The sequence below is a fragment of the Trichoderma gamsii genome (genome assembly GCF_001481775.2).
Source record: "Trichoderma gamsii strain T6085 chromosome Unknown Scaffold_2.2, whole genome shotgun sequence".
In the NCBI taxonomy this organism is placed as follows: domain Eukaryota; kingdom Fungi; phylum Ascomycota; class Sordariomycetes; order Hypocreales; family Hypocreaceae; genus Trichoderma; species Trichoderma gamsii.
Window position 1 is genome coordinate 1,173,119 of NW_020171339.1, and position 117,614 is coordinate 1,290,732.

The 117,614-nt window shown below is 50.0% G+C and overlaps 28 protein-coding genes across 28 annotated transcripts; 14 read left to right on the top strand and 14 right to left on the bottom strand.

Annotated features, from left to right (window-relative positions):
* Positions 1–4,257: 4,257 nt before the first annotated feature.
* TGAM01_v200884 (hypothetical protein) lies at positions 4,258–5,557 on the bottom strand (the record flags this gene model as incomplete). Its single annotated transcript, XM_024548641.1, has 4 exons — positions 4,258–4,805; positions 4,903–4,945; positions 5,063–5,308; positions 5,426–5,557. 4 exons carry the CDS (start codon positions 5,555–5,557, stop codon positions 4,258–4,260), a joined length of 969 nt encoding a protein of 322 aa, XP_024406652.1.
* A 5,276-nt stretch (positions 5,558–10,833) lies between these two features.
* TGAM01_v200885 (protein GRC3) lies at positions 10,834–13,312 on the bottom strand (the record flags this gene model as incomplete). Its single annotated transcript, XM_018810832.1, has 5 exons — positions 10,834–12,339; positions 12,396–12,686; positions 12,744–12,870; positions 12,946–13,183; positions 13,264–13,312. The coding sequence occupies 5 exons, from the start codon at positions 13,310–13,312 to the stop codon at positions 10,834–10,836; spliced, it is 2,211 nt and encodes a 736-aa protein (XP_018655949.1).
* Positions 13,313–13,772: 460 nt separating this feature from the next.
* On the top strand, positions 13,773–16,020 carry TGAM01_v200886 (hypothetical protein; the record flags this gene model as incomplete). Its single annotated transcript, XM_018810833.1, has 2 exons — positions 13,773–15,123; positions 15,179–16,020. 2 exons carry the CDS (start codon positions 13,773–13,775, stop codon positions 16,018–16,020), a joined length of 2,193 nt encoding a protein of 730 aa, XP_018655950.1.
* Positions 16,021–24,287: 8,267 nt separating this feature from the next.
* Positions 24,288–25,713, top strand: TGAM01_v200887 (hypothetical protein; the record flags this gene model as incomplete). Its single annotated transcript, XM_018810834.1, has 2 exons — positions 24,288–24,688; positions 24,774–25,713. 2 exons carry the CDS (start codon positions 24,288–24,290, stop codon positions 25,711–25,713), a joined length of 1,341 nt encoding a protein of 446 aa, XP_018655951.1.
* Positions 25,714–27,399: 1,686 nt separating this feature from the next.
* Positions 27,400–28,757, bottom strand: TGAM01_v200888 (CAMK/CAMK1 protein kinase; the record flags this gene model as incomplete). The annotated part of the gene is made up of 2 exons (XM_018810835.1): positions 27,400–28,476; positions 28,581–28,757. 2 exons carry the CDS (start codon positions 28,755–28,757, stop codon positions 27,400–27,402), a joined length of 1,254 nt encoding a protein of 417 aa, XP_018655952.1.
* A 2,578-nt stretch (positions 28,758–31,335) lies between these two features.
* TGAM01_v200890 (hypothetical protein) lies at positions 31,336–34,216 on the top strand (the record flags this gene model as incomplete). The annotated part of the gene is made up of 3 exons (XM_018810837.1): positions 31,336–32,608; positions 32,699–32,878; positions 32,961–34,216. The coding sequence occupies 3 exons, from the start codon at positions 31,336–31,338 to the stop codon at positions 34,214–34,216; spliced, it is 2,709 nt and encodes a 902-aa protein (XP_018655954.1).
* A 538-nt stretch (positions 34,217–34,754) lies between these two features.
* TGAM01_v200889 (hypothetical protein) lies at positions 34,755–36,744 on the bottom strand (the record flags this gene model as incomplete). Its single annotated transcript, XM_018810838.2, has 2 exons — positions 34,755–36,118; positions 36,336–36,744. 2 exons carry the CDS (start codon positions 36,742–36,744, stop codon positions 34,755–34,757), a joined length of 1,773 nt encoding a protein of 590 aa, XP_018655955.2.
* Positions 36,745–37,742: 998 nt separating this feature from the next.
* Positions 37,743–39,418, top strand: TGAM01_v200891 (serine hydroxymethyltransferase; the record flags this gene model as incomplete). The annotated part of the gene is made up of 4 exons (XM_018810839.2): positions 37,743–37,778; positions 37,863–37,913; positions 37,994–38,358; positions 38,428–39,418. The coding sequence occupies 4 exons, from the start codon at positions 37,743–37,745 to the stop codon at positions 39,416–39,418; spliced, it is 1,443 nt and encodes a 480-aa protein (XP_018655956.2).
* A 1,704-nt stretch (positions 39,419–41,122) lies between these two features.
* On the bottom strand, positions 41,123–44,674 carry TGAM01_v200892 (transcriptional activator SPT7; the record flags this gene model as incomplete). The annotated part of the gene is made up of 3 exons (XM_018810840.2): positions 41,123–42,310; positions 42,372–43,528; positions 43,600–44,674. The coding sequence occupies 3 exons, from the start codon at positions 44,672–44,674 to the stop codon at positions 41,123–41,125; spliced, it is 3,420 nt and encodes a 1,139-aa protein (XP_018655957.2).
* A 1,070-nt stretch (positions 44,675–45,744) lies between these two features.
* On the top strand, positions 45,745–46,476 carry TGAM01_v200893 (hypothetical protein; the record flags this gene model as incomplete). Its single annotated transcript, XM_018810518.1, has 2 exons — positions 45,745–45,769; positions 45,890–46,476. 2 exons carry the CDS (start codon positions 45,745–45,747, stop codon positions 46,474–46,476), a joined length of 612 nt encoding a protein of 203 aa, XP_018656249.1.
* An 819-nt stretch (positions 46,477–47,295) lies between these two features.
* TGAM01_v200894 (hypothetical protein) lies at positions 47,296–51,698 on the top strand (the record flags this gene model as incomplete). Its single annotated transcript, XM_018810519.2, has 7 exons — positions 47,296–47,357; positions 47,425–47,553; positions 47,612–47,723; positions 47,776–47,874; positions 47,928–48,053; positions 48,106–48,144; positions 48,807–51,698. The coding sequence occupies 7 exons, from the start codon at positions 47,296–47,298 to the stop codon at positions 51,696–51,698; spliced, it is 3,459 nt and encodes a 1,152-aa protein (XP_018656250.2).
* Positions 51,699–53,718: 2,020 nt separating this feature from the next.
* On the top strand, positions 53,719–56,727 carry TGAM01_v200895 (hypothetical protein; the record flags this gene model as incomplete). Its single annotated transcript, XM_024548642.1, has 4 exons — positions 53,719–53,792; positions 53,869–53,931; positions 53,988–54,399; positions 54,769–56,727. 4 exons carry the CDS (start codon positions 53,719–53,721, stop codon positions 56,725–56,727), a joined length of 2,508 nt encoding a protein of 835 aa, XP_024406653.1.
* A 1,105-nt stretch (positions 56,728–57,832) lies between these two features.
* Positions 57,833–59,350, bottom strand: TGAM01_v200896 (hypothetical protein; the record flags this gene model as incomplete). The annotated part of the gene is made up of 3 exons (XM_018810521.1): positions 57,833–58,919; positions 58,978–59,207; positions 59,261–59,350. 3 exons carry the CDS (start codon positions 59,348–59,350, stop codon positions 57,833–57,835), a joined length of 1,407 nt encoding a protein of 468 aa, XP_018656252.1.
* Positions 59,351–60,839: 1,489 nt separating this feature from the next.
* Positions 60,840–62,660, bottom strand: TGAM01_v200897 (hypothetical protein; the record flags this gene model as incomplete). Its single annotated transcript, XM_018810522.1, has 1 exon — positions 60,840–62,660. One exon carries the CDS (start codon positions 62,658–62,660, stop codon positions 60,840–60,842), a length of 1,821 nt encoding a protein of 606 aa, XP_018656253.1.
* A 403-nt stretch (positions 62,661–63,063) lies between these two features.
* TGAM01_v200898 (hypothetical protein) lies at positions 63,064–65,631 on the top strand (the record flags this gene model as incomplete). The annotated part of the gene is made up of 5 exons (XM_024548643.1): positions 63,064–63,192; positions 63,250–63,557; positions 63,606–63,945; positions 63,997–64,938; positions 65,047–65,631. 5 exons carry the CDS (start codon positions 63,064–63,066, stop codon positions 65,629–65,631), a joined length of 2,304 nt encoding a protein of 767 aa, XP_024406654.1.
* A 2,191-nt stretch (positions 65,632–67,822) lies between these two features.
* On the bottom strand, positions 67,823–69,829 carry TGAM01_v200899 (sulfatase; the record flags this gene model as incomplete). The annotated part of the gene is made up of 4 exons (XM_018810526.1): positions 67,823–68,251; positions 68,308–69,380; positions 69,445–69,531; positions 69,622–69,829. 4 exons carry the CDS (start codon positions 69,827–69,829, stop codon positions 67,823–67,825), a joined length of 1,797 nt encoding a protein of 598 aa, XP_018656257.1.
* Positions 69,830–71,292: 1,463 nt separating this feature from the next.
* On the top strand, positions 71,293–72,512 carry TGAM01_v200900 (IBR finger domain-containing protein; the record flags this gene model as incomplete). The annotated part of the gene is made up of 2 exons (XM_024548644.1): positions 71,293–72,253; positions 72,349–72,512. The coding sequence occupies 2 exons, from the start codon at positions 71,293–71,295 to the stop codon at positions 72,510–72,512; spliced, it is 1,125 nt and encodes a 374-aa protein (XP_024406655.1).
* Positions 72,513–80,625: 8,113 nt separating this feature from the next.
* Positions 80,626–81,671, top strand: TGAM01_v200901 (solute carrier family 25, member 46; the record flags this gene model as incomplete). Its single annotated transcript, XM_018810529.1, has 2 exons — positions 80,626–80,725; positions 80,860–81,671. 2 exons carry the CDS (start codon positions 80,626–80,628, stop codon positions 81,669–81,671), a joined length of 912 nt encoding a protein of 303 aa, XP_018656260.1.
* A 407-nt stretch (positions 81,672–82,078) lies between these two features.
* TGAM01_v200902 (hypothetical protein) lies at positions 82,079–84,592 on the bottom strand (the record flags this gene model as incomplete). Its single annotated transcript, XM_018810530.1, has 3 exons — positions 82,079–82,539; positions 82,645–82,945; positions 82,997–84,592. 3 exons carry the CDS (start codon positions 84,590–84,592, stop codon positions 82,079–82,081), a joined length of 2,358 nt encoding a protein of 785 aa, XP_018656261.1.
* A 2,344-nt stretch (positions 84,593–86,936) lies between these two features.
* TGAM01_v200903 (hypothetical protein) lies at positions 86,937–87,968 on the top strand (the record flags this gene model as incomplete). Its single annotated transcript, XM_018810531.1, has 4 exons — positions 86,937–87,018; positions 87,083–87,151; positions 87,212–87,539; positions 87,599–87,968. 4 exons carry the CDS (start codon positions 86,937–86,939, stop codon positions 87,966–87,968), a joined length of 849 nt encoding a protein of 282 aa, XP_018656262.1.
* A 1,255-nt stretch (positions 87,969–89,223) lies between these two features.
* On the bottom strand, positions 89,224–92,777 carry TGAM01_v200904 (mannosyl-oligosaccharide alpha-1,2-mannosidase; the record flags this gene model as incomplete). Its single annotated transcript, XM_024548645.1, has 3 exons — positions 89,224–89,542; positions 89,617–92,362; positions 92,768–92,777. The coding sequence occupies 3 exons, from the start codon at positions 92,775–92,777 to the stop codon at positions 89,224–89,226; spliced, it is 3,075 nt and encodes a 1,024-aa protein (XP_024406656.1).
* Positions 92,778–93,569: 792 nt separating this feature from the next.
* Positions 93,570–93,888, top strand: TGAM01_v200905 (hypothetical protein; the record flags this gene model as incomplete). The annotated part of the gene is made up of 2 exons (XM_024548646.1): positions 93,570–93,751; positions 93,828–93,888. 2 exons carry the CDS (start codon positions 93,570–93,572, stop codon positions 93,886–93,888), a joined length of 243 nt encoding a protein of 80 aa, XP_024406657.1.
* Positions 93,889–94,846: 958 nt separating this feature from the next.
* Positions 94,847–99,823, bottom strand: TGAM01_v200906 (STE/STE11/BCK1 protein kinase; the record flags this gene model as incomplete). Its single annotated transcript, XM_018810533.2, has 2 exons — positions 94,847–94,970; positions 95,031–99,823. 2 exons carry the CDS (start codon positions 99,821–99,823, stop codon positions 94,847–94,849), a joined length of 4,917 nt encoding a protein of 1,638 aa, XP_018656264.1.
* A 42-nt stretch (positions 99,824–99,865) lies between these two features.
* Positions 99,866–100,371, top strand: TGAM01_v200907 (hypothetical protein; the record flags this gene model as incomplete). Its single annotated transcript, XM_018810534.1, has 2 exons — positions 99,866–100,018; positions 100,066–100,371. The coding sequence occupies 2 exons, from the start codon at positions 99,866–99,868 to the stop codon at positions 100,369–100,371; spliced, it is 459 nt and encodes a 152-aa protein (XP_018656265.1).
* Positions 100,372–104,968: 4,597 nt separating this feature from the next.
* TGAM01_v200908 (hypothetical protein) lies at positions 104,969–106,622 on the bottom strand (the record flags this gene model as incomplete). Its single annotated transcript, XM_018810535.2, has 8 exons — positions 104,969–105,017; positions 105,096–105,515; positions 105,611–105,751; positions 105,807–105,844; positions 105,906–105,949; positions 106,009–106,152; positions 106,248–106,356; positions 106,428–106,622. 8 exons carry the CDS (start codon positions 106,620–106,622, stop codon positions 104,969–104,971), a joined length of 1,140 nt encoding a protein of 379 aa, XP_018656266.2.
* Positions 106,623–111,894: 5,272 nt separating this feature from the next.
* Positions 111,895–113,171, bottom strand: TGAM01_v200909 (hypothetical protein; the record flags this gene model as incomplete). Its single annotated transcript, XM_018810536.1, has 2 exons — positions 111,895–112,221; positions 112,353–113,171. 2 exons carry the CDS (start codon positions 113,169–113,171, stop codon positions 111,895–111,897), a joined length of 1,146 nt encoding a protein of 381 aa, XP_018656267.1.
* A 321-nt stretch (positions 113,172–113,492) lies between these two features.
* TGAM01_v200910 (hypothetical protein) lies at positions 113,493–114,018 on the top strand (the record flags this gene model as incomplete). The annotated part of the gene is made up of 2 exons (XM_018810537.1): positions 113,493–113,556; positions 113,618–114,018. 2 exons carry the CDS (start codon positions 113,493–113,495, stop codon positions 114,016–114,018), a joined length of 465 nt encoding a protein of 154 aa, XP_018656268.1.
* Positions 114,019–114,414: 396 nt separating this feature from the next.
* On the bottom strand, positions 114,415–115,835 carry TGAM01_v200911 (phospho-2-dehydro-3-deoxyheptonate aldolase, tyrosine-inhibited; the record flags this gene model as incomplete). Its single annotated transcript, XM_018810538.1, has 3 exons — positions 114,415–114,722; positions 114,783–115,562; positions 115,793–115,835. 3 exons carry the CDS (start codon positions 115,833–115,835, stop codon positions 114,415–114,417), a joined length of 1,131 nt encoding a protein of 376 aa, XP_018656269.1.
* Positions 115,836–117,614: the final 1,779 nt, after the last annotated feature.

The window sequence follows — 117,614 nt, forward strand, 5'->3', positions numbered from 1 at the left end:
TAGCTTCCAACAGTCTCCTGCATTTCTACAATGACTGATAGAGAGCTTGATTGTATGAGAACACGAGGCTCGGGGCACGCTTAACGAGGTAATAGGCAAGCAACACAAAGACACCTATCGAACTGCCAAGTTGCCTCGGCCTCCGTCAAGGAGTGAATCCGCCCGCCAAAGTGCTTTCGTCTCTTATGCTCTTCAATTCGCACGCCTCAAAGGCTATGTGTAGTCCATAGCGCTGCTTTCACTTCGACCTGCCGCACATAGCGCGTCGAATGTTTATATTTTGCGCCTCTACGGCATCCGTGTAGGTGCATACACGTACTCGACATCCGGCGTACGCCCCTGTGCCCGGGATTTGGCTTCACGCTCTCGACATCTTCGCCCCTCGCGCTCGTTTCGTGTACAGGGTGTATGGATTACCACACCTGCTGCTTTCGGTATACATGCGCGTCCTCTGTATGTAGCTATGGAAGCCGTCGGTATTCTGGCAACTTATTGGAGCAGCAGCGATCATCTAACCTGTGGAAAAAGAAAAGAAAATAGAGAAAATTTCTCTAATTAGTGGTAGCCCAGTAATCTCACCTCCTTTTTCTTTTCTTTTTTTTCCCGGCATGGAACACGAACACGGTATGTATTGGTGTGGCTGCTCGGGCAAACCCTTGCCACCGACACTATAGTTCGCTTCTTCTCGTTTCTTTCCTTTCCTTTTTGTTTTCTCTTATTTCTTTTCAACGGAAAAAAAAAAGGACAACCAGCACCATGATAACTCTGTCCTGAAAGAGGGGTACTGCAGGGGCTTCTCAACAATTTTCTGAGCACCTTATATGAGATTCATGCGACCATGTGACGATAAGAAGAGAGCAAAGAAAGAAGCTCTTTCATACTATTCTGTCCATCATTAGTCTGGGAGGTTTTCCCAAGTTAGCTGATCAACAGCTACAAAAAACATAATGAGCCTTGACAACATAGCAAACAGGGCTCACTCTTTACCACGACTACGCGTAGCGTTACGAATATCCTGATAACTCAATGTATAGAAGTTCGGTCCGCTTTCACCACAAGCCGGATAAACCACTCGAGAACGAATCTATACCTTTCTATCAAGAAGATAGTTGTCTCTCCTTGACATCTGTTGTTACTATTGTTCTCTCCTTCGTCAGTGCGATTAACATATAGCGTAAGTACCTTCCATATGGTATCTGCCTATACCCCCATGCCCTGCTTGATCTACGCTTACATTGCAAATAGTATGAATAAGGCAGTTCTTTAGCCGAATCTTCCCTGAAAGTCATCCAAAACTCCGCGCAGGCAATGCGTACAAATGTGATTAAGCTGTTCTCTAGATAAAGAAGGTGCTTGGTAATGTCTGCCGTATTGTATCATCAGTCGGCATTGTTCAGTTTACCTCATCCCTACATGGCGCGAAACGAATTACTCCTATACATATGCTGAAGATGCTACGTATCTATCAAACGCTATATCCACATGGGAAAAGACAACAATATTGGTTGCGTGACAATGGCAGAGAAGCAGAAGAACTTGCTCCTCTCAGACATCGATGTACCCAGGTAATTGGTACAAGGCAACTTGTAAAAAAGATTTATGCATCCTCTTCAACTAGGTGCCTACCAACTCGAGCTTCGTGGCCTCCACAACACTACGATCTAGAGATGAAGTCCCCAGCGATCCTCCGGTAGTCAATGCGGGGATGCCAGGCGACCCGGTTAGCCTCCTTGTCGTAGAGCTTTGTCAGCAGATCTAACATATCGCTGCATACGGGGAGCTGTTCCGTGCTGCTAGCAACGATGCGCAGTGACTCTAAATCGACTTCATTCATCTCTATCCGGGGATCCTGGACCCGCGATGCGACGGCGCCGGACCGAGGCTATCCGCACTCCACGTAAGAGTGGGCAGCTCACCCATTTACTTCAATCCCAGTGATGACACTTTCAGCTGCATTCTTTCCTCAAGGAGCCCTTATTTGTTTCATTTTTAGCTATGTATGTGCATTGCGGATTGAGTGATTGGCTAGATTTGGATGATAACATATTCAGCGACATCCAAAGCTAGCACACCCTGGCACTGTATGCTAGAGAGACACACCGTAACTTGGGAGAGTAAGACTAACTATTGTCGTAGATCTTGTCAAAGATTCTATTTCGGGAGACACGCAAGAAACGAAGACAAGAAATATCGGTAATATCCCATGGGTCTGAGTTCAGTTTCTAGGTCCCTGAGGGTTTCTGGCATTTTCAGTTGGCGGATTGCCTCCGTTTTCTCTTCTTGGGTGCTCAATCCCAAGCGTGAAATGTAGTATCCCAATGCTTTCAGTCCCGGCTGAGCGAAGAAGCTGTTTTGTACGGCCCGATCTAGCGAGAGCCCCCAGTATCTGATCGAGATGTTGGAAGTGATCTTCCAGGTTTCGCGAGAAGATTATAATGTCGTCTATATACACGAGCACGAAATTCCATAAGTATCGTCGCAGGATTGACTCCATTCGGTGTTAGGGAAAGGCTGGGCTTGTGGCCAACCCTAGAACGCTGACTGTGGTCTCATAATATTTTTCCATAATGTATGTTATTACATAGGCATATCAAAAGGAAGTTCTTTGAACCTTTTACTTGTAGGCATTATGATAAATTTAAAGCCAATCATACGCATATACTACTACTACTACTACTACTACTACTACTACTACTACTACTACTACTACTACTACTACTGCTGCTGCTGCTTCTTGCACTGTTTAATTGATATCCCCGCCTGAATACTTAAAGAGTATAGGAGCCGAGTCGCAATAGTATCTGACGTATCAGGGGAAAGGATATCTTGTTTCAAGTAGTTAAAACTACAATCAAATTGCAACACCAAGTCCGCGCTCACCTATCTCAACCGGAGGGCAGTCTTCATTATGCTCCAAACCGTTCTATCTACGCCATCAATGATCAAGCTGCGGCGACAGACACTCCAAATTCACACGGCCATAATCCCATAATCCCTCCATGATACCCAGCGGCGTATCCTCCAAGGAATATTTAACTTCGGGGACATGATTGACTTCATCTGCGGCCTCTATATCTTTTGGAGACGGTAAAGAGGGAAGTAGAGCTCCAAGTGTCCTCTGAGTCAATTGTAGCCGCGTCGTGGTTATATCATCGCTTTCCCACTTTGGCGGTATAGTCTGAGTGGCGAAAGGGTCCATGTAGAAGCGCATGTTGTTGGAGAAAGGATAGAGAGAATATACTCTGAAACGACCGGTTCGGTCCCTTTTGGGAAAATCCAAAGTAAAATTGTAAATTTTAGGGCGACGAGGATTACTTTGTCCGATGAGAACGGAATCTCTCCTTGCTTCGGCGCCGTCTGGGTTCATCAGTCTCGGCCTCTTTCTTTGGTGCACATCTTCATCCTTTGTCGACTGCTTCAACATTTCGTTGTAGATGGGACTGAGAACTTTAAAAGCCTGTTTTGCCATTGGTACTTTGCTGCTTAGCTTCTTCAGCATACATAATGTACTTTGGACGGCTTCCCAGCTTGTAACACGCGTCGGCATGCTTGAATCGCTGTCATGCAAAACTGCAGAGCACAGAAGCGTAGCCACATCGAAGATCAAGTATATTATAATATGATAACTTGAATCTTCTGGAAAAACGAACCGAAGAAATTTGAATAGACAGTTCAAATATTTGAGAGCTACTCTTAAAGCCTGTTGTCGAGATCGTAGGTCCGTGACCGGGGAAGCTTGCGACATCGGCCTAATAAGGTGCGGACGGAGAGCGTCCAGTGTCGATGATAGACGCATAATGGACAGAATGAAATCTTGCAAGGCGGCCCATATATTGGCATCGAATTCAGTAGACGTATCACGCCAAGAAATGTTGTCTGGCATGTGGTCTGGCATACGTGGAGGCTCGTAGTCTTCTTTCTCAGAACCCTCTTCGTCAAAGGCCTTGTAATTTCTGCCACTGCCAGATATATGCTCTTCAAATGGATATTTGGGCTCCACAGTTTTGTAAAAAGACGGAAATGGGCCGTATCTCTCCAAGAGCCTATTGGCAAGCATGCACTGAAGAGCCATGAACACGATGGGAGAGCGGCCAGATTCTCTTGATTGCTCACCCAATCGCAAATTAGGTAGCTCAACATTGCATTCAGCAGGTGAAAACAAAAGAGGGCATGACATGATAGCCAAAAGTCGCCTAGATATATCTTACTTAGCGTTGGATTGTTTATACAGCCAGGGGAGATGTTCGGTTAAATCGCTTACCAGTTCCAGCTGGTCATGACAACCCAAGCCCGTTTGCCCATTTCCTTGACATAGTTGGGGTCCTCATTGAAAATGGTAGCTGAAAATCTGTCAGAACGATTCTGTTTCTCAATGCCAGCGGCGAAGGTCAGTTCGTTTAGTCCACAGAATACCACAAATGCTTTCTTCAAAGTATACCAGCAGTCGGTGTAGCAAGACCTGGATTTGAGCCAGAAGAATGAATGAAGCAATTGCTGAACTGTATATAGATTCAAAGCGTCTGGAGGAATGACTCTGTGAAGCTCACAGGCTGCACCATGAAGCCTATTTGACAGTTCAAGAGCCGGTGGGGCCTTGTCTGCCCGGAGGACTTGTCGAACTGCATCGCTGGGGTGCTGAGCTGAACAGGCACAGACCATTAGAAGAAGGGAGGTCCACTGAAGTCCGAGGGGCTTTCCATTGTCTCTATCAGTCCACCATTGGTTGTACTCTTGTCTAAACTTCGCAGGATGAATGATATAGTAGCGGTAGTTAACATCGGCTAAAAAGTGGTCCACCAGAGCATCTACGTTCAATAATCACTTAGTTAATTTGAAGAGGATAAAGCAGAGTTTAAGTGCGATTTTTTCATGCTTGAAAAGGTAAAGAAAGAGACAACATACCAAGGCACTGTCTGGACGGCAAGGCTTGGAGAGCAGTTTGTAACTGCTGAAGGTCAGCAGACCTCCTAGGTAATTGTACGTTGAATTATAACTCCTTCTAATGAAATACATGTCCCATAAATAAAATTTGCCTTGATGGCATCGATCAAGACCCACGTACCTCCGAATTCATGGTAGGGGCGTATCCAAACTGCTCGAGATCCTTCTCAGTGCTGTCATCATTATCGTCCACTCCTTCTCCATCGGGGGGATGGGAAAAGCAGCATTTTCCCTTCATCCGTGATACGAAATCATCTATCTGAGCCTTGCGTTCATCGACGGACTGAACATCAAGGACTGTCCGAAAGATACATTGGTTTCCAACTCGTCTAGTGCCGCAATGTTGGCATGGCCAATGCCGGAGACACTAGGGACATGTTAGTCAACAGATGACGGCAAATTTTGGAGGATCGAAGAATGAGGGTACGTAGAATTATTGACGAGCAGTATTATTACACAAGATTAGGCATTGAAATTCACGCACCTTTTGTTTCCGCCGTTTACACTCCGTGCAGGCGGAGCGAATAAACGTTTGGGTCTCGCTCTGAAAGTCCCCAGTCACCAAAGCATCCTGTGCTTGGATGCACGGAGTTGTCTCTGCAACCGCATCCGGCATGTCGATGAAGAATCTTTCTAGAGAAAAAAGGAATCTTTTTTATAAAAAGAATGTGAAAGAAAGGGGGGGATATGGCCAGCAACGGAACGGCAGCGGGCGGAGGGCAGATCTAAAGCTGGTGAATAAACGGGCGTCTCGGTAGTTGAACCGAAAGCCGGTTGGCCGGTGGAGCTGGTGGATGGTGTCGGTCGGTGGTGGCAACACCAGCGGGGGAGATTTGGCGGACTATGGGATTTGTCTTAGTGCACAGTCTAGCAGTAGAGACAGTATGGCAATACCGAGTGTATTCCGGGGGACGGAGAGATAAGATGAGATCAAACGAGATGAGGCGAAGTGGAGTGTGGTTGTGGTTCTGGACCTTGTGTTCGGGCAACTCGCTCGATATATATACTTCAACAGGTTTTCAAAGAGCCCGGGCTTGATCTCAGCCTTGATGAGGGAAATAAGACGCATGAGAGAAACACGCAGAAAGGTCAAGCCCCCTATCGAGTGGCATCAGCAATCTATCCCATACCAGCAGAGACAAACAGCAGCAGACAACTCGGGGCGTCTCATAAGACGGTGATTGCTCAACCTCCTCTATCGGCACCGTTTCCAGTCCCGCAGCGGGCCCTTCATCCAGCCCGTGTCTTTCGGTGACTGTCCAGGCCAGTGGCGGCTCTGATTCGATGCCCTCCTGTTATAGCGCAGTTGTCGCTCTTGAAAACTATTGTTTTCGCCATAACGGCCCCCAATACTGATGCACGTCTACAGGTCCCATCCCTGTTGCCAGTAGGCAGTCGTGTCTCGACTCAAGCGCAGTCCAGGCGCATCATACAAAGAGCGTCAGGCTTCGCTGCACGATGCAAGACCGTTGAAGCTAGTAGAGAGACCCCTGTCTGGCTAACATCCAATGGCGCATCCGGCCCATCCATTTATTGTTGGCATGGGAGGGTCCTCGCCGTTATATTTTCTCGCTTTGATCCTCCGAGATCATTTTCTCCTGCATGGTGGCGGCAGCGAGAATTGGGCCTTTGTCTCTTATGGAGTTGCTCGCATGGCGCTACCCGCGCAGTTGCTAGCGCACAAGATCCTGGCCAGCCTCACTTACAGCGTCGTATTTGCTCCGCACTTGCAGGACCGTTAGAACTTGATCCATTGTCGTTCCAGCCCATGCCGCTCTCGCTAACCAGCATATGCACATGTAGCCAGCCTATTATGGAAAACAGGACATCGGATACTGTGAGTGAAAGTTGCTCGGTAGGAGACAGAAGACATAGGCACATGCATGTAGACCTCGTCTGCTACTATCCTAGGAAGGAGGTCAATATATCAATGAGGTACCGACCTATAACAGAACGTACTACCACATGTACCGGCTTGGGCGGCCTATAAAGCAGTACGACAAGATCTCGGGGGATTTAACACCGTACCAGAGTCTAGAATAATGCAACCCCTGATCTTGCTTTTTGCTCGCTCACTTTCCGAAGTGCGTGCCAGGCTATCGGCGCAGTGGAGATGGAACAGACGCATGTCTCGCCGAATAGAGGACTCTTATTGCTGCTACTGCTGCTACTGCTGCTACTGCTGCTACTGCTGCTACTGCTGCTACTGCTGCTGCTATAGTTGAGTAGGTACTGCGGCTTATACCACAGCTCAGATGATTCCTCTCGGCTTCAAACTACATGCATGTGCTTGCGTGCACCAATCAAACGACGTTCATATGGCCCAAACGGGAAACAGAAAGCACATATGACTGCTCGCAAAGCAATTGAGAAAACAACCATGATCCAAGCCACGTACAAAGATTTTTTCATTCATGCAGTCCATCGGATACCAAACATTGTACCTCTACAGGGTCTATCTGTTCTGGACCAAGGCCCCCATGTGCTCCAGGCCCTCAGCCGCACGTTTGCTGCCTTCACATGACGTTGCCTTCGTCTCGGCTCTCAGTTACCAATCGAGCAAGGCGCACGCCGATGGCTCTAAAACGCTAGCCCAGCGTCGTTTTAGCGCTCTTGTCCCCCGTAAAACCAGGAATCCAGCGCCAGTAATCGGTCAGATCCCATTGTTGATCTCAGACTCGCAATTTAGCATCCACCACCCCGACTTCAATCTCCCATCCAACTCAGACCGACCTCAGCAGTCCTCCAAACCACGTCTGCAGCTGCTTCCAGCCCTCTTCTCCCTGCAGCGCCGTCACAAGCCCGATGTAGCCGTCGGGACGCACCGCAACAACGGCTCCGCGGGCCGGATCAATGCCAAACTGCTCGTACGCCCTGCCGTGGCCCTCGTGATGCGTCTGGCCGTCGACAAACACCTTGCCATAGTCCCACCCGAGCTTCTTGTCAAAGGGATGGTAGACCTGGTGCAAGTCCTGCAGGAGCTCAATCTTCTCCCGCGGCGCCGCGTGCACCAGCAGCACGTCCACAATGGACGGGTCCTGATCCGTCATCCACTGCGACGAGCCTGATCCTCCCCGCGGGTCTGGACCAGGGGCGAGGCTGATGCGCGGCGACTTTGCTGGCGACAGCAGATTGGCCTGCAGCCAGGCGCCGAGCTCGTTGACCGTGGCCAGCTGCGTGGCCTGGGAGATGTCGCCGCCAAAGACGACGATGCGGAAGCGTCCATCCGACGGCATCTGCAGCTGGAGCTCCCATGGCCGAGCGTCGGACTGGGCCATGACTTTTTGCGATGCAAACCGTGTGCCTGGCTTGCAGTTTGTGGCCAGCCCGGCTGAGCTTGCCGCCGAGCTCTGTGGCGCTGTCTCAGCTTGAAGGCCTCCCCCCAAGTCTCCTCCAGCGTCGCCGTCTTCCCTGCATACGAGGAGACTTGGTTGGTAGCGGATACCCACGCCCGTGATAAACTATGGTCCAAATTAGCGAGAGAAGAAAAACAAGATTTGCAGCCAGTAGCAGCCAGCTTCCATTGCCCAATCTGGACAACACCTTCCATTTCAATTTCCGGTGAGGGCTGGACAGCCCATTCGCCACCACTCAGGGCCGGGAAGATTCCAACTACCTAGTATCTGCCAGGCAAAGGGAGGTTCCGCTTACCAATTGTGCTTCCTGGAACGCCTTTTGGAATTCGCTCATGGATGACCCCTCACTGGAGTCGTCTGTGGCGGGCCGTCCCGAGAACAGTCTAGAAAACTTGTGATCAAACGCAATGAGCTGCCTTGCAATCTGCCTCCGCTCCAGCTCGTATGTATCTAGGACTTCCGGCCGCAGCAATTTCTTGCAGACGAGACCCAGCTTCCATCCAAGGTTGTACGTGTCTCCCATCGAGACGTTCATACCCTGGCCGGCCTTGGGGGAGTGCGTGTGCACCGCATCTGGGTGGCGTGTGTTAACAGACCTGATGGCTCCGCCCTCTTTCACGCAATAGGAGGTCGTTCTGCTCACCTCCTGCAAGGAAAACTCGATTGTGTTTGCTGAACCGATCGCCGACTCGCTGCCCGATTTGATATGCGGTCCACCTGTCAATGTTCCATTTAGCATGCAGCACTTCGTGTATCCGCCTGATAGGCTCCTCCTCCAGTCGGCGTAATCAAACGCCGCCAGGACAGGCGAGACTTACCAGTCGATGTAGTGGTAGTCAAGGGTATATGGACTCAGGATCTTTCTCGCCGTTTGCAAGATAAGCTCAGGCGTGATTTGTGATCTGTCCACTCGACCAGTGCCTGTGGATACTTCCTTGAGCTGTGTGTACACTCGAACAAGCTTGTTTTCTCTCGGAATGATCATGATGGCTCCGAACTCGGCACTATGGATCATGCATCTGCTTCTGATATCCGCTGCCGTCCCCTGTTAGTCTCTCTCTCAATGGACTACATCGGTTCTAGGGAAAGCTCTTACGAAAGTCTGTAATTGGGACAATGTCCAACACTCCCCTTTTGGCAAGTTGTTAGCGTTGCTATTGGTGTACGCTTTGGATCAAAGAAACTCACCAGATAGCGTCTGTTGATTCGCCTTTCATCTCAAATCCTTCGCCCAGTGTCTTTCTTACCCATGAATGCGCTCCGTCACATCCCACCACATACTTGGCCCGCACCTTTTCCTCCCTGACTCCCTGCGTAGTGGCAATAAGCTTATCAGTGTCATCCTCGGCAAGATTGCTTCTGTACAGTCCGTCTTGCAAATTGCTTAGCCTCTGCGTCGGCGTAGCTTCTTCCTCTGTTAGATGCCGCAGCGTAACTTCCACGGGATAAGCGTCCTCATCATTCACACAGCTCTCATCGATGCTCAGTGTTGTCGGCATAACACTCCGCTCAATCTCAACAAGCGGGTGTTTCGGGGAGGCAGATGCTCTGATCGTGTCAATGAGGAAGCTCTCGACCCTGCCTTGCTGTAGCACAGACTCGGTGAATCGTGAGAGATTCGGCTGAGTGTTGGGCCCGCGATGGTGGCGTCGAATTTTGCCATCCTCGCCTGGGTTCCAAAAACTGACCTCTGTATTGCGTGAAAGTGAATTCTCCTTTATTAGCTTACGTGCACTTCCCACTACTGAACAGTATTGATGATGCGTGTCTCTCACCTAGCATGTGATTCGCCTCTTGCCATACTTTCTGGCCAATTCCGAAGCTGTCAAAAATCTCTAGGGTACGACACTGAAAGCTGTGATGATTGCGTGCATTAGATTCTGATACATGCCACTATTCTACCCCGCCTTCATTCACTCTTGCATAAGAGAGAAAAGAGAAAAGATGTATTTACCCATCAGCTTGACCAGAGACTATTTTGCCCGTTCGCTTGTCTACTACTCTCGTCTTGATGCCCAGCTTGGCCATCCAAAGGGAGAGCATGAGACCCGCGGGACCGGCGCCGACAATGAGCACATCGACCTTGGATGCTTCCATATTGGCAGTGCGCGATGTAGACGCCTTGATACTCGGTTAAGAAAGTCGGCGAGATTAAAGTCAAGACGTTATTTGATTCAATTGTTTCCTCGTTGTAGATAAAATAAAATATATTTCGCCCTCTACATTCTCATAGTCACTTGCGTTGCTGCTATATATATCAAGTCTATTGTGTTGCGTTTACGAAGCCATGACAAACCTTTTTGAAGTTCAAAGCTTTCCCCACGTTCGGCCTAAGTAATCATGGGTCATTTCTGACCAACGTCTGTCTTAAAACAAGGACGCGACTCGTTCCCTGTGCGCTCTTAGCACTGTCTCCAAAGCTCATTGGTTAATCCCCCGCAGCACCCGCAATTTTCTATCTCCCTTCTTTTTTTCTCGATAATACCCATTACAGTACTTGGCTGATGAGAATGTTTTGACTCATTTGCCCCTATGCTCAGTCACCACCGGTATTGCGGCCTAGGTCTCTCCGCACTCTCCACACACGAGACCCAACTGGCCGCTTCTGATTTCCCCGTAAAACCTCTACCCACGGCAGGGCGGTTGAAGTGCCGGCATTTTGACCCAGCGGCATATCGCCCATTGTGGCGTCTTCTCCATCGTCATCACCAACGTCATCTTCGTCCTCGTCTTCGCTCGTGTCTTCGTTTGTGATCTCGAGGGGCTTGTCAGCATTAGTGTCCTCTTGCCGGGTGCGCTCGTAAGAGTCCTCTGTGTAAGCCCAGGTAGGTGCATCGAATTTCCCGTGTACCAGCACGATTTGTCGGCCCTGCAGTCGAATCTGCTCTATTCTCTGGGGTGGGATGGGAGTGAGAATGTGGAGCGTTTTGGTAGCGACGTCGATGCCGCGGACGAGAACGAGACCGACGGTTTGAGAGAAGCGAGGATCGAGCGTGATGTCGTTGGTATTTGAGATGTATGGCAGTCCTTCAGCCGTGTTTGAGATGACGCTGTTTATAGCAGAGTAGCAATCTTTATCCATGCCATCTGTTGGCGACTGAGCTGTATCAGCGAGATTGCGGAATGCTTTAGGGTCTTCAATGTCAACTGCTGCAAGGATCATTCCATTGATGGCTTCCGAAAGCAGCTCAGACGGAGCCTGGTAGTCGTATAGTAAAATGCCAAAGACTCCTCGCTCTGGGCCCGTGTACCGGACTTGCCAAGGCGGAATAGATGTCAATGGCGATGAATTCCAGCTTGACCGCTGCCCAGAACTCGGGCTGCCCTGGCCTTGCAAGTGGAAATAGGACATGGCTTGCATGGCTCGTAGGTGAGCGGCGGTTCGAGAAGCGAATTCAGATGGCTGTGAGGGAAGCGTAGTAAAGGTCTTCTTTGTTGCGCCGCGCAGAACTTCGACAACATCCGCAGGGCCATCTTCAGACATGTAAATGACCTCAGGCGGATTGACCCGAGTGATGATCTCAACCAACAAATCTTGACCAGTGCCCAGGATCCAGCCCGGAGTGTTGATGAGAAGATGGCAGTTACGGAGTTGTCTTCGGTAGCTGTCAAGAAGGTCCAGCACGCATTCTAGGTAGTGATCCGGAGCTGCGGCTGGTGTTATGGACGCCAAAGCATGGCATCGAATGACTTTGTAGGAGTCATCTTCGAGATCTGGATGTGTAAAGGCAGCACTCAAGTTGGGCCGGATCACTTGGACCAAAGATACTGTTCCGCAAGGCGCAAATTCAGGTTGGCCAGGATCCAGATCCAGAACGGCGACACCCGTTCGCGTAGCCGTAGATGCATCGCTCGTCAAGATGCGATTTATAAGCATTTTGGAGAAGGTCGACTTTCCCGCAGATTTAGGACCACATACGAGGGTCGTGAAAGGACTGCCTTTGGCTACTGACACCAGATCGGCTAGCTTTTTGTTCCATGCTGGAGGGGATGAGAGCTCTTGTATAACACACTTCTTAGGAGCGTCATCGGAGCTGCATACCTGTAAAGAGTTAACGATCAGGTATATAGATAGAGGAGGCGAAGTTCTAAACGTACAATCTGGAACGTGCGCCCCCTTCCTAGGCTTGTCTCTGTAGATCCATCTTTTGACTCGCTCCATATGCCTTTGAACAGAGGAGATAAACGACTCAGTCGCCGTAAAGAGTCGGCGTTTGGGTCATTGTGAAGCTCGAGGCTGACCTTTTCCGAGGTCCTGAGAACGGGAATCGCGTGACAATGAGGCGCGTGGATCCAGTGTATGGAATCTGATGGTCGAAGAGTCGCCCCAAAAACAGTTACCTCGCCAGCTATAACCTTAATTCCGAAGCTTCCAATGACAATAAATCTCTAGATGCAACCTATTAGGCGCAGTTTGAGTATGAATCTGGATGAGTTCCAACATACCTCGCTGTCTCTTAGTTTCAACGCAATAGTACCCTGTGGAGTCGAACGGCAATTACTTTTACTTAGTAAGAAAGATGAGAATGCGGTTCGAGCAATTGTAGTTGTCGTCTCTTGTAAAGATGAATCGCTTTTTCATTAAAAGACCTTCATTAGTTCGTGATCATACCATTAGAAGGGCCATTTGCTTGTCGGTTCAACCTACCCGAGTTTACTGCCCTGTGCCGTGGCCCTTGGTTCGCCACGTGTACCTTTTGGCCCGTTTCTTTTAGGCGGCGGCTTGGGTGGTTCACTCTGACTTTTCAGTTTCTGCAAGACATTGAAGGAATTTGTCCTGGCTGATGGTCGTTCTTCAGGCTCGGGAGAGGAGCTGGGCTCTTTGGCGGGTGTGCTGGCGATCATACGACGGCGAGCTGCAAGAGCGCTTATAGCGCTTACTGCTGCTGTAGATCAATATTAGTAGACGAAAATCTCTAAAACAGCCCGATACCTTGCTTTTCATGACAGTATTTAGCAAACTTACATGAAGGAGCAGTTGGGGTATCGAGTTTACGACGCTTATTTGAAGACATGCTGAGATGGCCGCTGAAGGGGCAGCTGACAATGGATAGAGAATAAACAAGACACAGAAGTGAGGGAAGAATTCAGTATAAGTGCACCGTAACAATGAGTTCTCTATAAACAATGTAGAGTTGTGAGATTACCAGAATGATATGGCCAGTAGCATGAGAGAGAGCCCAGATTCTAGTGTAAGCCGTAGATCCTTGTGATAGGCACCCCAAAGCTGCTGAAATTGGGCTTATCGATAAGATCTCTAGCGCACTAAAATGCCAAAACTTTTCCGAGCTCCAAACACGTCCGCCATCAGCGCGCACCTAAGAGCAAACTTGGCCCGATTCGGTCGCGTCAGGTGGGGCTTATCAAGAGCATCTCAAAATTTATCTGAGCCTCGCAGAAAAAAAGTTCAGCAAACCCTCGAACTCCTCCCATTGAGCATCCCGCCAGGCGCATTGCACTACAAAATCAACCAAAATGGCGCCCAAAGAGCCCTTCAAGGTTCATTCCTTGGCCAAGCATGTCGAGGACACCAACAAGGGCCTCAGCGCCTCTGCCCAGTACAACCGGCGGCCTGGTTCCAAGGCGGCTGCTGTGCCTGTGAAGAAAGAGCCTGGCCTTGCCAATGCCAGCCTTTTCGGAAACAATGACGACAGCGACGAGTCTAGCGACAGCAGCGACAGTGACAGCGACGAAGATCCCAGCACGAATTTTATTAAGAAGATTGGCGCCAATGGCACAAAGCCTTCCGCAACTCCCACTCCCAAGCGGCGCAGCAGGGACGAGGAAATCGCCGATAGCGACGTCGAGCGCACTGCTTCTGCCAAGAAAGCCGCTGCCGCCAAGAAAGAGAAGCTCCTGAAGAAGGAAGAATCTTCGTCCGAGTCCTCGAGCGACTCGTCCAGCGAATCAGAGTCAGAGGAAAGTGAGCCGAAAGCGAAGACAAACGGAGCGAGTGCAAAGCCAGCTGCCGCCGCTCAGGATTCGTCCAGCAGCAGCTCTGAAGAGGAGAGCGAAGACGACTCGAGTGATGAAGATGAGACATCCAAAGCTGTAGCAAAGATGCTCACCATACCTGCCGCTCTGAAGGGTGCCAAGGGCGCCGCCAAAGAACCCACCAAGGCCACCGCCAAAGAGAGTACCAAGCCGGTCGCCAAAAAAGACGACTCAAGCAGCTCTAGCGAAGAGGATAGCAGCGAAGAAGAGAGCAGCGAAGAGGAATCAAGCGACGACGAAGATGAATCTACAAAGCCTGAAGCTACAAAACCTGTAGTCGCAACACCCAAGGCTGCAAAGCCCGTAGCTGCGACGCCCAAGACCCTAAAGGCTGTACCTGCAACACCCAAGGCTACAGACCCCGAAGCTATAAGGAAAGCATTAAAAGATTCATCAATGGACACTGAGTCCGAATCCGAATCCGAGTCTGAAGCTGAGGCTGAGGCTTCTGAAGCAGAAGAGAGTGACGATCAGGTTGACGAATCTATGCAAATTTCTAACCGTGAGATGGACAAGCAACTTGGAGTTCCGAAATTCATCACTCCTGACTTTACTCTTCGTAAGGGAGATGATGGAGCTAATGGACAAGATGTGGCTCGAATCTGCAACGAAGCAAATTTGCAAGGCAAGCAAGTCTGGTACTTTACAGTTCCCTCCAACGTCCCCATATCTGTCATCCAAAATATGGAGATCCCTATGGACCGATCGCAGTTCGGTGGCCCTGTCTTTTCTCATGATGGCCAAGACTATGGCGCCACCTTTGACACGACAACGCCTAGAAGCTCGATTCAGATCTTGATTCCTTCATCCGGCGATTCCAATTACCATTCTGGTTAGTAGCTACCTCATGACCAGTTTGCCCGTCAGTCGCTAACTCATAATTCCAGCTGGCCAACAGGTTGATCAAACTATGCATATCAAGAGAATTACAAGCCTTGGCGGTGCTGGCGCATCGACCACTGGCCCTGCACCTCGTCGTGCGCCTCGGCCTCAGCCAAAAGGCCTCAGGGCCAGGTACCAGCCCTTTGGCGTGAACACCCCGATGGGCAATATTGGAGCGGACTCGCCGGGAGATGAAGATGTCGAGATGCAGGAGGCACCCCAGACAGTGGCGACTCCAAAATCCACCAAAAAGTCGAAGAGCAAGGATAAGAAGAAAGGCACCGATGAGACCACCACAGCCGACCGCAAAGGCAAGAGAAAGCACAACGTTTCGGACGATGATGCCTCGGCCGCTGCACAGCAGCTAGCAGAGGAGAATAAGTCTGCAGAGACAAAATCCAAGAAACAGAAGGTGGCTCGGGCTTCTAGTCCTGATCTTGGAACAGAGCTGCCCACAATCAGCAAGAAACAGACACCAGTTGTACCACCAGCGATTCCATCACCAGCCGCCGCTATTGCCACTCCTTCAAAACCAGCAGCCGCTACCCCCAGCGCAGCGAAGAAGTCCTCTAAGAAAGCGAAGCCTGAGACTCCTGTACCTGCGCCGCGGCAGACAGCTGTTCCACTTCCCAACATCCCGCTTACTTCCCGGCCTAAGGAATCGCCAGTTCCCCTCCCACCTTCTTCTAGCCTCGCAGCTTCAACACCTTTGCAGTCAAAAAGCAAGAAGAGCAAGAAGAGCAAGGACGAGGTAACCGCCACCGGGTCATCCCAACAGAGCCCTCCACCAAGTGCTCAAGGTGGGGATAAGAAAAAATATTCCCGTAAAGCTATCAATATGGGTTAGAGCCCCAGATCGTTCAGGTGGCTTTGAGACGCAGCTAGCTATGGCCTGCTGCTCAAAAGATGTACGGCTACGGTGATCACAATCATAGAGGGACCTAAATAAGCATGGGAGGGAATCGATGGACCTTGCGGTTCATGAATCATTGCTTGTAGGTGGCTGGATTTTACTCGCTCTGGATTGCCTGTGGAATCAGAGTTTTTGTCACGATTAGGGATATTGGCGTTCAGGGGAAAGCAGTTTGCTTTGCTATCTAAAATTAAAAGGAGAGAGACGGAAGCTGATATGTGTTTGTAGATAGAGGATGAGGTCTGGATGTTGGAGAGGAGGAATCTATTTAGGGAGCATGTACTCCGTACTGAGAAGTTACTCATAGTACCTTGCATACTAATACTACTACCCAGTACCACTACTGATGCTACAACTCCTACTGCTCTTACTGTTGCTACTGCTACTTTTAAATGTATTTGGCAGCCGTGTATCTTGAAATGTGAACTGGCTGCCTTGTTGAGCTACAGCTGGGGCGATGGATAATGAAATTAGGGTGCTGGATAACTTCTCCTTATTGATATTGTAGAAGGCAAAGCGTTGCATTTTCCATGTATATTTCCCAGATTGGGGACATGGTACTGATGCGAATGGACTATTCGTTGGAAGAACTAGGCTTTCAAACTGATAACGGTCCTTGAACTGGCTACGCATGGGTAAGGATTCGTCTCAAACGCATCCATCTAATTTATCGGAATTGAACAAGTTATACCAGCTCCAGCCAAGTGTTGTATGAAGCAGTAGCACATATCCTTCGTAAAACACGTGGGCGAATTGCCCGTCACTCACTCATGTCTCGTAACAGTATTACGACAGAATACTCATAGTTGATACGCAGAAGTCAGAGTTTATCCGTCCTATATCTGTCCTACGTTTACTTCTTGCTACCAGGTACCATTTTCACCACCGCTGTTCTATACGCGATATATCCATCACCCCCTGGCTCGCAAAAGACCCTGGGCTCGCCCCTCTCTCGACCTGGATGTTGGGACGCTGAGATGGACAAGATCGGTCAACCGATTCGCGGAGTGGATACAGACGCGGACTTTGACACGTGCTGACCAGTCGATCGGTTAGCCCATCGGTGAGAGGAGCTTTCTAAGAAAATGTAAAAAAGCGGGAGAGGCTTAGACAAGGCGGTGATGTGTCCGGTGGGTGAGGAAAAGGGGAGAGCTGTACGTGCATGCATGCATGCAGATACCTACCGTTCTTCCCGTATATGCGAGGTACGGCGCGGCCCTTTTAGGGAGGCTTACGGAGTGGCTAAAGTATGGACGTTACAACGGGAATTAAGAATAGGTATTGGCTCAGTCCGATTTATGCTTTGGAACTCGCAAATGAGGCTTTGTTTTGTTTGTTGTTGTATAGGGGGCGAAAGGCTTTCGGGAAGCAGAGATGCCCGCATATACGTGGACAGAGGGTACTGGAGCCGCGGCACTGCGATGCAGGGGCAGCTAAGTGGACTTGGTACGTAAGAAGAAGATTGACCAGAGTGCGGTATAGATACCTGGTATATCCATTGACGGCATAGTACGTGGCTGTAAGCTATAGTAGCTGTTATTCTGCGATTCCTACCGGATACTGCTGCCGCAGATGTTTTAGATCTACAGTGTGTACGCGTTAGACGTGGCTGGTTGATCCTTTGGTGTTTGGGCTGTGCTGGCGGCTTCTCGTTGGGCTGATTTCGTTTCTTGCTTTTTGTTCGCCTCAAACGCCCCTCTGCGTACGACTTTTGAGACTTTGATGTCTCCAATGTGTCAATCTGTACCTATACTTGGATGAGTCCTCGTCATCTAAACGGAGCTTTTCTTTACGTGGTTCATTTCGTGGAGGTGAGACAAAAGAGCTACATGCAATTTCAAGCCGGTTGGTCGTGGGGGGCGTGCGATATGCAAGGCGTTGGGCTGAGGCGCTTCCCGTATGGAGGGAGAGTTGTAGTCAATTTTACAACGGAAGCGGGCGGTTCTATTACTTACTCTGCATCTTGTCAGGCGTAATACTCTGGGATACTATTTTGTGGCAATAGTATCCATTGAGATGGGGTTGCGAGGTTCGAATAAGGAAACATCTTACGAGGCCATCAGCATTTAGGGCCCCTCTCGTGAAACTGGCCCAGCAAATAGTACCTAGAAACGCAATTAACCAAAGCGCTGCTCTATACTGAAAACAGACACAGCAACAAGGTAAGGGGTGCCAGGCTTTGAGCAAGGATCGTGGCTTTTGGCGCGGCGATGGGGGTTTCTGAGATCGCGGCGCATGTAAGTACTTTGTACGTATTTTTGTTGGTTAGTATCGTTTCTTTGCTTCTTCCCTTGCCAAGAAATTGAGGAAGATTGAGCACACGGCACAAAGGTGAGTGGTCCCTTTCATTAGAACGCCGCTACGCTCCAACAAATTGCACATGTAAGCCGAATAGGCCTGGGGGAAACAGAGCGCATGGATCGTGGTGTGATTCGTGTGGCGATTCTCCTTGCATGTACATGCAGTAACAGCAGCAGCAACGGCAACGGCAACGGCACAGAAAAGAGAGCCTCTTTTTTTCTTCTCCTCTAGAGTGACAATCTCGGCTTATGAGTCTGGATGGGTCCATTGAATTGCTGCCATCGCACTTCAACCGTTTACCGACCGATCAAGATGGATTTTTTTTTTCTCTTAGTTCAAAGGCGAAGCGAGCCATCGTCTCCATCGGAGACTTTAGACTGGCCCGCTTCGCTTTCCTCTCAGTGCTCTTTTTCTTTCGTGACTAAAATGGCTCCTAGCCTATCGGAGCGGGCGGATCTGGCCATTTCCAGCCATTGCCAAGTGGTGTGATGTGATCGAACATGGGGTCAAAAGAAATTTACCAATCTCCCTGCTCAAGTCAACAGAAACTGGTGCTCACGATGCTTGAAATCGTTGACACTTGAACGTGTAAATAGTGTTGCAGCATACAAGGCTAGGCCATACTTGTAGCTCGAAATAAGGTACGACGCATGACTAGAGCTAGCAGAATACGCAATTGGGTAAAGAGAGACGGCGATGGCAAAAAAAAAGAGGCGCAGTGCAGCGTATATAGAGTTCGCTGCATTTGGACAGGCTGGACGAGGCGCAAATAGAGGCTCCCCCCGATCCTGCTGAGCTGAGCTGACGTGATGGTGGACAAGCAAGCTACAGAGCTGCGGTGTCGTCACTTTCATCGCAAATGTGATTCTTGTAGCGCTCGTTTAAGCTGTCTGTCAGTGTCAGTCTGTCTGTCTCATGGGGGATTTTGATGAGTTGCGGAGCAGAGACAAGGGATGCGCTCGCTAAAAGAACCTGGAGAGCAAGCCGCCGCAAGTGAAGCTCGACCAGCGCGTGCAAAGTACAAGTACAGTACAAAGCAGCAAATCTCGTTAAACGATAGCGAAAATCCCGGATCTTGGCTCGTTACCCGATTTGCATCCCAAAGCGCATCATCCATCCATCGAGACTTGCGCCGCGGTATGCCATCTTTGCCCCGGGCCGTGAGAGAAAGGGCCTTGGGGAGGAGATGATCCGCCCGACTCCGCGGACTCTTATTCGTCGCCCAGCCTCGCCCACGGGGCAAAAAAAAAATAGCAGTACTTTAGTACAGAAGCTGGCTGGAATTCTACGCATCGGGGCGGTAGCTGCTCGATGTCGTCATAGCCTTCTTCCTCTCGGTTCTCTCTCTTCGCTCAGCCCGCGCGCGCAGTAGCCGCGGTTAGTGTTAGAAATCTTTACAGTAGCTCGACGCTGATGCCTTGTTCAATGTGTGTCTTTTTTTTTGCGAATTGGCACCAGGTGGACGAGCCGCTGCAGCAGCAAGTCGAACTGCTTTGAGTCTAGGCGCAGATGCTGGGAGCTGCATGCCCGCCCGAGATTCCCGCGTTTCCAGCAGGGGTTGGTTTTTTTTTGTGAGAAAGCGCCAAAGAGGGTGGGCATGACATATTCATTGTTCCATGGACATGTGCTTCTGCAGCCGACCGGCTCTGAAGGGGAAAGCTCTGTGCGACTCAGCTTCTTTTTTGATCTTTGCATTGTTCCGCGAGCCGGATGCAGCGAGTCAAGTGGCCGGTTTGATACACGTATCTCGCTCTCAGTCTCGCATCATCGAGTGGACTAGGGGACCACGCGACCATGCGTAGTACAGAATGTATGTATGTAACTGTTCTTGTGCTTCTCCGGCCGGAGATAGAGGCGCATTGTCTGATAAGGGCAGCTGCCGGTTGGAAATCATGGGGATTGCGTTTTTTCTTTGTTCTATATTTACACACATACCGACACCAAAACCATGTTGATTTATGCTCCCGTTTCTTAAAACGCAGCTTGTATGCTGGAGTAGAAGAAGAAAAAGGCATAAAAAGTAGCTTGAAACGAAACGTGCACGAACACCTAGTCTGAAATCAAAATGCTTACAACACACCGCAGACCAGCACAAAGCGTGCGAACTTGTTTGTCTGAGACGGGTTTGCAGAATAAGATGGAACGAGGGCCGAGACCACTTAGTGCGGCCAAGCTTTTTTCTCACCTCGATGCTATTTGCAACATTCGCGGAGAAGAGTAGCGGTTACTGCGTTAGGCAATGGCTCGATGGGAGAGTAGTGCCGCTGCAACTCATCAGCAAGCGATAGCAGCTACATATGGATGCTATGTTTGTAATTCCGTTTCCTTGTGACCGATTTGTAACACTCGATCTTCTCCACCGTTATCAAGAACTTCATCCATGCCATGCATGATCGCTCGTGTGTGATCTTCTCTTTAGCCGTGTGCTCGAGATGCAGCATCTGGCGTGATGTGATTGTTGATAGCGGAGGTGCAGTGACGGTGTGCCGAAACCCGCATGTCCAACTCCACAGCACGCTCCGAGGTGATGATACGTCGGGCTGTGGCGGGACAGATGCGGCCGAAACCAGTCACTTGAGACGGTGTAAGAGACAAAGGGCATCGAGAAAGAAAATAGAAGCAGCGCATTACAAAGTACTACCCTCACGATTGATACCATCTCGTCCACTCATCTGCCTCTCCCTGAACGAAGCAATACGTGGCCGTGTTCCATATAAGCGCTCTGTAGCTGTGCGACCTTGTACTTGTAACTCCGCTAACGCTGCCGGAGAGCCGTTCTCGAGGAGGGGTCTAAAGCGTTTCTGGCCCCGTTTGAAACGGCCTGGTGGTTTTTTTGCCCTTCTCATCAAGCGCCTGGAGCTCTGCTAGACCAGACAGGGGTAATGTGAAGGCACGGCCAGACCAACCCATCGATCCTTATTTCACAGGCTTGGTACACGAATAAGCGCCCGGAATTGTCTGAGCCAGACAAGTACTTGGCCTGCTGTTCCACCTTGTCCTTGCACGAGCAATTATACTAGCAGTATTACGATGGGCAGCCTAGCGGCATCGCACCAAACTAATGTTTTAACTCTTAATTTTGCATCGTCGTCTAATTGCTCGGCAGGCAAAGTACAGTACCTTGCCTGATCGCATGTTTTCCGGACAGTTAATTGGGGCTACGGACTACGGGGCAAATGGGGGGACCGCCATGCCGAGGCGGCGGCACGCTCACCGCGAAGAAGAAAAAATTAGTGATGGAGTAACGGTAGCCATTGGACGATTAGAAGAGAGGAAAGCAGAAGAAAAAAAAGTGGCTGTCATGCGCTAGCTAAATGGTCGTTTCTTGGCGCTTTAACTGGATTCGAAGCATCGTCTTGGGAACGAACTGGCTGCATCGTCGGCAGCTGTGGCATCGTTCCATCGCCCATTGGCTTCCATCGCGTGACCGGGTTTTGCTTTCTCGTCGTTTTTCATTCTTGGTGTCTTCCTCTTTAGGGCTCGGCTCTTGTCCCATTGCAACGGCGTCATCGTCATGTTGCAGCCAATATGCACATGTCTACCGGCAGTTTACTTAATTTGCGCCGTGGCCTGGATCTCTACGAGCTAGACTAATTACCCAAGCTGTCAGCCTCCAGCAAGAAAGTATCCGAATCTTGCTGCTGCCGCCATTTCCTGCGAATTCTCTTGTCCATCCGCTCCTCAATGGGCAGATTTCGGTCGAGCTGAAGATCGGGGGACCCTGCACCGAAACGTCCGCCTTTCCTCTTTGATGCCGCAGCGATAACCCACAGCGCTTTATTTAACTCATCGGCATTTACCAACCTCCGGTAGCCCGACTGGGGACACACTATCATAGAGAAGGCCTTGTATCTGTCACGATGCCCCCAATTGCTTAGAGCTAGCAAATAAGATCGTGCTTGGGACAAAAAGAATAGAGCTGCAAGTACGCTGTCAGCAGCAACAGCCCTCTGTCAGTGATTCCATGAGGCTGATATTATTTATATGTCGACTGAAAGAAACTTTTGCCCCGATGGGATGAATGTCTTGTCCGCATCTACGCAAGTTGGCCCGATTCCTCAAAGAAGTCAAAAACGCTTTTTAGCGCAAGCCCTTTAATTACTGGCACCCACTAGTTTCTCGGTGATAGTAGCGTCGCGGCTCTTGTACTGATACCATAGTCGGTGTGTGAACAGAGTTGTAGAGCGGAGTTTTGTTACCGTTCAGTAGAAAACAAAAAGGGAAAATGCCCTCTATGGTACGCGTATCCTGACTCTTATACATAGGAGATGCCAAGTGGCTCTTGTTCAAGTTCACCGGAGCTCGTAAAATGGAAGAGCAGGAAAATAGAAAAAAAAACCCGTGAGATAGTCGGTACCGTCAACGCCGAGCATAATCTCAACGTCTTGGCCGGTAGCTGTACGCATTGATTGTGCGCATTTTTCTAATGCTCCCCCATGCCGGCATTCTCGGCGCGCAACGCCCAAAAGTCTGCGCACCCCACCGAGAGGCAGCCGCAGCCACTCATCGACCCTGTGCAATTTCACCATCAGGCGCCCAGGGCCAAGACCGCTAAGAGGTTCCAGGGATTGAGGGATTGGCAGCGGCCTTGCGCTTGTGCGAGGTGAGAATTTGGATGTGTTGTGAAATGGCTGGCCAACGGAGCAGCAGTTCTTCACACACACACGCGCGCTACGTACAGATACCTGCACGATGCGAGCTGATACGGGGCGTCAGCGCAGAGCCCCAGGTATCGCTACCTTACCTGCGCACAGGCACTGGCCGTGGAGGTACCGGTACTCGTGGGCCGCAGCTTCCGGGGCCACGTCCCCCAAATTAGCCCAGGCCCTGTGTGTCTAACGATAGCGCCTGAGCCCGACGCCATCTGCGCGCTGCTGTGCTTGTTCGTCGCTGAGCGAAAAGAGCCCGGGTGCCCGCTGAAGCGCGCTAAGGAGGGAGCGGCGCTGGGTTAGACGAGCGTCTTGCCTTCAGAAGAAAAGGCGGCGTGCGAAAGAAAAACCAGCAAAGAAGGGAGAAAAAAAAAAAAAAAGGCGCCAGTTCTTTCTGCGTACCACTGCCGTAGCCTGGCAGTCTTACTGCTCCGAGTTAGTGCTTGTACCGCTACCCGCGGCGCCTCGTGCAGATTTCGCTCTCCGCCCGGTACAAAGTGCCTTGGCCCAAGCCCGAGAATACAAGGTTCTTGCCGGGCTCCAGCGCCACACACACGCCCATCCGCACCGTCGGAGGTACCTTCAGCGCCAGCTGCACCTTGTCATCATTGCCCTGTCTTACCTCACCTCTGCTGCCACTTACGAACCAAGACCCTCTCGTGCTGCCTTTTGCTGAACCTTTACATACTAGACTTGTCCCCTCCTCCTCCGCTTGGCTTCATTCTCCTTTGTCCTCTCCTATCCCCAACGCCTCGCCGCTCGTCTCTTCCCTCGCCTTCCCCTCTGGCGCTCCTGGCCTTTCCCGCCCGCAGTGTTTGGAAGAACAACAGCCCGCCGCCGGTTCTGTTGCTTCGCAAGCCCCCTGCTGAGCCTCCGACTCCCGTCAGTTCGGCCTGTGGAACCTGCTGCTCGTCGTCCCTTCGACCCCGTCGCCGACGACTTTTTTTGACCAGCTCTGCACGTGCTCGTTGCATCTCTCATTCGATCACGCTCTTGCGCGGAATTTCTGGCTCTTTGGGATTGTCCTTGGGTATTATGAGGTAGCGTTTGGGACAATCTGCTGTATTCCTACCTTCCCGGGCTCGAGCCGACGAGCATCGACTCCTTTTTTGTCTCCACAACCGTCGCTTTTTTGCTACAAAGAATCGCGACAACTCCTCGCTTCGCATTTCTACGACGACGGGTTTTTTCGCTTTTATTTTCTTGAACATCTTTTTTGGGACAGATTGTAAAAAAAGAAAAAACTTCACGATGGATCTTGGATCGGGAAAGCCCAAGTTGCCGGCGCTCCTCACCGAGCATGTCAACTTGGCGTTCCTCAACCGTCTTCCCGCCCGCTACGCCCGCCGGCGCCCCCGGGCAAAGTCCAACACGACGCATCGCGGTGAGGACATCACGAGCCTGCAGACGTCCTTCAACTTCTGGGACGGCCTGCGAGACCTGCAGAAGCACCACTGGCGACTCTCCGACCTGCAATACGCCGTGCTCATTGGCTTGACGCTCTTTTCGCTCTGGATCGCTCCCCCGGCCGCGGCTTTGAAGCTGTTTGCCCTCATGGGCGCTACCTGGCTTCTCTGCATGCCTGCCACTCGCCAATTCTTCCTTCCGTCGCTGCCAATCTGGGTCTGGCTCGTTTACTTTTTCTGTAGTCGGTAAGTTTTTTTCTCATGACCCGCCATTGATGGTGGCCCTGGTGGTGAATCGGCTCGCTAATCGCATCTCATTTCCTCCCCTCAGATTTATTCCTACCGAGTATCGTCCTCACATCTGGGTCCGAATCCTGCCTGCTCTGGAAAACGTTCTCTATGGCGCGAACCTTTCCAACATTCTCTCGGCTCACAAGCATGCTATTCTCGACATTCTGGCTTGGCTTCCCTATGGCATCATGCATTTCGGAGCCCCTGCTGTGTGCTCTGCAATTATCTTCGTCTTCTCAGCTCCCGGCACCACTCCTGTCTTTGCTCGTGCTTTCGGCTGGATGAGCATCCTCGGCGTTTCCATTCAGCTCATCTTTCCCTGCACGCCGCCATGGTATGAGAATGAAAACGGCCTTGTTCCCGCCGCCTACGGCATGCATGGATCGCCCGCTGGATTGGCTCGTGTTGATGCCATTTTTGGCATCGATCTCTACACTACCAACTTCACCAATGCCCCTCTACCTTTTGGTGCTTTCCCCTCTCTCCACGCTGCCAACGCCGTTCTCGAGGCCTTGTTCATGAGCCACTGCTTCCCTCAGTTCAAATTCTTCTTTGCAGCTTACGCCGGCTGGGTTTGGTGGGCAACCATGTACCTGAGCCACCACTATGCCATCGATCTGGTGACTGGTGGTCTTATCGCTTCTGCGTTTTACTACTACTGCCGTGCTAGGTGGCTGCCCCAACGCCAGGCCGACAAGCTTACCCGATGGGAGTACGATTACGTCGAAGTCGGCGACCGCCACAAGGTCCAAGACGAGGAGACTGGCCGATACTTTAGCCTTGGATTCATCGACCACCATCGCTCCAACTCCAGCGACGGATGGACTGTCGCCAGCAGCTCCAGCAGCGGCACTCTTAGCCCTACTACTTCCGAAGCTTCTACTCCCGGAATCATGGATCTGACCGGCGACGGGCAGACTTGGGGTGGACATATCCCACCACGGGACGTTGATTTAAGCGAGGTTGTTATTTCGCGGTAATAATTTTCGAAATCCGATCCCGTCGGAAATTCGCTTTACTCGACGAATCAAATTTTCTCACTACTTCCATCTCTTTTATCTCTCAACTCGGCACCTAATACGACGGGATGTCTGAGCGTTACGAACCTGCTTATGATTCAATTCAAAATTCGTAATTAATATTTGGCAGCACAGCCTTTTTTTCTAAACATCTTTGGCATTCATCGGCACAGCGAAATGGCGCAATGTGGTGTTGGCTTTTTTTCTTTTCTTTATTCTTGGTGAAGGGGGGATCAAATCCGGTTTCGTTATTACCAAACCGGATACTGAATACTTAATACTGGAGGGATGGGAGTCTGGATTGGGGAAACACGGGAAAGAAAAGGATATTCTTATTTTCCACTCGAACCTGTCAAATGATTCGACTGCATATATTCGACAAAGGAAAGGGTACTACTACTTCAAATGATAGAGTACGTAATGTATACATACCAAGTGGATAATCCGTGCATGGTGGATGGATAGGATTGAGTACATGCACTGAACGCTCGCTAAGTGAGTCATGAGGATGAGATGGCCACTAACGAAAGCAATGAGCTGGAAGGGACGCATCCGTATTGATGATAATGGGTATGGCTTTCAGACATGAAGGAGGGGGCGGTCTTGGGAAAGAGTTTAACTAGGCCTATGGCGAAGAAGATACCAAAGATGCCGCTCGCTCAACCTTCTAAACAAAAGGTTCAAATAAACAAATGAATAAAAAAAAAGATGAAAGCCAAACTTACAGTTCTGAATGATGAATAATATGAGTGAAAAGAAATTAAGTAATATGAAGGATATCAAATGAGGTGAATGCTATCAAATGATATGAATGATGTCAAATGCTATGAGTGATATCTATTGCAATGAATAATACAAATGGAGGACAATGGAGCAATATGTGCGTCGATATCGGTCAATCATGAGTCTCAAACCATGGCGTGACAATTCGTAATGCTATACGCAAGCCTGTTTCAAGACACAGCATTTTCTCACTAGAAAGATACAGTCACGCAGTAGTTTCAGATACCTGTATGCAGTTTTGTTATATTTCCCATTTATTACTCAAAATTAGGCTTCGATTCCATTGCTACATATAGCTCATATATGTTTCCTTATTCCTTCTCCTCTCTCTCTCTCTCTCTCTCTCTCTCTCTCTCTCTCTCTCTCTCTCTCTCTCTCTTTTGTTTGTAGTTTCCACCACTCAGAGGCTACAGGCGTTGTACATAAAAGAAAGATTAAGAAAATCCATTATATTCTCATTACTTTGACAAATAATGATGAGAACCAAGTATAGTGTAAAGAAAGAAGAGGAAAGGAAAGGAAAGGAAAGGAAAGGAAAGGAAAGGAAAGGGAAGGGTAAAATGTTCAAACTCAATTTTTTTGTTGCAAGCATATGACGGAGGCAATAAGGAACATTCCAAAAACAGCGATATATCAAATCCATCACTTCGTTCTCTCGTAGTTGGGGGAAGCACAAAATAGAGAAGCTCTCTCCCCCCTCAAGTAGATTCTATGAGAAACATGGTTGGGTATCAAGTGGGCTGCCAGCGCCGGTGCACACATACTCATGTTCTCCCTTCTTTAGAGATTTACTCTCGCTCGCTACTTGTCGCTGGCATGCCGAAAAAGAAATGCGTGTTACCATACCTATACGGCAGAGGTAAGCTACCTGGCAGCCTCGGGGTTCCAGAGGCCCTTGCTTGTTTGTACGAGACGGTTGGCCATGTTGCCTGGTTGTAGTGCTGCAGGCACGTCAGACGCAGGAGTTGTGTTGCCCATGACTACATCGTCGGTTGGCCTGTTTGCGCTGGATTCGCTGTCATTGCCCTGGCTGGAGCCCATGGATATGGCACTATCATCTTTTCGAACGCCGTTGACGGGAGCAGGGACGTTGGGGCCAGCGCCGCGGTTGCGCGTAGGCTCTTGGGAACGAGCGCCGTCCATCATGAGATTTTGAGCCTCGCGCAGCTTGTTGATGGCGCGGACAGTATCGATGGCCGCGTGGAGCGTGCGCCGCGCGTTGAAGTTCTTCTTGATCGTGGGCAGCAAGTTCTCGCCGGCGCCGTCTGAAGGAGCGAGACCGGCGACAAAGGGGTGCTGAAGGGCCTCGTGGGCGGTGATGCGCTTGTCCTGGTCGATGGTGAGGCAGCGTCGGATAAAGTCCTTTGCGTCAGAGGAAACACCGCGCCAGTACTCGACCGGAGTGAAGCTGTAGTCAGCATTGAGAATGGCCTGCATCTCCTCAAAGTCGGAGTCTCGGTCGAAGGGAGTGTAGCCGCAGAGGAGGAAGTAGGTGATGACACCGATGGCCCACAGGTCAACGGGCTTACCATGGCCCGTCTTCTTAAAAATCTCGGGAGCCATGTAGCCCGGAGTACCACAGGTCGTGGTGAGTACATGAAACTGCTCCTCGTCCATGATGCGAGACAGGCCAAAGTCGGCGATGAGCAGGTCTGCATTGTCCTCGGGGGTGCGGAAGAGCAGGTTCTCGGGCTTCAAGTCACGGTGGACGATGCCATGGTCATGGAGGTATGCGACGGCGGAAAGGGTCGCCCGGATCAGGTCCGCCGCATCGGATTCGTAGTATGAGCCCTTTCTGCAGATGCGGTCAAACAGTTCGCCTCCGAGAGCCAGGTCTGTGACGAGGTAGAGGTTGTTCATTGTCTCGAAATAGTCGACCAGCGTCAGGATGTTCTGGTGGCCCATGGACACCTTTTTCAGGACGGCGATTTCATTTCGCACCTGTTCTCCCCTCCCAGATTAGAGTCAGCATGTATTCTTCACAAAGGCATAGCGACAGAGTTGTTTCTCGATGGACAACTGAAGAAAGGGAGTTTCTTGCGTACCATGTGTTCTCGCCCCGCCATCAGTCGCTTATTGATAACCTTGGCGGCATAGTAGCGCCCGGTATCGATATGGACGCATTCCTTGACGACCGAGTATGAGCCAGCTCCCAGAGTCTTTCCAACCTTGTATCTGCAAGGCTGGACCTGGGGCTGCTGCTGTGGCTGCTGGCGGCTCATCGTGGGCCGTCTTGGATGGCTGAAGAGCCCGTGGAAGCCCGGATGCTATGCGAGCGCGCGGCGTTGAAGAGACAAGAGGTTGAGAGCTGAGAAAGGTGGCGGAGGGCGTTCAGCTGTCAGCTGCGAAAAAAACGTGGCGGGTGTGCACGACACAAAGCTCTTGTATTGATGCGCCCAAGGAATAAAAAGAGAAAAAGAGCCGCTCAGAAATGATGGATTCTTGCGACTTTGGGTTGGAGGGAAGAGGATTTTGGGCATTTGCGAGCTGGTACGGCTTAAGGGGAGTTTATGGCGGTCTTCAAAACAGAAACCAGGTGGGGGAGGGGCCCAAAGGGGCATCCCAGCCTGGGAGGCTCGATCAGCCTATCATGCCCGAGATTCTGGGGGCTAGCAGAGGCAGCCGGGCCTGTATTTTTAGTGATAGAGGATTACTTTGCTGTGTATTACGGCACAGCACCTCATGTTTGCCGGTCTTTCTTTGCTTTTCGGCCTCTTTCTTTACGCAGTGGATGGTTGCAGGATGTTTCTAGAGAGCTTTATTTAGAAACGAAAGAACAAGCAAGAAAACGACACCAAGTAATGATACACAGCATGATACTGGTGATGGTGTTTGTTATTGTCCGGTGGTTTTAGCTGCAGATAGAGACGATCCCGCCAAGTGCCGGATAGGCAGCTTGGAGTATCGGATCCATGGATAGTAAGTGCCTTAGGTACCTATCCGATGTTCTCTTTACCTACTATTCATCACCTCCTTCTTTTTCACTCTAATCTATTGAGATGCATCTTTCTGTCGGTTTATTTGACAAATACTTGCACCTGTCTCTTCCTTTCCTCAATATGATCTACGCCGAGGCTCGAGTTTCAGAGCTAAGCGGCTGCAGAGAGAGAGGGTAAGCTTACATGGCAACTAGGAACGATGCCGTTCTCTCAAACAGCCAATGGCCAAGAAGGCCACTGCAGGGTTTAGCAGCATGCTGAGCCGATTGGCGGCTGCTATCTAAATAGGTAGCTTGTGGTGCCATTTGGGCTCAAGAATAATCGGGTGAAATGTGCAGACTGACGCAGTCTTCTCTACTGGGGTGGTCCCCTCCGCGATTGTTTTTTGGCACTATTGAATTTTTTGTCCTGGACTCGTGCCTCGTGAAATCGCTTCTCTCTGCTCAATGTCAGCTCACTGTTTTCGTTCGCCCCCAGTATGATGTATACATACACCTCCTGGAATTTCTTCTTCTTGTCAGAGCTTGTTTCGGCGGGAGTCATGTCGCGATAGATGCTCAGCACTTCATCTATAAGCTTCCGCCTGTTCTCATCGAGATTGGCAGACCTTGACCGGTGAGTCTGCGCTGCGAATGTGAGCGAGTCATTACCGGCAGTGTAATACTTTGAAGACCGGACTGCGGGATGGAGAAATTTAGGAAGAACACCAAGTAGCTCGTTCACGGGGTATATTGTTATTGCCTTGGTCTCAGTTCTTTAACCGGCTGATGTTAGCCATGGTTGGCCCCGTCAGAAAGATCAAGAGTTCCCATACTTGTTGACATGCTGGCCTCCAGGGCCGCTGGATCTTGCGTATGTTGTGCTACCTTTGGGCAGCTGTGATGCATCAAACGAGTTATACCACAGCCGCGCCTCGGCCAAGGCATCCTGGTCCAATCGAGCGTCAAATGCTTCGTAGCGTTTGAATCTTATCGACTGAGATAGCAGAGGCCTCGGCTGCCTTGGCGCGGCTGCTGATAGCACTGCTCTTCTTCGCAGATAAGACAGTAGCATGGCGTGGAGAGAGGTATGCCAGTAGCGATTTCTGGTATGCACTCGCAATATTATCCCTTGTCTTCGCTATACAAGCCGCATGTTGGCCCGAGCATGCTCCAACAAAAAAGCTTTGCCCCCTTCACCGAAGCCTTTTCTCATTCGCCGGCAAAATGAGAACAAGGTGGTAGATAATGGTGGTATGGAATACAGGTCGTTATAGGCCCAGGCCTGCTGAGCGTCCCTAAATTAGCGGGCTGGTTGCCTTACCGAGTTTTCCTTGAGCCCCGCGCCGAGTCCTGCCGCGGCCCAAATGGGATTAGCCCCCTGACAGAATTTGAGGCGGCTTCCGTCTGCCTCGAGCTCGCCAGCCTTTCTGCCTCTTCTTTGCTCTTCCAACCAACACTCCCAGCGCCGTCTGCTCTCAACCTCGAAATCTCTTTTCAACGTAGCCCAACCACAGAGCAACACGCCACGGCGCATCTTCCACGAGCTACAGCTCGGCTGTGCTGCCTGTTCCGTCATCAAGGCAACTGCACTTGTCTCGTAGCAGGGCCTAGCTTTTCGTGTCGCGAGCGCCATCGTCCACCTATCTGCGTCCCTATACTACTGCCACCACTACTACTACCTATTACTTGCAGCATCAAAGCATCCTTGCGCGCCCACTACAGACAGCCCCACATCGAACCATCCTCGACAACAGCTTATAATAATCCCTCTCTCGCCTCAACCGCCGACGGCAACAGGTACTCCATAGTAGCCTCTCTGCGCGGATGCTACCGCCCAGTCTCTACCCCTTAGATCTTCTTTAGCCCGCCAGCCCAGCTTCATGCCAGAGCCAGAGCCTGAGCTCGAAGCAGCTCTGCAGGCGACAGCCAATCTCTCTCCCGTCTCTCCCTCGCCCGTCCACACGGCCGCGTCTCTCGTGGTGCCAGCGCTCCAGCAGACCGTCGATACCATCGACGCCATGGTTGCTGCCACTGCCGCTCTCCCCAACGGGGTCGCTGACGCCCCTGTTGTCGACCCTTCCCTCGCGACTGCTGGTGAACCCGACGATGTTGTAGATGATGACAGCTTCAGCGACGCTTACGGCGAAGACACGGAGGAAATGGCTGTAGAGCCCCCTCAGCAGGAGATGCCCGACAACAACGACGACTACGCAAAGACGTTTGACTCTCCTATCGGTCCTGAGGAAGGGGAAGAAGACCAGGAACCCGAGCATGTATCATCAGTACCGCGAGAATCCAACGAGAATCCATCACTTTTATCCGATCACTTGACTAGTCGCCCATCAGACGTCTCTCATGTCGCTGCTGATTCATCCGCATCTGCCCCAGGTGCTCAGAACCCATCTGTCTCTCTTCTACAGCCCGAGGCTGTCCCTGAGCCTGCCAGCGCAGCTCCATCTCAGCCTGGCGATGCGCAAGCGGCTTCCATCCCGCCAGTGGTCCAGCCCACGCTGCCCGGAGCTGACCCCAGCAAGCAAGAATCCGAAAACTCTTCATCTGTTGACATCCAACAACTTGTGGCTGACCTCACTGCTGCCCATCCCGCTGAACCCAAACCCGGAAACCCTGACCCAACGCCAGCTTCTGCGTCGCCGGCCAATGTCCCGGCGGCTTCATCCAACCCCTTTTCCCCTACTTCTTCTGCCCCTTCCTCCAACACCACCACCACTGCTACCACTACCACCGCTCTGCCACTGTCTTCCTCTCTCCCACCGCGTCCTCCGCAGCCTCAGGTCGCTCCCCAATCGTATGCTTCTCAGCACCATCCTGCCGGAACCAATTCCAATGTCTCAGGAAATGCCGGGGTGCCACCCGCGCCGGGACAACCCTCTAGTTTTGCTATTGCCGGTGCCCCTGGAACCTCGACTGAAGCTCTAGGGACTCTTCCACCCCCTCCTGCCACAGCTATGAATCCCTCAGCTGCTGCCGCGTCCATAAACCCTTCCTATGCTTCTAATCCGCCCGGGTATCCTGTTGACCGAGCCCATGAAGCCGAATATCAGCACCAGTGGGACCAGTTCATGGCCGATGAGCGACAGTACATGTCGGAGGCTAAGTGGGATAGATTCCCCGAAGGCTCACGCATTTTCATTGGTTAGTGGCTTTGCCTTAGACCTTATATTCCAGCTCCCCTAGTTTATATGGTGCATGCGTGCTAATGTGATTTTTCTCTCCTTGCCGTAGGGAATCTCTCTAGCGATAAAGTGTCTAAGCGTGATGTTTTCGACATCTTCCACAGATTTGGCAGACTGGCCCAGATTTCCCTCAAGTCGGCATATGGCTTTGTGCAGTACCACACAGTCGAGGAAGGCCATAGTGCTCTGGAGAACCTTCAGGGCATGGAGGTGAAAGGACGCCGCATCCGTAAGTCACTTCTCTAAAATTTGTCAACATTCAACATTCGCCTCATGTTCTTGAAGTTGAGATCAGTGCTGACAATCTGTAGATTTGGAAATCTCTCGCCTTCAAGATAAATCTAAGAAGGAGAGAAACCGCAGTCCTGAGCGAGCTCGTGGCGGCCGTGGCGAAGGCGGTCGTAGGGGAGAAAAGTATCGCGACGATAACCGATCCGCACGCAACCAGTCGCCTCGTCGTAATGACTATTATGGCCGAAACGATAGAAACGACCGAAATGATAGAGCCGACAGGGTCGACAGGACTGATAGCTACAGCGGCCGAGATCGAGGCTACCATGATTCAGGCAGAGGCCGCGGCCGCTCACGATCTCCAGGTGGATACGGTAGAAACGAAAAGGACTCCTATCGCAGGAGAAGCCCCAGTCCCTATGGCAGACAGCGACATGAACCAGAGCTTGATCTACCTCGTAGGTATGGCGCGGATGTTCCCGACGTGCAAATCGTCATGCAACCAGATGTCAGCCCAGACTTTGGCACTTGGGTTGAAGGCGCCTTCAAGGCCAAAGGATTGAGAACCAACGTCATGTACCTTCACCCGCGGTTTCCAAAGGACCAAGTCATCCAACGACAGGCTGCTGAAGGTGTACACGGAGTTGTAGACCTGGATCTTCGCGCTCAGAGCACAGCCAAAATTCCAGTTCACTCGTTTGACCGATCTAGAGGCATCCACAATGTTCGCTTCGAGCAATATGTCGACCTGGAGCCAAGCACGGCAGCAGAAGTCATATTGCGCGCAAAGGCCTCTGGCAATGCTAGCTATGGCCAGCCATACGGCGGTGCCGGTGGATATCCCATGCAGTACGCTGCACAAGCCCCGCAACCTCCTCATGTCGCTGCATATCCTGGCATGCCGCAACCCGGTTCGTATCCACCGCAACCCGCACCAGCTGCACCAGCTGCACCATCTATGCCGTCTGCCGCCGACATCGCGAATCTCATAGGGCAGGTTGATAATAATACGCTGCAAAGACTTCTATCGACCATCCAGGCGGGGTCTCCGGGAGCCATGCCTGGCGGTCTTATACACGGCGGCACCAAGTCTGCAATGCCAGCCGCTAATGCACCACAAGTTGATATCCAAGCAATATTAGGGTCTCTCAACGGCGGTGCAGCGGCACCACTTCCGCCTCCACCACATCAACAACACCATGGAGCTCACCCTCAGATGCAGTACGGCGGCCCGTACGGCGGTCAGCCTGCGGTTGTTACGCAACCAGCAGGCACAGGCGATGCAGCGGCCCAGGTGCAGAATATCATGGCTCAGTTGGCTCGTTACCGGCAGTGATGAGCCTCTGGCTTTCTTTTTTCTTTTTTTTTTGCTTTCTTTCTTTCTTTCTTTTCTTCTTAAATTTTTTGCTTTTGCTGCGGCTTCCTCCCTTGGAATTCTGGAGATAGAAGCTGCGTGAATGATTCTTGATGATTGCGTAATTTGCAAATTCTGATACCACATGGAGGCCTAGCACAGTTGCTTTTTTTCCAATGACGATGGCATTGTGGAGTTTTGAGAAAAGCGTCCGAAACAGATAGATATACACTGCTGGAGACTGGGCTCGGCATGCCTTATTGGAATTGCCAGCACTTTCATCTACTGACTTGCTTCTGTTTACCAGAACCAAGGTATGATGGCCTCGTAGAGGGGTTTAACGACCAATATGTGAAGAGGTATGAAATACCTAGAAATAAAAACTGTCAAACCCCAATTTATTTTCTGTGCAATGTAAATAATTGTTCAGTTACCTTGATACTTGTTGCTTGTTCTCTATGTTCAATAGATCCGTCTATATCTATATACACACCAACCGCACCTTAATAGAACAACGTTGCTACCATCCAAAACTCTCATTATGCCACCATATTTCGCGGCCTTTTCTCGCCCACGGCCCTATCCGCCGCCGTACTTCTCTGCTCATTTCTTCTGGGCCGCAGACTAGAATAGCAACTTTTTCGTCTACGCTGTGGCGAAATACATCGTCTACAAGCTTTTGAATGTTGGGACGCCTGCTGTTGTGGCTACTTGCAGCAGAACGCTGCTGGCGCGATGATGCTCGACTCATGTTTCCGAGCTCAATGAACCCATCGTGACCATGGTCATCGTTGTGGAAGACATTGATATTCTCCGTGAGATAGAGATGAACATTATCATCGTCAAGGAGAGATTTCTCAAAGCCGTTTTCAGTCGATGCCCACGTGGCATCGCCAGCCGAGCGGATGGCCCAGATGAACTGGGCGTGAGCTAATGGCAGCTCTCGCTGGAGAGCGTGATAGAGTGGAATTACAAAGGTTGCTCCCACGCCGCCGGCTATTAGGAGGATGCGGGAGGCGCCCCAAGTGAGAAGATGTTGAAAGTGCTTCCCTACAGCACCATGCGGTCCCTCTATGGCGAGTGTGATTTTGTTGTCGCCCTCGGAGGAGAGGGACGAAGCCGAGGAGGCAAATTGTGAGAGGATATTCGTCATGGGGCCGGATCGCTTTCTCGCGACTAGTGTAATGCTTTGGCTGTCTTCGCTGGCGGAAGCAACCGTAAAGGGATTGAAGAGCATGTCGAAGAGGAACGATTGAGAGGCTGGATAGTTTGCATTCCTTCCTTTAGGGGGCAGACTGAGATATATGTGAGAGCCTGGTCGGGAGCGGAATTCTTCAATCTTCTGAGAGGGCATGGGAGCGGAGATTTTGATGAGACTTGTTCCTGGGATTGCCTCAAATGTTGACGCCGTATATGTCATGCCCGCTCTTCGAACCGCAAGGTCCACAAGGAATACAACGATGCTCTCGGCAGCGTACAGGCGGGCAGAGTGAGCGTGGAAAAACAGCAGCACGGGAGCAAGCAGCGCAGCGCCCAGATGAGTGATAAAGAAGATGCGATACGAGTACCTCCTCACGCGGCGCATGGCGGTGGCCATCAGGCCGTCAAAGCCAAGCATGGCCACCACTCCGCAGAAGACGACGGGGGCGAAGAAGCGCTTGAACCAGATGCCGGACAGGATGAAGAAGATGTTGTACAAGACGACGTGGATGATGACGAGGGTGTAGATGACGCGGCCGAGGACGCGGTGGTAGCGGTTGATGTGCTCGTGGGAGGAGCTGAAGGCGTAGGCGTAGGGGTTGAGGGCTTTGAGGGCGAGGAGGTACTGGATGGGTAGTTGGGAGATGGCGATGCTGCCGAAGCGTTTGGTAAAGTGGAGGTAGTCTGTTGTTTGAGTTAGTTATGGTTGTATGAATGAGATTGAGTGAGATTGAAGTTTCAGAGGAGAGTTAAATGTAGTTGATACGAACAGGTATGTGAGATTGAGATGAGACTCATAGTCAGAGTATATGAGTGGGGATATGAGATGTAGACAGAGAGAGAAAGAACACAAAAGTTATAGAAGTCACGTTATAAGATGGGATTAAGAAACAAAACTGACCATTTCCGGTCCCCAAAACGCAAAGTATGAGCAACCAGCCCATCCACCCCAGCCCCAGCAGCCACTCATCTCGCTGCCCCCAACTTACACCCAAGAAGACAACATCGTCTCCAAACCACCACCGCACGGCCCTCCCTCGTGCTGCCAACGTGCCGAGCGCACTATTGTGCTGAGCCTTCAGAGTAGGCGTCCCAGGAACATGGGCATACTGGCCACGATCGTCATCATCATCATAACCGCCTAGACGGCGTATGGGTCGCGCAGCTCGCTGAATGAGACGGAGGGCGATGAAGATCACAGCCGGGGCCAGGGCTGAGTAATGGGCTACGCTGGCATAATAGTCGATGGTGTGGCGGCGAAGGAGGACTTCTTCCTGGGAGAGCGTCAAGAAGTGGTATGGCCAGCCCATTGTGAACCCTTTTGGGGGAGGGAGAGAGTTTGTGATATTACGCGGCACGATCAATACCGGCTATTATAGACTTACCTAGATACCAGGTATGTGTGTTATCGTGTTAATATACATGTTACAGGGCTTGATTGGTATGGAGGATGCGCCACAGGTGACGGCGTGTGGCTGCAGAACTGAGCCACAGTGGGTTCCTAGTTTGCTCTTTTGAGATGACGCAAACTCGTTGCTTGGTGGGAGATAGTATTGGTTTTATACTAGACTGTAACTCTATGGGCGCTGCCATCTAAGGAGACGTGCCTGAGTACTAGGTAGGCAAGAATTAATATATTTGTATCTCCTGGCTTTGAAACTACTAGAGACTTTGTGATTGTCTCTATACCAGAGACTTGCAGAGACTTGTCTGAATCCTGGCATCAATCAAGTGCCTTGCACCTACTCTACAGCAAGAGGCAAAAATTTTCAGCGTCAGTTGTAACCTCACTATGCCCATCTAGTACTATTCATCATGCTAGTCTTATAGCAACCACCCGTTATCGCTAAGGCGGGTTCAGCATTGAGATATTAATTGCCTCGTAGGACAGACTGACAGAAAAAAAAGGCGCCAAAAAAACTCGCGACAAATGAGAATGACAGCAGCTTTTGCCAGGTACACCGAATAGCTGGTGCATTTACAGTGGAGCGCCGTGTCCTCTCAGCAGCTGTCAAGCGCTATAACGGCGCCGGGATGGACACGGCTCTCGCTGATTCGCACAGGCGCCCCACGGCCTGACTCCCCGCTATCCGATCTCGCCGCATGTGCTTCTGCTATCTATACAGAGCGCCACGGAAAATTTTAGTTGGCGCATATTTTTCTTCTTCTCGAGTCAGCTTCCTTTCTTCATCTTATTTCTTCTCCTCCTTCTTCTTCATCTTCCCTCTGAAGGAATCAATCACTTGGTCAACTTGCCCTCTTGGCCTCTACTTCACAAATCGACTCTCATCCCAAAATCGATTCCACCATGTCTACCTACGCTTTGTCGACCAGCCACAAGGAGGTTCGTTTATTCGGCGACTTTTGCTATTGAGAGGCTCAATGTCGTGTGAAGTCAATCAAAATACTAATTCGACTTGCTTGATAGATGCTTGAGAAGTCTCTTCTCGAGTCTGACCCCGAGGTCGCCTCCATCATGGTACGTTCTCTGCCACTTTGATACCCCACCATAAACTTGCGCTCTCGAGCTTGAAGCATTGGCTAACAAAAAGCGTGCAGAAAGATGAGGTCCAGCGTCAGCGCGAGTCCATTGTTCTCATCGCCTCCGAGAACATCACCTCCCGTGCCGTCTTCGATGCCCTAGGCTCTCCCATGTCCAACAAGTACTCCGAGGGCTACCCCGGTGCTCGTTACTATGGCGGCAACCAGCACATTGACCAGATCGAGCTGCTCTGCCAGCGCCGTGCTCTTGATGCCTTCCACCTCGACCACGAGAAGTGGGGTGTCAACGTCCAGTGCCTCAGTGGCAGCCCTGCCAACCTGCAGGTCTACCAGGCCATCATGCCTCCCCACGGCCGTCTCATGGGCCTCGATCTGCCCCACGGTGGCCACTTGAGCCACGGCTACCAGACTCCCCAGCGAAAGTAAGCTATAGACGAATCCTTCCATGACGTAGCTCGGTGATTGATTTTTCGTTAACAACGTGCTGTTAGGATCTCTGCTGTCTCTACCTACTTCGAGACCATGCCCTACCGTGTTAACCTCGAGACTGGTATCATCGACTACGACCAGCTCCAGCAGAACGCTATCCTGTACCGCCCCAAGGTTCTTGTTGCCGGTACCTCCGCCTACTGCCGTCTGATCGACTACGAGCGCATGCGCAAGATTGCTGACTCCGTCGGTGCCTACTTGGTTGTCGATATGGCTCACATCTCTGGTCTCATCGCCGCTGAGACTATTCCTTCCCCCTTCCTGTGGGCTGATATCGTCACCACCACCACCCACAAGTCCCTCCGTGGTCCTCGTGGCGCCATGATCTTCTTCCGCAAGGGCGTCCGCTCTGTTGACGCCAAGACTGGCAAGGAGACCCTCTACAACCTTGAGGACCCCATCAACTTCTCCGTCTTCCCTGGTCACCAGGGTGGTCCTCACAACCACACCATCACCGCTCTGGCTGTTGCCCTCAAGCAGGCTCAGACCCCCGAGTTCAAGGCTTACCAGGAGAAGGTTGTCTCCAACGCCAAGACCCTCGAGGTCAAGTTCAAGGAGCTCGGCCACAAGCTCGTTGCTGACGGCACCGACAGCCACATGGTCCTCCTCGACCTTCGTCAGTTCAACCTCGATGGTGCCCGTGTTGAGGCTGTCCTTGAGCAGATCAACATTGCCTGCAACAAGAATGCCATTCCCGGAGACAAGAGCGCTCTGACTCCTTGCGGTATCCGAATTGGTACCCCTGCCATGACCAGCCGTGGTTTCGGAGAGAAGGACTTTGAGCGCGTCGTCGAGTACATTGACCAGGCCATCAAGATCTGCGTTGAGACCCAGGCTGCTCTGCCCAAGGGTGCCAACAGACTCAAGGACTTCAAGACCGAGGTTGCCAGCGGCAAGATTGCTAAGATCAACGACCTCCAGAAGGAGATTGCTGCTTGGACTAGCACCTTCCCTCTCCCCGTTGAGGGCTGGCGCCTGGATGCTGGCATCTAAGTGCAAGATGCTGGTGACTAAGGCCATTTCTTTTTTATTTAAACCGTTGAGCATGAAATCAAACAGATACCAAAAGAATTGAAAATGGAGAACCAAAAAAATTCGAGTCCACCTCAAGCATTTAACATGAGATGAGACGGAAGCCATAAAACAATACAAAAACAAAAATTATCGGCGAAAGGTTCAACAACTTTGCAATTTCTCATTATTCATAAGGGCTGGCGTATGTTTTATATATATTTTTCCATTTCAACCGGAAATGAGTGGAAGAGGAGTTTTCTTTTTGACTGGGCAAAAATTTTGGGAGGATTTTGACTGCGGCATACAAATCTTTGATGTACCAAAAAATATTCAACGTCGACAATGGGTGTTGACCTATATCCCTGCTTCAACAAGTAGGGCAAATAAGAAGAGAAAAAGAATCGTTCTCCATATGACTGCTATGCTTAGTGATTTGTGATTTTCGCATATTTGTGATTGATAGCGCTTTCGCGGTTATCTCCATCCCCATATTTGCTAGTGGGACGATCTCGTTCGCTTCCGTTTCACTTCAATTATGTACCGTTCCAGCTATAGCTCAACAAGACAACCTGTCAATATGTGAAAGTGTACTTTTTACTGTCATATATACTTGAAAGTAGCAGTAGCAGTAGTAGCTGTCATCCATTACTCTGGGGTCAAAGAATCACATATCCTTTGAAAGGGAAGGGAGAAGGAGGAAAATAAATCAATTGACTGAGAAAGGGCCCCTGCTTCATCTCAGTGACCAAGGTCCAGATAAATAGCCAACATCTTTCTCATAATACCTATTCTAGAAACCACCGTAGTACTAAGGAAAAGACAGTTTGATCACAACATGAAGGTTCCAGAAGAGAGGATGTAGTAATAAGAAAAGGAAACTGCGAACTGCGCAGATGAATAAAGAGAATAAAAGAAGAAGAAACAAAACCAATCAATCTTTGCCACCCCAAGTGAATTGCATCTCTCTCTGCTCGTCTCTGCTTATCGTCTTTTCCTCCCTCTCTCTTATTCTCATCCTTGTTTTTAATGGCGGTAGCAGCAGCAAACTTGTTTTTCCTTTTGTGGATTTTAACTTAAAACTCTGAATAATCGTAGCGCGGCTTGTTTTTTTTTTTTTTTTTTATATATAATCTCGATTTTCGGTTTTCGCATAAAGACATTGCAAAGACCGCAATACTGGCCGTAGGCATATCAGCCTCTCTCACTATATTTTGAAAACAAAACATTTTCCAGTCATAACTGTCCAAACGCCGCACAAGAATATGACCGACCAACTCGATAGGAAACGGAACCTTCAGTTGGTAAAAGAAGAAGAAAGAGTAGTTGAAAGAAGAAGCAAAGAAGAAGACAAGGAACAACAAGTCTTTTCAGTTGCTGCCCCGGGTCTTATAGGGGTATATCGGGGCGAAGAATTTGATATCATTAGAAAAGTTGAAAAGCATTAGAGTTTGATATACAATTAATAACACAGTTCCAGATGAGAAATTCTTGAAGTGCTGTATTCCATTATGGCAATGTACCGTCTTGATGGATCAACGTAAAGAGGCCATTATAGCCGACGAAAAAAAAGTGTTGCCGTCGAGCAGGTCGTATAAAGTTCGTTGTGTATGTACAATTTGTTAAGATAAGACGATGTATACCCTTTTAAGTCTTGTGTAGTCTAGAGCCAAATGCTGTCCATGACTATTGCGCAATACTCTCTGGACTCATCATGCCCGTGGTGTCATCTTTGTCGGTTTGGCTCATGCCGCCCTGGCTCTGCATACTGTCCGTACGCTCCATGCTTGGTGCCAGAGCCAAGAGCGCTGGGTTGGCAGCGGCACCATTCGGCATGGGCGTGGGCGTTTTCTTCACGGCAGTTGCATTGACAGCTCCGCCTTTAATGGGAGATGCATTCAGTCGAGCCTCAGCTGCTGCAGCCTCCAGCTTTTTCTTCTTTTTCGCAAGCGCCAACTGTTCCTTGGGTGGCCGCTTCTGAGCGGAAATGATTTTGCCGCTTGCGCCAAGACGAGGACGTGGTTTGCGTTGCTTGGTAGGCAAATCCTCATCTTCCACCAAGGGTTGATCGCCGTTAGCGTGGAGCTTGGCCAGAAAGAAATTCTTGATAAGCCCGACTTGGTGTTGAATATTTTCTTTCGTAACAGGCTCAGCAATGGACAATGTTTCGAAAATTTCACTGCTGGACCCGCCAGAGGCCTGAGATTGCATCTGGTACTGGTTTCGCACTCTGCTCTGCAGCAAGTGAAATGGTACCGACACAAAGTCAAGGCCCATTTCCTTGTCCAATCCGAGAGCACGGAAGCCAAAAAAGTCTTCCCCAAGATCCTCAGCAAAGTCTCCGCTGGTAAACTGATCGCTACCGTCATTGAAAGCACCGGCACCATCTTCGCCAGCTTCTGCTGCAAGGGCCGGGCGGAGAAGGTCTGCTAAATGAGACTTCATCCTTTCATGCAAAGCGCTCAACTTGGTGGTCAATCTGTCGACTTCGTCCTTAGTATAGCTCTCCAGGGATGCAATATCATGCCCGTTTTCGTCAAGAGTGTGGAGGATCATCTCCTCATTCGTAAAACGGGGCTGTACCAATGTCTGGCCGCCAATCTGAACCGTTTTCTTTTCAGCCTCTCGGTAGATATTGAATGTCCTGACTAGCTTTTGGAAATAATCGGCTGCGATTCCCGTAAAAGCATCTACGGCGGAAGGCTGTAGCTCCTCAAATCCAGTGGTATAGAGAATCTTCGCGATAGAGCGCTTCAAAGCATTCTGGCAGGTTTCGGGAGCCATGATAGGGCCATCGTCGGCAATAAAATGCGGCTCAATATCCAATTCTCTGAAAGGTTCAGAATTTGACTTTGGAAATTGGTTCGTATAGACCTATATTCATGTGAGCTTGCTGCAGCAAATCTCCTTGATTCCCCAGCGGAAACTTTCTTACCTGAGACTGAACCTGCATCTGTTTGATGACGGATATCTTTGTTGCCAGCTTCCTGGTTTCTTGTATCTGACGGATATTTTCGTCCATCTTTTTTGTGAATTTACTTTGAGGTGAAACAAATGAGTTGGGCGGTACGAGTTGAAGAAAGTCTTCATGCTGGTTGATAACTTGACCTTCACCATCTTCCATCCATTGCAGCTTTGATGGAATATCTGGGATGCTGCTCAAAGGTATGTAATAGTCGGGAATTACTTGTTCTTTTTCCTCCTCAATACCCTCAGCTAGCGTCTCAGGCGCTTTGTTTGGAACGTCCTTGGCTTTTTTCGCAGAATCATCAAACTCGGTGCTGTTTGTCAGCTCCGCCTCTTTTTGACGAGTCAAAAATCTTCGCATGCCGGCTTTACTTCTGAGCAGAGCGGGTGAGTCCGTATTAAGCTTGTTATCCTTGAAAAGCATGAAGCGTTCTTTGGCGGTTAGAGCTCGATCTTTCTTTGTGCTTTGCTTCCAGATTTTATACTCTTCATCTTCATAAGCTTGTTCAGCAGCCTGGCCAAATGCTTGGTTAAGACTCATTCCATTGATACTGGGACCGTCGATATCCATTGCATCGGCGTTACTCGTGATTCCGGATGGGCCGTTTGCTGCGCCGGGAGTAATAGAGCCAGCAATAGGAGGCGTAGCGAAGCCATTGCTTCCATCTATTTCCGAGCCTTCGCGACCCAGTTTACCCAGCAATCCATTTACTTGTAGAATGGGCTTCTGGTCAACTACAGGTGTATCTTCTTTTGGGTCGTTGGGCGCTTTCCTCGATTTATTAGCTCCCTTGGTCGTTGCTTTACGACCACGAGAAGACATGATGGGCTCATCATCAGAATCTTCGCCACCATCATCCTCGCCTCCGTTTTGCTTTCGCCGTTCCTCAGCTTCAACTTCGGCGCGAGATCGAATGGTAAGGTCCGGTATAAGGGGAATCAGCTTTTCGGCCTCTTTCCGCATCCCGTTGGCCATTCGGCGAAGAGGATGGTTCATGTCCTGGTTGTACTTGAGACAATTATCCCAGATCAGATTAAGATCAACCACAAATTCTGTCTTTGACTTGTACGAGAGTGATTTTAACTTCTTCGTCATTGTTCCTAGATCCATGGGATTTTTGATGACTGTAATTTTGTCAGTAATCTGTTTATAGCAAAGAAAAACAGGGAGGAAAAAAGAAGGGATCTGTTCATACAGTTATAGTAGTCGGGAGCATCTCTCTTGTTGACACGAGTAAGAAATGGCGTTGAATACTCTGTATGCGCCTTAAGCTCCGTCAACACCTTTTCTAAAGCTTCGTACAGCTCTTCTTGGTTGACATTGTCCTCGCTTGCCCATTTGCTGCGATTCTTTCGGACTTCGTTCATAAGGAGCCTTAACTCAGCATCTGAAGCCTTTACTTGGTCTCTCTTCATGTCTATCCTGGCAATGAGGTGTTTGAGCGTAAGACTTGACGCTCCGAGATTCGCGCTACTGAGAGATCCTTGATTCGCGGCCTGCGACCCCGTCACATTTGCATTGTTGTTATTCTCCATCTCGGCTTGGAGCTGCTTCTCTGAGTCCTCCAGCTGCTGCTGCTCAAGCATTGCTGTCCGGTCATTCTCCAGAGTATATATAATGGTATGGAAGCTCCGTCGGGCAGCGGCTTCTGTTGCTATCCTGACATCGTCGAGTTGCTTAATCGGATCATCATCTCCAGGCTTGCTTTTGGTCTGTGAGCCATCCTGAGATCTCGCTTTATCTGCTGTTCTGGTAGGGGAAGTGGCTGAGAGCACTGGAGAATTGCCCGACTTCGGCGATAATAGCGCATTCGAGGCAGCGGCCGCGCTCTGAGGCTTGGGTACGGCGGACGAAGTATCTTCGTCATCTTCATCCTCATCGTCGTCGTCATAATCATCTTCGTTTATTGTGCGTTTCGCCTTCTTTAGTGGCGGTTCTTTAATAGGTTCGTGGTCGGTGGTTGGGGGGAGGGTAATAGTAGGGGTGGGGGGGTATCGTCGCAGAGCCTCGATCGCGTTCAGATTATGAGAGCCATCATCGGCAAAGAGAAGAGCAATTTTTTCTTCTGATTTTTGGAACAAGTCTGCGAAATGGGCGCGTCGTCTTTCGTCTTCGATATCAAGGGTTGCCTCAGGCATCAACACCAAGGAACTGTCGACTGGGGTTGTTACACGCGCCAAACCATCATCAAGAATCTGCAAATTCCTGCTGCTGCCGGAGTGATGCAGCCCAGGCGGCGGCCAGGCTGCCTGGCCGTTAGGAAGTGACATTTTGGGCCCCGGGCGATGGAAGCGACAGCAGGGCCCCTTTCGCCATGCGCCAACAAATGCGCTCGCGTGTGGCCGGACCAGAGGCGAATGAGGAACTCAAGACGGCATGGGACAAAAGCGCGACATCGATATAGATGAAGACCCGGATTTCGCGACGAACAGAGATGAACTGGCCGAGTGTTGATGGATCGCGATCGCCTGGTTTGTCTGCGGATCGAGAGGTGAGGTTGAGGATTTGGGAGGCTTGTACGTATGGGGAACCCTTCCCCAAAGCGGAGACTTTTTCACGGGCACTGGGTCACTGTCGGCGGCGGCTGGGCCGGCGGTGGTACCAGCACCAGGCAGGCTATGGGGCGCGTCTACCGGCGACCTGGAGCAGGGCAATGCAAGAGGCGATTCTGCATGCAAATATCGATAAGGCGTGCTCTGACGGGCGTTCTGCAGGTCTCTTGCTGGCCGCGCTGGTCATTGGAGGCATGGACCTGCGCCGTGGTACATGTACAGATGACGGATAGAGGCATGAACATTTACAAGGGACGCACTGCGCTGCATCCAGCGACTTTTCTCTTCTGCGCTGCGCTGGACGTAGCGTCTCACGTGATGAGCTGTCTCTGCTAGCATCTTCTTTAATAGCTCGCATCAATGCCTATTCATGGACATCAAATATGACAATATGATGAATTTTGCAGTTCATAAATGTAGCTATTGAACAGTCCAAACAATGGCCCCCCATCTGCGCGCACTATGTCACCTCTGTAGACAGCAGAGACGTTGGTTGTGAATGAAATGTGAACCGTGCCAAACTGTTCTTCGCAGGTGAGTAGGTGGTACTAAGCAACACTCACTCGCGCAGGTCGGTATTACGTATCTGTGTGCCCTGCGCCACCTGTAGCCGCAGCTCTTCCAGGCCAATGCATTCAACACCTCCCCACGCCAATTGCAAGCAAATTCTTCAGCCTCAAGCCATATTCAGTTCTGTGGTCTAGAGAGCTTTGCTGCTCTCCAGGCCGCCATACCGTCCAGACCTTTGTCATCTTAGGAGCTGCTTGCTTGACTCGCCCATTGAAGCCATGCGGATAAGATTACCTTTTGCAGGTGTGTACGTCTTTGGCGCAGGCCGCATAGCATCATCACAGCTATATTCCCTTGCATGGGGAGAGTTTCTGGGCGGCATGCATGCGCGCTGGGCTGAGAGATGCTAATATTCGTTTCAAGGTATTTTCCTGCTCTTGCTGCTGCTGGCTGGCTACGCCGGTCTCTCCACTCTGCAGCTCGGCAGCTATGTGAACGACAAAGTCCTCCATTTCGTGACATTCTTCCTTCTTACGGTCGTCTTCTACTGGATCGTTGATACCAGCCGGCGACGAACCTTGAACATGACGCTTCTCGTCTGCACCGTCATCCTAGGCATCGGATCCGAATTCGTGCAGAGCTTTCTCCCAAACGATCGAGATTTCGACCTCTATGATATCGTAGCAAACATCGTCGGCAGTTTGCTTGGAGTTGGGATTTGTGCATGGTACCATAAGCGAATGCTTGAGCGAAAAAGACAGCGCAAGCATTATGATGCTGTTCCGGGCGAAGACGCCGAAGACGTAGAGCTCGGTGAGGGTCAGGAATCAGGAATCTTGACCGCCTCGACCCGGAGCAGGACTCTCGAAGAGGAAGTTGACAATTGGGATGAGAATGCAGAGGATAACTGGGACGATGACAACGCATTGGATACCGAGCCACCGCCAGCTACAGCAGCCAATGTAGCCGACGCAGCTGATAATCGGGAAGCCAAGAAACGTACAGACTAAAATTTTGGCTTAGTATTTGGAGTTCAAGGCTGGCCTGGGGATATTTTCATGTCAACCGCACAAATACAACCGCAGAAAAGGACTGCCAGTGTTTTTGTGTCAATGGGGACATGTTGTCAATGCTTTATGATATAGATTGCGCTGGGTGGAGGAGACTTATACGCTCTTGTTCCTTGGTTGTTTGTTCTTCGGAAACGAAGGATAAAATTTTCATTATTAGCTTACCTTTTCTCTATTCACGAAGATATGAAAAACAAATGTTCATTAGCCAGCACTATGATCGAAGGTGAGAATGAGAGTTGGAGTAGTGGTTGTCATATCGGCGTCTGGCCTCTGCTGGTTTCTTCCAATATATTTACAAGATCACACTATATAGCCAACTAGAATATCTATCAAGTCTTGTAATGATTATGTGGACAGGGGACAAATTTCTCTCTGGTGTGTATTTCCAACTGGTATACACTTACCCATAGACTTTTGTTTTTGTAGTTGCTTATAGCCTCAGCTTAGAGTAGCCATTAGCAAAATCGCGTTATCATTTCAACGTCACAACAGCAAATTTCCATAACACCTGACGTTTTTTCTTTTTTTTTTTTTTTTTATAACTTCACATGCCATACATTTACTTATAGCATACGTTTTTCAGGCATAGAATACAACACATCTCAGTGAATCTCCGTTTACCCTGCAATTACAACATATCCTTGTAAAAGAACCCCGCCATCTGCCCCTCACCGAGGTGAGCTACCCACTATTATTCCTGCGAATTGTTAGGCCTAGCATATCCTCCAGAGTGTCGCCTCAAAAACACCTAATTGCATGCGCCGAGAGTCGCACGCACCGGAAAAAATGGCGAGCTCAGAGAAACAGCCAGTCGTAAGGTAAGCGCGGCCGCAAGCATACACTCTCAGTCCAAGCTACAAGCTGTGCTAATTATCCCGAGCGCAGTGGTAAAGATGATGCCCCGACCAATCCAAGGGGCATCCCGTACGCTCCCTTTGTCGACAAAGTCGAGGATTACGTCTCCACACGGGATGATGTCGAGCCGACGCTTCGAAGCTTCCAAGAAATGATATCGTGAGCTACGCCAATTTCGACCGTTGCCGTGGGAAAGGGGCTAATAAGCCCGTGGTAGGAAATATCAGTTCATGGAGCTGAACTTGCAACGTCGGATGACGGGGCTAAGGGAGAAGATTCCGGATATTCAGAAGACGCTGGATACGGTGCAATTCTTAAAGCTACGAAAGGTGCTTTCATATGGCGCAATGACAATAGAGCACTACTCATATTTGAAACTAGGATGCGACCGATCCCATTGAAACAACCTTTGAGCTCAACGACACTCTATACGCCAAGGCGAATATCCCACCGACAGAAGAGGTTTACATTTGGCTAGGGGTATGATGGGAGTGCCCAGGGCCGCTTGACTTGCCAGACTGACTGTGCTATAGGCCAACGTTATGCTGTCTTATCCGATTGATGAAGCCGAGACATTATTGACCTCAAAGCTTTCAGCGGCCAAGACAAGCTTGTCAAACTGCGAAGAAGACTTGGACTTCCTCCGAGAACAGATTACTGTAAGCAAACATAATAACCGTTGAGATGTTGGCCTACTGACGAGGAATTTAGACCATGGAGGTTGCTACCGCCAGAGTTTACAACTGGGAGGTAGTGCAAAAGAGGAAAGAAAAGGTGGAAGAAGAGGCAGAGAAGAAGAAGTCGAAGGACAGTGATGCGTAGTAGACACTTGGAAAGGGTTTTGATTTCTAGTTGTGGCTGGCCACGAGAGTTCTATTCCGATCTGCAAAGTGTGACATACTGTAAAAAGCATTGGGCGTTTTTCTGATCTTCCACAACGATAATTGGAGACTATTTGAAAGTATGAAAGTATGAATGCTTGTTGCGAATATTGTGACCATATTAAAGAAAAGCAGCTTAATTTTTTTTCCTTTGCCTTGTAATTCTATACGATGTAGATTCAATCGGATGAGTCTGGAATATGGACTACGGGAGACGGAACAGCCAGGGACCCACTTTTGGGCGCGCCCCGATTGTTGCATGGCCGACGGAATTTGAACTTTTGGGAAGACTCGCGATCGTATGGAGCTACTCCAACAACGGCCCATTTCTCGCGACAAAGGCTTTTTCGACGGATCTTTGCTGACCATGTTGGAGATATTGGAGATATGAGGAGGAATGCTCAGAAATGCAACACGGAAGTTGGAGCAAAGGCGGCCAGCGCCGTGCCAATTGTTCCAAACATCTTTGGTAGGTTGCCTCGCATTTCAATGGGCTGGAATTCGACAACTGATGTTCTGCCATTTCTATAGACGGCCCGTCGACCGCTGCTGCAAAGATGCAGCCGCCGGACGTTTGCTTCTTCACAAGTTGCCGTCGCCGAGGGATACGAGACTGGCAAGATTTCCAGAGTTGACCAAGACGATCGCATTTTTGAGCCCCGATCTCCTCGACAAGTTTCACGAGCCGCAGCGCCTCACTCATACAATTCCTATACCCACCGCACTTTTCAACATAGGCTCCCAACAGAGCCTTCTACCCGACGACAGCGGCCCAGAGAGACTTTCGTCGACCCCAGCGATCCCGACAGAGCTCATGGCGCTTCCGCTCACTCGAACAAGTCTCTGCGCCCACGACGCCGCCGCAAAGCTGAGCCTGACTCTGGTACTCTCGAAGCCTGGCGCAATAAATCACCCAGTCTCTTTCTAAAGAAAGTATTGGAGCCCAACGAACATGCTCTGTACTGGAAGAGACTCGCCGCGGAGAGCCGAAGTGTTCGGCCTCCAATCCTCTTGCTACAGATGATAATTCGCAAAACAGCGGCGCAAGAACCCGACCAGAAATATCTTCTCGATCTACTTCCCTCGGTATACGAATGGGAGAGAGCAATGAGTATTGCGCGGCGAAATGGCCACTCATATGAGGACTTGGCCTACTATATGTACATCCTCGAAGGCAAAACGGATGATGTGCGATGTGAAAGATTTCTTGAACGCGATTCCTATAAGCCGCCCTTCATTTTCCATTTCCTTCTCAGATCATCGTCTCGATTTACTAGCCTGGAGAACTTCAACCGTCTGATTGATTATTGCAGCTCTTGGTATCCAGCAGCGGCGGGCAATGGACTAGACAAGACCAAATCTAAATTCTATATACCACCTAGGGGAGCATTTGGATCGGCGAACTTCAACCACAACATGTCACTTCTAGCACACCATTGCATTCGGCTCGATCCTAGGCTCATCATCAAACTCGCAGATCTGGCCGTCCGGTATATCGAGGCCTTAGTGAAATCACCCCTACCGCAAGAAGAGATCTATCAAGCTCAATGTGCCGTCTTTAATCATGGTCTCAAGCTACTAGGTTCGGACCACAGAAAACGTACGGTCCAGCAGGCATTGCCTAATTCGTTCTATTGGGAAGCGCAGAGGATACTTCTCGCCGTGTCTTCCAAACTGAAACGGCAACTTCTTGTGAATGCGGAGGGATTTCGAGCCATCAGAACAGTATTAGCGGGCATGCCTAAGAACCACGTTGAGATTCATAGTTCTGCTAGGCACGCGTCTACGTGGCCCCCATATCTACGACCGGGAGACGGCATGGACGAAGAAATGGATCCTGAAGACAACTGGAGTCGATCTGTACGAGCGGGAGTGCTGATGCAAGAGGCCGGATTCGCGAAAACCGACTATGACGACGCTGTTGATATCTTGCAAGGCATGTCTCCAGACGGGACACCGACAATCCAGCAACGGATATTACCAGGGAAGCGCCGAAAGATAGGAATGTGGGAAGCCTCTATAAGAGCTACGCGTAATGCACATGAGGCATGGGACAGATTCCAAAACCCTCCTAAAGCTGGACTCAAACTTGGTTTGGCGGAATATACTGCCATGTTCGAAAAGTTGACGCAAAGAGAAGCAGACGAAAACACAAGAGCTCTTCCCGGAGACAGGGCCTTGAACTTCCCTACTACACAGGAAGCTAATCTCACCGAATTCGAAAAAGCTAGAATTCGCCCACCCAGCATATCTCAGCTGTATGAAAGGATGCAGCTCGATGGTATTCGTCCTACAGGCAGCTGCCTTCAAATCCTGGTGGCCAACACGGAATCGATGGAAATGGCGCGAAAATATCTACACGATAGCGACGGAACTGGGGCCTTGTACCGTCTAATGTCCCAAGAGATGGATGTACAAGCTCTAAAGAAAGTGCCCATAAGCCTTATCTCAGCCTGCATTCAAGTGATGATACGGCAAGAGGGTAAAGTAGCTAGGAAGTACATGATACGAGCTATTGAACTGGCAGAGCAACGACTAGGAAACGACCGAACTCCACTGTCCGACTTTATCTGGGGCACGATTTTAAAACACCTATCACAGCACCACTACGGCTTGAGGATAGCTGTTCATCAGCAACTCAAACTGTCTCTTCATATCATAAAGAAACTTGATGGACCTTCTGGGATTACGCTTCCCCAGTTTGTCCAATTCAGCAAGACCATGCGGAAAATAGCTAAGCGCGAACTTGAGCAGCTTTTTACGGAAATGGAGTCAGGCTCGTTAACGATAGAAAACCACGCCATGTGGCCTTTATATGATGAAAGGTCCAGGCACAAGGATGCTATGCACTGGGACACATTTGATGACAAGTCAGGATCCTTGGACTTGTTTCGTGCCTTGCGGTCTTCTGCTCTTCAAATGAACGAGTTGTTTGACAAGCTTCTCTCGTACGAGAGAGGTTCACGGCAGTTATTGGGCACAAAGGAACTAGAACCATTGGAAGGGATGATGTGGCGAAAGGACCCAGCTCGTAGCGAACATGCTTACGAGTACATGCTCTCTTTGGCTTACCTGGGCGAGTTTCAGCAAATGGCCAAGTTGCTGAGGTGGTTAATCAAGGAGTGGGGCCAGCCCGGCATTGTCCAAGCTCTGTCTGAGGCAGACGAGCCGCCGCCATATGCTGACTTTGTTGAAACTCTATGCGCCTTTCGACTCCTAGCCGAGCCGATGCTCGAACGAGAAGAGGTGGAGTCCTTACGCGAGGCCATTGGCACGGCCGGACTGAGCTGGTCGTGGCCTGACGAAGAGGCTGTGGAAGCCTACGCTCAAATGCAAGAGGATGAATCCATCAATGTACTGGCGCGCGTATTAGAGCGGGTGCGCTTATCCTGGGCAGAAGCTGAGACGGAGGCCGAAAGGTGAATGGGAGTTTTTATGCCACACTCTTATAAGTGACAGGGAATATGTGCAATATTTGGAACATGAAGCATGAGGCGAGGGCGTTTTTTTTTTATTAAAAAGGGATGGGCTTTGAACAACTTTATGATATGTATATACGGCCCGGATGGCAATATCTGATGAATAGAATATGTTCATACGGAATAATTACTCTCAGTCGCTTGCTACAAAGCAGTTGTGGTCAACTAATATCTTCGTAGGTAGAACTAATGGGTTTGGAGCTGACCCATACATGCAAGTAGATGCAAATAAATACGCATGGCAATCCACTTGGTACTACCATAGAATTTCCACTGCTTCTATTCTAAGAACTTGAGAGGCTGATGGATGGGAATGGCCTAAAGAGGCGAGCGGCGGCTATCTGTCTCATCTTAAAATCGTCGTCCAGGGTGGATGCAGGGATCGATAGAGCCTCCGATTGGACGAACGAATTCTGGTCAAGGTACGGTGGTACGAAGTACTAGAGGGCAAACTTGAAAACGTTTTTGTTGTTCAAATTTTAGAATAAAATAAAATGGTAGAATTTAAATTTAATCTGAGAATGATTTGTGTATCTTTGGAATTAAGAGAGAGTGTATAATTGTTGGCCACCTGTTTGCATCCGGACAAGTTGTTTGAATGGGTGAAGCACAAAGCGCAACTGCATTCTTCACGCTTTGAGGCACACGATCACGTTACCATCACGGAACCAACATCCGGTAAAAAGACAAGCAAAGCAGATAAAATTTTCAAGTTCATTAATCAATCATGAGCCCCATTCCACCGGATTCTGACCGTAAAACAAAACAAGGAAAAACCAGGCTGTGAATGCCTTCAAATCAATCAAGTAAACGCCTGGCGCTTAATCAGGCCCTTGCTACTGAGCCACAGGTGGCCGCGGTGGGGCGACGCTGATAGGCCAGCACGCCTCGCCGTCTCAGACAGCGGCTGCAGCGCAACACCTCGAGATTAGCCAGGCACCCTGCAGAGCAGCTCTCTAGTACAACGTTGGCTTTCCAAGGGCCTTGCGCCGGCCAACCGCGCGGATGCAGCCGGACACTCTCAGACGACGGCCTGCCAGGGACATGGAGAGGCTGCAGGTTTCCAGTGAAGCAAGAAAAAAAAAGAGAAGCGACTTGTGCGCTGAGGGCTTACATACAGTAGGTAGTTTACACCCCTTGCTTGGCGGTCGCGGCGACGGCTTGGAATGCCGAGAAAGCAAAAAGTCAAGCGCGTATCGAGGCCAAGATGGATGGATGGATGGAGGGGGCTTAGCTGAGAGAGAAGAAGGGGGGCATACTTAATGCAGAGGACGATCCTTTCCCAATGGTTCCCGTTCTTGGTTCCTGATCTCAAGATATTAAGGTTGCATATCGTGTCTGTCGTGTGTGTTTCCGGTGCTCTGGTTGATCTGGATTTTCTTTTCCTTTTTTTCCTTATTTTTCCTATCTCTATCTCTCATTTGTCTCTCTTTGCAACTTTCCCATTCTTTTTTTTTTTTTTTTCCCATCTCGTTTCATTTCCTTTTTGTCGATCAATCCCTTTCACTTATACGCTGCTGCTTTTGCCGAGTTACACACGCAAACTCTCTTTTTCCCTTTGCTATTCACAGCTAATCTGGACGGGAACGTTTCGTTTTGACAAGAAAAGCAATCCCGCCTTAATAATTCTCACCTCATTTTCTTTTTGTCTCGCAATTTTTCTCTGTTTACGGATTTGGCCGCTTGTTCAAGCAAAGCATTCCTTTTTTTCGCCAAGTTCTCTTGCAAGACCCACCAAACACAGCAAATCTCTTTGTGGTGTTGAACACGCATCTTTGCTACCCGTGGATCTTCAGGCCAACATTCACTACTAATTACTTATTTATTTCATTCATCCTCTTTGGTGAAACACTTCCTTCCCTTTTGCCGATCTTTACCATTACTGAATTTCCCTACTCTTTTTCATTCCCTTATTCTTTCTATCGCTGTGCGATCATCTTCTCTATACGACTACAACTCACATAATGCGTTGCGATATTCTATTCAACACGGCTCTAAGCCTGCTCTTGGCTGCTCGGCTTGCACAGGCAGGCCCGGTGTATGAATCCTTCTCCTTTCTGCCCTTCCATCTTTGAGGTTGATTCTTCGGTACTGACACACTTCGTGATAAACAGGCCCAAAGTAGTGCGAGCCGAAACATCTATACCTGAGTCATCTGCAATCCCATCAGGGCCTGAGTACGTTGCTTTACTGCCATAGAAAGACGAAGGAATGGAATCTAACATGAAAATAGGACTTCTGCTGAACCTGCGGTGCCCACGGCATCGGCTCCTCGGCCGGTCTTTCAAACTTTGACGGACTCAACAGCCAATATCCCCGACTCGCTCGTTTCCAGTACCCCTACTCAGAGTCAAATCCCGGCCACAACCTCGGTTGAGCAGTTATCTGTGATACCCATTGTGGCTACAACAAATGCTGAGCAAGGAGGATCAAGCATTGTCTCCAGTGCTGCTCCTGAGACGTCTAGCAGTGTCGCGGATACCTCTAGTACGGTTGCTGTCCCTGCTGCTACTTCTAGCAGTGCTGTGGAAAGCTCTAGTACGGCTGCTGTTCCTGTTGCTACATCTAACAGTGCTGTAGCAAGCTCCAGTACAGTTGCTGCTCCAAGTACATCCGGCAGTATTGGAGAAACCACCAGTACTACGGTAGCTGCCCCAGCCACATCAAGCAGCGTTGTCAACACTTCTTCTTCAAGTGTTCCAACCACATCGAGCGGCGTTGTTGATACTTCTTCTTCACCTGCTGTTCCAGCTACATCCAGCAGTGCTGCTGATACTTCTGCTACGGCTGCTACTTCGACCACTTCTGACAGTGCTGCTGGCACTTCTACAACAACTGATACCTCAGCTACAAGTGCCAGCACTACGGCGGTAAGCACCTCAGCTTCGACTGGAGAATCATCATCAACAGAGGCGCAAACCTCAACGTCTCTAGCAGCCGCTTCAACTTCTGGTACTAGTCCTACTGAAAGTGGCACTTCAAGCACTTCAAGCACTTCTGAAACAAGCTCACAGCCTCAGACGTCAACAACGGAAGCTGCAGCGTCTTCAGCTTTGCCACTGAGAAATGACCAGACTGCTTCTTCTCCAACTAGTACTGATACAGCTACTAGCAGTACATCAGATCCTGTGACGACATCAGCGACGAGTGCTCCCACAACAGAGGCCACGTCTTCAGCTGTTACCGAACCTCTCACCACTTCGGAGCCTGTGTCTACTACTGGATCTGCAACTGCAGCTCCTGAGAGCCAGACGACTGCCTCAGGCTCTGGGACTGATGCTCCAGCCACAAGTTCTAGTCAGACTAGTCAGACGCAGTTGAGCTCGAACGCTGGCAGTACAACAGTCGCATCTTCCTCTTCCACTACAGAGAGTGCTTCGGCCTCAAAAATCGAGCTTCCTACTGCTACAGAGAGTGCTTCAGCCTCGCCAACGGAGCCTAGCGCCACTACTGCCAGTTCTAGCACACATGGTATCAATACCAAAATAACACCCAATCCTACAAGCGGAGTGAGCAGCTTGACTTCGAGTGCTACAGAGCCTGGAGCTATCACCACTTCCGCCGAGGTCACGACTTCTGCCTCCGAGGCGCCGACAACCAAAGTTCCAACCAGTGATGCAACTGCTAGCTCAACATCAGTCCCAGCTATTGCCGTTGGTACTCCCAATGAAGCGAGACCTTTGAGCTCGAAGGCTTCCACTGATGTTGCGGTACTGCCGGCTTCTACTTCAGCGTCGGAAATTACACAGCCTGCCAGCTCAACAACGTCTGTTCCCCCATCTCCTCCCCCAGCCTCGTCTCTCGAATCCTCCACGAGCCCTGCAACAACAACAACTGCTGTCGCAGCCTCTCCATCCACATCGGCCTTGCCTCCGCCCCCAACTTCCGCCGCCTCAACCACACTCCGCACAACAAGAGCTACGGCTACCGTCCAAGTGACCAAGCCCCCCGGCAACGATATTCCTATTCCTACCGCAATCAACTCTTTCCCTACTGGAACATCCACTGTTCCAGCTCAAGTCTTTGCAAGCAACTTGGCCCAGGCTCAACAGTACAACAACGTCTTCAAGGACTTGACCCCTCAGTCTACTTGTACTGGAAATGCAGCTGCTTGTATTGACGGCCAGTTGGCCAGGTGCAGCTCTAGCGGTACATACTCGCTCGAGAAATGTCCTTCTCAGCAAAAGTGCTTTGCCCTGCCGATGAATAACGTTGCGGGTGTGATGGTTGGATGCCATGACACAGCCGATGCGGAAAGTATTCTTGGTACTACGGGCGGATCTCAAGGCAGCTCGTCGACCACGACAACGCCGGCCTCTACACCGGCTTCTTCAACACCGGCTTCGGTACCAGTTACGACGTCAGCTGCCCCTGAAACGAGTGCTCCGGTTAGCCCTTCGCCCGTGACTATTACTACCGTAATAATCGTCAGCGATCTGCCGCCTTTGCCCCCCACTACATCGGCTCCTTCGTCTGCTCAGTCGACTGCAGTTCCGGCAGCTCCGTCATCTTCAACTACAGCTCCAGTTGTTCCCTCATCTCCAGTCGATGTTGCTCCTCCCTCATCATCCACCGCAGAAGCAGTCCCATCCCCTCCTCCAGTGGCAGACTCTCCTCCCGCAGTAAAGTCGCCTCAACCAACTACTCCTGTACCCGCACCCGCGCCTACACCGACGACCTTCCAAACCGTCATCGCCACCCCTCACATCCCCATCCCCATCCCCGACATAATCACTCCCCCCTCAGCCCCCTCCCACACGCCTACACTGCTGCCCAACCCAACAAGCCTCGTCCTCATCCCCATCCCCGACGACGCTGCTCCGACGATCCAAGCCGTCCCTACCAGCAGCGATACCAACCCTCGCACTACAGAGACTGTCAATGGGACTCCCACCGTTTCCGTCTTCTTCACTGTTACGGTCACGCAGAAGGAGAAGGAGACGGAGACTGTCTTTGTCACGGTCACTGCCTGAGAGGGAGTGTATGAAGCGCATGCAGTATGTTGTGGCATCTCTCGCCCTACGTCTTTGTTAAACTAGACATGACTTTGATTTGTCTTACGTCTTACGACTGCTCAATTTTTCTTAATTCATCTGTGGAACATTCTGTTTGTTATTCGTTTGTTTATTGTGTTGTTGTTTTTCCTTTGGTCTTAATACGGATATAATACTCAGGTAGTAAGTGTGCTGCACACGAAGGGATCATAAAAAGATAATACCTGGTGGAGGTCAAGTTTGTTTTTATATATTGCGTGTTGAATAAAAAAAAGATTATGTTTAAACGAGATATATACTATTTATACCAGATGAATGGGATAAATCACAAAAGTGTGGAATTTAAGTTCAATGTTGAAAGGATATCCATCCCGTCTGTTCTCCTTTCTCTGCTTTGCTCATGCATTTTAATTTCAAATTTTCAATCGCTGTTTTTTATGTACATATAATCCCTAGTGCGTTCCATGTAGCAATACCATTTCATCGCTTTGATATGAAAAAGAAAAAGAGAAAAAGGAAGAAAAGGAAGCAAAGAGTGATAACATCAGAAAACAATAGGGTGTATTGTTCGTTTAGCACCCTTCAGTAAATCAATGTCAACTTCGGGTTCGTGTTGCTTCATACCCCCTCGCGATACGTCCGTCTGCAATCCTTCTATAAGAGTTCGTGATGGAGAAATTTCCCATGATGCAAATGATCTTGATGTAGAAGAAGAAAAAGGCCCACTCATGGAAGAGAGGGATGACCGGTAGGCAAAGCCATCAGATCATAACGAAGGAAGGGGAAAAAAAGTATCCAAAAGAATAAAAAATAAGATAAATAAATGCCGACAAGCGCTAATGATTGTAAAAAGGCAAAATAAAGAAGTTGACATTAATAATTCGTTTTCAGGCCGCGCCGGACAAAGTGTTCCAGTGTAATGATACTGAAGTAAGAAAATGGGGATGGTAAAATGTAAACAGACGGCTCAAAACACAAAACGTAAGAAAACGGCCCCAGATCACTCGTCAGTGTCTGGCACTGAGCTCTCGCTTTTCAGAATCGCCGCTGTAAAGTCCGAAGCCGATCTGCCGCGGTTGAATCGCTAGTTTGTCCCAGGCCGACCGTTACCCACAAAGGGACTCGCAACCTCAAGTCTCTTAGCTGCTGGTTCACGGCTGCCGGTCCCCTCGTCCACGATGCCGTATTTTTCTTGCCAGAGCTTAAGCATAACTTGGTAGATGAAGCGATATTGAAGTTCGCCTTGGACCATGCCCCTACGCTGCTGACGAAGGATATCAACCACATCATAGACAAGGTCGGAACGCTCTGAGGGCATATCATATCTCGCCAGAACGCCAGAATCGAGCTCTCTCATTAAGTGCTCGAGGGCAATGAAGGTACCTGTTCGACCGACTCCGGCGCTGCAGTGGATGATGCGAGGCGTGGATGGTGTGCTGTGTTGGCGGGACAGCTTCATTAGTTCCAGAAAGCCATCCAGATCCTCTGCCGTCGGGACACCAAAATCAGGCCAGCGTTTGTAGAGGAAGTGCCACACAACACGCGGTTCTCTTTCGCCATGGACGTGGAAGAGCAACTTGCGCCTCTCAATGGCACCCCTGGCAAGCTGCTCCACAGACACAAAGGTAAGATCTGCTCTCCAGTTGTCGCCCCATGCGTCGTTGTAATCGTTGATCCCCCAGACGGTATCCCGTCCGCCGGTGGGAAGCTCTTCTCCCATAGGAAAATACTGGTCACACTTGATCACATCAAGCTCCACCATATTCGTCAGCTGAACAATGACTGCGTGAGAAGGGCTTTGTTCCGCAATCATGCGCCAAACGTAGTCGATTGAGGGAATGGTAGGGCCCTGCATGGCGATGTAACGCAGCGGTGGTTTGCTAGGGTCGGACGGGGACGAAAGAGTAATGGCAGAAGCGTTGACATAATCGATCTCGCCTTCCGGGACACGAAGCTTGACTCGGTTGTAAGCCCAGGGTTTGATATTAACGTATCGGTCCATCTTTTCGTGCGTTTCTACGTGTCTGTACAGCGCCCATCGCGGATCTGCCTGGCCGTCGTCTCGCATGCCCTGCGAAACGCGAACCCGTTCGGCCCAGGTGAGTTCCTGGAACTTGGTGTCGATATCTGCGGTAGCGCGCGTGTTGTTAGCGGGGCGTTCGAGTAAGTTACTTGCAGCGCCAGTGTATATGACGTGCATATGCATTCAAGCATGCAGATATGACGCACCATGCTGCGACAGCGACAAAAATAGCGGCAGAGCGGGTGGCAGCTGGTTGACGCTCCTCCGGCGATCCTGCACAGGCGGCGATTTGTGTTGCGCGGGCTGCGATGCTGGCCGGGCGAGCCTTGGCGACTGGATGCCATCTTGAGCCACCACGACGGCCGACGGTGTCGTTGGAGTGAGTTCGGAGGGCGGGCTGTCTCTCGCGCGCTTCGACGGGCCACGCAGTCGCAGGCTCTTAAACGCGGACATCTTATGATGGGCTCTCGGCGACTCGGTTGCGCTCACATTCTCGGTGGCGATGCTGGCCCTGCGGTCGATGGACGTCTCGATGACCGGAGGTTTGGGCTTCCGGCGAAACTGGGGGATCTTATCCATGGCACTGAGGGGAGAAATCTTGGTCGCTTTGGAGGCTGCTCGTTTGACAGCCCTGGCAAGGAGAGTGACTAGGTTGGCTATCGCTGCTACTTTTGCCGTCGCCGTCGCCGCGGTGTTTAATAGATGGAGAGTTGGCTGTGGTGGTGCGTAGAGAAAATCGTATGAATGCCGGGATCCCGAGACAAAGAAGGAGAAAAAAAAGTAAAAGGTTTCTGCGAAGGAGCGTTTCGAAATTGAAGAAGAAAGAGGGAAATGAAGAAGAAGCAAAGAAAAAAAGTTCCCTCGGCAGGTTTGGAAAGAAGAAGACGCGAGGATGGAGAAGAAGAGGAGAAAAAAAGGCAGCGGAGGAGAGGAAAGGAAGCGGCAGTCTATCCGAGTCCAGCGAAAGGCTTGGTACCGAGTACTGCGTGTAAGCTGTGGCTAAGCGCAACGGCGAGGTCTCTTGTACGTGGCCCTAGCGGCGCGTGCGTGGAGTCTGATATGAGATGAGATGAAGCAAGATGCTGACAGCGGAGGGGGAAGGCCAGGGTGCGAGAGCGAGAATGAAGCTCAAAAGTCGATATGCACAGGCAGCGTTTTATACGAAGTGAGGCAACGAAGACGGGAGAGGGCCAGAGGGCCGCTGCAGGATTTGCATTTGCTCTTAAGCGATGCTGCACACGGCTTCTATCATATATAGCATAGCGACATTTCACACCCGAGGATAACAACAAGACACAGCAACCCTCAGCGTGCGCCATGCATCCTTCAGCATTCATCGCCGCTGCCCCCTGCACGAATAATGGAGATTCGCTATATTGCATGCAGCAATCCGTGCATGCAGCGCGCGGTGCCGCCAATAGTGCGTCCCGCCAGCGCGCAGCCGGTGGAGTCGCCGCTCGCCGCATCAAATGGCGTTTCTTCAGCTAAATCTCATCACAGGCTGGCCGAGAGTACCTGCATGCGCATCCGCCGCTAGGAAGCCCAGCAGCAGCTCCGTATGATCCGTTGCTGCTGCTGCAGGTCGTCTGATTCGCTTCGTGCGCTGCGGCGCGTCACCAGTGCCCAGGCCCTGCCCCCGGGCCTCTCATTTGCCCGTGAGATGCATCGCGGCATGGATGGTTATGCGTGGTTGTATAATAATAACTACATATCGAGATCCCAATATCGTACATGCATATTTTGTGGTCGTACAGCAGAGTCAGGAGTGTTTTTCCCTTTCCTTTTTTCCCCTTCGTTTTTCTTCCTATCTTTTTTTTTTTTTTTTTTTTGTCTGTGTTTGCATCGCCGCGTTTTTGGCCCATCCACACCACCAGTAAAAGGCCATGCGGCGATGTCAGACATGTGACACACCAACCCGACATATCCAGGGATGCTGGATGGATGCGAGGAGGTGCAGCTAGCATCTCGCACCAGCTGAGTCCTAGCCTGTTATTGCTCATGGCTGCCTTTTGCAGCCTTTTCCCATCACCCCATAAATTCTCGTCCTCCCCAGGTTTCCTGATATCCGTTATACGGCAGAGTAGACACCTGTGACAAACTTACCGCATTCAACCTTTTGTTCCAGCGTCGCCTTGCGGCCCTTGCCGCCCTCTCCAAGCCGAGCGGTTTGTCTGGGTGTCAGACATAGTCTGTGCACTTCGCCTTGCCGGCCGTGTGCGGCGTCTCCTTCACCTCCGTCCAACGGCCCAATATAAGCTGGCGTATTCAAATTGTTTCGTTTGCCCGTTCCTAGCTGATAGTGCTCGTTGCCTCCCCAGAAGACCACGTCAGAGCCCCAGTATGTCTCATTCTCGGAAGAACGGTTTGAGACAGATGTCTGCGTCACATTGTCCATGACCGCAGAGCAGTGAGTTGCGCCGATGCTTAGGGCTTTGATCTTGATGGGCATCAGTTGGTTCTTTTTCTCGTCAAACTCAGAGAGCCCGGAGAGAGATTTGACCTTGGTCGGCCCGACAGAGACGTGAGTCCATCTTCCGGTGCCTAGTGAGCCACAAGTACCCTGCCCTGCGGCCCAAAGATCATATGTATGGTGAGGCAATCTCTTAGAGGGCGCTGGAGTGCCAGCCTCGCTGTTAGGGGCACTAGGCATGTTCGCCTCACAAGTGAAGAAAGTATTGACTCCACCGGCAGCTATTGAGGAGGCAGTGGACACTGGTGCACTGCTTCCATATAGCTTATGAATCGGTAAGATTGTAGGAGTAGAGATAAATGGATTCCCAATCTGGGTTTCAAAGCCAAGCTGGCCAAAAGTATTGTCGCCAAACGTAAAGATCCGGCCAAGCTTGTCTAGAACGGCCGAGTGATAATCACCTGTTGCGATCTGCTTGACATCAAATCCCTTGAGCAAGGCAATCTCATGCGGTTGATCATAGCGCCCCTTAGGGCGTGTCTCCCAAGTGAGGCCTGGAATACCCATCTGCCCTTTCGACGGGAAGTTTGAGGCGCTCGAAGCTGAGGAGAAAACTCGCCCGCTTGATGTGAGCATCAGGCAATGCTCAAGGCCGCTACTGATATCAGCAACACGCTCGCCCCAGCCGAGGCCCGCCGGCGTCAGGTTCTGAAAGCTGATGGCCTCTTTACCAGACGAGGACCACAAAGACCATGAGCTCTTTTGCTGCTCTAGCTTTTTGCCAACCTCTTGATCGTCACGCGAGGCGGGGATAGCATACACCGAGCCGCCTCGAGACAGCGCAATAATCCTATCATCTGAAACCTCAATCTTGGCAAGATCTTTGCCCTTCAAGGTCACAACCGGTGTTGCGTCTGCCTTGTTGAACCCCAAGCCCCATTGGATGAGATCTCCCTTTTCATTGATAGCCGCGCCAAAGTTCTCTGTAAGCTTTAGATCACGGAGAAGCTGACGATCGAAATATGATATCCTGCGCGGAAGTTTGATGTTCTTCTCATTTGAGACAGGGTCAATGACCTTGCCCACGTTTGAGCCCCATGCGTATACTCCGGGGTGCTCCCAGCTGTTCTTTACTTGCAGATGCTGAGAGCTGATGAGTTCGCGGTTGTCTTCCTTTGACACGCCATGTTTGCGGGCCTTCTCAAACTCCAGCTCGGCCTTTTGATATCCAGTCTCCCTTCCGTCTTCAGGAGCTGCAGTACTGAACTGAGCTCGGAGCCTAGGATACCAGAATGCGCCTGCTGCTGCGACAGCGAAGACGGCTGCAAATCCTAATGCTTTACCTCCCCGTCTCTTAGGCCTCACCTCTGCAGAGTCGCTGATATAGCGAACCCATTGGCGCTGGCTCACACCAAGGCGTGGTCGAGCTAAGAGGCCAATGCGCGACGCCCGGCGAAGGGCAACATGCGAGGTGCTCATGACTGTAAGTCAAGCTCTCATCAAAGAGCTGCTGTAATTGCTCCAGAGCCTACCGAAACACTTTTGGCGGCCCCGCTCTTGGTCTGACTTGACCCGCGTATATGCTCGCAGCTACAGCTGGTGAAGTCGCAAGCGATGTGAGATCATGCAAAAGCTTCGATCTCCAGCTAGAGCTAGTGCGTGCCGAGTTCTCATATCCCTGTACTGGGGTTCCCGTGCCGAAGCTCCATGATGTCAATCCATTTCTCTGGCCGCCAATTGGCTAGGCGCCTTATCGTGCCACTATCGGCGGCCGGAGCAAGTCGCCCCGCCTGGACCTTGCCAATGGCACACGCGTGGCTTTTAAGTTACTGTAGCTGTGCTTCAGTAACTCGCAGCCTCCTGCTTCGCGCTCTGGGCCACCATGTACGAGGACGGCTGGTACAGCTTCGTGCCGGAGCTTAGCAGCAGCAGCAACAACAACAGAAACGAGACGTCCAATGGCAGGCCTCGCGGGCACCAGCGCAAGGAGTCGCTTCTACAGCAGCCCAATGTGCGTGTCACCATCGCCCACTGCTTTGCATACAGCGGGTAGCTGACCATGTTATAGGAGGCCAACAACATTGCCGAGATTCTTGAAGATGTTCTAGAGGAAGCAGAGCACACAAATGACCCTCCCGAACCCACATTGCTCCGACGAGCTGCCTCATACTCCGATTTCTACCGTGTTGTCAGAGCGGAGCTTTTCAAAGATGCCCCTCGCAGGCCGCGGCGGAAGGTTGACAGGAAGAGCAGGAACTGGGAGGCATTGACGCTTTTCAACGAAGAGTCTACATCTTATCAGTATTACCAGAGGGAAGAGGTGTCTTCGAAGTCTCTGGATCACCTACTCTTGGAAGAAAGCCAGCAGGAATATCTGTAAGAATGCGGACGCATATGCCATCCGAGCTGGGCTAACCAGACTAGGCTGTATCGCGACCAATTGAAGATGACCGAGCGCCACCTTGAAGGCTTAATCGACAATGCCAACGATACCTTGAAGCTATTGACCACTTTGTCGCAATCATTTCTGTCTGTTGAGGCTCAGACCTCGACTTTCCAGGCTCAGTGTGAAGAGCTCCTGACGGAACAGCGGCGATTGGAGAAACTCGCCGATGAGGTCGGAACAGATCTCTACTACTACGCCTACCTAGAAAAAGCCACAAGGCGTCTGAACGCTCCCGGGGCCGGCCGCTTAATAGAGGATGACGATTTCAGTGAGATGGTGGAGAACATTGACTCTTGCATCAAATTCATGACTACCCATGTAAGTTGGCTCTTTTCGAGATTCAAAGCGCTTAGTACTGATGAAGAGTAGGAGAATTACCGAGAACGCGACTCATACCTAGCACGATATAGCGCCTTGCTTACCAAAGCCTTGCATCTTCTTGACCATGGTTTCAATAGCTCTTTGGAGAAGGTCTCCAGTGACATTGCTCGACAAATTACGGCTACAAAATCAGAGTCCGCCCGCCACGCTCTAGCTTACGGGAGATTCGAAGAGATGATGGCAGATTCTTATTCTTTGCTGCCAAATACCCGAAGAATAGTTCGATCGGCCTACCATGCGTATGGACAGCCAGTTGAAGTTACCGCAACCTCTGCGACATACGTCAGTACTGTTAACACCATTTTCCGAACATATTTCACCACCCGCGACCGCGATTTGAAAGTAATGGCGCAACATGATCTGGACGAATACCAGAAAGAAGTAAAAAGTCTGTCAGTCGAGACAGCTTCCAGAAACTTCATCAAACAGTTATTCGAGCGGATGTATAGCGAAGACGTTCTTTTCACTAAAATTTTCAACATCGAACTCGCATGGAGCCCTCTTCCGGAGTCGGCTTTCCAAGCTGTCAAGCTGGTCAACACCACAATGGTTCATCCTGGCAACATCGTGCCGCTAGCGACGAACCTACAGGCCGTCTTCCAGAACGCTCAACTCACAGAAACGTGCAGTATAGTTGGCTGGCTGGCTAATGAATACGCCGTGGCGGACTTGGATGAAGATGAATCTCTGTCTTTCAGAAAGTATCGGGAATATGCCGCCAGGCTGCTCGCAGACCACCTGTGGCCATTTACAGACAACTTATTTGAAGCCGAAATCGTGAAATCGATTACCAAGGCCCCGACACAGGATGGCTCTTTGAAGATCAGCCCTGTTGTAGACGGAGTGGCGTCTTCAAACGCATATCCCTTGGTAAAACGAGCGATTGAGCTTCTTGCCATGTTTGATCGAGCAATGCCTAAAGAACGATCTGTAAGTCTATGCTGGTTGATTCCATATTAACCATTGTGTGCTCATCCACTTTTCTTCTACTTATGGCTATTATCCATCTACTCCGTATGCTAATGTGATGTTACACAGGCCAAGAACAGTCCCGTGGTATTCAAAATTGTGCGAGAAACAATTCAGATTCTTCAGCGGGCCGAGGCTAGGATCAAGTCGCTTAAAACCGATACCGACCCAGATCTCTTCATGGTCAAGAATTTACTCATTATCAAAAATGAGCTAGTGTCACTTGAGATTGGTGACATACGAAGTCAACCTCCAGCCATGCAGCATTTTGGGCAGATCTGGGATACTCTGAGTCCTCAGAACTGGGTAGGCTTTTTTGGAAGCGTTATCAGTGGTAATCTCTGGTCTCGAGGTGCACCTTCGGTCACAGCCAAGACGCTAACGGTAGAAGACATGAGCGAGCAGCTAGACGAGCTTCTACGCCAGTCGATTTACGCATTCACAAAACGATGGGCTTCCCTCATCAATGACTCCCAGAGCAGAAAAGTAGGAGTGAGGCCAATAGCCAAGGTGGAGGCTGATCTTGAAAACATTCTCCAAACAGCGTTCAGCAACCAGCCTGAAGTAATTGCGAAGCTGAAAGAAGCCATTCAGCTCAACGCACAAGCACAGACAGATGCAAAGAATGCAGACAACGGGGCACGGAGATACTAGAATAAGAGCATGAGCGCAAAGCCTGAGCACCTGCAGGGCGCAGTAGACCTTAATGATGATAATGATTGTACCCGATAAGAGATGATGTGCCGAGCGGGGATGTGCGAGTGAATTGATGGGAAGTTGTTGGGCTATTGGCTGGTTCTCTCATTAGCGATTTGTGTTGATGAATTACGAGGCAACTCTAGTCTAGCCGTCCCCTGGTCGCTCACAATCGTTGAGAGCTCAACTCGTACGGTTGCACAGACCCTCACAGTCATCCAAAACTGATTGTTCACAACGAGCGAAATCATCATTAGCCTATCTCGGTAGGTGACTTTTTTTCCTCTTCTTTTTTCCCCCTTTTTTTACGATAAGCTATGAGCCTCATCCAGTCCAATTGCATTTCCCTGACTTGGAACGCGGCTGTAGACGCATATAACACCATTATCCGAAAACAGCAGAAACAGGTACGGCATAGAAGTGGCTCCGTCCTCAGCGACAAACCAATGATTATGACCGAGGCCTGGCAGGGGTATTAGCGCGTTGCAACCAACATAACCGCGAGCTGTGAGGACTGAGCAACTGCGACGATCCTCAGCTTGAGGCTAGCATGCTGCAACTTTATCCGCATTTTGGTGACTGCCCACCAAATAGGTACGTGTACCTCGGAATATCGCATATATAAATGATGCAAGATCCCACGAGACATTTTCTTTTTATTTCCTCTCATCACATCAACGACCCGGAATAACCTCCATTGTTCTCATCTTCTGGTGTTTGTTCCCACACTTGACTTCGCTTTACACAAGGGCGCTAAACGCTATACATACTGCGCCAAATATAAACCCCGAGCGCCAATATGGCTGAAGCCGAGATCATCACATACAGAGGCAACTGCCATTGCGGCGACTTTGTGTATGAAATCAAGGTGCCCGAAATCAAAGAAGCATACAACTGCGAATGCAGCATCTGCGTGAGGAAGGGCTATCTTTGGCTTCATCCTGGGACAAGCAATGTGACTGTTGTCAAGGGCAGCTTAGACCAGCTGACGGCATATACGTTTGGTGAGAAGAAACTGAAGCATTTGGTAAGAAGAGAAAACATTGAAGCACGCACGCGAAGGTGACTATGATCACTTATTGACTCAATTCTTCCGGAAATATTAGTTTTGCCCCAAGTGTTCTACTGGTGTGGCGGCATCTTGGTGGAAAGACGAGGAGGCAGACCCACGACATGCTCTGCAGCCATCTTATATCAATGTAAGCTACGCACGACCTTCCACAACGAGGGATGTGAGATGGGTTTGTTGTTGACATGATTTTGACAGGCACATGCTATTCAAGGGCTCAACACCTGGGCCCTAAAGAGAATCCCGTAGGGCGAACCCCCCCTTCCCTCTTCCTTTGTTCAAAACATGGAGTCCTAATATGACATTCGCAGATATGATGGTGCTTCTAAGGGAGAACCCCATCAAAACCCAGCTCACAAGGGAGAATTTCCCAAGCCTGGAGAAGGAGAGCTTGTGTATACGGGCAGCTGCCATTGCGGAGCGCTCACCGTGGCTATGCCGAGCAAACCAATTGACGAGACGCTCGAAAACGTAATAGATTGCAACTGTAGCATCTGTGAGCGTGTAAGTTATCAAGATTCCTCCACTCATCCCTCGTTTGTCTCTAAATTTGACCCTTTATTAGATTGGCTCCTACTGGTTATACCGGCCCGCCGAATCCGCCATCTTAGCCGGAGACGAAGCCAATATCGGAAAATACGAATTCGGCGCGCACATTCTATACAAGGCGTTTTGCAAGATTTGCGGCGTCGGCATGACAAACAACTTCCTCAAGTGCACCGACGAGCATATTGCTGGGCTGCCAAAAGCCCTGGCGGAGATGTATGAACTAAGACATCTGTCGAGGGGTGTGAACGCACGGGTGCTGCATGGGGTGGATGTGGGTAAGTTGAACATCGTCAAGTTTGAAGGATTGATTGAGTTTCCTGGAGATTATGGGAAAAAATAGTGTCGCTTCGGCTATTACAAAAGTTTTGAATATATGCGTTTATTGAGGCGTAGCGTGAACGGCGTGTATATAGTGTATATTCGGTGTCCTCTAGAATAGAAGATATATATAATATGCTTTGCACTTGTTTTACGTTCTTATATGCTCGCGTGATTTGCTTTCTTCATGCATTACCGGTTTTAATTTGGACCTCACTCCCACAGGCTCCAGTCAGGGTTGATTAAAACTTGTTGCGCTGGCACATCGTAAACCACACCATCATCGCCCAACTCTCCTGTAGCCGCAAAGGCATGGAAATCCTGCGGCCCTTCTGACTCGACAATGTATCCGCCTTCACATCTGGTGAAGCTCACCTTCACTTGTTCCCTGTAGAAATCATCATAGGCGGATGAAAGCGCGTCGAGGAGGTTGCTGACGTTGCCCGATGGATGAAGGCTTTCCCAGGGGTGAGTGCAAGAATGCTGTTTGCAGGATTTGAGGACCATCATGAGAGCGTCTAGGCGATCGACCACTCGATCAAGAGGCCATTCTTGCTGCTGATTGTTGATATCGAGAGTGATAGTGCTGGGCTGCTGCGCGTTCTTGGAGGAGAGAAGATTATTAATCTGTCCTGGATCGGCCTATAAAGAAGTCAGCAAAAGGCACCCCTTGATACTCGAAGACTTAGCTAACTGACCTTCATGTCATAGAGCTCCTTCTCATTACTACACCAGACGGAATAATAGAATCCATAGTCCTCTGCTTCAACGCGAAGCCCCTTGTACGTATTATTCGCATAAAGAGGCACGCCATTCTCCCTACCAAATATGCTCTCGGCGAGCCCAAAGCCCCAGAACTCAACGGCGACATGCTCGGAGCGAGGTTCAGCCTCCGCATCATAAACGTCAATGGGCGAGCCATCGAAGTCCTTGTCGCTGATATCAACGCCAGCGATTTTCAATATAGTAGGAGCGAGATCCGTGTGTGAAGAGGGAGCGCGGGTGATTCGCTGCGCGGGGACGCCAGGCCCACGGACGATGAGAGGCACGTTGATGTCGGTCTCGAAGCCGCACGTCTTGCCGGGATGTAGCCTGTGCTGGCCAATGTGGTAGCCATTGTCTGAAGTGTAGAAGATGAAGGTGTTGTCGAGCACGCCGGCTTCGTCGAGACGAGTGACGACAGATTCAATAATCTCATCTACCGCCTGCAATGACCGCAGACGCAGCCTCTGGTACTCGTCACCATAATTAACAACGCTGTCGTTGAGTTTTGGGAGTTTTGAGATCCAGTCAACGCCGCTGGGGGAATCGGGGTTGAAGTTTAGCGTCCGGGGGATTTTATATTCGGGGAAGAGGCCTTCATGCCGCTCTGCAACCTGCGGAGGGTCAAATGCTCCTCCCGAACCCCCGCCCACGAGAGCATGGGGTGCAATTGGCGCAAGCGTTATGAAAAAGGGAGATTCGTCGTCTTGCAGAGCATGATCAAGAAACTCGTTGGCGCTCTCGGCCACGATATCGGTGGAATACTTGCCGACGGGGTTGGTTGGAGGCGCCCCGTTCTTGGTGGTGCTGACATTGTAGTACTGGTACGTAAAAGGGTCGAGAAAGAAGTTGGACTGAGTATAGCCACTGACTGGAGGCGAGTCGTAGTTATAGACTGTGTGGGCGTTGAAGAGCTTCCCCGCGTAGTAGGTACTGTAGCCTGACTGCTGGAGCCAGAGGGCAAGGTGGTGGTCGTTGTATCCATTCTGGACGAATTTGGGGTAACCTCCTGTTTTGTACAAGTCAGAAACTTGACTCTTTTCCTGTGTGTATATGTGGTCAAGGGAACATACCCCACGGAGGATTCACGTTTGTTACGTTGGTGTTGTGAGCAAGCTGGCCGGTCCACAGGCTGACCCTGGATGGACAGCAAATAGCCGCTAGAAGTACAAGGAAATATCAGCTTCTTGTAAACACAATCTTTAATAAGTCTTTGAATAAGTAAATGAAGAGAAAATGGCAATAATTACTGGAGCAATAATGTCTCTCAAACGTGGTGCCTTGATGGACGAGATGCTTCTGCAGCGACTGCATATGATCCAGGGTGCCCATATGGTTGTCCTGGTCATCTGTCAAGATGAAGACGATATTCGGGCGGTCGGAAGCTGCATCGGCCAGGACAGTGGCTAAATACACCCATGACGACGCAAGAATTGCGTGTCGCAGCCTGATATACATTCTAGTAGTCTAGTTGGACGGGCTGTATGTATTATTGAGTGTGTTGCCGGCTGTGCTCTAATACGGTAGAGCTCATGCAGGAGAGCTACAGAATTGGTTGATGAGTGCATTTCTCTCTTTTCTCTTCCGTTACTTGTAGATATAGACTGAGATATAGGATCATCGGGAAAGCTATGGGGCCTCGAGCCCATTGCCCTGTTTCCGCCCCGTCATGGCGATCACGAATGCTTGCGCTCCAGGCTTGCGCCATGGCCAATCTGTATGCCGTGCTCATCCTTGCAGATAGCGGTAGGCAACTCGGGATTTTTAAGCGCCTATCCGACAACCCACAATTCCGACAGCAGATAACTACAGTTAAAATGCGTTCAAAGGCACAGTTTTGAAGCGTTGTTTGGACTTCATATGAGGCTGGAAAATACAAGAGACTCGTGCTTGATGATCCGGCTATCGTGATGTGGACTATTAGTAGTTTTGGAGGCCATTCCAGGTACTGTATTGTATGCAACTATTTCTGATGGATCGGAACCTATCAACTAAGTTATTATGACGATTGAACCATGACATTTTGCGCTGATAAAGCTCGGTGCGAAAATTCGTCAGATTATTTGCCCTTTATTTCTCACAACTTACAAGACTCGGTTTACACCTTGTGTCCCGTCAAGTACGGGATCACAGGGCTTATGCTAGCCCCACTGTAGGTAAAGCATGAGAAGCAAGGTACGAGCAGAAAGAATCGTGTGGCTGAGGCACCGCATATCATTCTCCAGCTAAAGACTCTGACGCGACCTCTGGCCCTGGAGCTTATCCTTATATACCTACTGCTCAAGTTATTAGATAGGCTGATTAGGCATAAAGGACAAGGATTGCACGTCTGTAGGTGTGCAATAAACTAAGTTGGCTTCACACTGCTTAGTAGATCATACGTTGTCTCTATGCGTGTGAGTATTCAGTCGTTCAGACGTCTTGAGATCCAAAGCTGATAATTGCCATCTTAGTGAAGACCATCGCTCGCTGCTGATCAAATAATGATGCATCACCCTTGTGAGTTGTGCCCGGGTCCGCGCAAAACCCCGCCACGCAGAAAATACCACACGGGATTGTTATTGTTATTCCCCGCACGCAGAGATGTGAGCAGAGGTACAGAGCCAAAGCGGTACCTGTACGGTTCTGTAAGAAGTACATGCATGGTAACTTCTCCAGGGCACAACTGTCGGCCTCCCGCATGAGAGGGGGAGTGTGGCAAAGAAGCCCGACGTGTGTCTTGTTCCAATAACTTGCCTGGTACGAACGAAGCGCTCAGTGTGTACTTGATAGCTCTCACCTCTTTTTCGCCCTTTTTTTTTTCGGTAGCAGCATTTTTGCCATCAAAAAAATTGTCGATTTTTTTATCGCCTGCCTTTCAATTACAGGCTTTTGACATTCTATCGCGCAATTGTTGCAGAAATCGACAGCATCTCGCAGTCATGGATTACGAAATAGACCAAGAAAGCCTTGATCTCATCATCCAGCTCCAATTGGAAGATGCTCAAAGCATGGCCAAGGGCAAGTACCGCGAAGGCGAGGCCCCTGATTTCGATCTGGCGCTTGAGCTTTTCAACGCCGAGCTCGAGTCGCTTCACGCCTTCATCCACGATCGGGAAATGGGCCGCAGCCTAGCTCGTGCCGTCGTCAACGATGCGGATGTTATCAGAGAGCTCTGCAACGAAGAAGAGCAGGCCACACGCGATCGAATGCTTGCGCTCCGTGGCTTTGATGGGGATGCTATCACAGTAGATGACATCTTTCCCGATGGAGAGCCATCCGACACAGATTCATTGAAAGGAGCAATGTCTGATGAAATGGTCAACAAGCTCATAGTTCTCTTTCATGGCGATGACGCTCCTGCTCCATCTACTGCAGAATCGTCCAAAAAAGGAAAGCAAAATAAGAGAACGCTGACTTGCGATATCTGCAGTGAAGTGTTCCCGTTCGTCGATATATTGCAATGCCCTTGCTCTCATGATTATTGCCGTGGATGCCTGTCAATCTATGTTAGCAAAGCAATAAACGACGAATCCATGTTTCCCCCTCGATGCTGCGGGCAAGGTATACCTCTCGATGGCGTAAATCAGATCTTCATCTCGGCAGACATACTTGGGAAATACCGCGCCAAAGTGATTGAGTACGACTCTGCGAATAGGGTATACTGCAGCATGCCCAATTGTTCAACATTTATCCCCACGCAGTTCATCAGAGATGAGGTGGCCACATGTGTCAAATGCGAGAGCAAGACTTGCACCATCTGTAAGGGCCCATCTCACGAGGATGAGTGCCCCAAAGACACGGCAACAGTCAATTTTCTTCGTATGGCCGATGAAAATAGCTGGATGAGGTGTTTCAAGTGTCGGAGAGTGGTAGAGCTGACACATGGATGCAACCACATACGTATGTTTCATTCTTTCTCACCCCTCTCTCACCTCTCTCTCTTACTTTCATTCCATCCTTTTTTCTCTTCGAATCCATTTATAAGTTTCTTATAGGCTGCCATTGCGGAGCAGAATTTTGTTACATCTGCGGGAAACGTTGGCAGACTTGTGGCTGTGATTTATGGAATGCGAATAGGCTGGCGGATCTGAATGCCGCTGCGAATCAAGCCATGGACGGACAGCCTCAAGTAGCAATTGAAGATGATATCTTCGATTGAAGTATGTGTAGAGAGAGTGGGGGGAGGGGGGAGAACAGCTTACAGAGGGTATAGAGGTATCACGAAAGAACTTAAAATTTGAGAGGAAGATGACCGCAAACGTAGATGACGGTGTCTCTTGCTGGCTACGACTCATGTTTGAGACGACAGGATGCTGGGGGACACCAACCCAGTGTCCCAGGAAGGAAGGAAATCTCTTGACCTGCATCAGGGAGTATTAGATAGATAGCTACCAACTCCGAGCTTTTAGCCTTGATAGGAGGTCAAGTCTGTTACACCACACTAAAACCTCCTCGTACTTTGACGCGGAGATCCTAAGAGAGATTCTAGCTCACTCCCTTCTATGTCGCTTATTCACTAACATGGCAACGTGGGAAGTGGCATCTGGGATGACTGCGGATAGTTCAATTCCTTAGCCTATCGTCGCGTAATGACGAAAATTATGGTGCCGTTCTCGGTGGTCGGCAGGCGTGATCTTGCGTATTTACCCTTGGCGATATCGGATGTCTATTTGGTCTTTACACCTTTTTAAGTATGGGCACCAGTTCACCAACTTATATTTCCCTCTATATCTATGCGATCTAACGCTCTGGAAAGTGTCTTGTATTGCTGTGTGTTCTGTAACGACGTCGATACGCGTATGATCTGAAATATATGAGATATCTTTTACAGCCTAGACGTGAGCTGCTGTCTCTAGTAGTGTAGATCTGTCGTTTATCTCTAAGTTGGGAGGGTTTTCAAGAATACAATAGCGTGCATATTTTCGTCTTGCATCTGATGCAGTGCTGCTTTGAATTCTCTTTCTCTATTTCCGTACCTGGGTAATTACAGAGAGGCGCAATTTTGGGTTTTGCATAATGTTTTACGTTTGTTGCATGAAGCAGATTAATAGTACCAACATCAAAATCCAGCCCTCGACAAAGGTGAACAGCAGCTGACGAATAATTTCCTTTCAGGCTGTGCATCATAGCCCAATCTGGTCCATAGAGCCAGACCTCCCATTTGCCCATTGAGTTAAGATTAATAAAATCAGCAACCACAATCTCACTCTACAGGGCTGCACAATGCCAAGCGTTGTCAATAACTCATCTGCTGACCAGGTTCATTGGGAAAAGTGGCTAAGCTATTCATCAGTGTCGTGCCTAGCTACTACATGTAGTAACATATTCTCTTCTCTAAAAAGGTCTAGCATCCCTCCCAAAGATCTTGAAACGTATGAGATGTGACCTGAGTTGTCTCACTCGGCATCCCCATTAGATTCGGCTTTTGAATGGTGGGCAGAGGTAGGATTGGGGGCCATTGCATGATAGCGTAGCCTCGTCTCCAAACATACGCATACGAGCAGCCATCGTGGCGGTGTATGATTTGCGTTTTACTGTCCAGCCTGTGGAGTAAGGCATCGCGATGTCTGGCAGCAATGTCTAACTTACAGATATAAGTTGCTCCATGCAAGTGAGCGATGTTGCCATTCTCGCTATACCACTGAGGTTTTGCCACGTTGGAGTGTCTGCCGCTGAGACCGAAAAGTATGTAAGACAGCCTGAGCATTGGAGCCCATCCATGTACAGCTTGCATGGGTGACTTACATGGGTAACCTATGTTCGGCTTTTCTATCCACTCGCTGAAGCCCACAACATCTCGGCCTTTCATCTTAAGCTGAGAGACGATTTCGGCATGTTCTCTGCCTGTACCGTGCCGGAATAATGGAGACATAGCCGATCAATCTATCATAACTTTTCTCAAGCAACGTGTGTCGCATGTGAAAGCATCTCTTGCGTATGTTACATCGAGCTATTCCAAACTTGAAAAATCTTACAGCTGCTTGGCAATATCTTGACCATAGGCTCCACAACTAAATCCTTCAATAATTGACTTTGTTATCACGAAGGCTTAAACAGCGTCGAAGATCAATGGCTTCTTGATATGACAAATACAATATTCATAAGTTTGAGAGTGGTGATAGAGAATTATTATAAACGATAGTGCCTATGATTAAAAGAGAGTTATGATAGCTATACCAAGTCCCAGACAAGCAGCAAGTTCGAAACTCCATTCGGTGAGTTTTCGCCGTCTTAGTGGAGCATTGATATCGTTCCTACCCGAGGCTTTGTGGGAGGCCGGAGCAAGTAGCGGTTACACGATGGCCAGCCGCATTATCTCCTTGCTCTTTAGACGTTGTATTGGGCTTTAAGACTGCCGCAATAGGCTTGCATATGAAGCCCAACCATTTCAGCTATGATGGGTGGGGCATATCGGCTATGCCCAAATTTGACAATTCCTTCTCAGCTCGGATTTATCGCGTAACGACATAAACATTACTATTTCATCTACTACTTGTAGGCAAAATATGTATATATATATACTATTTGCTTGCCACCGCAGCAGATCAAACAACAGGTGAAATAGCATTGCATCGGTATCGGGTCCTGTTCAAACCGTCAGGACAAGATTTTAAATTAATACTAAGCAAACGCTTCAACCAAGCCGGTGTATCTCCTGGCTCTTCATTTCTTCTTTGGCAATGAGGGTTTATGCACTTTTCTTTTGCTGTCACCCCTGAACCCATTCTCCCTCTTATCCTATCCCAAATACTTGATAAATACAAACATATTAGGCCTGCAGTAGCCTAGAGAGCGAACCTACAGTCTCTACATTTAAGACGTCTATTGTTTGCTTTACTCTACAGAGAGCTATCCATTATGGCAACTGGTATGCCTTCCTCGCTCTTTTCCCAGATTGACTATAATTAACGAGATCGCATATAGAACACGCGTCTGGAGACTATACGTCAATTCCCAACGACGCTAATGAACAAGTCCGAGACCGGATCGCTTCTGCCTCTTTCGGAAATGAAGGCCTTACAGCGACTGCAAATGCGCACGGCCGTTTGCTCCAAATCACTCGGTATTTGGGGACAGAAGCAAAGAACCCATCGGGTTTCGTCTGTGTGGAATTTGCTGAACTGCCACCTCCTTTCTCTATTGTGTCACGTTTGACTCGCTTGGAGTCACACGTCAAAAATTCTAAAAGCGGTATGTGCTTTGAAATTAAAGCCAATGGTAATGACAACTCGTGGAGAGGGAACACAAGCATTCCAAAGATGGGATTTCTTCGCGACCGTTGGCCGCGCTTCACCACGGTCACCCATGCATTCGACGTCAATATCGAATATCGCATATATCAAGACACTCTTTACCAAGTATACACATACAAGAAGAAGAACCCAGAAACTCAAGGCATCCCAACCCTTCCACAGCTAACCATCAACGTCAAACCGCTTTTTCAACATCTTGATTTCTCCAAAAAACCTGATAGAATTGACCAGAACCTAACGCGTGGCTATGTGAGAGAGAGAAACAAAGAAGAAAATGTTCTCAGGATCCGGGCAGAAGCCAATGGAAATGGGAATGCGATTGCGCAAACTGCTGCTTGTTTGTGCTTATCGTTATTCATCAATGGTTGTGCTCAAAAATTGTCTGGGGATGACAACACCACTGAGTATACAATTGATCCACCTGACCCGTCTAAGCTACAAGTGAATGGGAAGATACAGATAGCATTGGCTTACACCTTGGGGCAACTATCATCGGAACCCAACGAAATCAATGATATCAATCCCAAGTCTTTTACTGACTCTTGGAGGGCATCTGAAGAATCCGAGGTTAATTTCAAAGAACCATCATTTATGGGGGACGCACGTCTTAATTTTTCACTGAGGCGAAATTTGGAGCACATTCTATCCGTTTGCAGCGTACCTGTTGCTGAGACTTCTCAAATGATTCCTCTGGTAGTCTTGACGTGTGGAGACGTTTCTGGCCACCGAATTTCCACTGCAGCAAGCTTGTAAGTTTTATAGCATCCATTATGATATTTAGAAACTAACATATAGAAAAGCTATGCATTTAAAGTTCTGCTTCAAGCTTTAAGATATTTCAGTAAGAAAGCAAAGTCATCATGCAAAGCGCTTAAGCGCCCTTGTCAAAGTTACGATTGCAGCGCCGTACCTCAGACTCTCTGCAAAAGTTACGATTGTTACATGCGTTTACGGATCTGGAAAATCTGTTACGGGCATGTCAAATGGCTATATCGGAAACTGCAGCGTGACAGTGACAAACACTATATTTGTCCTCACTATTGGGCCAGCGGGGAAGTAATAAAGGACTGGGAAAGCCACTCTTTCTTACGGGGGAGATCTCTCGCTGATACACCATTTCAAATTATTAAAGCTGCAGAATTTTGCAAAATAGCTGGAAATAAAGAAATCAAAAAGGAAATCGCCGATGGAATCCAGCCTATCATTGAAAATTGGATCAAAGAACTCGACGCAAGGAATAAGCAAGGTAAATACGCGTTTCCACATTTCAGAGAAGAACCAACCCATATTTTCTATTTTTCCGATCATGTTATGATATGGAGAGGCCTTAAGTCAATTGAGGATCTTGATATGGTTCAGGAACTCAAGCCAGCGGAGCCGGGTCGAAAATTAAGTTACACATCAGCCAAGATCAGGACGAATATACTCAAGAGGTTTACTACGAAAAACAGACTGTCCAACCAGCGCATGCTCACGATGATACGCAGTCCCTCCGAAACAAAATTTACTCTTCAATTGGAAGATACAGTACTCTTTGACGCCGCTGATTTGGGGTTATTTGAGAAGACTATATCATCACCAAACAAAAACGAGTGGATTAACAAGATTGACGTTTGGAAGAGCATGATAAACTTCCAAATAGATCAAATAGGCAACGAGGACATTGATTGGATACACCCATTACATTTCGCGCTGGCAATTATGATGTCCGCGAAAGATTGGGACATTGACTCCAAATCGAAAAAACAAATGACTGCAATGTTTGAATATTCACAATCAATTCTGCTTGAAAGCTCTTCCTCCAACGGACTATTTCCAGGACAGCTAGACGAGAATAAAGAGCCTATATTGTTCAGCGAAGAGCTGGAAAGTGAAGACTACTGGTACACCACTTTCGAGTTACCATATATCTTATGGGCCTACCAATTACAACCAAAAGGCGCTTCAGGCACTCCACCGCCTCAGCTCCCCACTACATCTCAAACAACTTCGAATGCTCAGTATCAAGAAAGCTTCATGATAAAAAAGAATATACCATTCGACAACATCATTGATACAAGAAACATTGTGGAGTATACAGATGAGTGGATGTATAATGTGCCTCGGTTTTTCGGCCATCAGCACCCCGATTTAGAGTCTTGCGTCGAAAAATTCCTTGCAAAAAGTAGAAAAGTCAGCCCGACGGAAAACCACCCTGCAACAGTTAAAAACGACGGCCACGTACAAATCATGCTGAATATGACTGAAAATGAAACTCAACAGTTTGATTGCGATGTCGGAGGATACTTCATTGATGTTCCTAAATCCAAATCTCTCTGGGAGAAGAAGGAATACACTACAGAAAGGATTTTCAAAAATACTAAAGTGAGAATTTCCAAAAATTCCGAAATGTATGTCCTTCTAGAAAAGGAACGATTATCGAAGGAAGCCAAGAAGAGACTTTTTCATTTTTATCGCCCAAATCCAAGGACCGCGTTGGTATGCTATCTTACCTCATCGGAACAGGATGAGATTTCAGCTTTCTTTCAAAGACATGCCTTGTATGAAAAATATTTCTTCGATGAAATAACTCCGATACTCAATACATGGGAGACCGAACTTCATCTATCCTTTTATCGAATCACCCTTAAAAATGATTCCCCCAAGGCTTCTAATATTCCTCAATCAGGCACTTCTTCAGCAGGCACTTCTCCAGCAGATACTTCTCTATTAGATACTTCTCTACCAAGTATTTCTCCACCAGATGAAATTGAGTTCCCGCATAGTTATCAGCAGAATCAGAATAAGTGGATTACCCGAGCTGCAATGAGCTTTAGGTTCGACGGTGACGCATTCGATCGCTATTGGACATGCCACTTCTTTGAATACGAGCCACAGCGGGCAAAAAAAGAGAGAGACCTTGATGTCTCTGAGTTTCTAACGGCGAAGAAATCTTCGAAAGGAGACCCTTGGAAGCAACGACAAGTTTTGGAGCTAATATTATTTGATGAGATTCTAAGAGAAATGCTGATAGGAACTCAAGATATCCTGAAAAGCGTCAAGACTGAAGGCCTAAGAAATCCTATGAATCATTCATCAAGTGCACAAACCATCAGTCTCACATCGCCGCTCTCAGATCCGCTTGATTTGTTTCGAGAAATCAATGGTGACGTGTTTGATTCTACGACTCAATTATGGCGCAAGTTACACCATATACTGCAAGTTGTGGAAGATGATCTCCGCAAAAACCTAACGAACATTGGGTACTGGAGGGATCGACAGGCAAGCCGAGGATCCAACCGACCGCGATGGACTCTCAAGGATGAACGGGGGTACCGAAATGCTATATCTAAGCTTCTTGCATCAAATAATCAAAAAATCATCAAGTTGGAGCGTTGTTGTGCCGACATCGAGTCGTTCAAGATGCTGCTGTCCAAGAGATTGGAGATTACACGCGAAGACTTGGACCTGCGCCGTGCCAATGACCTTCGACTCTTTACGTATGTCACGGTGGTTTTTCTCCCCATCAGCTTCGCCACCGGAGTGTTCAGCATGAGCGACGCACCGACGGCGGGACTTATGGGCAGCATGGCCACAACCGCAACTGTTGCTCTACTAGTCACCGTGGTGGCCTTGTTCAATGCCAAATCCCTGGAAGCATACCTGGCGCAGCCACTGTTATCCATCTTCCGTCGGTTAATCTACAATCCTATAATTAGCCCATGTGTTTACTTCCTTGCGCGTTATTTGTTTTTCCCTCTCCACGAGTCGTTGCCAAATAACATACTGCCTCAAGGAAAGGTGAAAGATTTCCTTAGGACACTTATGAAAATAGGTGCGATAGGTGAAGCGAGGAGAGAATTCTTCAAAGAACTGGAAAAATCGAATAAAAGAAGGCAAGAAAAAAAGAGTGCGAGGCCTGAGATACGGGCAGAGGAGGGAACATCTCCACCATACCAAGCAGGGTCCTCGAGTCAAGAAACCTTGCGTCCAATGGCACCATTGGAAAGATCAAAATCAAGTTCTCCTTCATTAAATACTGGGGATTCCACACCGACGATAGCAGTCTCCCCTCGGTCAAGTGCCGAGAATGGGCTATGATTGCAGGAGAATTAGTTGTTCATTGACCTGAGCCCTGGTTGATGTCTTCAAACTCGCTCTTTCCCCTTTCTTCAGCTTGTTTGGAGAGCTGATTACAGTTGAAGGGGCGATTCGGTATCATTTGAAGCGTGGCTGATGTTCGACTTGGCCTAGCGCTGTTAATAAACTTGCCAGAATGCGAAAATAAGATGAGGTCCAAGTTTAGTCAGGGCATTTCGTAGCAAGATTGAAGTCTCACCTGTTAGAATCTGTGAAAATGTGGTTCGTATTATACGTCCATACCTGGCCTAAGGGTTTGCAGAATCTTTGGCATTTATAGCTTGCGGAGAACTGGATTCCAAGTTCTAAATTGAGAAGGTCATTTAAGGCAACGATATTTTTATAATCCTTAGAACTGTAGTTTTAATGGCACACTTTGACCTATCGTCGTTGGCTAATCTATAAACATTAGAGCATACACACTGAGCGAACAGCATCAATATCTTCTGAGTGAAATAACGAGAAATTGGCTTGCACACTCAAGGTATGAAACTATCTTCCTCCATCTTCACCTACCAATATAACACCAAAGTGGGCTTTTTAAGTCTTACTCCAACAATTCTCCATCCATATCCACCCAATTCGTGGGGATTTTTCTCACTAGCAGCAATACGTCTAATAGCCCCACTTGATAACGACATCGGGCCATCGGCGCCTATCTTGACAACTTTCAGGCTCTTTTCTTTTTTTTCTTCTCTAATCTCTCCCCTCTGTTGGCACTGTCTTTTGTTGCTCTCTTTTCCTTTTCTTATTTTTTCTTCAATTCGTGTCTTTATGCTCTGCTTTTGATTCTTGGACGCGTTTCTCGCTCGAATTCGACATAGCGAATCTCTCTATTCCCCCGCCACTTTCTACGCGTATCCGTTATCGGCCGCGGGGCCACGCAGGTCAAAAAAAATCATGGCGGAAGTAGAACTGGAACAGCAACAGGGCGGAGGGCTCCAGACGGCGAAAGATCTCTTCTCTGGCGCAGTTGGAGGCATTGCGCAAGTCCTGATCGGTATGCGATCCCACTTCCTTTTCTCTTTCTCCTCTCGCTGTAGGACCATAATTCGGCTTCGGCGCAATTCGCGACGGCCCGGAGCGACGCTTTCCCACGGCTTTGCATCGCAACTTACTAACACAACCTGCCAGGCCAGCCCTTTGACATCGTCAAAGTCCGTCTCCAGACATCGACCCAGTACGCAGGCGCCCTCGAAGCCGCCGCCTCCATCTACAAGCATGAAGGAGCCCTCGCCTTCTACAAGGGCACGCTGACGCCCCTCATCGGCATCGGCGCCTGCGTGTCCGTGCAATTCGGCGCATTTCACGCCGCTCGCCGCTGGCTCGAGGCCCGCAACGCCAGCAGCGGCCACAGCACGACCGACCTCAGCTACGCGCAGTACTTTGCCGCGGGCGCCTTCGCCGGCGTGGCCAACGCGCCGCTGTCGGGCCCCATCGAGCACATCCGCATCCGCCTGCAGAGCCAGCCGCACGGCGCGGGGCGCCTCTACAATGGGCCCCTGGACTGCATCCGCAAGATCAGCGCCCACAACGGCGCCCTCAGCGGCCTGTACCGCGGCGAGGCCGTCACGGTCTGGCGAGAGGCCTTTGCCTACGGCGCGTGGTTCACCACGTTCGAGTATCTCATGAACTCGGACGCCGCACGCAACGGCATCGACCGCAAGGAGATCCCCACCTACAAAATTGCCCTGTACGGAGGCCTTGCCGGAGAAGTCCTCTGGCTGGCCAGCTACCCCTTCGACGTGGTCAAGAGCAAGATGCAGACCGACGGCTTCGGCGCCCAGCAGAAATACCCGACCATGCGGGCTTGCTTCGCTTCTACATTCCGTGCCAATGGCCTCAGGGGATTCTGGAAGGGCATTGGACCTACACTGGCGAGGGCTATGCCCGTGAGCGCGGGCACTTTTGCCGTGGTAGAAATGACTATGCGAGCTATCAACTAAGAAGGAGGGGATTCATTAAAACGGAAGAAAAGCGAGCGAAGCGATTCGAAAAGGCGAAAGAGATGTATGAAAGAACAAAAAACTGTTCTCATTCTTTTTTCTTATTCTGGCGTTATTGGCTTGGGATGGGCATCACAGCCGAATTGCACGGTAAAGGTCGAAGCGAAAAGAGATTTTGGATGGATATAGAGACGGGATATGGGAAATTATTGCCTGTTAATTCTAGACAGCTGCATGATTTATTCAGTGGAATATTATGAGAGCCAAACATTCAACATGAAATTAATCTATTGATCAATCTATTGATCAATCTTCTTTATAAGCCGTATTGATTGTTATATCTGATAGACACAACAACGCAATTCTTTTCATACCTCTCTATGCAAAAAAGTCAAAAGCCATCCATCTTACCATCCAACATTCTCGTTATTCTCCACTCGTCTCTGGAGAATTTGTCTTGCATTCAGCGGTGTCAACGCCACGAGCTGCAGCTCTTCAAGTACCGCACGCGCCTCGTCATTGTCGGTAAACGCTCGATCACTAGCTTGCTTGAGCGTGATGGCGATGGTGTCCTCGCTCTCTCTAGTTGCTGTGGCTGGCAAGTTGAGCAGGACAAGCCCCTCGCGAAGAGATTCCAGGGCTGCCGAACCATTGGGAATGAAGCGGTCAACAAGTGAAAAAATGGATTCGCAGTCATGCGCAAATTGTGCTGCCCCAAGCGTGGTGAATGTTTGACGGGTGAGAATACTAGTCCATAGCAAGTCTTGGAGCTTTTCGAGCGCATCTCGCCAGACTCGGCGAAACGAGGCCGCAGAGAGAGCTTTGCCTAAGAATTCTAGGTTCCTCTTCAAGACGCTCAGGGGTTCATCTAGTTCAGGTGTAATAGAGAGGGCTGAAGAGTCATCTTTTGGATAGAATCAATATTAGTAAGACTTACAAAATACTAGCGATGAAGATGTGTATCAGAGCTTACCAGGAGTGGCGCTTTCGCCAATTGTTGTCCACTGGACATTATGGGTATAGGCACGCAACGCTTTGGAGTGAGAGTCGACCAAGGCACCCACCAGCAGCTCTTCACCAGCCTTGCGACGGTTGGTATATGCCGCAATGGTTTCGTCAAAGATGGCCCCATTCTCGTCGCCATCATCAACAGCAGCGACGGTGCGTTCCTTGAGATCATGATTATTCCCAACCACGTTACCGATTGCTGAGCCCTGTGGCTTGATTTGTCGAGATTGACGTCTGTGCAGCTGATCCCACAGAATGACATAAAACTGGACTCCGAATTAATACCTTTCTTTGCCTTTGGATTTACTTGAGCTTACTTCTTCATCGCCCCACTCCGCCAACGTGTTGGCAATATGATCGGAACTACCAATCACTTTGCACAACGTCTCCAAAGCACCAGTCCCCTCCAGGGCAGCGAGCTGTTCTTTCGTCACACCGTGGATGGTCCGGCCCAAGGTAGAGGTCAAAGACTGGTAGGCTTCCAATGAGCTTCTCAAGCGATCGTGATATCCATCGAGAATATCAAGTTGAATATCCGTGAGAAATTTGAGCTTTTGCTTGACTTTGCGGAGGCGTTCATATTTTGTAGTTACTACCCGTAGCAAATCTGTGAGTTGCACAGCCGCAAATGTAGGCTTCATCTTGCCGGGCAGTGAGTAATCATAATCAATTTTACGCGCATCTCTTGATTCCAAGATGGCCTCAAATCTCTCCAGCGCAAAACTCCTTTCGGCCTGGTACCACACATCAAAATACTTCTCCAGTATGATCTCTGACAGTCCTGCCCAGCCATTCTCGGGATCGCCGCCGTCATAGTTGAACCGAGATCGGATATTCTCATCTAGAGTCATGACCTGGGATATAAAACTGCTCAAGAATCCAGGGTTCGTATGCGTCTCTAATGCCACTGCGTCAATCTTCTCCCGAACGACAGGTAGCATTGCAGTGACGAGAGCACAGGCAGGATCCACATATATGGTCTTATCAGCCACGGGTGTATCGTGGAACTTGGACGCCAGGAGATGGCCCAGATTATCGCGAAAGAAGTCCTCCCACTTTTCCAACGTTGTCAGAAGCCAGGGAAAGCAATGGGTGCCAACTGATTGAGCGCTGCTGGTTGGTTTGTCGCTCATAAAATGAAAGCGAAACTCGGTAACGAACATCTTGGCCATGACCTCGAACGGCAAGAGGGTCACGATTCCTGCGCTGTGAACCACTTCTGGCATCTGCAAATCGAGAAGCTTCTCCACGCAGACAAGCCATTCTTCGTCCATCTCCGACTGAGGATCGACTTTGGGCCAGCGCTTCTTATTTAATACAGTCTCTAGCTCGGCAGACATGATTTGTTTCATTTCATCCCAGAGATTCTTCGTCATCCTTTCAACATGATCCACAAGATGAAGCTCGTCATTCCCGGGCAGGGACCTCAGCTTAATCGCCAGCTCTTTCAAGAGCGCATACGGCTCGAGCGCCTCTTTAGGGCTACTCGGTAGATGAGACCGCGCCTCTTTCCGTAGTCGCTCAGCATCTTGTAACAGCAAAAAGTATTTCTGAGCCAGCTCGACATTCTGCAGCTGTTTCATGGGCTTCTGTAGTCGCGCAATCGCCTCGCTCGGCGCATCGGAAGCGGCAGCTATTTGGACGCGCCTGTCGATGCTTTCTTGCAGCTCGTTGAACTCGGCGATTCGAGCCTGGAGGGCTGCCTGGCGTTCATCGCTTATGCGCCTCGCCTCTTCCAACTCTTTTGCAGCATCGTCGAGCTGCGATTGGAGCTGGTTTCGCTGCAGTTCGACATTGGTGAGGAGCTCGTCGAGGTTGTCGAGGTCAGCAGTTGATTGAAGCTTGTCCTCTAGATAGTCCTCGACGCGGCTATCCAGGGAGCTGCCATTGATGATTCCAGACAAGGTGGCCATAATTTTTATACGTGGCCATACCAAGTTGCATCGAAGCTGGAAAGTATGACGATGCACGTTGCAAGTAGCTGGCCATGCTTATCGATATGAGCTTCCGAAGGTTATCCGAGGCCGATGTATGCAACCACTACTAGGCAAAGAGGACAAACACTGTATGATTCACGTTGCCCTTTGAGCATATTTAGAAAGCTATGAATTCAATGAATTGTTCATTGTTCGTTTTGTTCGTTTTGTTCGTTTTGTTCATTTTACTGTTCATATGATTGCAAAATTGGAGATGTACGTTCACTTATAGCGCTGGTGATAGCCGCAGCACCAGTTATTCTGCAGGTACGGCAGCGGAACAGCTGCTCCGTGTTTATGGCAAGCTGCAGCCATTACCTGCAAAGACAGGGGGTTAGGCTGCAAATGCTACCACCAAGAACAGCACTGAAGTGCGGTGCTTACGAGCGCAAAGCATTGCTGCATTAATAAGGGGCCGTGACAACAAAGAGTGTAAAAGCCGCGTGTTTACTCTGCATTTATTCTGCGTTTTGATCGCCTTTGTTGACAGCAGGTGGCAGATTTACCTCTGTTTGGTACGAGTACACAAGCATTCTCCATGTTTACTCCGTGTCTTCCGAATAACAAGCGAGTAGATCTAAGTAGGAGAAGATGTAAGTTGCTATATATAGGAAACCAAAACATGTTCTTACACGTAAGTAAGCGGTCAGTAGCAGCTGCGCCTCGCTGTTCACCTCGATCCATGTATTGATCGTATGGAGCGCCAATTAATGCCTGACACGACCTAGGCATTAGCTCCGGCGCAGCTCGACTTGGCCGCGAGAAACATGGATTGTCATGGCAACACGCCAAGATTATACGAGGTGCAAGTGTAGCGCTGATGGTCGGGTGCCGTACACGGAGGTTGAAGTATGTAGGTAAGGTACTCATGTTGATTGATATCTCGTAGGTAGTTCATCTTGGCCTAAGAAGAGCTGGAAGGATGAGGGAGGATTGGAGAGAAAGCGCGTAAAGTGCAAAAATACCGTGTAAGTGCATGCGCCTGTAGTTGCATCCAAGGTCAAATTTCACATGACAGGCTGTAGACGCCTCCAATAAAAGAGGCCAATCCTCAGGCTGCAGGGCCGCGACAAATATGCGTGTCTTACCCACCCGCCGCTGCCGCCTCATGAGCTTGAATGCCTTTCGCTGAAGATCGATCGCGCGCAAACCACGATGAGGCCAGCCTCCAGTCCTGCGACAGACGCGAGCGCATCGGCCCCGTTTGTCGCCACCAGGCCCTCGCAGGAAAACAATCAGCGATCTTTAGCGCACTGATCCCCTGCAAGGCACCCGCTGGAAAACGGGACATATCCACTGCCACCCCGGCCACAGCGGCGCCGCTCAGCCTCTAGCGAGTCCAGCTGCTAAGCGTTCGAGTCTTTTTGCACAGAGCCCGAGCGCCAAAGCACCTGAAAAAACTGCGCAGCGCACCTTTGCGCGTCGCAGCCAAGCTTTTTAAGCCCCGCGGCCCCACGGCGCCAACGTCACCCCCGTTCCCCGGCCAACCAAAGTCAATACCAGAAATGGCGTGGCTGGACGAACCAAAATGCGAGCCCATCCCTACTAAAGTAGATTCGGAGCTCCAGCGTTGCAATAAGCTGCGAGATCTAAAGATACTTTGCCGCTAACTTCCCCAGCCATCTGAATTTTGAAGCAAAAAAGAAGCGACAAGCCAAAGAAGAAAAAAGAGGGAAAAGCTAAAGAGAAAGTTACGTGTTACATACGTTGGGCTGCAGCCCCCCTTTCCTGTCAATTCCATTTTTCCCAGTTCCTCTTTTGGAAGGGCGACTCTCATCTTCTTCTTTGAGCCAAGTGTCGTCCTGCACGTCGTCCATGACAACTGAAGCCCGCGCAGCACGCAAGACATTCTCGTCGCTCTAGGCATTCCAGGGTCTGTAGCGGGAAGTCCACGCAGCCTCCGATTTGCTTCAGTATTCTCTATTCACGATTTACTGCGAGGACGAACCAGGCGACTCGGAATAGCGCCGTCAACACCTGCCGGATCTGAGTGAGTGGGCTTCTCACCGCTCGCTCATTCCAACGTGCGTTGCCGCCATCCTTGCATCCACGCGACATTATTTGCGCGATTCTGCGGCGGGATTCGACCAACGATACCGTGACGAGGCCTCTCTACGAAAGACAGAGAGCACTGCACGCAGCGCAACAGGGATCCTGCGCAGTGCAAACGACTTGCGCTCCCGGCGCTTAATCTCCCACGCGATCGCCTCTTAGTCCCTTCTCAATACTCGTCACGTCTGCATCGTAACGAGGGACATCGCCCTCTGACAAAACACCCGCAATGGCGACGACACGGTCGGGTACGAGCTCGAGCTCCAGTACCACGATCATCTCGGTGCGCCGATTCCATCGAGGATGGCAGAGTGAGTTTCGCATCGCCGGGCGCTTGGAATGCGGCAACTCAGTCCTAACAATGTGTCTCAACAGGATTCGTCCCATTTCTCGGATACCACCACGTGCTGATGATTCTGATCGTCGTCGCAATCATTCTACTATGTACGTCACCAAATGACCCATCCAATTGTTCATATGCCGTTGCTAATCGCTCAATCGCAGCGCTGTTGCTTGCTGGCTGCTCATCCTCATCGCCTCTAATTCCCGGCATTTTCCTGCTTTCCATCTACTACAAGTCTTACGAGGCTCATCCCGATACCGCGCAAGTTGATTACAGCTTCTACACGGCGATGCAGCGCCTTACTGGAAACGCCGAACTGCAGGCTCGCGTCGGTTACTTTGGCATCTGCGTCAACCCGGATGGTGGCTCGTGGCTGTGTAGTAACAATGCGACAGCCCTGGCCAGGGAGGTCTCAGTTGACCAAGACCCCCTCAATCTCATCTGGCTGGCTGCCCAGTTCAAGGATATGATTGTGTTCCCCTACTTGATGTGAGTATCCCTGTTTATAGCTGGATGCGCATAAGTACGTTGCTGACATGGACCCTTAGCATCATTGCCATCATTTTCGCCTTCATCTGTCTGCTCCTCCTCGCTACTTTCCCTGGATGGCACGAGGAAGAAGACTCTGAAGGATCCGAGCGCGAGGTCAAGCCGTTCCCCTCCCGTCCCGTCTCGCAAATCGCCCTGGCCATCATCTTCATCGCTTCCATCTTCGTTCTCGTCTCGGTCCTTTGGCAGCACACCGCATCTGTCGCAGCATCCGTCATAGCCCAAGATTTTGGAAATGGTGTTGTCAAGAGTGGTGTCGGCACCAGCGCCATGGTAATGGGTTGGTTCGCATTCACGCTACTCATCATCGTAACCATCGGCCTGCTCGTAATGATCTTGAGTATCCGCGTACTGAGTTCGATGGTGTGATGATGGGGGGTTTAATGGGGGTGTATGCAACGACGAGGACTTCGACAGGCAAGGGAATGATATATGAGATGGGAAGACTACGTGTATATGTGATGGGCAAACCAGGGGCGTGTAAACGGGCGGCACAACTTCGTACTTTAGGGGGTTGGTTGGTTTACAGGCAACATCAGCATCGGAGTTACCAATGGCGTTCACGAAGAATACATAATGCGACACTACAACGACAAAACACCGAGAAAAAAAAGAAAAAAAATCCTCTCAATACCCACCCCTCAATCCTTTTTTCTCAAAACAGACGACAATTCGAGCCAGCCACCTACAACAATTCGATCTGTGCCACTTCACAGCGGCCATTGCGCAATGATGGACACCAATCAACAAGCCGAGCGCAATCAACATAACGAGAGCGAAGACGATTATTGTGTGATAGATGAGATCGAACTGGGAGGACGGCCAAATGTCACTGAGCGAACTATAGACGACGATAATGCACCAAGTTTTTTTCTGACGACAAATGCGTTATGTGTGATTTTATGGATTTATGTTTTTACAATGTTCCTTTTCTTTTTTTCTTTTTTGTGTATGTCTTGGTTTGGGGGAAATACAACTGGAGGTGAAAGAGGAACTCGAGATGTGGGCTATACATACTTATTTATTGACATTTGGTGCCCTTGGTGCCTTTGTTATTTTTTCCTTTTCGTGTGCAGGATGATGAAAACTTATGTTTCTGTGGATAGGACCAGAAAGATCATATTGACTGCTGTCCAGTTCGGAGTCAACACAAACGGGATTGGCGAAATGTTGCGTGATGCAATAGTGCCAATCAGGGATGAAATGTACATACATTATGCGGGCTGGAGATGTTTTTTTTTTGTTTCCCTTGTTTGAAATAGACTGAATAGTGTAACAGTACCTACGTGGTGACAATCAAATTTTGTAGTCAAACAACACAAATGTTGTCTTTCATAATGGCAGCATTTTCTTGGCGACAATATCAATATTTCTTGAATACTCATTTCTCTCGTAACGCCCTCTCATAATATCTAATTTCAATACCTGTGCAAAAACACTCGCCCTTTCGTTTCCTAGCTCTCGCCGCAGTGAAAATTCAAGAGAATAACGCAATGCTACCGTAATAATAACAATAAAAGATAAAAAATAATTCTTCTTCTTCTCTCTCAAAATTGTTCATTGTTTACCCTTATCCATTTCATTCGTTTCATAAAAGTTGTTTCTTTTTTCTCTTTCTATTCCCTTATATACTGTGTCCAATGACGCTCCCCCCGGGCCTCTTGAACGGATGGGCCTCCGTGTTGAGCACCCACTCGTCCAGGCTAATGACACTCGGCTCCGAGAACAGCAAGTAGTAGTACTTGAGCGTCTCGGCGAGCCAGAAGCTCTCCATCTCGTCCTTGAGTCCTGGCTCCTCGCTGTTGACGTCGTCAATGGCGCTGTTGGCAATCTCGGTGCGCGTGGCCCGGATGGTGGCCTCAAACATCTTCCAGCCTTTTTCCATCCACATGGGGTCGCCGGTGATACGGTACATGTACCATACTGATTCAATAGCTTCGGGTCTATAGCAAAAAAACAGATTAGCTAAAAGAAATGAAGAATGAAAGGGGGCGAACTGAGAAACAAAAAGTCTTACCGCAGAATATACTGTCTTGATGTAATCTGAGTAACGCCAGGAGCAAAACCCCATTCCTTGATCCTTGACTTTACAAACTCCTCATGCGACTGCGGCCGTTCAGGCATAATCACTTGCTGCTCGTCAAACTCCTTGGGAGGCAGCCTGTTGGCTTCCAAAACCGAGTCAATGGGCGCGTTGGGGTCTCGTTGGATACCAACCTCCTCTTTCACAGGCTTCTTCTCGGCATCGCCCTTGAGGCCAATCTTGTCCTTGAGCGACTGCGGGAGTTCCGAGCCAACGTCGAAATCCTCATATGCCCGTGCCTTGCCGTCTTTCGGCACTGGAACTGCAGCCCTTTTGCGAAGAGGTTTAGCAGGGGTGGCAGAAGAATCGCCGGCTGGGGTAAAATCCTTTGCACTTTGCTGCAGAGCATCACCCGCAGTCTCCTTTTCTTTATCACCAGTCCTTCTGGGATCACCATCGGATGTAAGGTGGACCTGCTTTCCTTGCTTCTTCTCAATCTCGGCTACCTTTTCTTTCCACTCGGCCATTTGCTGATCTCTCCAGTCTTTTGACGGGTCCAACTTCTCATACCAGAGCGTCTGGTTGAACTCACACTTCTCCAGCGTTGGACAAGGAAAAACTTGAGATCCTTCCGGCATGATGCCAGAGACGGTCGACTGATAGGCCCAAACACAGCCGTCGGTCAGCTGCTTGGCTATCTCGAGATCCTTCTCACGGCCAAAGATCTTGCCGCCCAGACCGTACATGCCGCCAATAAAGCACGTCAAGTGCGTTACTTCAAACGTAGCGCTCAAGTCTTGTGAAGGATTTCCATTCGTGCTAACCTTGGCAGGAAAGAGGATATCCCAGTCACCGTCTACCATAGGTCTGTAGAGGAGCCACTCATTGGTCGCTTCGATAGTGTCTTCGTACAATTTCTTGTATTTGGATTCCAATCCACCGAGGAGGAGAAATTCCTTCGGGAAGTATTCGTATGCCGAATCTTGGCCACCTCCCATGTGGTATTGTTCGAATCCATACCCACCACTTACTATGCCTTGCGGAACGCAATCCCACTTGGACGTAGAACCGTCTGCTCCAAAGGGTGGCGTTCCTCGACGCTTTTCCTTCACAGGTGGCACTTGACTCGACTTATCCAAAGCCCTTTCACTCGGAGGCACATCTCGGCGACGGAGAGAGTCAGACGGGCGAGTCTCTGTTTTGTCATCTTCACGAGGACCTTGTTTGGCATAATCCGGGTTTTCAGCGCCGATTTTACCGACAACAAATTCTGACGTCTTCACCCCAGCTGCGTTGGGGGGGTTTTTATCGTCTTTGGGGTCCTCTGATCCGATCTTGCCAACAACAAATTTGCTGGGCGCTTCAGCAGCAGGCATATGCTTGACCGGTGGCTCCTCGCTTCCCATCTTACCAACGACGAATCCCTTGGAATCCGCATCAGTCGGGCCAGCGGGTGCTTGCTTGTCTCTTGGGTCCTCGGAGCCAATTTTTCCAACCACGAAGCCATTTGGTTTTTCGGCGGGCTTGGCTGCAGAAGATTTGTCCATGGCCTTTGCCCGCGCTTCATCAGCAGCTTGCAATTTAGCGAGCGCATCATCAGCACCGAATTTTCCAACAATAAACTCATTTTCCTCCGCAGCCTGGGCCACTTGGGTGCTTTTTTCGCCGGTCGCTGGCTTTGAATTGAGATTCTGGCCGGGCACATACCCAACCGGCGCCTCCTTGGAGACGTCTTCATCCATTTGCTTCTGTGCCGCTTTGCTAAGTTGATCGCGGAGAGCCGTCGCAGTGTGGTTGCAGCCAGAGGCATCCAGATTCTCGGGGAACAAGCCAGGAATAGCAGTACCCCTCGTTTGCAAGTCAACCAGGGCGTCAGTAATGCGGTCCACGGCGTCGTAGTATTTCATTTCACTGGTAAGCTGTGCCAGGCGTGTAAACTCCATTGATAGAGTTCCAAGCTCCGCTATGCCAACAGAGCCGGCGCGATGAGGCTGAGAGACGTATTCCGGCTGCCACTGGTAGTACAGAACAGGCATTCGATTCGGTGTATCGAATATCCCCATGAGGATCTCAGCAAGCTCAACGGCCTTTGTAAGAAGCCAGGGGTAAGCGCCATCATGGCCACCGCTGACATCGAAGGCGCCGAGCAGGCCGCCAAGATATCGAATCGTGGTTTCAAATACGGGAATGCTATTGCGAGGAGTGGTGGTAAAGTCAATCTCTTTAACGGCCTTGGCTGCTTCGTCAAAGTCTTCCTTGAGGCCTGCAATCCATAGCGTATCCAACGAATCGACCAGGGTGGCAGCCCAGCCGCAAAAGGGATCGCGATACTTTTGAGAGACGGGCGAAAGCTCGTCATGCATCCACGCAAACTTCTTGTAGCCGGACCATGCTCGCGCAATCTCTGTCTGAACTCGCTCCTGTCTATTAACTCGTCTAGATTTGGCTTCGGGCGACTCGCCACCAAACTCGTGCTGAACCCGGGGTACTTTGAGCGGCTTCCCCGTGGGTAGGCTGATGATGGACTCGGGAGGCAATGGGTAGTGCTCCTCCGAGGGGTGCCAGTGAGTGCTGTGGTCCACCGGTGTTCCTGGAAGCGTCTTGGGGGGATGCTTCTGGTGAATGCCGTTTATTTCTTCATCGTCATCGGCCGTATTGCCATTGGAAGCAGAAGCCTTGCCATTGATCGGCGGTTTCGAGTAGTCAGGCTCCTTAAGCTTGGGAAGTTTGACGCCGGGCTCTTCATCGTCGTCCAGCTTGCTCTGCTTTGGCTGGCTGGCAACAGTTTCCGGCGCCGGCTTGGACTCGGGCTTCTTTTGTTCGGGCTTGGATTCGACCTTAGATTCGACCTTGGATTCGGGTTTGGATTCGGGCTTGGTCTTAGGCTTGGTCTCCGGCTTTAGCTTGGTCTTTGAAGCGTCAGGCTCGGCCTCTGTCTTGGCCTTGGCCTCTGGTTCGGTGTCGAGCTTCGGGGCAGGCTTCGGCCGGCTCTCTGGCGCCACTGCGGGCGGTGCAGCGGGCGAGTTCGCAGAGGGAGGGTATTTCAGACTGGCATAACGCGAAGAGTCCTCCCAGGCATTCTGCGAGACGCGGTAGAGCAGGAAGAGCACAAACGCTGCACAGATCGTAAACAGCCTATACCTACGGCGTGCCATCGCGGTGGTTGTAGGCGGAGCACTTCCACGGCCGCAACGAGACGATCACTGCCCCCTTTGCTGAAGGGAAATGTCGCGGGCGAATCAACGCCTCGGGTCGCAGCGCAGAGTAGCCAAAAGTGTTGAACTGGCCAAGAAGCAAAAATAGCAAAAAGCAGAAAAAAGAATAGGCCTGATGGAAACGCCTCTACGAGCACATGAGCAAGCGCTCCAAAAGCTAAAGGGGAGAGCGAGAAACGCCACACAGGACAGGCACCCAAAAAAAGAGACAAGAGAGAGAGAGAGAAAGAGTTACAAAAAAAACAACAAGCGGGAGGGCCTTGCCGATCAGAGATACGAGAGCAAATAAAAATCCCAGCAGAGCAGAAGCTGCAGGGACTTTTTCTGGCCCTCACGGCGCTTTTGGCAGCATCGTGCTCCGGACTAGTGACATTAAGCCGTTGGTGGATTGTCTTGGCATTTTTCGCGAAGCAGCAATTGGGAGCATCTCGAGCGGACAGGAGCTGAGGCGAGGTACAATCCACAAGTACATGTAGCGATGGGGTACCCCGGCAGGGCCCTGGAGGAGCAAGTCCGGCACGCGCCGAACGAAATCCGATGGAACCATTGAAAAGCATAAGCACTTGGAGCAGCGTATCTGTTCGATTTAGTAGGTGCTCGGTACCTGCACTATAAAAGCCACCAACCGATCAAGGTCGAGAGAACATGGATTGAAAACCAGTAAATGATCAAATTTACCAGCAAAAGTTAATGTTCCGTTAAGGTTGCCTCGTAACTTGGAAAACTTGATGCATGAGATACTTGAAGCTCTGGTACAGCAGTGCCTGTGCTTCGGAGGACTACCGAGACTTAACACAACACGGAGCAATTAAAGGTCCAGTACCTACAATGAGGACGGCACCACTGAAACGGCGCCCGCCGCATCTCTCCCAATCCCGGACGATTTTAGAACCAACCATGCAGCCAATGTACAGGTACTATTCTCTCGTAGGATAAGATACTGGCAGATGTCCATATTGCTCCATTGCCCCGACTGACAAATGCCAGCAGCCCATATACAGCGCACTCAAGATCAAGTCCCGGATGCCACCTCGAAAATCAATATTGCTAGCGGTTTACCAGGTGTTAAATAGTTCGATGTCGATGTGCCCATTAGGAAGGTCCAGCAATCATAATCTTTTTTTTTTAGCCGTCAGCTCACGTGTCCTTTGTCTTTCGCAGTTTAGATTCCTGCAGGCCTCCAAAGCACAACATTGAAACTATATGTATAGAAATGTATCCATATGCCAGGGTGTCACACTTGATCTAGACTCCGAGACAAACTCGGGTCGTACTTCAAGATGGCCGGGATTCCTTATTAAAACAGCTGCTTGACTGCCATTTCCGAAGCTGACACCTTATACCGAGGCATATAAACTGAAGGCGCCCACTAACCCCCATATTTGCCTCTTCAAACAACAAGAGTCTCCCCTCTCGTCTCGAATCCTCGCAACAACTAATTTGGTGCTACTGTATTAACCAAAACAGCACACCTATCGGAAACCAATCGCGCCGCCCAATTCATCCTCCCCCGCCTAATAAAGCCTTTCCCGCGGTCTCGACCGCGTCTTTAGCCTAGGGTTAAATTCGTGAGTGGCCAAAGTCCTGCAGATTGGCCACCGTACAATAACCTTAAACTACCTGGACGTGCAGCGTAAACTTTTTCTATTTTTTATCCTTTTAGGCGTTGTGTATCTTATAGGTACAAAAGTGTGTCAGTCAGTAATAGCCTTTTATTGGTCGCCAGCAACCGCAAAAGAAAGAAGATTGAAGCCAACGCCGCTGTCTTTTTCTCTTCTACAAATCCAACGTTAATCCATCGCGCCGGGGCGCCACTCCAACCCAAGTATGTTCTTTTCCCCCCCAAAAACCTAAGCCCATCAAACGCTATGCGTAGCCTTAAAATACAACCAGAATAACCCTCTGATATCCAAAAGGATAAAGAAGAAAAAGGGTAATAAAAATTGGAAATCAGATAGAACAAAAATTTCATCTCCCACTAACATCGTGCCTCCATCATACAAGTCATCTTATCCGGTTCTGGGCTTAATCTTCTTATATAAAACGGTATCGTAAAAGTTGTAGTTGGAATCCAATTCGCAAAACGGATGTTGTGACAGGAGTACGTCGGCTGTTGGCCGATCAAATGGATTCCTGCATTATCAATGTTAGCTCAAGTTGTTCTCCCTTGATATTATTTTTTCCACAACGTACACTTGAAAGCAATCCATCATAAACGCCACCGCGAGGTGTCCTATGGTTTCTTGGATATCTTCAGGGATCGGGGGCGTCTCCCCGTTTGCAATCTTGTAAATGGCTCCAACAGCCTCCTCTTTGCTCCACGGCCGCCGTCCAGCAAACATTTCCAACACCACGCATCCCAAGCTCCAAATGTCTACCTTGGCACTGTATCCTTCGTTCTGTGACCGGATAACCTCAGGCGCCATCCAGAATACAGATCCCTGCATATTGTTCGACTTGTCATTACCATAGATGTTATCCGTCTTCTTGGAAATGCCGAAATCGCTAATTTTGCAGGTGCCATCAACGTCAAGCAGAATATTATCTGCCTTCAAGTCTCGGTGCAGAATACCTTCTCGGTGTAGATAAGCCAGTCCAGATAGCGTCTGCCGAGTCAGGGACGATACGACCGATTCTTCGAATTTGCCATGCTTGCGCAAGCATGACCCAATGCTACCACCAGGAATATACTCTAGGAAAATGCTTATGCTGGCTTCTTTCCTCTCGCATCCTAGGTACTGTACGATATTGACATGATCTAGATGCTGCATGGTGTCGATTTCGCGATCCAAAGCGGCCACGAGCTCCTTCATCTTATTTTTATCCCCAGCCGCGGCTTTGGGATTGACTTCGACCTCTTTGACGGCCAAGAATTCACCAGTCGTGGCATTCATACCCAGATACACGCGCCCATAAGTACCCTTGCCAATGAGCTCGCCCTTGAACCACCTAAATGTGGTTTGGCGCTTAGGCAGGGTATCCTGCGGAACCTGGGGGAATATCATGCTTCCACGTTGATCTGGTCGAATCTGCACAATCTTTGCGTTGAACATCTTGGTGCTCTTTCGACGCATGATTCCGCTGGTAGGAATATTGCCCGAATTGTGCGGTGCATGCGTGAATCGCTTGTTGGCCTCGTGCGCGCCCCGAGCAACTTCACGGATAGACTTCATCCGGCCCAACCCACCAGAACGCCTCATGCTCCTCTGCGCTACAGTGGGTATAGATGGACGGCGCTCAAGAGCTTTCAGTGTAGACTCGTCAGAGCCGAGAGTATCTCCATTGTCATAAATGGACTGGCTAGAGGACGCAATGCCAGCGGGAGGGGGGTCAATGTTATCTTGATACATGGCAGGGGCCGGAATAGGAGGAGGTGCACTCTGCTGCGGTGACTCCTCGACTTCAGCAATCGGCGAAGTTGCCACCTCTCCCGTGACGCTATCCTCTAGCACGGGCTCATCAAGATTGTAGTTGGGGAAGAAATCGTCGAGGTTGTTGAGCAAATCATCAGTGGCAGGTCGATTTGCCCACACATCCTTCTCGATAAATGACTTCCGGCGACCAAGTTTGGTCTCCTTATCAGATTCCCATGTTGCGGAGCCAGGAGTTCTAGGAGTGCGGCGTGATTCTCCGTTTCCAGTCCTGTACCAGTCATCGGCGTTATCGCCTATGGACTGGGGGGAAGTAAAGGATACCGATAGGGTCTTGTTCTTTGGCCGTGAAGTATTCACAGTCAAGCTGGGTTTCTGCGCGTGCCCAGGCCCGCTGCCTTCTCCGCGGCTTGGTCCTTTGCCTTTACCCCTACCAGCGAGCGGAATGGCAAACAGCCCGTCGTCGGAATCATCATCGCTATCGCCACCCGGTGATGGGCGACCCTGCGATGACGAGAACGCTTGGGTTTGAGACGGCTCGGTGAATTGAACATCGGTATCTGTAAAGTCTAGATCTGGACCAGGAGATTTTGGGTTGGCAAGCTGTGGAGGGGATGGCGGGCTGGCCACTGGCGGGTGCCGGGCTGTACTGGGGCTGAGCTCTGCCGGCGACGGCGGGCGTTGCCCTATTATGTTCATCTTAGTAACTGCTTCATCCTCTATCATTGTAATCGCCAAAGGGGGCGAAGGGGCAGGTGAATAGTCCGGCACAACAAAAGACATGTTTCTAGGGCTCCAAGTAAGAATCTTGGGAGAGCCTGAGCCAGGACTAGATTTACCCGAGCCGGGTTCGCGAAAATTAACAATAGACATAGCTTTCTTACCTGTCGGTAGCTGCTGCTGTGGGCTCGTAGCTGGCTGTGACGCAGCTCTGTTTGGAGATATACCTCGGGGCCCGTTGGCCGTCGACTGTCCGATGGCTCCCAGGTTTCTTCCCATACCAACTAGTGCTGCGCCAATAAACCCGCCTTTGCTCGCAGCAGGTATGCTAAACATGCTCTTTTTGCTATTTTCCGATACCTCAGGCTCAGGGGAAGCGGAAGGCAGCGGCGGTCGTGACGCCGTCTGTCCTTCAGCAATGCCGGTCATATTCCGCCCCGTTTTCTTGCTAAGTGAGTTGGCTTTGATCAGTGTGGCAGAAGGGTCACTTGGTGGTGCTGGTGGCCGTCGCTGAGGGAAGAGCTGATCAGGTTTTCTGTCTTCGTACGGCGAGTTTCGAGGCTGGTCAAAATCAACATTCCTTCCCACAATGCCAAAACCTACAATTGATTCTGGTGGCATAGTTGGGCTCTCTTTCCTGTTAGCTTGCTTCTTCTTTGCAAGATACTCGCGTTGCTTTCGTTCTAGTTCGGCCCTATACTCGCTCGCCTCCTGAGCCAAGATCTGCTCGGCCGAACCCTTCTCATCTGATTTCTCCCCTACTAACGTATTGGATCGGGACGTGGGCGGAGACGAGCTGGATCTCTGGCGCCCACTGAGGCGCGCATACGCCTCTTCATCTATTCCCGCTGGGTTGCCATACGGTGACAACAAGGACGGCATTTCGCTGCTCAAGCCCGGGGTTAGTGCGCTATGTGAGGAGACAAAGAACTTTAATGTCCCTGTAGGGTCGGCTTTCACGCGCTTGTTCGATAGGAGCTTTTGGTCATCTAGAGGCTCCGTATGTTCAAATTGACCCAGTTCGGTCGTGAATATGGATGAATTCTCAGTATCTGGCAGGCCAAGACTAAGACAGATTGCCCGGCGAATGTCAGCAGCCGTCTCTGCATCGGTGATGTCGCACATTCGATAGTTCCACAGATCCATTGTGGCCAAGACATAAATCCTGCCTTGGGTGGTGCCACTATGTTTTGGCCTATATTGCGAGGTGATGCTAGACGTATCCAAGTGAGTGTCGCTGCTAACATCGGAGCCGTGCGTCCCCCCTTGTAGAGGTTTATGAAGCGCTGGCGACGTGGGAGAATCGAGATCATCTGGTGATGGGAAAGCGCCGTCTACTTGCTGGCGCTTCTTCCTAGATAGAAAACTGAGAAAGGGCTTCGAGTCCTTGGCAGACGATGGGGATTCGGCTGGCTTGGAGTAGGCTTCTTGATTTCTTGATACGGACATCAGTTCTGCCAAGCTCATACCTCGGGTCAACAGACCAGCTGCCTCAGGTGGAAGTCCAGACCCATATATCGCGGCATTAGATGCAGCCGAGTCAGTGCTATTCCTGGAGCGATGCGTAAATTTGGATGAACTTGGCGAGGAAGAAAGAATCGGAGTGGTGACTGAGTGAGAAAGGGTAGGTGGAGGAGCTGGGCTGCCACCTGGAGTCGAGCAAAGAGTTCCTTGCTCGCCAGTGGGGCTCTGGCGTCCGACATCGAGGTTCTTTAACATTCCTCTGTGATTCGTGTCGGCTCCATTGGCAGTCTGTATGGCTGGTGGCCTGGTTTGCGAAAATCTTCGGGCTGCTAACGTGGAACTGAGTGGCACGATAGGGGACTCAGCAAAGTCTGTAGTATCTGAGCTCGCAGTAGGATGGCCAGATGCGGAATGATTGGTAGAAATAGACTCCTTTCGGCTGTGCGCAGGAACTGCTTTCGAGGCCTCAACTGGTCGCCCGGTAACGATACTCCTGATTAACCTCCGCATACGTTTACCCTCCTCTCTCTCCTTCGGCTGCTCCCATCCCGTCCCACTGTTCGCACACTCTTGCGCCAGTCGAGGATACACCTGCTGGTGCATCATACCAAAGTTTCCGCGGCCGCCATGGGCACTTCCAAGCTCTAGGAACTGCGCGCCGTACAGGCTTAGATGTCTGAAAGTCTCCTGCCAGTCCTTGGAAAACTGGTTCTGTGCCAGCCACTGCAAGACCCTGTCCAGTGGCCACTGCGCTGCTATCTCTGGCGGAATCGTGCTTGGCGCTGTGGCGGTGGTGGGCGCATTGGGCGCGTTTGAAAGCGTCTTCGTATGGGTTGCCCCCGTATACACTTGCTGCTGCCGTTCGTCCATCGGGGTTGTGGTAGTTTCCGTCCCGCTTTGCGGTGTTCCCCCGTACTGCCACGTATTCTGCGTTTCCTCCCGACCAAATCCCGGTATGCCCACGCCCTCTCCATACGTCTCCCCCGTCGGTATATACGTTGCTCCCATTCCATCGTTTGGGCGTGGAGGAGGAGGTATGGTCATTGCGTGTCCAGCTTGCACCGCGTGTCCAGCTTGCATCGCATTGTAGAACTTGGTAGGATTATACGGCTGGTGCTGGCTGGTGGCTGGCGGTGGCGGAGGAATGCCATACCCAGGGCGCCCATCATAAAGGCGGCCAAAGTTGCCATGCCAGTTTTGGGATTGCATCATGCCGCTTCCAGGAGGAGGGCCAGGCGGTGGTGGGATCATGACGCCTTGGCCCGGAGGCACAGCAGGATATCTCATCGGCGGGGGGGGCGGCAGGCTCGTCATATTCATCTGAGGCCCGACCATGGGGGGCGATAAGGTCGGAGGAGGAGGAGGAGGAGGCAGCTGGAAAGGCCTCGTGGGATCGTTGCCCGAGACATGCCTCTGGCCGCCCTGATACATGGTCAACAGCAGGAGTGCGGGAGGGATGCCCGCTTCGAAGAAATGGATGGCTCGAGGGAGACGATCGCGGCCGTCGCGGGCCGCGGTCGATTATTAGCGGTCGACGCTAGCCAGCGGACGTTTATATATCGCCAGATCTCGAGGATGACTGTCGCTGTGGAAGAGGAAGATTTCTTTCAGGCTGAAGCCGATGTTGTTGGTTCTTATCAGACCTGACAGACTGTGGCGCTACGCAGGAGCAGCTATTCCTCGTGGATATGGTTCTCGCTCGTCCGCACGCTCGCTGGTGTCACCTGTCTCTCTGCGTCTGCATCCAGCAGGTAATTCTCGAGTCAAGCGCCTCGAACCGACGACTGGCGCTGGCAGTCGCTCCAGAAGTCGAGCGCGGTACGTCAGTTGGAAAGGTTTTGGCGGGAGATGAGCCGATGATGGAACATGAATGGAGGTCCGCCTGGAAGCTCCAAAAAGATGGCCGGTGGGCCAGCACAGCCAGCGCATGGGGGCTGGCCTGCGATTCAACGGCTCTGGGCTTAGCGCCTGGGGCTTAGCGGGTCGGCCTTCAATTCTAGCAGCCTGCAGGTCGCCGGTTCGCTGCTCGTGAGTGCGCCGCAGCCCACTAAAGCTGCTCGCAAAGTGCTGCTGCCAGAGCCTCGCAGATGTTGATAGCGGGCTAGTACCTGTTTTAGAGCCTTCTTTCAGCGGGTGCGCCGCTAGCACAAACTCGTAGCGCAGGGGCCCCTCCTTAGCTCCTGCAGCCCCTGCAGCCCCTGTAATGCTGCCCGCCCAGGCCAATGAGAGGCGCCGGCGTGAAGCATCTTGATGAGAATCATTTCACTTGCGGACAGAAGCCGTGATCCATCGTAATCGATCACCGTAAACGCGGCCGCTGCGTGAGTGCCGAGCCAGAGGTGCCCGTTGGACTCTGCAAACAACGACAACAATGAAAACATGCGCGCCATATTAGCAATATGATGGGTCGCCACATTGGCAGTTGACTTTTAAGAAAGGCCAGCGGCCCCATCTGGAGTTGCGAAAAACGGCTATTCGTGTCTGTTTTATTGTCATCTCCACTGGCCTTTACGACGATCACAAAGCCAATATCTTTGAGCACGCAGCCGTCTAATCTGCCGATTCCAAATGCAAACGACTTATATTGTAAGGACCGCGGGTTACGAGGCAGCGCGGCTTCATGTGCCGAGCCCAGCTTGAAGTCTCGTATCTCCATTGACTATGCCCAGACGGTCTCTCCGAGAACGAAAAACTGTGACGTTAGAGCTCCATTTTATTCTAACAGTATCTTCTCAAACTCCTTTGCTTCCAACTCATGAGCTTAGGTATTGAGAAACAAGGAAAGCAAAAATTCTTGATTATCGAATGATGTCACTTTGGCTCTGTTTTTTCTTGATTTAGACAGCTAAATATATGTCCAGAGCAGCGAGCAGGGATTTTTTCGTGCCGACGACGATTCCGTCCAACATCAGCACTACTTCTCGGCTCCGATAAACGCTGTTCCCACTAGCGGCAATCTTTAAATGTCATCTGATTCCATCTCTCCATCTTACTGATAGGCCGAGATAGCAAGAGTCAATTCATGCGTGCTTCTCCAGAGGCTCACTATCCCCAACTTGTGGCTTTAATCTTCGGTGCTGCGCATATTCTGACCAGCATTGGACCTGACAAGTCTTGAGATCTCTAACTAAGAGAGCACGTATCATACAGCAAAAAATGGCATCGGCCTTGATATTCCAGAAAATTATGAGGTGGCTAACGAGCTGTCTATGTGTGCTAGGGGGCGTATTGGGCGTATTCGTGTTATACATGTACCGTTTGACTTTCTCGTATAAAGATTGCCAGCCCGTGACATATTTGCCGAATGTGTTGAATTCTCTGAAAGGGGCTGCGTAAGATTGGCCGTTGAACTCTGTCAAGCTTAGCAGAAGATTCCAGTAAACGTTATCTGAGTTGTGAGCCCAAATTGAATGCAAGAAACCATCCTGTTAGGGCATGCCTATAGGTGTATAGAGTGACATGAAGATGCTCTCACCAAGCATTTCTGTGATGTGTCTCAGAACCGTGGGTGCCAACAGGCTTCTCACGCGTCTCAAGAGAATACAGCTACTCATATCCATTGATCTGCCACCTTGCCCATCTCGTACGTAGATTCCCGACAGCCAATAACTTAAACTGAGAGGACATGTATGTATACATCAAATATCGTATCGCGAGTAGCCAAGACACAGCAGCTCAGGGGTAATGTGAAACGACTTGCAGACTTACAAATAGATTTAGTATATGTTATATCAGAGTTGATAACACTCGGAAGAAATAACATTTAACATAAAACTCGTTCATACGAACAGTTACTCTTGTCTTCGATAGATATTTGTCCTATACGATTTCGATCCTGCCACGTAAGGACTGCGCTAATGTTTGGGAATACGGTGGGAAGCAAGCGGTATATGCGTAGGTAGATAAGCGTACATGTAACTACATGTAGACAGACTCAAGATTTCTGCTCGTAAATCTCTTTGCATAGATTCATCAGCCGCGCGCGTGTCAGTCGATCTCGAGTTTTCGCACATATAGGGAAGCTACATGTCGATTCAGTTCCGTATCTGTAGAGTCACAGACCAGAAATATTGCAAGCAGTTTTCAGTTTTAAGATAGTTACGAACCAAGCTGAGACTACTCAAAACCGCGATGGGAGAGATCCAGGAAAGGAGCCGGTGTTAACAGATGACTCGTGCCGCAGGCAAACAAGACAATATCATTATCAGTGCTCGTCTACCCAGTAACGTAAACTACAACATTATTGATGTATGTGTCTTGTGATAGATATTTCCCCTATCTCGCAAATCTCACGAATCTATCCACAAGTACAACGCAACTGTCGTGCGATTTTCACAATACTGCAGCCGTTTTGAACGATAAAACGATGCAGCTTTCAGTTAACGTAGGCAGGTTCCGTTTCTCGTCGATTCAACCCTCAAGGCCAGTGTAAAACGCTTCATATATACATCCATCAATCGCCATAGAGGCACTCTATCAACAAATATCCATCACTATCTCAGCAAGCATAACATTGAACATCATCTCATCAATTACACAAAGTCAAACAATGCAAGCCATGCAAACCATGCAATGGCCTACATGACTTTGGGACCTTTTGCCCTTATGGAGAACCTCGACAGGAGAGTCTTGGGCCAGCTGTTTGCCAAGGCCATGAGGACAAGGCTTGGTCAATCTCAGAAGGAAATTCAGCTAATCGCTGCAGATGATATTGGCGATGCTACGGTCGAACCCTTTCTTCACCTAGAGACATGGGGTTATGGTAAGGATATTGGTGCATTGTCAAAAACATCGCTAGAATCTAGCTAGTCCCCGAATAAAAGAAATAGTGGTCGTAAAGGATAAATTGCTCATTTATCTGTACATAAGTACCTAAATACATGTGATATAGTTGTACAGAGTAAGAATGTTAAGCGAGTCGACTTGTCACTTATGAGGCGTCGTGCGCATAGCGGCCTCGCCTTTAAATTCACTTCAGTCTCATATACACTTGTATCCTTCCACCAAATTCTTTAATTCATCATTCGGTAAGTAGCTCTCGCTTGTATGAAAACTGTTTTCGCTGTCGCAGGTTTACTAGTATTACTTACCAACGTATGCAATGGTATTATCTTGACACTGACACGCAGCTATACATTTGCACTTCAAGCAATAATATAAGCGCCATTTGTTATCTCAGAATTCCATCTTCTTATAAACGCTCTTCATATTCAGAAAACGAAACACACACTCCGAATATTGTCTCGCGTCACCTTGTTCTACCTCAGTTGAGATAATGATTCACAGTTTCTGATGTCTTTCACGCCATTAGGCTCATATCAAGAACGAACATACTCTGAGCATGAACAACCCTGAGTCTCTATGAACATCAAGACTTGAATCTAAAAGGAGCGATTGGGCTTTTAAAGACACCGTAACTCAGATTCGACACCGAGCATACTTTGATTGGAAGTTCAGTGCTGAAACAAGAGCAAAAACGCAGATTAGGCAACAACAGAGCTTGGCAACAGCATAGAGTTACATAGTCCAGCCATCATTGTACATTCTTCAAAGAGAAGCTCCAGGCAGACATGAGCAGTTATAGTCACGTAATATGATTTATCATCCCCACAAAGTACCGTATCTGAAGACTCTCCTCACCAAAGTTAAGACTAATGCAGGAAGCTGGGTCACACGGACTTTGTCAGAGACATATCAGGGTATAGATCCAAAAAAAAAATAAAGCAGTAAGAAGAATTATTAGTGCAGGAGTATGCATGTACAGAGTACAGCACAGGGTATGTGGTATTTCGCTATTGATGCGTGATTCGTTTATCTGGAGAATTAAGATACTCTCATCATTGAATGTCCAGAAACGGCCCATGATATCTTGGCCCCAAAAAAAAAAAAAAAAAAAGAAACAAAAACTGAAAGTGGCTGTGCGATCAGCCCAGTCGTAAGAATGCTTCCTGATCCTGGTGCCCCTGCTGGTTCTGCAGCCAGCCAAGCCAATGCAACGCGCTCAAAAGGCATAAAGAGCAAGAACGCCAAAAGAATCCTTTCCATCGTATGCTCCATAACTTATACACTATCATGTTATTCCATTAAATCAAGTGCCCTCGCCACATTGCAGACGCCTAAACCATACAATTGCAAGGAAAGAAGAGCTGAAGAAGAAATGGCTGATAAAACAAGCAGTGTCATTTCAGGTCTTGCAAGTCCTTTTGCCAAATTGGGTGCCAACAGGGTCCCATGTAGCGCCTCGGCCTTTACTCATCCGTTTCCATCCGGAAGTGTTCTGATGCTTGGTTCCCTGAGCCCTCGGCGGTATTTATGGGGCAACTAGCGGCGGAGCGGTGAAGACAACTGGCGATGACCTCTAACTCGGCATGTCGGAGTCGTTCAAACGCATTATCGGGGTATTAGTGTATGGTAACTGCATCTTCCTTGACGGCGACACCCTCGAGCGGTCTTTTCCGCTATCCCAATATCAATGCCACGTTTCCAGAGATAGTTGACGTATACACCCCTGTCGCCATACGCATCGAGCTAACGTCAACAGAAATCGCTAGAAGGGCAAGTATTCAAAGGTCTCCATCACGATTGGCCCGTTGGCCTCACGGGCTTACGAGCGTACACCACGTAGCTATTGGCCGTTAGTAAGCTTCTCCTCGAGCCTAAAGTCATGCATGCATTAGACGATTTCGCCAACAAGTGTACTTACTAAGGCCAGTAGGCATGAACGCCCAGGTCTCGCAATTCCTTTCGTAGCATGGCAGAAATTACCAAAATCTCCTCTTCCGTCCAACCCAGGCTCTTTTGGAATAGTCGCATAGTCATGCCTTCTAGATGATTCATCAAGTTGTGTTGTTCCCAGGCTCCAATAAGCTTCAAGCGCTGGTCCTTGGCCCAGGGCGTACAGGGCATCTTGTACACCTCTTCCGTCACGCATTCAAATCCGCGTTCTTCAAACCACTGTTTGAATCGGGTCGGATCATCCACCGGAGTACCGAATCTTTCGCAAGCCGTCTTCGTGAGATTCGCCCAGTTCCGAAACGTACTCTCTTCGGATAATGTGCCGTCATCGCAATGTAGCAATCCGGTATAGCATTGAAATTCAACCCATCCACCAGGTTTTAGATGCCTATGGAACATTTGGTCAGAATATCAGTTCTCGGAGAGGAAAATGAGAATGTTCGGGCAATGCCTGGTTTGAGGCTTGAGGAGAACAAGCCGTACCTATATGCTTGGTCAATTAATCTGGGAAAATTTCGTATTGATAAGATCAAGTCACGAGAGAATATGAAGTCGGCGCTGTCTGATTTCCACGTCCAATTTTGTTCAATGTCGTCGAGCTCGAACTGGCAGTTTGGCGGTACCCTTGACAGACTTGTCAGCATTTTGATACTCTTTGTAACTCCAGTCTCATACGTACCATTGTGGTTGGGTAGGGGCTATATCAACGCCAACAACCTAGGCAAGTCTATATTAATATCCAGATTCATATCAAGTCTTTTTGAATCAAGAGTCTTACCTGTGCTCCGGGGTAGTCATCGGCGACCTCGACACACCATATACCTAATTGAATCAATATCAGCAAGTGACGAGATGACATTCATAGTTTCAAGTTGAATTACCTGTGCCGCATCCTAGATCCAGGATCCTCTGGGGGTTCTCGCCAATCGGTGATAGAAAGCGTCGCTGCTTCAAGAGAGCGTAATATTTGGTGTGGCACAAATCCATGCGATCCAACTCTTGGTCATCCATCGGCAGTCCATACTCTGAAAGGAGGGAAGCTGCATTAGCACAAGCTCTAGTGCTGGCAAGCTGCAAGTAACAAATATGAGGGTTGAGATTGGCACGGAAATCTACACACCTTCTTTGCCATAGGCAGCGTACACACGCTGGCCTTCTCCCACAACACCATGAAGGATGGACGAGGTAACAGAAGTCAGCGAAGACTGGAAGCTTCCAATATCGTTGCCCTAGTCAAGTTAGAAGCAGTCCCGACATCAACGGACTAAGCCCATGAAGGCGCATTTGATAAGCCACTCACTTCGTCGAAGTCATCCGGTGGTGACACCGCAGACTGTGTCGAGCGCATCGTGTTAGCAGTTGAGTTGAACAGCGTATCGTCTACAGCTGGCATGGCAGCAAACGGCCGGCCCAGTCTTGTCGTACACACCTCATCAGGGGGGATCATTCCGGACGGCTCTGTCATTACAGCTAATGAAGGCCGTCTGTCGTCCATGCTACGCAAAGCCAAGAGGCAGCCCTCTGGCAAACTGGCTCTCCGGCTCAGTGACTGGAATGAGAGGCTTCGGCGTGGGCTGTGCACAGTGAGAGCGCCCGTCTCCTTTCGCTTGCCCTGGTGATGGAAACTCCAGGCTCGTCGTGCTGTCGTCAGCCAGAGTTGTGTTTTGGCCGGCGGAAGTTGACAAGTCGTATGGGAGACCCGATGGCGGGTTGCAGAGCACTGTTGTAGTATCAAGCTGAGTTGTGGAGGGGGGAAGCGACACTGGCAAGAACAAGGAGCATCTACTCTCGATGCAGCAGCCCTTGCGAGTCGACAGAGAGTGTGGCGTCCCTTAGTTTCGTTTTTTAATTTTCTTTAATCCTCGTCGACAATTCGTGGGAGCTGCAGTGGGAGAGGCGACGGTCCGTTGTGTTTCCGAGCATAAGGTTTTGGCCAGCCAGACGTCAGTCTCAACCGGCTAGAGAGAGAGAACAGAAAACGCTAGTCGATCTGCCCCCGAGGAAGAAAAAGGTTCAAAAGCTGGCACCCTGAAACAGAGCGGACCGGACTCGCCGCCCAGCCTCTCTCCTCTCTCACAATTCAGTTCACAGGAGCACATGCGAGCACACGAAAAGAGCGCGGCCGGGGACAGCGCTGGCTGAGCTGGGGGCGCGCTATTGCAGTACAGAATACAGGTACTGTGCTCCGTGCCAGGCGAGAGAAGCCGTCGACTGGGGCAATGGCTGGAGGGGATGAAGAGACAGTGAGATCCTCTTCTCGCCGAAGATTATCACCCTAGTCGTGTCCACTTCGTCTAGGGTTCCCGAAGCGGTCGTGGCGGATTGCTGGACGGCCGAGTCAGGCGTGAGCTATTAGCCGCTTTTTGCGCCCAGGAGAAGAATGCAGAATCAGCAAGCTACAGTACCAGTACAGCGCGATAGAAGAGAGGAGGGACCGAGATGAAGGAGGAGGCGAGGAGAGGAGCGGGCTGGCAGAAGAACCAACAACTCGGAAACGGCCCGGAGTGGAGGGGACATGTTGCGATGCCCAAGATACGGGCTCAGGTACGAATCGAGTACCTACAGCACGAGGTAGGTATTGGGCACACATCAGCCTCAAGCTCAGCACACAGATGATGCCCTGCAAGAACTGCTTGATTCATAAGACGGCCTGCGAGGGTTGGACGGCTCTCCGTACATGGAACATGGATGGACAGAGGTGGCATCGCCGTCGTTGGTCTTGCCTTGATCAGTCTGACTACGCACACCTAGCGAGAACCACGCACTCAGCAAACGGGTCAGCCCAAGCCTGCATCTGCAGGTTCTAATCTTGTACCTGTACGTGTCTTCTACCCGGCCTCGTACTCGCCGCAGCTGCGCCGTTGCCTCGACTTTGCTGCATCGTGAGCTGCTGGGTCCCGCTGCCGAGGTCGCATACGAGTGCTTGTTCCAGTAATGCGTCCGCAGCTGCGAGGCCGAAGACAATGGAATCCACCTCCGCACAGCAGGTGCTAGCAAAGTACAAGTATACGATGGCCACCTTGTCCAGGATAAACAGCCACTCTGGGGGGGCTCCATGAAAGGAGAGGCCTGGCCTTGACAGCTTCAAGATTAAGGTGGTCTAGGCTTCGGCCGGTTGTCGATGTTTGACGCAGCTAACAATGCGCCGTTTCGGCATGCTAACTCGTTCCAGGCAGCACTCGAAAGATGGCGAGTGAGCCATTAAGTGTGAAGTGCCGAGTACCACCTTGCCTCGGAATCGGAACTTCCAGCAGCTGGTTCCTGGTACCTACAGCAGTTCCCTGGCGACTATGGCATGGGCAAGTACAAGTACCAGCTGCATATGCCTGTAGCAAGTACCGGCCGGAACTGCTGCTAAGATCTGTAGTAGCTCCCGTCTGATATAATGCCATCAGATTATATCTGTACAGAAACAGTGCCTTTGCTTGTAAGCCATTGCGCTTCAACTCTTCTCACTGAGTCTTACGCAACACCCGTGCCTGTACTACTAGTAGTACGCAGTATCAAGTACTTGTACCTACTACTGCCGCTCACAGGTCAACCACAGAGCTGCATGTCTCTCTCCTACGGTAGGGCTAGCAGCGCAACGGGCTAGATTCTCAGCTGCTGCCGTGACTGGCTGGGTAAAACGGCAGCGGCACGAGAAGCAGCCAACTGAGCGCTGCAGCACGCGGCCATCCAAGCCTTCCAGCCGATTATAGCGCTCTGCCGCCCCCCGCCCCGGAGGCTAAACGCCTAGCGCTCTGTGGGGCTTCAAGGTGCTAAAGTGCCCTGTACGGAGCACCTCTACGGACAATTTTAGGTCCCGCGAAGAAACCGGCCAGCTTTGACCACCAACAGCTTCAATGCTGCCCAGACTTGGCTCAGACATCAAACATACATGCGTCTCGACACCGGTTATAACGCTTCAGCAGCCTGGGAAGCAACCGTTGCAAAAGTCTATATATCCTGGACCCCAGGGCTTGTCCCTGTACAGGTAGTATTACTACCAGTAAGTCATCAAAAGCTATGCCATTGATGCCATCCCATGCACGGGGTATTCGCGGGATTACTACTGCTCGGCAATGCAGAACTGACAAGTAGCAGATCGTCGTCCATGACCACGAGCTTCTCCAAGCGCCCAACCTTCTATAGGTAGTCATTCTCTTCATTAGAGCCTCGTTCCGTGCTTCCTTAGCTGAAGAGTAACTCGGCCAACAACGCCGAGTTTACAGCGGGTCGAACTTGAGTTCACAGACGGCTTCTCCGCCTCGTTTGGTAGCACTTTGCCTGTCTCCGGCTTCTTGATAGGCCAGATACACAGCCAGAGAGCGGTGTACACGCCGATGCATTCAACCCGCTAAATTATTGTTTACCCAAACCTTCGAGCCCAGCAGCTTTGATCCAGCCAATGCCCATGCCCTGATCGCCGCGGCTTAGCCTTACCGTTATCACCGACAACCAAATTGTGGACGTCTGCCCGCAATGGAACGTCTTGGCCTCGATGGAGCATTTTTCATTGGAGAGAATTACGCAAGTGTTGTTGGCCCTACGGAATATTTGAATGGAGAGTAGTGCTACTACCTAGACTACTCCGGACTCGCCCTGATGTTTGCGCGAATGGGTGTGCATCACCGTCGGCCATGTGAAGAGCACTCTGCGTGTTGGCCGATGCAGCGCAGGCACTCGAGACTCCAATATGGCCACGTTCCAAGTACCTACTCCCTACGGGCAGCGCCGGCAGTGTCTGTACGGAATACTACTAGTACCACTGCTCCGTGCTTCTTCTTGCACGGATTTCGCATCCATCCATGCTACGATGCAGGGAATGCTGAAGACGGCCCTACCCGCGTCTTACACCTCGGCAGTCTGCTGACCCTGTCATGATCGGACAAGGAGGTACTCTCGCTGCCTCTTGACAGAGGAAAATACATACATGCCTACATGTGCTACAAGTACAAGATGGAATCGACAAATCTTCGTCGCCAGGACTAATGCCCACTGCCAAATCTGTGGTCCGCCGATGGCGCAACTCTTCCCACGTGGCCCAAAATTGCCGAGCCTCTTGCGGAAAATTTCGTGTGGCATTTCCTTTTCTACAAACTACTTGTACTTACTGATATCAGTAGTCATTCTCCGTTCACACCACGGCTTTGTACAAGTGTATACACCGAGTCACGGGGCTTTATATGCGCTGCGACGTGAGTGCCGTCACATCCATTCTCTTAGTTCGGTCTACAACTACTAGCAGCAGTAGCAGCATTTACCTATTACTGCTTGTTGATGCAAAGGCAGGCAGGTATGGAATACTGTAGATGCTTTGGCGCCGAGTCTAGCTTCTTGGATGACATCTTTATGCGTATTGTATGTCAAAATGTCAAAAAGCTTCGTGGATCCTTCTATGAACAGGGATTACGCGACTAGGACAGCCCAGCGATAAGGTAGGACCAGGCGCAACATTCACTCGATTCGGTGCCCCTGCACCCTCTCCCTCATGCGGAGCTCCCATGCTACCTACACCAAGAACCTTGTGCATACGAGGACGGCGCAGGACTGCCCGCAGCATCAGCATTATGAGAGAAGACGCCGCGAGACTCTTGCATCCTCCAATAAACAGCCGTGGTCTAAATGCAAGATCCCGCCGGCGCCAGGCCTTACCCGTACGAGTCCGCCAGGTTCCCCGAGAAGAGGCAGAAAGGCCTCCATGAACTTGTCGTCGCTACGCTTTCAGCTAGTGCTGCTTTTTCGCTACTCGATGTCCGATATTGCGTATTAATTACTTAGTACTATGTATAGATTTAGCATGAGTAATTTTCCGGTCGCTTGTTTTGGAAGTTGGCTAATACGGCAGATAAATAAAGCAAATCAACCCTGTGTCTTACACCTAGGAAATTCTTCTTTTTCTCTCTCTTTTCCCCTTTCTGGTGGGTTGCGTATACCTGTTGAGAACCGAGCAGCGAGACCCGAGCAGCGAAATGCATACGAGTGCAAGTAAGACACGAACAGCCCTCAACCCGGGACGAGCGGCCCATGATGGTTTCTTAAAAGCCTAAAAGCCGCGTTTCTCGGGCACTGCAACGCCCGGGAATGTCCTCCGGGACCGAATAGTTGCTACAATATCTTATGTAGGCGGTAGGTAGTATAGTACCAGTATCTCGATGCTCTCGCGTACCTAGCTTTGAGATTGTCGCAAGTTCCCACCTCAAACGTCATGCTCGATGTCACCATGTCAAACAGTTAGTACTACTGCCCTCTCCGAGTAGGAGACCTTGTTAGCCAATGAGATGAACACTGGATGAGTTGGAAAAAACGCCAGTGTTACATTTATGCCCACTGTTGCTTGTAACAGCCACAAGTAAAAGGTTTAGTTGTTGAGTAATAGGCGGGCATCAAGAAAAATTAGAGACAACAAAATGAATTCGTATATAGAGTATACGGCGAAGATGTTTTACGCTCATACACGTATTATCTAGCCGTATGTAGCTGCCAATCATTTCTTTCTCGATATCGTTCTTCTTGATATCTTTGAGTAAATTGGTAACTAGAGAAAAAGAGAGGACATGTATCAAACTCCATTGAAGTCCTTTTGAACCTCCTCAATCAGCTTGCAGCTACAATAATACAATAACGTTCATGTTGTGAAAAGATCCTCCTGTATATGTAAATTTCCTTTTTCCAATATTTACTGTTGTACATGGTGTATATTCGTACACTTTTTATCTTTCTTTTTTTTCTTGTCCTCCGCCTCTGCCACTTCTCTCATTCCAATTGCGTAAAACTCATGAGCATCATATTTTTCCCGTCAGCCAATCCCTCTCCTTGTTCCTACCCGCGTTTCCATAGCCCGTCACTGGCAAATCGCGCTTCTTCAGCTCCTCCTCAATCACCTTCCAGCGTCCTACGGAGATCTCCCTGTCAATGGGTCCAATCTTTCGGTCGTGCACGGTGACATTGGTCAGCTCGTTGAAGGCATTGCGCTTCTCGAGCATCTGGGCTAGTTTCAGCGGTTTGGGGTCCCGGGTTGCGAGGGTGAGGATGTGCTTTGTGGTGTTTGCGGCGGCGAGTTTGGCGTCTGGGATGAGGGTTCCGGTGAGCTGGTAGAGACGCTTGCGGAGCTAGATGTAAACATAAGAGTCAGTCACAGTTCGTCAAACATTGTCCTGATCGCCCATTGTCATGAGCTTTGGGGGTCGGGTGCACAATATGCATCCTCGTAGGGTCTTCTTCTCGGTGAGAATAGACATACCGCAAATCGTAATGAGTTGTCCAGCGCAATGCTTTTCCATGAGGGATCCCACGACTTGATCATCTCTTTTGCCTCCTCAACAGAAATCTTCTCTGCAGACTCAGCTTCTGACAATCCGCTCGTCAGAGCCTCCACAACCGATGAGGCGTCTCCCTTGAGAGTAGCCTTGCCGTCCTGCACCTCGATCTGCAGGGCCAGTGCTTGCTCCAGCTCGTTCCTCGACCCCGCCTCTGACCACTTCTTCGTGGCCCATTCTGAAAAGACTCCCGTCTGTTGTAATGCCAGTGCTTCGATAACGGCTCGTCGCAGATAGACCTCCAAGACTTCCCTCTCCACGACCTTCTCCGCGCTGCCAAATCCCTTGAAGACACTCTCTTCTCCCCAGTGCCCAGGCTGCTCCCACCACGTGCTCAGCGCCCCAATCTCCTCCAGGCCCTCCGCCTCCGTAGCAGGCACATACGTAGGGTCAGATGCCTGCAGTTCCTTCTCGGTAGGAGCCTCGCTCCGTCTGTACGGCAGAGCCAGCCGGGTGTCTCGCACGGCCGCGGGCGTCTTGTCCTGTCGGGGCCGGCTCTCGAGCGCCTCCTCGGGCAGGTTCGACGTCGTCTCGGGCTCCATGCGCTGCGTGTAGGGATCAGCAGGGCCAGGCGCATCACCCTTCCAGAGCTTTCCTCGGATCCATTCGGTGTTTTTGCCCTGCGAGGGGCTGGTCGTCGAGATGGCGCGGGCAGCGGCGAAAGAAGGTCTGCTTGCGGCGCATTGTGACGGCAGCGACAATTGCAGAGACTGGAGTCTCTGCATCCTCGTTATTCGTGCCATTGGCAAAAGTATGTGTCGGGAAAGCCTCTAAATGGTTCCCCCAAAGCGTCGTCTGTAGATTTTTGTGATATAAGCGGTTTTGGAGAATGGGCTGCAACTTTTCCATGTCAAACGTGGGGCCGAAGGGTGGCGGTTACGGACCAACCAAAGCGCAGGAACGTTAAAAAACGGCCCCACATTTGGGACCAGCCTCGCAGCCGCCATTTGGTAGAGCTACACGGCCTTCTACTTGGGAGAGGCAGCGAATGTCAGCTTCCTCCAATTCATCGCGACAGCCGCTCTATCAAGGTGCATCGGCCCGCAAATGCGCCCAGAGCCGCCATGGCGCGAATTCATCTCCTCGTGCTGCTCCTCGCCGCATTCATAGCTCTGGCATCGGCCTCCTGTAAGTGAACAGCTTCGCCGCGCAGTTCTGTCGATGCGTTCTGACTCTCTTTTGCCATCAGCCGCGCAGAGATTCTGCAAGTGCACATGCTTTAAGAACAGCACCATCATTCCACTCGGTCCGCAGCACCAGTCCGACAGCCGGGCTATCCTCTACGACGCATCATTCTCTCCCCAAAACCACGTCCCCCGATCGGCGACGTCGTCATGCTCCGAGTGTACCAAAGCGTTTTGCCTGAGTCAAGGGATAGCCTTCTGCAAGGACGCGGAAGAAGATGATGTTGTGACCATGTGCTTCCAGCGCGATAGCAACAAGGACAAGATCATTGTGTGGGGATTTATCTTCGGGACGCTGGGACTGCTGGGCTGGGCTGCGTTCAAGAGGGTGCTAGAATGGAGGGAGGCTCGATCAATAGGACGGACAGGCGCCAGTTACGCAGGCGTGGGCAGTAATACTCGATAGCATATACGTTTCAATGCGACATTTTACAATGCAAAAGGGTCATGAACATTTGGATTATTCATAATGAGCAACAAACTTGGACGCATTTAGGCTCTTGACGCGCAAATGTTGCTTGTAAATCAATGCTAATATTCTAGAAAGGCTTTTGTATGCCATTGCAGCTATGGCTGAAGATGAAATATACTTTTGATTGTTCCTTCATTGCGCCATTGTGTTTCTTCCATTTGAACGCACTCCTTTAGACCGTGTTTGGCCCAGGAAAAAGCCAGCCGCAGCTCGCATACGCTTTAGGGGTTGTGACTCGAAGTCATCAAACCAACCCCTGTTCTTTATCCTTTTTTGTTCCTTTTTTCTTCCGATTTTTAATTTGAACTACTCCATACGGCACCAGTCCATTTAATCCTCCTCCAAAGTGCTCACCTTGGCCGCCTCGCTGGGCACGCCTGAGTTGACCTTTCTTCTGGCGCGAACAGAAGAAGCAAGGTCTTCCAGAACAGTGATGGTGTGCTCCCAGTCGATGCAGGCATCGGTGATACTGACGCCACGCTTCAGACCGGCGGGACCCTCAGAGGGAACCTTCTGGTTGCCCGCACCGATGTTGGACTCGATCATGACACCAACAATGGCGCGCTCACCTTCCCGGACCTGGTCGGCAATGACCTTGGCAACCTTGGGCTGGTTGTTGTGGTCTTTCTGAGAGTTGCCTGCGGTCCTGTTAGTCAACTATTTCTATCGAATACCTTCCAGCGCAAAGGAAGACTTACCGTGAGAGCAGTCAATCATGATGGCCAATTTCTGGCCCTTGTCCTGCAGCATCTTCTTGGCTGCCTGAACACTGTCCTTGTCGAAGTTGGGGCCCTTGCTTCCACCTCTCAGGATAACGAAGCCGTGCTCGTTGCCCTTGGTGCGAGTAATGGCAGCGAGACCCTGTTTTGTGACACCCATGAAGTGGTGCTTGGCGGCGGCAGCGCCAATGGCGTCAATAGCAACGCCAAGGCTACCGTCGGTGCCGTTCTTGAAGCCAATGGGGAAAGACAGACCGGAGGCAAGCTCACGGTGAAGCTGGGACTCGGTTGTTCGGGCACCAATGGCGCCGACGGAGATGCAGTCGGCAAGGAACTGGGGGGAGATTGTGTCGAGCATCTCGGTGGCAATGGGCATGCCGTTGGAGGTCAGGTCGACGAAGAGCTTGCGGGAAACGCGCAGGCCCTTGTTGATCTGGAAGGAAGAGTCGATATCAGGGTCGTTGATCAGGCCTTTCCAGCCAACGGTTGTGCGAGGCTTCTCGAGGTAGGCGCGCATGATGATGCAGAGCTCGCCGGAGAGCTTCTCGGAGAGCTGCTTGAGACGGCCAGCGTATTCGTGGGCAGCTTCGGGGTCGTGGATGGAGCAGGGGCCGACTACAACCAGTAGTCTGTCGTCCTGGCCCATGACGATGTTGGCGGCATCTGTTCTGCCCTTGATAATGGTCTCGGCGGCAGTGGGGGTCATGGGGATCTCAGAGAGCAGCAGAGCCGGGGGGATCAACGGATCCTGACCCAGAACTATCAAACGTATGTTAGCACACCATGCTACGAGGCGCGAATCGTTCTATGTGCAGAATGCCATGGCCGAACTACCCCAATGGCGCAAAAGACCATTGGTAGCAGCATCGGCGCAACATGTGCTGAAAAAGCCCAGGCGCATTGCAAAGTGCCCAGCGCCACGGCATCGGCCGGGACAGCTGGATGAGGCTTTCGCAGGTTGGAGTAACTGGAATTTCGCTTATACGTACTTCTGGTGTCATCTGTAGTGATAATTGCATCAACGCCAGGCATTTTGTCGAGTGTTGCTGTATGTGGTGTAAGATGCGAAAGGGAAAAAAATTAGAGATTTGGCTTTTAGGGTGGGGTGTTTTGCGATGTCGGGATTGAGCCAGATGCAATTGTCACTACACAAGCTGCTGAACGGGGTATAATGGATATTTGAGCAGCAATGGAGTCAATTTTCAGCGTGATGTACGTGAAAATGAAGAGACAAGAATTGATATAAGTCAGAACGTATTTCTAGAAGACGGCCCGTCCAAGATAAATACCATTGCACGGGAGTCCAATGAGTCAGATTGACCCTTGGACAATATCTCGGAGGCCATGCTGCCTTGCTACCGGCCGTGCTTCGGAGGAGTGGAGTGGTGGATGCGGCGTCACAGAAAAAAGAGAGGGTCCATCCACCACAGCATGGATGTATGTACGTCAGTTTAGCTCCGGGAGTGGCCAATTGATGGCTCGCAATTGGACCATTGTCTTGCGAGTTATCTCAGCCCTCTAGCAACAAAGTTTTTTTTGCTTTTTTTTTCTGTGATGGCCGTTCCACGAGCCTAAAAAGGGACGGCTAGCTAAAATTGACGTGGGACTAACACATGCCTCCTAGAGTGTGGCTGCGGAACTGGATGCTAGTATTGTTGTTTATTGATGCTTTCTGTTTCTGACTTGATTGCATTGGCTGCTATTTGGCTCTGTCTTTCTCTCATATTCTTCGGGCTCTCGAGCTTGGCGCTTTCGCAATGGGTTTATTCTACTGACACGGTTATTGATGCTGATCAAGCATCCGGCGTCCAGCGTCCAGCATCCAGCATCCTGCCTGTACATTCGAGCAGCATGCCGCTGGGCAGTAAGCTGACGACGCCGCATGGGATTACTACAATACTACACACCTTCCGCTCTGGTCCAGATCTTGCGGCGATGATGTATCCCACTCTAGATGGACGAGCCCTGGCCTTTGGCGAGGTGTTTTTGGTCGTACGGCGGGCCAGCCCGTAACCACCCAGTGCATCAAGTAGAGAGGTGTGATCAGGCAACAGGGCATTACTGGACTGGGCAGTGCCTAGAGCACCCAATCCAATCCCAATGCCTCTCGTAAGCATTCCTACAGGCTGTAATACTCGTAAGCTGCGACTTGCTTTGCTTCTGATAGTGGGATTGCTTCCGAGTGGCCTGCTGTCAGCACGGCGGGAGGCGGGAACATGGGAGCTAATTGATCACCACATGTATATCCATGTCGATGTCGCTCAGCGGGTTTTATAATCCGGCGCTTGCGGGATCTCAAAAGACGGTCAGCATTCTATGCTGACTGCTGCCCTTTTTTGCATTGGTGATAAATGGCAGTATTGCCGTTTTGAGGTCTACGTTGTTTCGGTACGTGCATTAGATTCGATTCTTACCTGTGGGAAGCCATCTTAGATGTGCCTGGCGGCTAAGCTTAGGACAGAAATTGTTTCTTACCCTGCAGGATGCATGTCAGTTACAAATTCTCCGCGTCGCAGGGCAGCAGTACTAGTAGTGATAAAATACGAGTACTGTATGATGCGAAAAGAATGTTCTCGTTGAGCTGTAACATTGTCGGATTTTATGATCAGCTAACTCGTTCGATCTGCCCTTTGCATTCAATATTATGTCGCAGCATCCTTGGCAGTTCGATGAGTCTATGTGATTCATACATACTAGTAGTAGTGTCTTTGTCTAAAAACCATGGGTTGCGTGTAGCGTACCCTAGATGCTCTATAAGAGGACAAACCGGAGATTTGTTGTGCACATGTAGACTAATTCGAAAACAGGGTA